The sequence below is a fragment of the Suricata suricatta genome, chromosome 13, assembly GCF_006229205.1.
Source record: "Suricata suricatta isolate VVHF042 chromosome 13, meerkat_22Aug2017_6uvM2_HiC, whole genome shotgun sequence".
NCBI classification, from domain to species: domain Eukaryota; kingdom Metazoa; phylum Chordata; class Mammalia; order Carnivora; family Herpestidae; genus Suricata; species Suricata suricatta.
The window spans coordinates 45,170,612-45,314,790 of NC_043712.1; the positions used below are offsets into that span (position 1 = coordinate 45,170,612).

Consider the following 144,179-nt stretch of genomic DNA (forward strand, 5'->3'; position numbering starts at 1 on the left):
CTGTTTGGGTAAGCCGCTGGCAGCAGGAAGAGTTTTAAGGAAAACTCTCTTCTTTATACTTCTGTCCCCACTTACCCTCTCTGCTACCTTGGAAATTTAATGTGTGGTATGTTACTGATGGTTTTTAGGGAGTTCGACCTTGACCATTTGTTTATATTAACTGAAGGGCTTCTGGTACAATGAAAGTGATTTTTATCTTTTTGTGGGTTTGCCTCCCCCATCCCCGAATATTAAGCACTCAATGTGCCTTTTCTTCCTTCTCTCTGGTATTAAATATTTATTTAGGTCTGAATTAACTTTCTTCTCACTTTCAGAAGGGATAGGATATACTTTCCCTTCTTCCTTTCTTCTTCCTTCTTTTCTTTCTTTGGACAAGATGGTTTTCTGTTTAGTGTCGTGCCAAATGGATCTCATTTAAGAATGCTTCAAAAATATGTGGTGGTCATATTGGGATGTATAGTGACACTGAAATGATTTTTTTTTGCTTTATTCTTTGATAGGCTTATTCCTTTGAATATTTCATAGACCATAAGGTCTGAAAATGGGAGTTTATATAAACGTGACTTGCCAAAAGCAGTTAATATTAATTCACCCTACTCTGCCATATCTACAGTGAAGGTGGCAAGCATTTTGTACTAGGGATCTTGTTTCTGTTTTCCCACATGTGCCAGTATCTGGTGTTCTTGAACTTCTTTACCACCACGGTAGAAAAGCTTCATGCACCCTTCTGCATGATTGACCTTAAAGCTATGATGTTGTTTTACCTGAGATCCAGCCCTTGTGGAAACCAGGCAAAGGAATAGAGCTGGTTTGGGGAGAACTGCAGAGAACATACTTCATTTAAAGGGCAGCTTGCTGGATCATAGGTCTGTGGGAATGTGGTGTCTGTTGCCAGTCTTTCTCTCCTTTGAAGAGAAGCTAGGAGTGTGTGTGTGTGTGTGTGTGTGTGTGTGTGTGTATACACACATGTGTGTGCATACATACACACTGCCAAATTGGTAGTTTTAAATGTTGGACAGTACTAATTTTTTTAAACATTTACTTATTTTTGAGAGACAGAAACAGATCATGAGCAGGGGAGGGGCAGAGAGAGAGGGACACACAGAATTGGAAGCAGGCTCCAGGCTCTGAGCTAGCTGTCAGCAGGGGCTGATGCGGGGCTCGAACCCACGAACTGAGATCATGACCTGAGCTGAAGTCAGATGCTTAACCAACGGAGCCACCCAGGCACCCCTGGACCGTACTAATTAAAAAAAAAACACATTGGATAAACCAAATTACACATTTTTGCAGACTAAATCTGCCCTCTGACCTCCAGTTGTGACTCTGGCCTGGAAATCTTGAGTATTCACTGATGTACAGCTTGCCCCTTCTATCTCTTGGCTTTCCTCCAAGAGGCAGTGCATGATCTTATGTGGTTAATCATATCTTTTGTTTGTTTGTTTTTAACCTTTTCTTCTTATTCCTTTCAGGTGGGATTTTGTAACTCCTTTTTTGAGCTTTATTTTTGGTTTTATAAACTGTGGGAATCAGATTTGAATGCATAATAGTTGAATCAGGAAGACTTTTGACTCCCTCTGTATTTGGTCCAGCTTTACTTCCTGCTGGTCAGAGGCATTGTTGGGTACTGCATCATGCCATTAGGTATATGATGAGCTTTATACATGAGGGATGTCAAAAATGGTTAACTGGCTGCTATTGTTTCTGTTGGCAGTGTTGAGTAGGTCTTCATTAATGGGTAGGCAACCTTGACAGATAAATAAGAGGCTTCATTTGCATTTTGGTCAGTTCTTAATATAGGAAGCCAACTGTCTTTATTAGCAAGTCAAGATGTGGGTCATTTTCAGGTTAGGACAAGAAGTTACTTTGGCCACATACCACTGTGTTTTGGCCAGTGATGCATAGCAGTCGTCCTTTCTTGATCTGATGGTAGTGAAATTTGTTCTCAGTGTTCTTATGCAGTGGAAGTTTCCTCCAGTCTTAATTTACTACTTCTGCTTCTACCTTGATTCCCTTCCTGCTTCTTGCTTTCTGTGTTCTTGAAATAGAAAATGAAAAACAGTATCCTGGTTCCTCAACTCTCTTCCAAGGCCTGCAGTCCCCAGGCATTTGTTATAAATCTGGGCATTAGCCCAATCTAAACTGGCTTTAAAAAGCATGCTTGGGTGGGGCTAATGGTATAGTAAAGTCATATTTCTAAACCATTTTACTTCAACCAGAGATTGGCAGTCAACTTAATGAACTCTTTAAAATATGCCTAAGAGTTTACTTTTGTAGAGCTCTGCCTTTTTTCTTTTTCTTTGGAAAAAGAGTAAAAAAATTGGGATTCATGGCCTCAAAATGGCTTGAGGATTCCCCTCACCTTTTGTATTTTTCAAGTTCATCTGAGATTAAAGTAGTAAATGATGGTAAAATTTTTCTTTAAGGCTGATCTGAAATGAGGTTGTAGACCTCCCTGCTCCGGACTAGCATGTTGCCTGTTACATAGGAGGTACTTTCTGAAAGTCTCGTTAGTAGTAATAACTGTGTATTTACTGCCAGGCAATTTACATGGAAAGGCTACTGGGCTGAGAAAGTTAAACTTGTTCTTTACATGGGAAAACGTTATAGCAAGAAATGAATATGAAGAAGCTCTTAGCAGTTCTAAATCAGAAAAACTTTGTAATTTCAAATTTTCATATTGATGCAGAAATCCAGTTTAATGTTTAAATGAGAAAACAGTGCACAATCTCCTATTATTCTCTTGCATTTTAAACACTGATAAGCAAAGTGGTTCATTTTTTTCAAATATGTATCTAAGTTCTAATGTTGAAGTTAGAGGTGGTAGTTTCCATGGCAATGCCTTTGCCCTTGTATCTTTTTCTTAGATAGCACAGTGTTTAGTATAGGTCATCCAGAGAGATTATTATTCCTGGCTGTGGATCCTTAAAGACTGCTTTGCAAACCTTTCACTCCTCTGGGTGCTGCAGGTGTGTTTTGGAGAAGCCCTATGAGGGGCGGAATGTGAGTAGGCTTTAGGTACCTTGTTCTGGCATCTAGCACAATGTGCCTGTCGTGACCTGTAAATCAGGGATGTTGCTTTTCTGGCCCTGGGTGGTGGCTTTTGGTCTACTTCTCTTCTTAATGTCATTCTATATAGCAGACCTTGGGTACACTGAGGGGAGAAGTATTAACTTCCGGTATGGTCTTGGTTTTTCACATTGGTGGTGGGGTTTGCTTATTTTGAACTCTGATATGGTGACAATATCTGTCTTTCCCTCTCTTAACTTCCTCCCTGAGGCTTAGGTTGTTTTAACAAAGGCTTGTACCGAGGAATTTTAAAAAAAATGCAGATTCAACTTGAAACTTTAGCTTATACGCATGAGTAGGTGTATCTGGAAAGGGATGTGTGTGTGTTGGTGGTGGGCCATGACAGCCTGCTTTAAGTCTACCTTCCCCTTTATTAACAGCCTGAGGTGACTTTGGCTTCTCAAGTTACATAGCATTACATTGGAAGGTTTCCTGCTTGGCAGGGAATGTAAAGCCACATGAAAAATCCTATAAATTAGTGGGATTTTTTTTTTTTTTACTCACTATCTTTAATAGCACTTGATGGCACTGATGCTCTGTCTCTTTATAGATCTCTGTTTACATTTATTGCTGAGCAGTTAAAGGTGAGTATATGGGCTGATAGGCGCACACAGGAGTATTTGACCCAACTCAGTGGTTTATAGAAGGCTTCCCGGAGATGTTGTACCTCCTTTCTGTGTGCTGAGGATGTTTCCATTACTAGGAGAGGAAAGTCAGTGAGGCCATGGGAAGCAATCTGGGCATGGGAGGGACTGCTGGGAGTTTGCTAGAGCCTCATGTGTGTGACATGGAGTGGTGAGCATGCCCTGCAGAGCTAGGTGGGAGCCAGTTCAGGTCGGATGTCTCACTGCAGAGCTGAGATGTTGCTTTGTTAGCAGTTGGGAGTCACTGAAGGCCTGGAACAAAGAAATGGTTTGGGATGCTGACTGCTTTAGGTAGACCTCAGTAGCTATGGAATGGAGGACAGACTGGAGAAAAGGGGCAAGCCTGGTTAGGAGTCTTGACATGGAGTCTCAGCACTGGTTTTAAATCCTGGTTTCTCTTTTTACGAGCTGTGTGGACTCCTGAAGTTTAGAAATCTTCATCTGTAAATTAAAGTTAATGTACATTGCTCATAACACACAAGTGGATTAAATGGGGTTTGTTTGTAATATAGCTAACTTGAGGCCTTGTCTGGAATAAGGAATCAATAAACACTTTCTTTTCCTTTCCTACTCTTTACTACCTTCTCTTGGTAGTAGAATTCACTAAACTCTCCTATAGGAGGCAGTCAGATAATGTGAACTTCTTTCCTGTAGCAAAAGATATAACTAAATCCTGTGAAGAGTTTAGGAGGATGCCTTAGTTAATTTTATTAAGTTTTTAAATTAAACATTTTCTTAAAATCTTAGGGCCGACTTAGAAAAAAGAATGTTCAAATTCAGATCATTTTGAAAATCATGATGGGAGAAAGACCATAGGAGACGAAACAGTTGTGTGTGGAAGTGCATGGATCATGTCCTTGATCTGTGGTTTGTAGAAACTCTGGCACCTTGCGACACATCTCTGTGTGCATTATCAATCTAGATTCAAGAGTACATTCATGGCCAAGGCTTCCACATGCCCATTCTCTCTCGTGTTGTAAATAATAAATCTGAATAAAAGTGGAAGATGCTTGTGTCATCCTAAAAGTACTTAGCCAAAGGAACAGTGAGGTAGCAGTTTCTAAATTTAAATATTAAAATTCCAAGAGACTGGGCAGCTGAGCATAAGACTGAGACTGAGTTGGGGAGGATGGAAGGCATGTGCATTCCTGTGTGTGTGTGTGTGTGTGTGTGTGTGTATACGTATATACTTTTTAAAGTAAGGTAAATTAAAATAGACCACGGTCTAATTCTGATGTGAAACACTTAAGTTATTGGCACTCTACTATATGTAAATGTAGTCTTTAGAGGTCTGGGGTTAAAAATTGCAGCATGTCAAGTAAAAATTCTTCTCCTCCTTAGTCACCATTTGTGACTGTGCTAAATGTAGTTTAACACAGCATCTGCTTCCAAGGCCTTGCATAGGAGCGGACAGTCATGATTCGACAAAGTCTGCATGTTGCACTTTCTGTCCACAGTGTTCTCTTTTCATGTGAAGAAGCTCCCAACAAAAATGTGTACCGTTGTTGCCCATTTAGACATGGGAGAAGAAAGCCTAAGCTTTAACCTCAGAGACAGATAGGCAAATTCTCTATGGTAACATTTTCATAGAGGTATTTTCCTTTGTCTAAGAGTAATGATAAAAGCCCCTGGTATTCACACACCACCTTAGAATTTGTCAGACTAAATAATTATATAATTAAAGCTTTTAAAGAAAAGCGATCCCTTTACCCCAAACTCCTTACTAGAGTGTAAAAAATTTAACCACTAGATGTCTTTGTGGTTTGAGTTCTTAAGAAGAATTTTTCTATGTTAAAATATAGCCTGTGATTTCATATGTACCCCCTTTCAATACTTCAACCCTAAGAGATCAATATTGCTTCTCATTAACTCTTGGAAGTATATATGTACATACATAAATAGGTTCTGTATGCACATGTATGCTCACACACTTGCCTCATTGTTCATTTATACAATAAGGGGACTTAAACCAATGTACTTTTAGAAATTCTTAAGCATTTATTTAAAATGTGCGTTACTTGGGGGCACTTAGGTGGCTCAGGCAATTAAGCATCTGACTTTGGCTCAGGTTGTGATCTCGCGTCTGTGAGTTCAAGCCTTGTGTCAGGCTCTGTGCTGACAGCTAAGAGCCTGGAGCCTGCTTTGGATTCTGTGTCTCCGTCTCCCCTGCTCATGCTCATGCTCTGTCTCTGTCTCTCTCAAAAATAAAAGTTAAAAAAATTTTTTTTCTAAACATACATTGCTTTTGTGACCCCTTGCAAAAGGGAAATCTGACCAAAGTTGAAGTGACAGCCACTGGTAGGGAAGGTAAGCACTTGAACTCCTTTCTTTGTTGGAGAGGTTTCTGAGATCTGGGATTGGGTATATTTGCCCATTAGGGATATAATACACAGACTGGGTGTGAGGTTAAAAAAGACCTTAACTGATCTGTAGTGTAACTTTCTCTTTTCAAGTATTTGCTCTTACATTCTTAGGAGATTAACCAGAAATTTCCTTGTGATATTCTCCCTCAGGCCCCCATCCTAGTTGGAATCACTAGGAGTAAACATTAACACTTGAACTGAATGTCCGTTTTTTACCTTAGCAGCTTCCACCCCACCCCCATATCCTCTCTTGAAAGGTAATAAATAACTAGCAGTTTAATTACCTAAGAAGCCACAGAAGTACCTAGGTGGTGGTGGTGGTTTGTTTTTTGTTTTTTCCTTTTTCAGCTGGGATGTAGCTTTTAAAGAAAGCTGTCTTTCAGGGAGGAGGGGGGAGAGGTGGACCAAAGGAAATAAAGTATCATTCTTGGTGCAGATTTTTTTTTTTAAGATGCTTCAACTTTCCATACTAAATAATTCATAGTCATGTTTCTAAATCAAAAGTATGTATCTCTTGGGAACATCAGTACTTTAAACATCAGCGGAAAAGAAAAATATATTTTATAGGCGAGTACCAGGGAAATGATCTCCATTTCAGAGAGGAAGGAAGCTGACCCGTTGTATTGATCAAGGTTTCTGCTCCCAGCGTCCTAGGTCCTGCAGCGGGCAGGTTGAGAACCCTTGCTCTCCTCTGCACAGTGCAGTAATGAGTTACACCATTTCTACATCTGAGGGTAGCCGATCTCTATTTTCAGTTCCTCTGAAGTTCAACAGAAAAATTTGTAGCCTCCTAACATCATTAAGGAAATATACCTTGTTTTGTTGACATTTTAGATGCCTTTATTTTGATATAAACCAATAGGCATTAAATACTAACTACAGTTTTTGGCTTTCTGTCATAAGTCTTGCTAAATGGCAGTGAAGAGTAAAATGTTAACCTTAGTGGCCAGATGGAGTATTGTGGCCCTTTATAACACTTAGAGTTAAAAATATTCATGACCATAAATCTTCTGTGTCTTACATTTCCTTTAAGACTAGGCATAGTTTCTCTTTTGGAGTTTGAATATGAATGTATTTTAGTGTCTGTATCCTACGGAGGAGCTGTGTTTTTTAACCTACCTAATGAAAACTCTCAACCACTGGGATTAATTTGAGGATTTCCAATCAGCCTTTCACAATTTGTTACTACCCTGAGGGGGTTCCCTTAAACTGTGACTTTAGTGGAAGAATGTGAAGTTAATCCAATTTCTATGTTGATTATTATGTTAACTGTCTTAATTTAGCAATTCAAATTTATCTGCCTATACCAAACAAGAACTCTGCTACAAAACTGAGAGTAGTTGATTTTATTCTTATTATGCTCATATCTCTGTTTAGGTTCTATAGCCAAATAATGGCATGGAAATTAATTAGGCCCACTGAGGTTAGGATGAAAGAATGAGGTTGGAATGATTCATCACTGGAAGGTAGTATATTCCAGCCTATACTAGGATTGCGTTAACCCCTGGCTCAGTTTGCACTGTTCTGGAGGTGAATAAATCGCTCTTTTGAAGAATATGGGTTGAAAAGCTTACTTCCATTGCACAAAGTGTAACTTATTCTCATTACCTTCATCTGTTTTGGTTTTATTTTTTAACATACTTTTTAATGTTTTATTTATTTTTAAGAGCGAGAAGGAGAGAGAGAGGGAAAGAGAGAGTTTGTGAGAGCAGGGGAGGGTCAGAGAGAGAGGGAGACACAGAATCTGAAGACAGGCTCCAGGCTCTGAGCTAGCTGTCAGCATAGAGCTCGACCCGGGGCTTGAACCCACCATCCTTGAAATAATGACCTGAGCTGAGGCTGGACGCTCAACTGACTGAGCCACCCAGGCACCCAATCTGTTTTGTTTTTAAAGTTTTGGGAGGAATGTTGAGATATTTTCTTAGTTTGAATCCTGACAACTTTAAGGGGGCTTTCAAGGGTTCTGAATTAATTCCTGAAATACTGTATTCTGTTTAGTAGTTGTAACTTTTAAGGTCTGATTTTAAAAAATTTTACATTTGCTATTTGCAAAAAAACCAAAATTGAGTAAATTTTAAAGACTGTATTTGCTTTATTCAGTGATTCCTGAATTGGGCAGTATCCCATCTAGCAAACAGAAAGGAGCTCTGAAGAACTGGATAAAATGGGAGACTTCTAGGCAGAAGGGGACAGGAATAGGGAAGGAGTAGATTCCCTCATATTTCTCTGAGGGACAGAAGGGGGTGATTAGGTGGACCAGAAAATTTCAGATTTACTGGTTTAAGGTTACATTCCTGGGAGACGTTGAAATTATAATTATGTTAAGTCTTGGTTTCCTGACATGGGGCTTAGCACAAGTGACACTATTTTGGACCTGTTTTTTTTTCTCTTTTAACAGTACCCCCTCCTTTTGATCAGCCTCTCATATGATCAATGGAAAGGGGAAATACAAATTCACGGTGGGGCGACTGGGTGGCTTAGTCAGTTTTAGTCAGTTGAGCATTCCGACTCTTGATTTAGGTTCAGGTCATGGTACCAGGGTTGGGAGATTGAGCCCCGAGTCGGGCTTGAAGCTGAGTGTGGAGCTTCCTTGAGATTCATTCTCTCTGTCTGTCTGTCTGTCTGTCTGTCTCTCTCTCTCTCTCTCTCTCTCTCTCTCTCTCTCTCTCTTTTTCTCCACCTCTGCTCCTCTCCTCCACTGGTGCACACTCTGTCTCAAAAAAAAAAAATTTCAGTGATTACCACCACGCTCAGCTACTGCTCTGAAGTTCTTGAAGTTTTTGTTGATCAACTGTGTGTTATTCATGGACCATGATGATTTTTGCTTAATCTCTGTCATGTTACAAACCATTACTTCAGGTTCACAATTTTTTTTAATGTTTATTCAATTTATTGAGACAGAGACAGAGAGCAAGAGTGGGGAAGGGGCAGAGAGAGAGAAGGAAACACAGAATCTGAAGCAGGCTCAGATTAGCAGAGAGCCTGATGTGAGGCTCGGACTCATGGACTGTGAGATCATGATCTGAGCCAAAGTTGGATGCTTAACCGACTGAGCTACCCAGGTGCCCCGAGGTTCACAATTTTTAAGTTGTTCATTTTCTTTACTTTTTTAATGGTCTTGTCTTAGGGAGATCATTCACTTGGGTGCTTAGCAGCTATGGACATGCATTTCTAGCATTCAGAGAATGGAGCGTGCTAGGGAGACTACTATGATGATTATGAGCAGAGTAATTCCCATGTTGGAGTGTACTTTGAAGCCATGGTCTCCAAGACCCAAAGCAATCAAAGTCAAGTAAGTCAAAGAAGAGATTCACCTTTTTAAGTCAAGGGGCTCATATAATCATTTTATGTTACTGAGTTTCAACTTCCCAAAAGGTGTTAATCCATGATTAGTAGGTGGTTTGGACCACAGCACGGATATTTCCTTGCTGAGTTAAATGATCATTTAAGGGCTGTCTTATTATCAAGAACAATTTTGGCCAGAGAGTCTAAGGATTTTTGCTGGGTACTTCTTGTTTTAGCAGCAGGTTCTGCAGAACTTTCAAGAGTTGAGGAGAAGGTCCTGACAATAGCCTCATTTACATATTTATTTCTAGCCAGAGGAGCATTGATCTGCCAAAGGAAGCTAATTTTGAATCCTGAATGCCTCTTGGTAATTTCCATTTGAGTCTTTGGCCTAGGACAGATAAAGTAACAACCATGGAGGCCTATAAAATTTTAGAGTCTGTAGACAACACACATGGTTCTTTTCTGGTTAGCCTTGCCTTTATGGCCCTTTCTTCATGCAGAGCTCAGACTCAAGGTTCTGGGAAATAGCCTTTTGGCGGGGGGTCTCTAGAACGATGGACACATTGGAGTTTTTGAGGATAATTCTAGTAGTCTGAAAGGTTACCCCCCCCTTAGCAGTGGCGTGGTAGATATAGATGATGGTGTTATCTTTCCAGCCCAATGCCAGAAAAGAGAACATGAAAGGGTTTCATGTTTAGTTGAAGTATGAAGTCTTGATTCCATGTCTTGGGAGGAAGCAATCTACATCGATGCCAGCTACTTTTCTTCCTCAGCAATTTGACTTGAGGCCACAGATGGCAGGTAAAGCCTTCTTTAGCTGTGAAATATGTGCCTGAGGTTTTAGTCCCTGAAGTTTGGCTGCTATCTGGGTAGTGAGGAGGATCTGGTATACTCTCTTTCTAAGGAGATTTTAAGGATGGTCTTTATTCTTAGTGATTCCAAATCAGAAATTGGGAGGGGCGATTTGAAACATTGGTTTGGAGAGTCATAGCCAAATATTTGAGGAAACTAGAAGAATTTAGGATCCTGTCTGTTCTACATGCTTATAGCCTCAAGGACAATAATGGGATTAGAGTTTAATATGTACAATGGTGTAAACAATTTTTCTCTCTATAGTTACCCCCATTCCCCCTCACCTCCCACCAGAGATTATCATAGTAAAACTAATTATTTGTATTAAACTTGGCCTGATGTATGTGGAACAAGAAGAGTCGTTGACCATATGAGCTCTCTTTAAGACTATTTTGGGGGCGCCGGGGTGGCTTAGTCAGTTGAGTGTCCGACTTCAGCACAGGTCATGATCTCACAATTTGTGGGTTTGAGTCCCACGTCAGGCTCTGTGCTGACAGCTAGCTCAGAGCCTGGAGCCTATTTTCGGATTCTGTACCTCCCTCTCTCTCTGACCCTCCCCTGCTCACACTGTCTTTCTCTGTCTCTCAAAAAGTAAATAAAAAAACATTAAAAAAAAAGACTGTTGTGCTGGAACTTGTCATAAGCAATCTTCTGTTAGAATCTGAAAAACCTGGAGACCAGGAAGCCAATCTAAGGACTCCTAATCTCCTCACATTTTACCTGTAATATCATTCCACTCAATGCTTTGGTAATTTGGTTAGTGTTTCCAGTTCTCTGGGTGCAAGGAGAACACATTCTTAGTGAATTCATATAAATATCTATATTGCCGTGAAAAGGATACTCTAGAGTTTGTGAATTTTGGAGAGATCAGTTAGGGAGAAAAAAATAAATGTTTCCTATTTGTTTACAAAGGTATGCTTTACCAGATTGCTAGTTTAAGGAAATAAAGTTTTCCTTAAATCTACAAAATCAAAATAATAAGTAACCAATAGTATTTTGGGACAAAAAAATCATAAAAAGTAGAGCCATCTTCCATTAATACTTGTTCTGCTTGGATCTAGTTTTCCCATTAGTTCTGGTGATTTTTACCCAGTTCAGTTTTATGATCTTAAAGTTAACAGAAACTTGTACCTGTCAAAGTTCTTTCCATGAATCTCCTTGAAGATGAAGCACTTTTACAGGAATCCTTTTGCAGAAGCATCAGAGTAAAACAGTAACTCTGCAAATGACAAAAGGCTTAAAAATGATTTCATGTTTAAAAGATCTGAGGAGTGTTCCATCATACTAGAATTGACAAGGAAATTTGATTATTTTTGAGATATACAAAATTTAAGGTAATACCTGGAATTATTTAATATTTTTATTCTAGAAAGCATGAGGGGGGAAGAAGGGTGAAGGGAGGGGGTTAGGCGGGGGAGGGGGGGGAGAGAGAGAGAGAGAGAGAGAGAGAGAGAGAGAGAGAGAGAGAGAGAGAATGAGTATCTTAAGTAGGCTCCTTGCTTAACTCAAAGCCCTAGGTGGTCTCGTTCCCACAACACTGGTACCATGACCTGAGTCTAAATCAAGAGTCAGATGCTCAACTGACTGAGCCACCCAGTATAACTGACCCAACTGACTGAGTGCCCCATTATAACTGGAATTATGACTGATAACATTATCTTAGGATATATCAGAATTCTTGCAGCTTCATATGATTTCTGGACTCCTTCTAACATCTTCTGTCTATACAAATACAACGTAAAAAGGCTTAGTATTCTTGACAATGCTTCCCATGTAATTTTATCACGTAAGTCTAATTAGTTTAATATCTCCCCTTTTTTTTTTTTTTAAAGGACAGAAGCCATATCTTTTGAGACATTCCAGGGATCTTCTGAAAAATCCCAAGTTAGTTTGTGGTCAAAAAGACTTCATTTAGAATTTAATTTTGTGAAATTTATTAAAAATATCAAAAAGGTTTTAAAACACTTGGTCAAGTAGGATCATAGGTCACTTTGAAGCAGTACTTAGCCATTTAACCATAGTGGTGATTAAAGATTTTGAGTGCAAATACAGAAAGTTAAATAATTGTAAAAAGCCTTAGCTCTCTTTTAATAAGGAAGACTGAGTTTTCAGAAATAATCAAAGACCTGATAAAAACAACATTGAAACATAGGAAATTAACTTTGACAAGACATGAAATTTTTATTTTTCAGGCAGTATACCTAAAAGGTAAAGAAAAACATATAAAAATTTCTTATCAGGAGCAGACCAGTCTAAGAAAAATTGGCCTTTTTAGCAGGTGAAGGAAAATTAAGTTTTAGATTTACATAACTACACTGCTGGTTTTAAAGCTTAATTTTATAACCCTTATAATAAACTCATTTACGTTTAGCCAAGTGATCCAAACAAGATAAGATTCTCTTTTATCTCTTTCCAACTTTCTATTTAGTTTGTCCTTTATTTTCTCTTTTTCCATTTTGAAATAACCAGTTTTACTTTGGGACAAATTTATTTCATTTTCCCTTCACAAAAACCCATTTTTAAACCTCATGCCTTTTTTTAACCCAAACAAACAAAACCCATATTCTGCTTTCCTTGAACACATGGTTGTTTCTCTTATTATTTCTGATAGATTTAATTACTTACGTTAGAATTCTTAATGCTTAAAAACCATAATTTCTAGTAAAAATAAAGTACACAACTGTGAATTGTCTTTCAGCATTAGAATTCTGTGGATTGGCAATATAAATACTTTTTATACTTTTTGGAAACATATGTTTCTCATAGTAAATTTCTCAGCATGATACAAAATGTGTTTAGTAATAGACCCAAAATATCTCATTTTTCTGTTAAAGGAAGCCAACAGTGGATAAACCTATTTTTAGTAATTAATGTTCTTGTGTTTTATCATATTTGCAAATTATTTTGATATTAATGACTACTCATCATTTAATTTAGTTTGGCAAAACTAAAATTTCAGGTTACCAGGAAGTTTTGGGAGACTTAAAAAATTTACCTAAAACGTTCATCTTGCTTACATCTATTTGATTTACTTGTTCTCAATAATTTTGTTTAGAATTCTTATGGAAATTTTATCATACCAAGTTATTTTTCTTGCTGACAGGTTTTAGAACAGAGAACACAATTAACTTATTTGACTAATAAAGTCAGGTAGCATAAAAGTTGTATGTCTCCATTTATTCAGTGTTGATAACTCTAACGATATGTTTATTTTAATGAAACCTACAAATTAGCTTTACTACTGAATATTTTCATCTTTGGGGGATAGAAGGGGCCTTTATTTGGTGGGTTACCTCACTAGTGCTGACCAGACAATTCCATATTTATTCTCTTAAGGTTACATTCCTGGGAGAGGTTGAAACTGCATTAGATTAGGAATTAAGTCTTGGTTTGCTGACATGGGGCATAGCACAAGTGACTCCCATTCTGAAATTACTCCATATATAAAATGAATAACTTTTTTTATTAAAAAAAACTTTTTTAAACTTTATTTTTGAGAGACAGAGCATGACTGGGGGAGGAGCAGAGAGAGGAGGAGACCGAATCTGAAGCAGGCTCCAGGCTCTGAGCTGTCAGCACACAGCCCAAAGTGGGGGATCAAACCTACAAACCATGAAATAACGAACTGAGCCGAAGTCAGACACTTAACCTACTGAGCCACCCAGACACCCCAAAAATGAGTAACTCTTGATTTAATATTGGTGTCCTTAAGGAGACTCCCCCTCCTCCTACTCCTGCCCTTTCTATAGAAAGCCCTTCTGTTGCTTAATCATCTTGTATTCTTAGTGCCCAGATCTTAATAAATGTGTTGGTGGCTGGTGAGCCTGCAAACAGCTAGAATCAAAACCAGTTCCTTGATCATGGATTTAAACAGTTTAATGATGTAATTAAAGTAACACATTAGTAACATTTTTCCTTCTGGGTGTACCTTCATATACCATATACCCTCTAGTATTACCTTTGTTAGAGTCACTGCCATTCCTTTTTTTTTTTTTTTTTTTAATTTATTTTGAGACCCAGCATGTGTGAGTGGAGAAGAGACAGATAGGGAGGGAGACTGAGAATCCCAAGCAGGCTCTGTGCTGCGAGCACAGAGCCTGGCTCAGAGCTCTTCTCCACAAACCATGATCTCAGCTGAAATCAAGAATCGGATGATTAATCGACTGAGCCAGCCAGGTGCCCTGAGTCATTGTCATTCTATACCAGGGTTAATTGTAGTTGTTTCTCCTTAGGTCTTCCTGCTTCCAAAGTTGCTGAGTCCTCCCAGACAATCATGTGATTTATTTTTACAAGAGCCACATCCTGTTGTTCTGCTCAACATCTTATGGTGGCCTCTGATGGGGCTCAGGACCCACTCCCTGAAAATATGGAACCTTGGCATTTTGAATATGTTAAGTTGCAGGAGTTTGAGAACAGAAGCAGAAAGGTCACCCTGCCCACTGCTCCCCTTCATCCCTGAAATAGGTCATAAAACTTTTCTGTGAAAGGTACCCTCACAGTACTGGGAGGAAGGAAGAAATTCTTAGCACCAGAGACTGGGAATTTGGGGCTGAGAAAGTAGTAGAGACACACCTTGTTAAACTAACCCTTGTCTTCCTAGTCACTTCTTCATCACTTAATACCCCTAGTCCCAACCCCTTTGCCTTAGTTCTTCACAAATGTACTCTTTGTCTAAAAGGTATAAAAGCTTCCTGTTCCAGTAACTTCTTTCAGTCTTTGTTTTCTTATGAAGGCTCCCACGTACATGTAAAAGTTAAATAAAATTTCTTTTTCTCTTGTTACTCTGTTTTTGCCAGTCTAATTTTCAAACTCAGCCAGGGACCCTGAGAGGGTCAAGGAAACCTTTCTTTTTCCCTACACCTCTACAGCCTTCTATGTTCTGGCTGTACTGCCTCTTTGATTCCTGTCCCACGCACTATGTCTAGCTTCACCGCTGGTCTCTGCCTGGAATGCTTCTCTGGATGTCCCCATGGGGATTTGTTTGTTTACTATTTCTAACAAATAACCATAAACTTGGTTCTTAAAACAATGCAAATTTATCATCTTATGGTTCTGAAGGTCAGAGACCCCCAGAGTGGATCTCACTGGGCTTATGAGTAAGGTGTTGGCAGTTCTGCATTTCTTTTGGAGTTTCAAGGGGAGAATATGTTTTCTTGCCTTTTCCAGCTTTTAGAGGCTGTCCATACTCTTATGCTGGTGGCTGTTTCCCATCTTCAAAGTCATTTTAGTCTTTCTTATGCTGCATTACTCTGACACTGACTCTCTAGCCTTCCTCTTCCATTTATAACAATTCCTCTGCTTAACACTGGCCCTACCTGGGTAATCTAGGATAATCTCCCCAACTCAGAGTCATATGATTAGCAGTCTTAATTCTATTTGTAATTTAAATCCCCCTTGTCACGTAAACATAACATTCACAGATTTTAGAGATTAGGATATGGACATCCAAGGTGGGCCATGAACCTGCCCAGCACAGTGGCTAATTTATATCTCCTCCAGATCTTGGTCAGAGCTCTTCACCTTTTCAGGGATGCCTACTGTTTAATGCTAGAAACTACTCCTCTCTTCATTCTCAATCCCTACCTGGCTCTACTTTTTTTTTTCTTTTTTATTCCATAGCTCACTTCTTTATAGCTGTTATACCATTATCTTTTATATATTCATTTTTGGTCTGCTGCACACACCTCCTATTGCAAATGAACACGCCAGGATTCATCTTCATTACTGTATCTCAAGTACAGAGGACAGTCCTTAGGTCATGGGACTTGTGTACAAATGCTTGAATGAATGAACAGTGTGTGAAGTTTAAGCAAATCTTTCTCACCAGAGCTTTACTGTTCTTTTGCCCAGCATGGATATCTGAAATGGACATAGAATTAAGGGAAGGACTTGGGACTCCTAAATTCATTAGCTTTACTTTCCAACCTCAGAGGTTTTAATCCTGCCAGCTCTAGAGCTACAAACCCTCAGAAAGAATGGTGTCAGAGAGACTCTGTTGTCTGTAGGAGCCATAAAGGGCCAAGAGACAGAGAAATGTTGGTGTTTACTGCCAAAGAACATTCTCCCTGTGACTCCTGCAGCTGTTCAGTGTATTGTCTCTGGCAGCTCTTGGACCCTTGTTAGCCCGAAGGCCAAAAATCTGAACTCGACAAGGCTGAGGAATCCATAGAGCCTATGAGGCAGCTAACAGATATGGGAGTGGGGTGGGGAATTGACAGGAATTCTAGGATTGAGGTAATCACATCAAGTTTAGAACCACAAACCTTTTACTATTTTAGGAACCACAAAGGAAAGGGGTTTAAAGAAAACAAACTAATGGCTCATTTTTGTAGTTGACACTTCAGCCCAGGATTTTAGTGCTTGATTGAGTTCTTCCAGTAAAACTGGAATATATCCTGAAAGTGTCATTTTAGTGGTAAAGATGAAAAAAATTCCTATGTGGGGATAGTATCTGCTAGGGAGATGGCCCCACCAGCTGCTTACCCAGCTCTCATTTGTAAGTTCTCATTACTCCACTGACTATTTCAAGTGCTTTAGCTTCCCTGCCGGGAAGAAAAATGCTTTGGGGCCAGGGTTTCTGTCTTTATTTTCACTGTTTCTTTTCTTAAACTTTAGAGACAAATGCTTTCTGTTCACCTTGTAACTTGGCCTTCAGAAAGGTTTGTGGTCAGAGGAAAGGTTTTGCACTACCCTGATTCTCCCCTGGTTCTGTGCTACTGGAGATACTGAGAACCTGCTAGTTTGCAAATAAGTGTCCAGACCAAAGTCACTTTATCCAAGCTGGATGTTTCAGGTTGTGAGAGAAATGCTTGCTCTTGACCTTGGCCGTGATTCTTTAGAGGTGATGCCTTTTATAGTTGCTTAAACTTTACTAGTCTGTATCAAGTTAAAACCATTTGAGATCCATAACTTAGTTACGATGCTTTTTTAAGCACCTTTGTGTTATATTTTTCTCACATTTACCTCTGCTTCTGCCATTTTCCTCAAAGTTAGGCCCAGATGCCACATCTCCCTTACCCTCTTGGCCAGTGGCTTGGATCACATTTATACCATATTTTTGTCTTGGCTTCCAGCTTTTTTGTAGTTGGCAATTTGGCACGATAGACTCTTGAAATAAAAGTGCACATGTGATCAAGGTAATTTCTCTTTTTATGCTGTTTAATAAGAGTTTGGATTTTAGTGGGTAAGGGGTGGCTGATGGAATGCACCAAAAATTGAAAATATGCTTTCATAATTAACTCTGGTTGAAATACTTGAGGTGGGATAGGAAAAAAAGCTACTAAGTTTGCATGCATTTAGGGAAGGCATTGCCCTTTCATGCTCAGCTTTTTTAAAAAAAAGAACTGTTCTTTAGATATATTTTGAAATACTTAAAACCAGGGATGTGGATGTGTAGTGGGCATGGCTGGGGGCCTTGCAGACAGATTGAATTGCATGAGGAAAGACAGAAAATGTATGGCTTTGTATGTACTGCAGCTGTTTGAGGGACAAGGAGTGGGTCAGATACTTAGGTGCTTAAATAATACGTTGGCTTGTAAAAAGTTGTGAAAAGTCCCAGATGCTTATATTGTTTATACCACAAGTAGTTTGTGCTTAATTTGATAGGCAGCAGGGAGCTATTGAGGGTTTAGGAAAATCCATTAGGGAGTAGTAGTGCTATTGTGGATTAGGGTAATGAGGGACCTTTGGGAAGGTTGTAATTCAGTGGTTCATATGCAAGATGAGGGCCCAGAGGTGGACAGTAACCATGACAGTGGAGGAGTCTAGGCAGATGGATAGACCTCCTCGGGGTGTGCAGTGGTCTTTCTGTGGTTCTGCTGTGACTAACCTGTAGGGGTCTGATCCCCCAATCAGGTTGGATCTAGGTCTGGGAAACCCTTTTTTCCCTTGCAGACATTTAATGAGAATACTTAATAGAGAATTCTCAGACTGACTTTAGGATGTTTTTTATTAAGTCTGTCTTCTTTGGTGGCTGTCTGCAAGAGGTTGAAAATAGGAAAGAAACTGATGAACCCTAGTTTTCAGAGCTTTGTATTAGGAAGTTTGGAAAATAGGGACTTTTTCTTTTCTCCCACGTGATCATAAAACTGTTGGTTCCAGATAGGAGAAATCGAGCAATAGCATTGGTTTCCTAAAATAGTTCTTTACTCTTGTAAGAAACTTTAGAAATTAGAGTACACAGAAGGTTATTTAAGTAAAAGGGGGGAAAATCAGTTTAAAAAGTCATTATGGAGCTTTGGAAATAAACTGTGTGAGTGTGAAGACATAGAGGTCATTCCCAGTAAAATCATGCTTCCATCAAACAAACACCTCATCGTTCTCTCTTGGAGCCCTGGGAAAGTATAGAATATTCTAGATTGATCTGTGCTAAAGTGCCTTTTCATAAATTACTATATGGAGAATAACAGTAGAAAAAAACCTTAATTGGCACAATTGATGTCTAAATTAAGATGTGAACATATATTGAAACATTACTTTTTAAGCTTTAAAATGAGTGGCTCTGTGTTGCTGAAATGTGCCCCCCCCCCCATTTCCAAAGAGTTTCAGAGCCAATAGAATCTATAAATAGTGCAGCCCCGTTGTCTGTGGTGGATTGAGTGGAGCAGAATTGCCTGTCCTTAAGTGAAGGGGAAGTAGCTTTACATTTTTAGTAACTGAATTGTTGGCCAGCATAAAGGTAAGGGCCATGTGAGCAACTTATTTATAACTTCCCATAAAGGTATGTGTCTGCCTCAAGCAGAGAAACTGTCTGGGGTGCTTGAAATGTAAAAGTGCAGTAGAATCATTTTCCATCCACAGCCTTCCTAGCTGGTTGGTGCAGTAGAGTGACTGTTCACATCCCTGGGGCTTTCAGAAAGAGGGGTGTCAATAAATGAGCTTATTAATTAGCGTTGTCTCCTATGGAATAGAAGGGACTGAGGCCATTAAATGTGAATCTGTGGTTTCATGTAGTGGAGAATGTTGAGATCTTAATTCCCAAGGGTATTCAGGATATAAATTTAAGCTTGGTTGAACCTCTTGGGTGTGGTCCTACCTCTTTTACCATGTGGTCTAATCACAGTCATGTTCTTGTCAAAATATTTCATGGGTATAAAAAGCACTTTATTTTTTCACAGATTAGTTCAAGTATAAGTAGGTTTTTTTTCCTTTTAAATAAAAAACATAGAATCCAGCTGAATTCTCTGGTAACAGTGGGAAAAGGGAAGAAGTATAAAACATTTTCATGGCATCCTGTAAAGTGTATGTTTAAACCCTTTTCGTATGCCAGAAAATGGAATCCGTTGTTATGTGTTAATTAATGTCATCATTTGCATCAAGAATAAATCACTTTACACCCAGGTTTAACTGTATGGATGATGTTTTTATAATCATAGACACCCAAGTAAAAGATGATTATGGCCCTCTTTTGTTTCTCATGGTCTGTTATCAGAGGCTTGAATTTTTCTGAATATTCTGTTGACCATTTAAAGGATCTGCATATATGGCTAAAATGCAAACTTTGGCTTTTGTGCCAATATTGTGGCTCTGTTTAGTATTTGGGCAAGTTGTAATAAGTGGTAAATGGCTCATTAACTATATTGGAGGCCTCATAGCAGCACTAATTTCAAATCGTGCTGCGTTTACAATTTACATTCTAAAAAATGTTCACTTGATTTCGTTCAGGGACAAAGCTGACATCCTGTATAAGCATTACTCCAAACAATCCTATTTATTGGTCCAATTATTTAAATTGAAAGATGCTGGTTTACTGCCTTTTAGTATATGTGAACAATTCTCAGTGAAACTGTTAGAGATCAGTTGGACTATAGTGGCAGAATAACCTCACAGGGTTTCAATTCACGTTTAATTTTAAGTCCCAGGATTAAGGATCATTTATAGTATAATGTAACAGTGTGGGCAAATATAGCTTCCCTTAATGCCTCTCTGATATTTTGGGGGAAAAGCGCTTTTATTCAAAACATTCACTTATGAATTACATGACTGCCTTTTCTCACTATAAATTTCATTCACATTTCCTTCTCCCACATCCTTGAGAGACAGGACAGCATGCAGTGTTTTGCTTCATTTTATTTAAAAAATTTTTTGAGATGTGGTTTAAGGTAGTTCTTCAGGATAGATGTCAAGGTAACTAGTTAACACTGTTTGAAAATCAGGCTCTTAATTAAAAATGCTTAATTTGTGCAAGAAAACTACATGTTAAAATGAATTTGGAAAGATTAGATTGGAATTGCCTCAAATTCAATTAAGCCACACTGCATGGACGTGCTGGGAATATCAATACAATCACTGTAAATTTTGTACAAACTGATTTGTTGCATTATCTTGCTCATCTAACATACGGTACTTTTTGTGTCCATATTGCAGACGGCAACTCCAAACTAACATGGCAGTCAGACTGTGTGATGTGGCTTCTCTGCTTAGAAGTGGTTCGTGGGCAGCAGAGCCTTGGACTGGGGTCTGTGGGATTTTTCTTAAATTCTGTAGGCTACTTTTTTTTAGCATGTTGCAGGAGTGCTGAGGCCATACCAAACACTTGAACTTTTCATTTGGCATACTAATTATTCTTACATTTAACCTATTGCGGTATGGCCATCATTAGGATTTAAAGCACATTGCAATTTTAACCACAGTGGTATATGTAGCATCAGAACCATGCTTTTGTATGTGACTTTTTATAATCGAAATTAGGATTTAGTGCAGACTAAAATAAAAGAGTGACAAGCTTTTAAAAAAAAAACAAAAGTTTTGGTATGGTCTGAATACTAAGTTACCGTAATTCTTTACATTCTGTTTACTATGTATTTTTTTGGTTACTAAATTTTGAAGTTATTTACAATTCCTGATGCTCAAAAAAAATTGTTGAAATTGTAAATCTGGCTGAAAATTATTTGCCCAGTAACTGTTGAAAGAGTTTGCATTCTGTGAACAGTTGTGTTGAGCCTATCAATGGAATATGCATTATTTGTAAAATATAGCACATTAGTATCATTTTATTCTGAGCAGATGGTCCTATAGCTGAGAGATGCTGTAATTTTCAGCGCACACAGCCTACTGCAGCTGTTCACTTGAATGTTGGCTTAGGAGCTCATTCTTGCCACCTGAACATGGAAATAAATGTGCAATTAAGTGAGGAGTGTTTGTTGTCCTTGCTAAATCCTGCTAATTTCAGTCAATGAACACTTTATATTTCGAATGCCATCCCAATGAGTTAAGTCCAGATCTCATATTTGGGGTTCACCTAGTTTCTACACATACCCTAACTTTTGAATAGTGATTTGTTTTAATTGGCTTTGGGCACTCTAATCTTGGAACTCTTTGTTTCTATAAATGTTGGGCAAAGGTTAATTCCACAAGAGTTTTGCTGTGGAAAGTGACCCACAGCAAATATTCTGCAGACTGAACAGTTATGCTTTATTAGGAAATTTGAAAACTCCTTTTGCAGTTTCAGATAAAGTTGTTAATTATAATAAAATGCATATCTTGATTTTTTTTTGATTTTTTTTTCTTACAGAATTCCAAAGATTTATTTCCCCATACTTCTTTAAGTATTCCCTGAGAACACTTATTAACCCAGAGGGGTAGTAGCATGCAGCTTGTAGAAAAACCCATTTCTTTGAAATGGAAATGAAGTCCTAGAGGATTATAGGTTGTTTGATATTTCATAGGTGGTCTAGATTTTGTCTCCTATTTTTTTTATTATGATAGCACTGATTCTTGTCCAGTCTGACCAGTCTTAATCTGGTCAGTTGACCAATCTCAATCTATCCTATGCTGCCTTCTTTTATAAACATCTCTTGGTACTCTTGATAGCAGAGATGTCTTGCTGTATGCTTATTCACTGTTGTGCCCTTTTATTTTTCTTAGACAAGATGCTTTAAAAAACAAAAAAAAAATACGTTTTTTTTTCTCTTGTAACACTCTTTCCCTCTACTTTGCTTTTTAAAAATTTTGCCTCAAATTCTTTGCCTTTTATATGTTTAAGAAGTTCCCTAAAGCTAGCATTCCATCAATTCAGAATTGTCAGTTTGGAGAAGTTGTTCTTTGTGGAGATGAAGGATGCATTGGCTGAAATATGAAGGATGACTCTTTTAATGATGCTTTGTTTTTTGGATTCCCTCTCAGTCTTGGCTGTCCAAAGGACATAGCTATTGGAAGATGGTTTTAGAAAATTTGGGGCTGTGGTTTGTGACTCTTTTGCTTAAAGAGCATAGCATTGATTTTTAGGAAACTAGATCCAGATTTGCTTATTAATGAGTAGATTTCTAGAGTAGCCTGAAGAGTTTGAGGCCATTTCCCCCAAATCTGCTATTTATCCTGTATTTGGAGTTTATAGATACCTTATTACTTGCATTTCAACAGGCTTATGTGCTCAAATGAAAAGTCCTTGGGCTGGTCTGTTTGTAAAAGTTGAAATATTTATATTGTTGTTTTGGTGGACTGGATAGGTTTTTATTTTTTTCCCTTTCAAAGTCAGAATCCAGGCAGAATGCCATACTACATTGTTTGGGGACTCTATTTTGATGCCGTAGATCAGTTGCCTTGTTGTGATTTTTAGTCGCCAAGGTTGACAAGAATGGCTTGTTAGATTCTACAAGGTACACTACGTATGCCTAGCTTCTTTTCCAAGTTATCCTTCAAATCCTTTTCATGCCCTAACACTTAACATCTGATATTTTTCTTAGTTCTTACTAACAGAAGAGGTATAAGATATTGTCAATCAAAAAATTTTCAATATGTAACCAAAACAGTACATGTTGACAAATTTATATTTTTTAAAGTACTCTTACTCCTTGATTTTAAGTTAATGGATGTCTGTCAGTTTTAGTTATTGAAACTCTTAGGCTTAACTGAAAATCTTCAGAGTTAGGAAGACCAATTCTTGGTTTGTTTTTCTGGTAGCATGTTAAGCACTTCTGTTTTGTAGTATGCATTATAGTCAGGGTTTAAATCCATGCCCTTTGGTACTAAATTTCCTTGAGTCTGTGGACACTGCAGGTGAGTAAGGGTATATGAGTAGACCCAGAGTGCGGTTCTAGAGAATGTTTAACATTTACATTCTGCTTTTATATGCATGTATGGAATATGTATGTGAAAGTATAATTGTGAACTTAAATTGACTAGCTTAGTATATGAAGTAGAAAGTAGCGTAGGTGTTGCACTTTTTGTTGAAGCTTTGTTGTAATTTCAGCAGAACGACTTGTATTTAGTGTCACATATTTACATTCTTGGTTGGAATCTCTAATAGTTTGTGAAATATGAATTCTGACATTTCTTATTTTCTCTGTTTTTAGCAGGTAATTGCTGCCATGGAAACACAACTGTCTAATGGGCCAACTTGCAATAACACAGCCAATGGTCCAACCACCATAAACAACAACTGCTCATCACCGGTTGACTCTGGGAACACAGAGGACAGCAAGACCAACTTAATAGTCAACTACCTTCCTCAAAACATGACACAGGAGGAACTAAAGAGTCTCTTTGGGAGCATCGGTGAGATAGAGTCCTGTAAGCTTGTAAGAGACAAAATAACAGGTATGCAGTTTTGTATAGGTTACTCACCTTTAAAGGATTGTGTTTCAAGGTGTGAGAAAATAATAGGTTTTCTCCCAGTAAATCATTCAGTTGGTGTACTTTTACAGTCTAGATACTCTCTCTGTTACCAACTACATCAGCATCATGAAACTTGGGTTTTAGAATTTTGTTTTTCTTTTAAAGCATAAAATCTTTTTTTATGGTCAGTGTATGTTATAATGAGACTTTTATATACCCTGAGCTGTATAATAACGTTTTTGAAAACTGTTTTAAAAGTATGTGTATGGGACAGAAAGTGTCATTTTGACTTTTCAGTTCCCTAAGCTTCTGTTTTAGTGTTTTAACAATGAATTATAAGAAGAATACTCAATTTGGAAGAAGGAAGAAACTTCTTAAAATGTCTTTTCCCTTAAGTCTGTATAGTCCTACGTGTAATATATATGACAGAGTAAATGCTAGTGTTTACATTGTCAGTGTATAAATATTTGTACTGATGTAATTTGAGTGTAGCAGGATCTAATGTTTTGTTCCTTGACGAGTAAAGGAAAAAAGTGGTGTAAGTGCTTCTCTTATGCTGAAGGTAAAAATGAGAGGATGGGTATTTGGCCTCTGATACTGCATTTTGAATAGTAGGTAGTGGAAAATATCCTTAGTATTTTGTAAGATTTGACTAAATTCTTAGAAGAAGCCAAAAACCTAAATGAGGAGCATGTTCTTGGGATACAATGTTTCCGATAGGAGTTGTTTTCAAACATGGAAAATGTGTGAAGTGTACAAAGGCATTCTCATGCTCTTTCTCCTGCTAATGTTAAAAGAGTGTTGGTGTATATGAAATTTCCTTACATGTCTTATAACTCGTACTATAAAACTAAATATTGGAAATGGGTAAAGAATACCTATATACTGTGTGAAGAGTTGGACCAGGAGTCTGCACTTCAGTCCCGTGACTCTGGACAAGTCCGCTCTTGGTCTCCCTTGGTAAAATGAGGGAGAGGGCAGAGAAAGGGGTCATACCAGGGAATTTCTGAGGTCACTTTATACTTTGAATTAGTACGTTTGGCTGTTCTTTTACCAAGACAGCAGGGCTTACTGTCTCCAAGGTGAGTGAGTAAGTTCCTAGAGCTATCACCTCTGTGTGGCCTCACAATCATATTTTCTTGAGCTACAAATTGAGGCTCAGAGAGAGAACTTATTTAAATCAAGAAAAACTAAGTAAAACTTGGTTGTCATCAATCCATATTGAGTAATCATATTTTAACTAATTTTTTTACTTAGATGTTCACCACGACATCATCAGGAAGATTTGTTGTTTTTGAATGCTGATAATCAAATGGATAGTATTTTTCCATTTCTTTTTCCAAAATTTGTGTGACTCACATACATGAAATTTATAAAGAAACAGCTTTTGAAAAGTTGGAAAAGTTAAGAGAACAACTGACTCTTAGATATGTCTGTCCCGACAGTGAATTTTTTTACTATCTTTTTAGCTAAAGAGCATCTTTGCATGTGGGTTTTACAACCTCTTTGACATAAATGGCTATGTGATAAATGGTATAAAGACCATGACCTCAGTGATGTGATGCTTTCTGGTTTGATTGCTTAGTAGCTATCCCTACCACTTAAAATAAAAAATAAAGCTTGAACTAGTTGCATCTTTTGTTATGATACTGAGAGTAGATGAAAATATGAAATAAATCATACATCCTTTCTATTTGGCATCTTCCACAGAAAACATCTAAGAGATTTTTATCTCTTATCTCTGGTCAGTCTTGAATTATGTTATTCTTTGAGAAGTATTTATTTATTTAAAAATGTTTTAAATGTTTATTTTTGAGAAAGAGACCGAGAGACAGAGTGTGAGTGGGGAAGGGGCAGAGAGAGAGGGAGACACAGAATCTGAAGCAGGCTTCAGGCTCTGAGCTGTCAGCATAGAACCTGATGGGGGACCAGAACTCATGAACTGTGTGATCATGACCTGAGCTGAAGTGGAATGCTTAACTGAGCCACCCAGGTGCTCCCTGAAGTCTTTTTTTAAGAACTGTTTTATGATGCAGATGGATAAATTGGAATTTTGTGTCTTCGTATCATTTGCCTCCCTTTCTTTAGTGTGACAAACAGTGCTAAAAGAGCCATAGTGCATGGTGATCTGAAGTACATGGTTAGGTATTGGCAAAGTGCATTAATATTTACTGTCCATTTCCTTTACCCCCCAACAACACCCTGTTGCCTTTTCAGTAAGAACAGGCCAATTAACTTTTCCACCATGGTAAAATTTCTGTTTAAAATCTCTGGTAGGCAAATGGAGTACCCAGAAAAACCCATAGTGATCATGAGGGTCAAAAGATGTTTTCTAAACTTCACTTCATGAGACACAACCATACTTGTTCTTTAAAATGAATGTACCATTGGCAGACAAGTTAGAGAAATGCTGCCTTTCATAGATTCTATTTAAGAGCCAAACTGAAGATCATCAGCATAATACAAACCGCATATTAAAATTCTGCAGTAATGAAATCAGGTTTGGGCCTTATTTGACCACAGAACTCATTTTAGGGGACATCTCCCTGATACTAGATTTTCGTTGAGCATGTAAAAGCTTTCATTTAATGGTTTACTATCTGAAACTTCTCTGTAACCTGTTTATATCAGTAAAGTATGAGCATGTGTCAAAGATGAATATCCATGATAATGAACTATACAGTGGATTAAAAAGTTGAGTAAGAATACAAAGGACCTCATCAGTAACTGTGTTTTGACTTAGCCCCCTGGCACTTAGTATGGGTTAAACCAGTGTTCAGAAGGGTCTGACTCATTTAGCTACAAGCATTAATTACCTCAGGTATATTGTTCTTTAATTCTGAGTTTTTTAGTAAATATTTGTATGGAACAAAATAGTTCCGTAAATGATGGATTTCTAAAACTGGTTTTTGAATGGTTGTACTTTACAAAGTGGGCCTATCTTCCTAAGAAGCTACTGTTAATATATCTAGAAAAATTGGAAGAATGTGTAAGGATTTGGAGTCTGCCCGTGGGGTTTAGCATCAGCCAATGTTTGCAGTTTCTTAGTACACATTTTTAGGGTTAGATTTGAGTTCCTTGGTCTAATGATCCAATTTATCCTACTCCCAGAGAGCTCCTGGGCCACCTCTTTGTATTCTGATTTTGTAAGAGGTGGGCATTAACTGTTCGGTTGTGAGAAAACTATGAGATCACTCTTGGGGGAGAACATTTAAATTACTTTTTCATTTTTCTTAAACCATTCTTTAATAATGCTGAATTAGGAAACTATCTAAGGTAAAAAAAAATCTAGTAGGAAGGTGTGTGCCTCTTTCCTATGTCTTAAAAAAAAAAAGTGTATGATTTGTAGATTGTTGGTGTTGGCAAATCAATGTCACAATTTTGATAGAATGAGGATTAGAGAAATACATTAAGAAGCCTCTTCAGTAGTAAATACAGTAATCTTTTTGGCCTAAATTCCATTTATGATGTTGTTTTTCAGGCCCTTTCTTTGGTTTTGTGCCCAGCTTTATGCTTCATCCCATTTCCTGTCTATAGGCATTCATCATGAGAAGCCACTGCTGCTTGTACAGTTTAGCTGATGTCAGTCCATCTCTTTGAGTTTATGCACTTCAGAGTCCTTGACACCTGCTGATGCTGCATTCTAGAGGAGTGAAATGCATTTTTTGATGCAAGGAATGAGTAATAGAATGTTAGAATCAGAAAAGTACTTGAGGTGACCTTAGCCAGCTCCCTCACATAACAGGTGATCTGAAGCCCAGGTTTATTTAAATGACTAGTCCAGGACCACATGGCTTAAGCAGTGGAGCAGGGACCAGAATTCTGGTTTTCTGATTTTTCCTGGGATATTTCCTCCCTGCCTTTAGTTGGAGGCCAGAACTCATTAAAAATTAAATTCAGAACTAACTGATAAATATATAGTGAGACACCTAACTTGTACAGATTCACCGAGGGGCATCTTCTGGTGTGTGTATCATCTTCAGAAGGGGAATGAGATTTTTGGAGTAAAAGACTTGGGGGTCCATAAAAGGAAGGAGAACATCCATGCTTCTCTAGAAACTTTGCAGTCTGTAGTTGTGAATTTGGGTGTTCTAGCCTAGTGATTCTTAAATCTGGCTGCACAACCTCATGTGAGGGAGTTTTTAGAAATAAAGATTCTGGAGATCTTGGAAAACTTTTGTCAGAAAGCTCCCCAGGTGATTTTGATGGGCAAGCAAGCAGTCTTGGGAATCAGCCTTTTGAAGTATAGTCAGTAGCGTTCCTGCATTGGAATCCATTGGGATGATTACCATAAATGCCCAGACCTACTGAATCAGCATCTTTGAGGTGTAGGGCCCAGAATGTTCCATTTACCTGGAAGTCAACCAACTTCTATTCCTGAACATTTTTCAGGGAGATAGAACCAGAATTAGCCAGGTTTACCTGAGCTCTGGCTGGAGATGGGTGGGAGAGTTAGAACTGCAGTGCCTGATTCTGTGGTAAACTAAGTTTCAGGTGCTGTGCCCTCCGCAGCATTGGTTTCTGATGAGTTTACTCCTGGTATTTATTACTAGACATGTCAAGTTTAAAAGTCACTAGGCTGTGTCTTTACTGTACATCTGACCTGAAAGGGTATGTGTACATATGTAATTAATATTCAAAATTCCAAGAGATCTCGTTCTGTTATTGGTACTTTTCCTTCTAAATGAAGAGCGAGGGAAGTATAGTTAGTTGAAGACCTCAGGTCATGAGTGGTACTTCTTTATCTTGGTGTGATGTCTTCACTTTTATTCTAGGAATTGTTTGAGGTGGGTCCTATGCTGACCCACCTGCCATCTAGAATCTTTTAGACAAAAAGGAAAAACAAAGACCTGATGAGGGGGACCTACCTAGGTGACTCAGTTGGTTAAGTGTCCGACTTTGGCTCAGGTCAGATCTCATGGTTTTTGGGTTCAAGCCCCGTGTCCCGCGTCAGGCTATGAGCTGACAGCTCAGAGCCTGGAGCCTGCTTCAGATTCTGTGTATCCCTCTCCTCTGCCCCTCCCCCTACTCATTCATATTCTCTCTCTCTCTCTCTCTCTCATTCTGTGTATCCCTCTCTGCCCCTCCCCCCTACTCATTCTCTCTCTCAAATAAATAAATAAATAAATAAACAAACATTAAAACAAAGACCTAAAGAAACATCTACAAACTGTAGGCAACCCAAGAGGGATTTTGCCACTGTTGATTACCTGTCAATCATCTGTGGCAACCATCTGTGGTAACACATGCAGACTCCCTCCTCCCACCTTGTTTTGCCTTAGGGGCGGTGTGGTTAAATCTTTTTTTTTTTCTATGAAGTTTCTTAGGTAGACTTGAGTTATGACTTGCTTACTGAGAATGTTGAAATTAGTTTTGGTCATGGTTTATTTCATCAAAATGATGTGATTTTCGAACTTTATTTTAATGGCATTATATTCGCCCCTTCTTTTATTTATTTGTTTATCAAATAACTGGCAGTTTTTATTATTATTTTTATTTTTTAAGTGTATTTATTTTGAGAGAGTGCACGAGAGTACGAGCAGGGGCAGAACAGAGAAAGGTAGAATCCCCTGGAAGCTGGGCTCAAACTCAAGAACTATTAGATCATGACCTGGGCTATAATCGAGTCCAGTGCTTAATCAACTGAGCCACCCAGGTGACCCTCCACTCTTGTTTTGTTTTTGTTTTTGTTTTTTAACAAATACAATCTTAGCTTCTCAGGATTGAAATAGATAAGTGGTTATTTTATTTTTCTAATGCATACCTTCAAATTTAATAGCACTCATTACTGTGATGAAGTCAATCAGAGTAATCCTTAGGCTGTTTTGATGAACATTAATTTGAAAAGGTGGTTGTGTGTGTCAGTTACAATCCTAAGGTTAGCTGTTCAGTGTCTGTAGTTTCAAGAGATTAAGAATTCTGATTCTTGCATACAGGTAGTTGACAGGAGCAGAGTGGGTGGTTGGCTGGCTTAATAAACACCTCACTTTGCAGACTCTGGGTGCTGTTTAACAGAGATTTAGCAGAAAGGCTAGTGTGTGTTCAGGTCTTCACAAAACAAGAGAACTTGGTTCCACAAGGTAAATGCTTTGGGGGTCCCTAGAGTATTAACTATGGAATGCAATATGTTTGAATTATAGCTGTTCTTAGATTTTAGTGGCTAAATTTGTATAAAGTGAAGTGGGGGTTTTTTTTTGATACTGAAGAAATCTTATGTATATTTATCAACATATATTTAAACCTAATTTTTTAATTGCACCTGTCTTTTCCAAAAGTCATGGCTAATCAGTTATTAAGAATTTGATGTTATTACTGTAGAAGCTTTTTTAAAGTTTGTGGGAAAGACTTTAAAATTCTTATATTCATTTTTTCCACTCAGACCTTGAACTGGGGGTGTTTTATAGAACATATTTCTGTGTCAGCATTGGTTAATATAGATGAAGAATTTCAGGATGATGAAGTTAAAATTTTATCAAATTTAAGAAATCATATACAGTTCTTTACCATCATCTGGAGAGGAAAACCTTTCCTTAATTCTCTCAGTTTCATTCACGGACCCCCGGGGACTGAACCGAACAAAGGATAGATTATACAGTGTTTTATGTCAGTTATATCTCAATAAAATGGGGAGGGAGGAGATTCAACAGGAGAAGAGGCACACAATTTTTATTAGCATTATATGTGCACTGGAGTTCACAAAAAGGAAAACTCAAAAAGTGGTTAGATTTAGGGCTTATATACCATTTTGACAAAGGAAAGGGGGTTTTGGGTTCTGAGGCATCATAAATTGTGAGGTGACCAGGAGTTACAAAGGGGAACCTGTTAGCAGGTATTGAGCTATTGTTTATTTTAGCAAGGTTTGTTCATTGTGGTGCCAGTTTTTCATCTTTGTGGTGAAAGTTGCTCTGATCTTTCTGGCGCAGATGAGGGGGACCTCTCTGCACAAGGGAGATGTGTGACCTGCTCTTCAGACAGAAAAGAATAGGGTAGAGAACTCTTTCTGTGGCTGTTGATTCTTAGTTGTCTTATGTTTGGAATACCCCTTAGGCAAAAGTAGTGTATTTGGGGTGGTATCTTCTAGGACCCCTTTACCAATATATTAACTCTCAGTTAACAAACCTAAAGAGAAAAGGCTCTTGGGATGTCCCATAGTAGTGCAACCTGAAATGGCTAGTTGCTGGGAAGAAAAGATGACTGTTTTGAGGATATAGAAGAGTTTGAAACAAAAATAATTGCTCATTAATTTGTCAATCATTGGGATTTCAGTTTCTCTGATTTTTCTTGGTGTTGATATTTATGTCACTTTGTTTTATTCCATTAGAAGGAAATGAAGAAAAGTATTGGAACTCCCTAGAGCTGATTACATATTTTTCAGCAGCTTTTAAAGAATATTTACTGGGAGAATGAGGTTGGATCTATTGTGCAAATGAGATTTTGATTCCATGCTTTCTTGACCCATATCCTCATTGTTGCTTCTAGAATGATCATATTTGTCTTGTCAGTAGATTAAGAACATGTGTTTGATTCCTTCATTTAACTTTGATTTATTAATTTGATACAAAACACAAATGTTGTTAATGTATTCAAATTAATAGAAAATGCAGTTGAAATTCTGTAAGGCATTCTCCCCTTAAAATTCAGCAAAGTGTGTGTGCTTGTGTGCTGTTGTGGATCTTTTCACACTTTTTCCCCCCTAGTTTTTGTTTATTTTTGCATCGGGATTAGTAGCATAGAATAGAAATCACTTTCAATTTATTATTTAGTGGCTGTCCTGCTAATGATGGACAGATAATATAGATGAGAAAGAAAATGATGAACTCAACCAGAGAAGATAAAGAGCAATTAAATTCTGATACAGAATTTCTTCCTTTTGTAATCCATAGAATGTTAAAATCCTGCCTATCCTCAGGTGTGAAATTGACTCCCTTTATGATACAGAACAGAATCAACCTGTTCTTATATAGTTCTTATTTCACTTTTATCTATTACACTACCTTTGTAGTAGCCTTTGTTTTTTTTTTTAACTTTCTAAATCATGAATAGAGTAAGCCATTTTTATTTTGCACCTGTTGGAACATTTCTTTTTAAACATTTCCTGAACAGAATAGCTGGTCATTGAAGCTAAAACTGTGCTTTACAATTCACCAACTTCCTCTGTGCTTGTTCTAAGTTAATTGACTCAGGGGAGTGCATTGCTACTACTGAATTTTGAGAGCTGTGGAAACCCTCAGCACTTGCCTTTTCAACTAAAAAGGTCAGCTTTAAAAAATATTTCCTGGCATTTTACTTGTGAGTGTCGTTTGATTTGATGGGCCTATGCAGCATCTTTAGTTAGCGTGTTTTACTCCTTAAAACGTGGTTTTGCTTTTTAAAGTTTCACAGTGTCAATATTTTGACACCCTTGAATGTCCTTTTATTGGTGATGGTCTCTGTCATCAACTATATTCTGAGGAGCTTTAAAGCTGTAAAGCAGCATTGGCAGCTCTTCTAAGTATTGTGAAGAAACAGATCTCAGTTAAAACTATCTTTTTGTGATCTGACTACTCAACCTTATGTCATACATCATACTTAGTTGGTTGAGGGATGATCATTCTACATTGTTCCAAATATGAACAAGGATTGTTATTCTGTATGCCCCCTTCAAAAGGGGGTGGAGCGCATGGGGATGCTAGATGGAAGTACTCAATTTAAACTGTATTCATTGCATTCCTTTGTATCTTTCCTTGTGAAATGGACTTGAATGCAGTAGTAAAAGGACTTACCAAACCCCTCTGAACACTAGGGTTTTTATTTACTAACTTGGAATCAAGTTCTCAGGATTAACATTGAAACAAAATGCCTGCTACCTGCTACTTCCCATCTAGGGAGGTGGCCTAGTGAGGCTATTTTAGAGGTTTTAGCTTAGAAAGAGCACGTTACACTGAGTTCATATCCTAGTCTAGCCACTTAATGTAGCCTTATGTGAGCTATTTGACAGAAGTTGAATTTCTTATAAAGTGGGTAGCCCACAGGCAAATTCTCCTGTCCCCTTTTTACCAGTTAATACACATTCACTTTATGACAGTTGCAACCACTTTTTTGGAAAAAAAAAATCTTCAAAGAGATCTGTTGTCTTAGAATTTTTATAATCTCTCAGGCATCATGTGGGAAGAATCCACAGCTAATCTCTTATTCTTAACTTTTTAGGTGATTTGACCAAGATAATTGATTTTCTAGAGGTGGGACAAAGTGGGAGTAGGAGGTTCAAGGCAAGAGTTAGGAGCCTAGAAATATGATTAATGATATTACATCAGTCTTCATGAACTAGAGTGCTGGAGTGTGGAGTTACTGCTCTGTGTGGTATTGTGTGCGTGTATGAAGTCTTGGCTGAGCTTCCCCAGTGGTCTATTACTGGCCTGGAAGGCCAGCAAGTTGTTAAATTGAGTCATGAGGTATTGGTTAGATAAAAACTAACTGAGCCTTATTTTCACTTTTATGGACATCTTCTTCCTTAAAATTAGTACTCCTGTAATATCATTTATAAATACTATTACCACATATTCTGATTTCATAAAATAAGACATTCAGGTAGGGAAATGCAGAGACCTGTATGTTAGGATGTTAAGAAGCCCAGTATTCCTATAGTGTTAGCAAACCAGAGGACTTAAAAATTTGCTATCCCTTTGTTTCCTTTCTGTTGGAATATGCATTGAAAACATTTGAAGCCTTGCTTTTATTCAGTCACTACAGACTTTACAGATTTCAGTTTATGTAAGGGGTGGGGGGGGTGGCGATTTCCACGAGGGCATGGTTAACTTAGCAGATGCAATTTTACATCTTGTTTTCCTTTTTTTGTTAAATCCGTATGCATATTGTGAATTAGAGTTTATTTTTAGCTCTTAATGAGTTCTTTTCTCATCATTGTACTTTTTGTTGGAACTCTGTTTTCTACATAATGCTTTGGTTTTGAAGGGGGAGTGTATATGGCTCACAAGTCCTGTAATCCACCCCCAACCGCCTGTCCAGCTCAACAGAAATTTGCATTTTTGCATTTGAGGTGATAGATCTCATTTTTTTTTTTTTTTTTTTTTTTACTTTGTAGACTACATGTGGTGATGTCCTTGGCTCTCCACAACCTGTTTGACCTTCTGGGCTTTATCCTGAGAAAGTCAAATTCTCCTTTTAAAGTAAAGTTTAAAAGAGGCACAGCAGCAGGGAAACAGGCAAACCTGAGTTATTTCATTGTATTCAAGGTAACTGGAGCCTGAGGGAACAATTCTGTTTCCCACCATTTTGATGCTTTAAATCCAGTCTTAGGGAGCCACCAGGTCAATAACACAGTGGCCTCCAAGGCACTATTTTCTGAATCCTTTTTGCTAACCCTGGTACTGGTCCCTGAGAGCTTTTTTCATACCTCTGATATGAATTATAGTTTGCTCTTCGTCTACTTTAAAATGTATTGAGTAGGCTGGTTATGGTGTATCAAATCAGTTCTCCCACCAATTCTTGGGACATATTGTCACTATCCGTGGTTTTTGGGGCAGTCTTCAGTTTTCTTTGAAAAGAAAAGATCAAATAATAGTTTTACCTCTTCTTTTTTATATTACTTTTATTTTTTAAGTAGTCACCGATGCAGAATTGTTAACTATAATTGTTGGAAAGAATATCCAGTCGGTTTTATGTTCTCACTTTGCAACCTGTTGAGATATTTATGTAAGCATAAAGGATTACAAAGAGGCTATCTGTTCAAGTAGCTTTAAGTGGAAACATGGCATGGGGTTGGTGGGAGAGATGGCCAGGGTATCACCAGGTTTTAGGAAATGATACAGAAAGCCTTTGAATAACACCTTCATTAGCCTGTAGATCCTGCATTGAGAGAAAACTGAAGTCCTTTGGGGACTGTAACAGTCTAATCTAGCTCCTGGTCACTTTGTGTTTCCTTTGAATTTTGCTTCACTTCTTTTAACATAGATGAAAATAACAGAAAATGAAAGCAAAAGGACAAGTTAGCTATGTGAGGAATAATGGAATCCAAGGTTTTGGGGCAACAGGCAAGATTGGGAAGTCATTATGTCTGATAGTAAGATTTTTAAATTTGAGGGCAACCATTTGTTAAGATTTGATAGCTAATGTAGTTACCACTGTGATTAACCTTTAGTTTTTTGTTTCTGGATATTCAGTGAAGAGCCTTGAGAATTGCCAGGAAGAAGAAGAAATTCTGGGTTAATTTCCATGGTTTAAGAGTGCCAGAGTTAAAATGAAGATGTGCAAGTAACATAGAATAGAATGATTGAATTTTTTAATTGTTTAATCTTATATTTTGGAGACTTAAGAAAAACAATGTCCCTCTCCCTTTCTTCAGAAGAATGCTGGTTAGAGCTAGTCAGATTTTATCTGATCTCAACTAATCTCAGGGGCATCTGAAGTTTTTACACCTTTACTATTTAAAATGTGTAAAAGATAGTTTTTTAAACAGTGTAAGTTCTGCTTCCTTTAGTCTCAGATGTAATGTTTTTAGAGAAGAGCAGAGATCAAGAACTCCAATATGGTATAGAAGGTTTTGGGCTAAAGAGATTTATATCCGTGTAAATATGTGTTTTTCATTTTAATGTTTGTTTATTTTTGAGAGGGAAACCAAATGTTAGCAGGGGAGGGGCAGAGAGAGAGAAGGAGGCACAAAATCCAAAGCAGGCTCCGGATTCTGAGCTGTCAGCACAGAGCCCAATGTGGGACTTGAACTTGTGAACTGCAAGACTGTGATCTAAGCCAAAGTCAGACACTTAAGTGACTGAGCCACCCAGGTGACCCTGTGTTTTCTTGCTGGGAAATAGTCTTGCTTGAAGATGATAATATTGGCAATCTAGATACAAATGGGATACCTTAATAACGTTGGTGTTCATGAGGACAGCTGGAATAAGCCTGTAATTTATAGATTGTATTATGTTGGAGTGGAGTTTGACTGCTGAGTAAATGACCTGGCACCATATAAAAGATTTTTTCAAGTTTTCTGAAAATAAAGGAGATTAGTTTATGATATGTAACTATTTAGTCTCCTCTTTTGTAAACTGCAAGGAAGAAATTTGTCAACAACAGACATAAGAAAACTCCTTGACACTAAAGGATATTGAATATTGGAATGAGCTCAAAGACTAGTGTTTAGTGAAGTCTTCTTTTGAGTGGTGTACTTATAATTTAATACCTGGCATTTTGTATAGCACTTTACAGCATAGGAGGCCCTTTACTACGACTGACTGGAATGTTCTGGTATGAATTTATTTGTGCAACTTACTTGACAAGGGCAAGGTAGATGGTAGAGTTGCAGGAGTGCACATCAGAGAGTGCCGTGAGCCCAGTTCTGTTCACAGACGCATTATCATTTAACCCATCTATATCTTAGGGCTTACTTAGCAGGAGGCCTTATTACTCCTAGTCCCCTTCTACTTCAGGGGAAACTTTCTGGCAAAAGGATGAATTTTTCTGAATGAGATAGCTTTTGCCACTTGTCTTTGCCCTTATCTTGAAATGTGTATATAGAGTTGCTGTGTGATGTGACCCAAGTAGCCTAGAAGTTCTGTCTGTGGAAGTTGCTTTCCACAACAAATGGTGCTTAATATTATTTAATATAATATATTTAATATTTCCCCAAGAGTGAGTCTCAGATATGTGAATAAACCTCACATATGTGATCAAGTAACTTCAGTAATTGCAGATGAAAGAAAGCATCATTTTAAAAGTCTTTAAGATTAATTAACATTTAGGTACATTTTTTAAGCTTATTTTTTTATAATCTCTACACAATGTGGGGCTGAACTCATGACCCTGAGATCGAGTCACATGCCCTTTGAGCCAGCCAAGCACCCTAGGTACCCTTCTTGAATTTGAGACAATAAAACGATACTGAGCTAAAAGGATTATTTTTGTGTTTAGATTTTTTCCTGTTTTGTGGGGAAATTGTATCCAGACTTAGCAATGGTCAGATATACTAAGTTGTGGAGTACATGATTTGGATATTTCATTTTTAATGTACTTTTTAGTCAGTGGTGAGAGAGAAGCCCCTGTGTTCCTCCAGGTCGGTATGATGGTGCCTTTACTGTGGTGCTGAGGTGGACCGTGCCCCATCACTGCTGTGTGCTCATGACTCATTGTCTAAGCAAAGTCTCTTAAGCATTTGCTTCTTAAAGTGATTATGTGACTTTAGAATTTGGAGGATTACAATAGTTAATCTTTTCAACTTTTAAACTAGGTTGTTTTGTCAGAGATGCTATGTGTGATATCTGTGTGGCCAGACCATTTTGTATTTCTCTTTAGAAGCCATCTGTTAATTGGCAGGCAAATTGCCCTGTGGTCTCAGAGTGGTTTGCTGAAACGTAGCTGTCCCTTAGCAAAACCAAAGTGAATATTTCTGTCCCATACCTTGTTGACTTAATTTGTTGCCATTGTTCCCATCTGACCTGTAACCTTTAAACTTTGACCTCATACTGCTGGCTTCCTCTACAGATGATGTATTGGCATTCCTTTCTCTTTAATGCTTCAGAGAGAGCTTTCTTGAGGTCCTTGAAGCTGTGTCTGCAGTATTTAAACCAATTTTCTTTATAGTCAGCATTTATACCCTAACCTGACCAAACACAATTGGTCTGTTTGGGGATTTCTCCCAAGTATAAAAATCAGTGCTTTTATGTGAGTATTTTAAATTGAGCAGGAGGTGAAAAAAAAAACAAACCCATGTTCCTCATATCCTTTTGAATATATAACTGCCTTTTTTTTTATTAAATATAAACTAAACAAAATGTGATGTACAAACAAAAGGAAAATCACATGTCATTTATACCTAAATCTTTGTGTCAGTTGGGGACAATGGATGTCCTTTGGAATTTTACTTCCTATGTCTTTGCTAAAAATATATCTAATTTAATTATGGTCTTTCTTTTTTGAAATAAACAACTAAAGTAGAGAGTTGTTCTGAGTGAAAGCCTTGTTACATGTATTGTGGATACTTGATCAATAATATAGACTAGGTGAAACCCATGTTTTTACTTAATTTGAAACTTTTTTTTTTTCCCCTGATGAGATGATGCTCTCCAGGGTCCCCTTCCTAAATGATCCAACCTTTCCCCCTTTCTCTTTTTTTCTTTTTTACCATCTATATGTATAGGACTTAAGAATGTATGTGATGTTCACATGTACATTCAGAAGTCATGTGTAACCTTGTGATTGCTGCACAACATTTCAAAATAAGGTTTAACACTTTTGTGTTCACTTATGGTAGTTATTAACAGTTTCCACTCATAAGAGCAGCTAAGCTGGGAGGAGTGGAATTCACGTGTATATAGTTTTACAACTGTGTAAAAGAGGTCTTAGAAAATCATTAAGAGTTCCCTGGGTAGTGACGTTGGGTTTTGCTCTTTGGTGGTCGGGGGGGGTTTATCCATAACTGTTAGCTGCATAGTGAATGAATATTTTGGAAAGGCTGCTGGGTTGGTGCTCTGCGTTAAACTCTGAGTATTAAGGTTCAGAAGGTTCCTGGTCTTTCTGGTTACTCTTAAGAAGGTGAGAAGTTATGCTGCAGAAGCACTGAGCTCTTGGGTAGGAGGAGTTGCCTTTGATCCCATTCCTGGCCCTTATTATGGAAGGCCCACCAAAAGAAGAGAGTAATTCATCCAAAAGTTCAATTTTTCAGGATAGGGGACTTGGAATGGGTTAATTATGTTTATTCTTCTTTTTTTTTCTTTTAATGTTTATTTCTTTTTGAGAGAGAGTGCACGAAAGCAGGGGAGGGGCAGAGAGAGGGGCACAGAGGATCCACAGAGAAGCAGACTCTGCACTGATGGCAGCAGGGCCTGATGTGGGGCTTGAACCCACGAACCATGAGATACGACCTGAGCTGAAGTTGGCCACACAACCAACTGTGCCACCCAGGCACCTCGAGGGTTGGTCATGCTTCTCTAAGAGTAGAGGTGCAGAGGCTCAGAGAATGGTAGCATGAGCCAAAGTTTTGTGGAATAGGAGAATAAGGAATAATAGATGAGAGGTTAGCTGAATGAAACTGGAGGAATTTTTAGGGACTTTCCAAACAGGTTGTGCAGCTTTACTCTGCAACTCTTGATTTTTAGAGATATCTGGAGACTTGCCTGAAAGGGATTTGGGTCAAGTCCCTTTTCTGGACTGTCAAAAACTTCTTCCTCAGTGGTTTAGATCCTAGATCTGTATGTTCTGATTGTTTCCAGGCTTCCAAAGTTAACCTCCCTAATTGCTCTCAGTTTCTCTCTCCTCTTTCTTCATCATCCCTTGTTGCTTGGTGCGTGCTGCAGCAAGACCACCACTGACCTTCATGTGGGGCAGCCCTGCTCTCAGTCAGCTCAGTTACCTCTACACAGACCATGTGCTGTTCATTGTGCCGTTGGATCAACCATCTCCACTATTCTCCACACATTAGCTCTTCTCCATATGCCTATTTCCTTAATTTCTCTGTCAAGAATCGCCTAGCTTCTTCTCTTCTGTGTTTCAGCTAGCTAAATATATCTTTTGCAAGTTTGTCCTGATTGAGCATGAAACTTAGTGATTAAACCATAGGTGTTAATGTTCACTAGGTGCCTGCAGCTCCCTTGTTCACTGTCTTTAAATTTTTGAACAAAGATTTTAAGAGGGCAGAGAGCATGTGGTATTGATTCCACCTGCTTTTCTTCAGCTAGGAAACCACACTGTGCGTATAAAAGCATTTTAATGCAATCTGCTGACGAGAGAAGTGTCTTGTGTGGGAGACAATTTTGGCAGCAGCGAACATGTTTGGCTTTAGCCATAAGAATTGCTTTCTGAGTTTCTGGAAAAAGAGTATGCAAATCAAGTCCTGTTTTAAATGAATCTTTTTATAATGTGGATATCTCTAATCTGTTTTGTAATGACGGATTTGTTTTGAGGATTTAAATGGTTTGTGCACCTGCAGGATGCCATTCCTTTTCTTCTTTTTTTTGTAGGGTTTTTTTTCTTTTATCTTTTTAATCTTGATGGATTAATAAAAAATGGTGAAATTCCAGTCTATCGATTTCATGACAGAGAACAAGAAAAAAATTGCAGGTATATTTGGAGATTATGAATATCCTGGATAAGAACTTGTGAACTTTGGATGCAAAGGACTTTGCCTCAGTGTCAAAGTTGGTCACAGGTAGTTAAGTGTATGCTGGAAAGACCCACTTGAGAAAAGTCAGTCCTGGCTTTGAAGAGCCCTACCTACTATTAACCTGCTAGCTGTGTGCCTTTGAGCAAGTTATTAGCATCTCTGGGCCTCCAATTTATAATTGTAAAACTGGTACAGATCTATCTGTACAGAGCTTTCTTGTGAAAATGAAATATGAATATGTATAAATAAGACTAATAAGTTGATGACAGTTTATAATTAGGCAGTGGTATTATTTGCTTCTAGAAAGCTTAGATAAAAGCAAGTATGCAGCCGAGCAGTAGGAGCAGGCTTCCCCACAGACTTACTGAGCTTTTGAATGAGAAGATTTGGGTTGGTGAATCTTTAACTGTGGATGAGAGATTATTGATTGATCGATTGATTTCAAACTATTGTGTGTTGAAGAAGAAAATTGATCTGTAACAAGATTTTTTTTTTTTTAATCAGGAGGATGTGGTGAGATTTGTAGACTGATGTTTCCCATTGTTCTGGACAAAACAGGGAGCTCACCCTAGTGATTTGCAAGATTCTTTGACACAATTTCAAAAGGGCACTGAACTAATTATAGTGCTTTAGGACCTTTAGCTTTCTTTCTTGCAATATCAGAATAAAAAATAATGTCTTACACAGGGAGAAAAACAGATTAAGAACCTGTATTGCTTTTCGATGGACTGCTTACCAGTGTGTGTGTTTGTGCACGTGCGTGCACGTGTGTGGATGGACACCAGCTGGTAGTGCAACAGCAGATGCCCTTTGTACGACTACAGTTGTTATCTGGTTTCTCTCTATACCACACCAATATTTTGTGACGTGTAGTTCTTTTGCCCTCATCTCAAATGATACTCAAATATCTCCGTTGACTTTTAAGAAAGCACAGGATAAAGCAAATTTCACAGGCCTCTGTGTGTGTACAGAATTAATTATAAGAAATGTATACAGAGTTAATTACAATTATCAAAGTAATGAGAATAATGGCAGCAGACTTCGATCTTAAACTGAAAGTGGTTTTTGCCTTAGCTCAGAGTTTGCTTGTTGGTTTGTTTTTGTTTTTGTTTTTGTTTTGTTTTCTTAACTGTAGGGTCTGACTTTCTGGCCACCTGACAGTTTTTGGTTTTTGCTCTCATCATGGGGGCTGCTCCAGTATTTAAAGTAGGACTGCTGATTTTTCTTTGACAGCAACTAATTGTATCTTACTCTGTCTCTGACTGGAGAATGTCCAGTGTAAAATCTTACCCTAAGGTGTATCTGTTAGAGTAATTGGTTTATTTGCCCCACTTTGGATAAAGCTCATATTTCTTTAATTTTCCTGGTCTTGGATGCAAGACCTCTTAGTACCCATGTGCAGTACTCAAGAATTTAATATGCTGTTGCTGTTCTCAATAGCCTAAGACTGAATTGTGTGGGAGTTCTTAATGTTGTCTGAAATTGTGATGTATTAAGAATCCACAGTTTCACCAACTTAAGCAAGGTCACACTGCATTGCCAGCAGATTCATAATTACTGGGATTGGAACCATAGGAAAATACAGCTCTACCAGTTGCATACTCAGAGGACAGATATGGCCATTAAAAGTAACCTGAAAGGAAAATGCCTTAGTGTTGGGGATGTTAACAGCTCCCTCTACAATTAGGCTGCTTAGGTAATATTTACCACATGGTCACTATTTACAACTTGGATTTCAGCAGAAAAGTTACAATTTAAACTCACATATTATCTCAATATATCTGTGAAGTCCTGGAAACCACTTAAAAATATTGGAGCATTTTAGTCTTAGGCCAGCTTTATTAGCATTTGGGTGGAAGATAAGTCTCCGAATGAGCCATCTGTTTTCTGTATTATGTGAGCTTCTAGGTTGAATTCTCCTTCCTTGTGCTAATCCCTGGTAGTGTCCTTTGGGAAGCTGGTAAAAACGCTCTGAGCTTTCAGGGAGGCTGGCATGTTCTGTAGTAATAGGATCTCACTAGTCCTCTGCCTCACAATTTGATATTCCTCATTAAAGGGCAGCGAGGAGGACCTGTTTAATTTGACCTGAGTTAGTTGAGTGTTTAAATGAAAGGTCTTGCTGCATCTGGTGTGCTGCATCTGAGGAGATTCAGGCCAAGGCAGGAGTTAAAATTTGGAAAGAAACCGTGACTAGAAAGGATTGCATCCCTCTGTTCTTCAAAGATCCTCTCAAACCTTTCCCCTGATGTGTGTAGTGTCCACATGGTTTTGTTACATATCAGATCTGAGATACTAAGAAAGCTTCTTTGTAAAGTCTGGTGCTGCTTGCTTTGGTGCCAGAGTCGCAGAGCACAGCCTGTCTGAACAGACACACATAACCGATGCCCAAGAACAGAAAGTCCATCTGAAGAAACACAACACATTTGCAACTCATTGTGTGTTTGGGGGAGGGGGTGGAGGTGTGTCTTAAAAAAAAAAAAATTCTGCCTCCCCTTGCACCTCTCCCCTCACCTGGAATTAACTTGTTTTCCTGATTCAGATGGTTTGCCTTTTTTTTTCTTTTTTTTTTTTTTTTAGACTAAGTGGTGAAGTTTTATGTAGGGGCTGGGTTTGGAGTGTGAATCTTTTCAATTTGCTTTTTTTTTTCTTTTTTTTTACTATTACATTATTAGATCTCAGATTGTAAATAGTCTTGCTTGTCAGAGAGGACCATAGTGACCTGTTTCTGCTGTGAGGTTTAGAAAAGATTCATGCTGCTTTTGTCCTTTTTTATTTCAATAAAACATTGACACTGCTCTAAATGAAATAATAGATACACATCAATCAGCGTAGTCACCTTTTATTGTTGATTCAACTACCAGGTTTTTACAGAATTCACTCTGCATTTTATTTGACTTGTACATGAATAGTCTCGGCAGACTTAATTATATTAGTGAAAAAGCACTTTCAACAAAATTATATGCTGACATCCCATAATTCATACTTACAGATTTGTGAAACAGATTTATGTAAATCTATCAAATTACTCTAGGTGACATTATTTTTTAAAACTGAGATTTCATTTAAAAGGCATTTGTAGAAATTTTTCACGAGAAGTTTTACTTGAACTATTTAAAAAGATACCTCGCATCACTCCCTTGTAAGGACAGAACACTGTAACATTTGAGCACCTTTGTTCTGTAATCCATTTGGTGTAGGGACATGGGGAGCAGGGCATCTCTCCTCTAAACTGTAAGTTCTTGAAAGGCAGAAGGCTGTTTCTTTGTTCATTAGCTCATTTGTTCATTCAGTGAACATGTAGTTGATAATCTGTGCTAGGATTTTCTATGTCAGGAACTCTGTGCAGCTTGCCGCTTCTCATTGGTTTAGTGGGGGTGGGGTGGGTAATCAAATTGACTCACTACCCATGTGTACTTAGATAAAGGTATATAGTATAAGGGCTGTGGAAGGACTGAGGAACATTGAACAGGGTGCACTGGGACTGGGGCAAGTTGGGTCAGGAAAAGGGTCTTAGAGAAAGTCTCAAAGGATATGTGGGAGTGGGCCATTTAGAGATGTGCACGGGGAGCTGAAGGTCCATTTTAGGGTATGTGTGAAGTAGTGGAAGTATGTAAGAAGTGATGATGACCTTGGAAACCAGAGCATAATTGGATTTACCTTTGAGGAAGGTCCATCTGGGGGCAACTGGGTGGCTCAGTCAGTTTAGTGTCTGACTCTTGACTTTGGCTCAGGTCATGATCTCGTGGTTCATGGGTTTGAGCCCTGTGTCAGGCTCTGCATTAACAGTGTGAAGCCTGCTTGGGATTTTCTCTCTCTCTCTCTTTCTCTGCCTCTCCCCTGCTCTCTTGTTCTCTCAAAATAGATACGTAAACTTTAAAAAAAAGGGGGGGGGGATAATCTGGACAGCGTCATGGTGGAGGACACCTGGTTTGGGAATTGACAGGGGTGTAGGGAAAGGGTGGTGGTTTAGGGTATTGTAGCAGTAATCCAGGTTAGAATAGTGCAGGTGGACCTGTGTTAATAATACAGAGGAGGGGGCAGATTTAGGTGGTAGAACTGTCAGGATGTGATACCTCTGTGTTAGAACTTGCACTCAGGTTGGTCTGTTTACATACACAGCTTTCCTGTTAGACTAGAGGTTACTTCCTTCGGGTCTTGGGTCAGATGTTACCTTCAGGGTGAGGCTGGCTCTGAGACCACACTCTTTCCATAGCAGTCCTGCCCCCTCTTCCCCACACTTCTCTATTCCCCTTTTTTCTCCTTAGCCCTTATTTCCTTCTCATCCACTGTAGAACTTGTTCTTTTGTCTCCTAGCAGGATGTAGGTTTTATAAAGAGGAACTTTTTGTCCCTGGGGACTAGCAAAAAGTAGACTTTCTATAATTGTTGAACAAGTGAATTCTAAATGTTGGTGAGAAATGTGTAGGATGACTTATTTTAATACAGAATTTTACTTTCCACAATTCCATTTTGAGAAGGGTGTCACTTAATATTGGTTGGATAAAATTTATGTACCAGGTTTATAATCAAGAATTATGGAGGTCTGTTACCTTTACCTTTAAACCTGAGGGGGTAATTTGATATTCTGCACATTGGTAGTAATTTGAAAGAGAAAAGACTAAATAAAGTGACCTTTAAATTAAATGGGTCGAGAAGATTGTGTATTTTTAATTAAAATATGCAATTAAAATTTTAATTAAAGTATGCTATTAAAAGCAATGTAGGTGGCAAGGGAATGGCTGCTGCTTTGAATTACGCACAGTTTGGGATAAATTGGAGTTTACTGTGTTTCCCACCAGCACTCTGTTACTAAAAGGACTCTGTTCCTGTTTTCTTCTTCCTGCTCTGACCCCCGCCTGGCTCTCCATGCGCCTCGGTCCCATTCAGAGGCCTGTGGAGTGCTTCAGTCTGTGCTGTAGATCACTTGACTGTGGTTCTGAGGAGCCTGTTTATAACTATTCTCCTTATGCTGGGAGCAGTTTACAAGTGATTTTTCTGTCTCTTGTGAAGAAGGGATCTTCTGTGGCATATATGTTAGGTTAAAAAGGAGGATGCAAAACAAAAGGCATTCACACACACAGTGTATTGAATGCATGGACTGAAGTGTAGTATTGACCTAGAGTTTTCAGTACGTGCATGGAGGTCTTAGGCCATATAACTGTTCACGTGGCTTCCTCTATAGTGAAATTCTAGAATCCTTGTCTTTGCTGTTAGGACCAAGGCTAAGGGTTCCAAAATCCCTACGAGCCTTGGGACCATAGCTTGTAAAGATAACCGGGAACAAGTGGTATTGGTGTTACTCTTGATGTCCAGTTACCAGGAGTATTTTGGCCTTGAAAGACAGGATTTATTTGTCTTGAACGATTTTTGGAAGGAGAGCCTTAGCTTTGTCATTGTGTTCAGTTCTAATCACATTGGATTGCTTTATACTTGGAATTTAAATGTAGAGCTTTATAAGTTTTTTTTAAAGAAAATAATTCTTGGTTTTGGATTTATCAATATGCACATTCTAAATTCAGAATGATTTGAAAACCAGATTTGGATGATCTGGATAAATGATGCTTGGTTTCCATGCCTTCCCTGGTTGTTTATGACTGTTACTAGCTGATGAATACAAGAGTGGGGGAAAAGTAAATCCAGCCTAAATAATTTTTCTTGATTTTGACTTGATGTTGCTTTTACTTTTTAAAAATCTTCACTCAGGATAACCTGAAATAGTCACTATATAAATAAGAGGCAAGTTACTTTGTCATAGAAATGAATAATAGCATTGAAATTCATATATAGAAAAACTGATATTTGCACGTAAAGTATAGGAATTTGAGACAGTAAGCAACTGTTTCAAAACAGTTTTAGTGGTTGAGCCCTGTTAGAAAATGCCTGGTTATAGTGCACTTCATGCACGTTGAAGGTGGTCTGGGTTCATATATGAACTAACTGTGAATTGAGCTGAGAGCATTTCGGAGTCCTGGAATCAAGTCCTGACACTTATATCTCCCGACCTGCTTTTTTGATTCGAGGAAGCCGATTGACCTTGCCTAGCTTCAAATATCATATCTCCTTTATAGGAGAGGAAAATGAGTATCTCATATGATAAATGTGAGGCTAAAATTAAACAGTAAAATACCACACAGCTGAAAGATGAGAATGGAGGGAGTCTTGCCTATCTTGGTATCATCTTTGAAAGCTTTAAATTATTGTGAGCATTCAATAAATATTTGCTGACCTGACTTAACATAGTTTAAAATAAGAATCTCTGAAGTTCCTATCTCTCTTGTACTTCCAGTGCCAACATGCTAATTCAGCTACTATGGTGGATTTAGAAATGCAACCTTTTTGCAACAAATCTCTCCTTTCGTATTATCTTCCTTAGAATAAAAGTAAAATTGTGCTTACTTCAAACATATTCTAATTGATGGGTGGTGCTCTTTCTAATAATGTCACTGAGCACATTAGAAACTTTGTGGAGAAGAGGTCATTTAGGGATAAATATTTTCAGAGTGTAGTCAGTTTACTGGTAGTAGAAACTTGGCTGACTCATTACAGCCAGCCGTGATTGCTGAGGGGGGTCAGGTCAAAGACCCATTTAGTGGATGGACCATCTGATGTGATGCTGATGATAATAGCTTTGGTTAAATACATCATACCACCGAGTTTCTCATTCATTCATTTAGCAAGGTAGCCTGGAGATGGCTGAACAGGGACTGCTTGGGCAGGCTTTTTACCTGACCTGTTGACCCACCTCCAGCAGGTACTGCTGCGTCTGAGAGTGACCCACAGGCTAGGAAGTCGTTTCTCTGAAGTGATGGGTAAATTGAAGGTTTTAGTGGGAAGACATCCACTTCTATCTAAAAACGGATCTGTAAGGAGAGTCTTTCTGCAAAGTTCTTCACATGCCCAGACCCCTTAGCACGTGGCCGTTCTCAGGGCTTCCCAGATGCCAGATTTGTAGCTCCCAATGATCTCTCACATTAAAACTGTGATTCTCAACCTTGACTGCTTGTTAGAATCACCAGGGTTTTAAAACCTCGTACCAGTGCTTCATAATAAACCAATAAAATAAAAATATTTGGGAATAGGACTCAGGCATCTGTTTGGTTTTTTTTCTTCCTCCCAAAGCTTTGTAGAGAATTTCAGTGTACAACCAGGGTTGAAAAAGTGCTTTGATTAGAAGCTGCTTAAATGCAGGTGTGAGGATGGTGTCTGTGATAGGAGAAGTAGATCCTTAATGCTGGTATAATTGATTATTTGATCTGTTTTGTTATAGAATAGCACTGTGTCAAAACCACAACGTGTTCGGCCTGCCTTCCTTTTCCCCATTATATTTGTAGCCTCTTCCTGATTTAATTTTGAATGAATACATGGAAACTCCTGCACATGTAGTAGATACATGTTATTTTTATCTTTTGACTAAAATGATCAGCTTCCACCCATAGCAAATGTCCCATCACTGCGTCACCAGCCTTGTTGGGTAGAAATTACTATCCTCATTTTATAATTAAGTAATGGCTCAGAGAGGTTAGGTAGCTTCTTCAAAGTCCTATAGCTAGTAAACACCTGAGGCAAGCTTAGAATTCCTGTGTGTCTGTTTCCAAAGTCCATGTTCTTTCCATCTTACACTGCTTCCTTGAACAGCTTTTATGTTCATCCCATTTGACAATAGAGCTGCAGCACATTTTCTAAGAGGGCACTATGCATGCGATAGACACATGGTAAATGTCAAATTAGTAAAAGACTGAATGCTTAAAATACAGTGGCTTCACATGGAACTTTTTAAAAATAGACCTGTGAGTAAAACAAAATTTCTATGATTATTGTGAGGAAAAAAATAATGAATTAGTTTTAGCTCTCCCTCACCTTTTTTTTTTTTTTTTTTAAGTTTTTAGCAGAGAGAGGGAGAATCTCAAGCAGGTTCTGTGCTGTGTGCATAGAGCCCAGCGCGTGGGGCTCAAACTCACGAAACTATGAGATCATGACCTGAGCTGAAATAGAGTCACACATTTAACTGACTGAGCCACCCAGGTACCCCCTCACCCTCTTTTTTTTTTTTAACAGGAAAAAAATGCAGTTTGATTAGAGGGCACACTTCAGCAATGATTACTCTAATTTTTTTTAATTGAGGTAAATTGACTTTTAGCTGTGGGTGTTATACAACACCCAAATTCTGATAGTGGTCCCAAAATGCAACCACAGGTCTTCATAGTTCTTAGGTACTATGTTTAGTGTTCTCTCTATTTTTTATATAGTTATAGAGAACCACATTGGATAATTGGAGTGGCTGTCTTAAATACTTGTATTCATAACCATATGTGCCTAAAGTGCTCCATCAAGGAAGAAAATCCCTTAGTTTGCTATGAATTCATACAAAAACGATACTTAGTTTGGTTTAACTTTTAATAGATTAAACCTTTATTATGTCCACTTTTATCACCTACTCTACCATAGTGTGTGTGTGTGTGTGTGTGTGTGTGTGTGTGTGTGGTTGTTTTTTTTTTTTGGAAACTGAGAAACTTTCCCTTAGTTGAAAAATTGAGACCTTTCAGATTGCCTTTACTTATGTGTGCATTCCATTGATTCCAACCTCTTGAATACCTTCCTTTTTTTTTTTTTTTTTTTTGAGTTGGGACATCATTGAACCAGGGGTTAGAGAGCTCAGATGGTAGGCAAAAACAAAAATTTTAAGCAACTTTTACTTTAGAAATTGTGTTTTGTTATTTTTGTTTATACTTTCTTCCCTTTCTACATGTTCTTATTGTTCTTACTGGGTTAGATGTTCTCAGTGTAAATCTTTGTGTTCAGATTTCCCTGTATTCCTTATCTAGGTCATCAAATCTTTTTTAGAAAATTGGATTCAGTTAATTTGAAGAGGTTCTCCTATAAAATAAATGTCCATGTGCACACACGATTCTTCACCTTTTAAATGGAAATAATTATACTTGGTAAAGGCTGTAAATTTGCCAGGGTTCAAAGTACAGAACACTGACAGATTCTTGGTTGATGCTTGACTCCTTCCCACTTTTTGGGTAAAGAAAATGAAACTGAAAAAGTCGTGCCCATGAAGCCCACTCAGCAGCTTGGCAGAGACTTGCACCCACAGTTTCTGAAGCTGAACGTTGCATTTGCTGCTGGGTGCTCTGGCTCAGGCAGGACGTGTTTGGTGGAATGCTTTGGAGATGTGTGCGCATGTGTGTGTGCTTTAAATGCACAGCTTGCTGAGTTCTAACTCATGTTTAAACTTGCAAATGTAGTAGAAAGATGAGAAAAACCACATGTATATTTCTAGAAGAATTAATGTAGACTTCTTTTTACTATTGAGAAAATGTGCTGGTGTTAATGACAAGACCATATGCCAAAATGAGAGTGGATCTCTGTCATCACTGGTGTAGAACTAATGTATGCCTTTTTCTCCTTCTCTTTCATTAGGGCAGAGCTTGGGATATGGCTTTGTGAACTACATTGACCCTAAGGATGCAGAGAAAGCTATCAACACCCTGAATGGATTGAGACTTCAAACTAAAACAATAAAAGTATGTTTCAGTTTTCTTCCTATCTACCTGCAGAACAAATATTAAAAATCATTGAAGTCTTCTTACAGTTCTTTCCTTTATTCAGTTCTTGCCCATATAGACACTTCTCTGGGAGGCATAGCAGAATTTTTTGTTTGTTGTATGATGGGGGAAAGTGTTCACAAGGACTTTATGTAGTCACTCCTTATTAACAAGGGCGCAGCAGCAACTTTCTTAGCTAAGTACTTTGTGAAGCATGTTGAATTAAGTCTCCTTCCTATATAGTAAACTACTTGCCACATAACTTGGGGAAACCTTAGAGCAGTTCTTCGAGCTCAGGGGTTGGCAGAGTTGTTCTGTAAAGGGCCAGGTAGTAACTATGTTAGGCTTTGTCACAGCTTCTCAACTCTGCCCTTGGTGCGTGAAAGCAGCCACATCCGGTAACTATGTGAATGAACAGAAGTGACTGTGATCTTAAAAAATTTTATTTGTGGAAGCTGAAACCTGAATTTCATGTACTGTTCATGTGTCACAAAATAGTCTTTTTCTTTCGTCCCAGTCATTGAAACAAATAAAAATCATTCTTAGCTCATGGATCATAAAAAAACAGCTGGCAGGCTTGAGGTGGTCCTTGGGCTGTAGTTTGACTCTGCTCTGACTTTGAAGAGACTGACTAGATGAGCTTACGTGCCACACAGGTTATTTTTCCTGTTACATTTTCCTTTTTGAGACAAATGATAAATAATTTGTGGGCATTTTCCTATTTTTGTGAATTTTTGAAATGCCAGTGTAGATTGTATCTGGATAAGAATTTAATCCAGTTTGCAGTATAGATTTCTTTCCCTTTAGAGAATAAAAGGGATGTTGCTGCCGGCAAACGCTTAGCGCTCGTGCCATCAGTTTCCCCGCTCCGGCCCAGTGCAGACATTGCCAATCAATCATGGCATTCTTTCTCACTGAGCCTAGATGTGGCTCCCAAATATCTTTCGAAATAGTATTCCAGACAACCTCTATCAATTGACTCAAGTTGGAACCTATTTTCCACCCTTGATTTAAGAAGTTGGCTCAGACGATAGCCTGAAGTGGTGAGGGTAAGTTAGTCAAGGCTGACTATCTTACCATCTTGCTTAGAGACTTGTCTAGAAGATTTCTGCTCATTTTTTCAGAAATCTGGAAATGCAGTGTCATCTTTGTGCTTAAAAGTTGCTTCTCTCAGAATTGTCAGCTAAGGTAATTCATTAGCCCTGGGTAGTTTTGACATCTCGTTCTTTATATTTATTGGCCTGCAGGAAAAATGCCTCCCAGCTCTGTCTCATCTAAAGGGAACTGTATGGATACTTCCCAAATATACTTGGATGTAAGATGTCCAAGAATTCTACATGTTTTAAAAAAATTTTTTTAATAATTTACTTGGAGAGTGAGAACATGGGGGAAAGGCAGAGAAGGAGAGGGAGAGAGAGAGAATCCCAAGCAGGGTCCTCACTATCAGTGCAGGGCCCATCTTGAACCTATGAACTGTGAGATCATGACCTGAGCTGGTATCTAGAGGTGTCTGTTTAGCTGACTGAGCCATCCAGGTGCCCCACATTATTACTATTAGGTAATAATTAAATGCTGTTAAAATAAAAAGACATCTTATATCCAGTTACCTTCAAATTGTTTTGTGTGTTCTCTGTTGTGTGGATTTTTGAAGGCTTCTCCATGTTAAAGTGATTTCTGGAATTGCTGCTAGTTTATCTTAGCATTGAGGTCTCGCATTGTGGTTACGAAGAAATTGGAATACATGTTTGGGATGGCTCATTCCTGAACATACCCTTTTCTCCATTCCAGAAATAGCCATCCTTGTTTCATTTTAGTGAGTCAGTCCTTTAGCTGTAAATTCTTTTGCAGTAATGTCCACAGGAAGGCAGAGATGCAGAGGGAAGAGTTGCTAGAGAATGAATTTCCATGGCTTGCAAGGAGACCATTGATGACAGCTGCTTTCTCACTGCCCATTGCCCAGCTTTCTCTTCAGGGCCCAGCTGCCCAGGCAGAATATGTGGAAGAAAGGACAGTAATGCCTTGTGGCTTTTAAACTGTGACATCTGCTACTTCTTTTCTGATTTTCTGAAATGGGGGTGGGAGTGGTGGGGAAGCAGCAGGCTCCTTTTTTCCCCCGCCCCCATTCGGTTCCTGTAAAAATATCAGATAACAGCTGGTATCCTCAATTTGGCCCAGATTTCTCTGAGAGGCAAAGCAGATCATTTTCCAAAACTACAGAGCACCATTTTTGTCTGTTTGTTCTTGGTGTGTTTTTTGTCTTATTTTCAATTAGACATGTTTTGTGTTCTTACACAGCATCTTGAGCCAGTTTCCTCCCCCCTCCCCACATTCGCTGCTTTAAGTACCTTTTGGAAGTTGCATGTAAACCTTTCCATTCCTTGAGATACCATTCCATATATTGGCCTTTTTACTCTTCTTCCAGTCTGTCTTGGTGGTGGCTATTGAAGTAAACTTAAAAAAAACAGCGCTTTCCTCATGTTACTTCTCAAACTTCTCTTGTATCTCCCGAATCTTTTACCCTATCATTTGATTTGACTTTGGAGTTGACACTGGTTTATGACTGCTTTCTGCAGTAGTCAGACTGGCTCTTCTCTGGCCTGTGATCATCGTTTCAGGCTCAGCACGTATGCCCCTTAGGTCTGGCTTCCCCGCGTACCCTTTCCCACTTGTTTAGTGGAACAGCAGCCTCTCCCATCTGTTGGAGCCCATCTGAAGTCCTTCCTTCAGCCACTGCCTACCTGGGCTTGCCTCCAATAAAAACAGTTGAGACCTTAGTGCTCATAAAGTTTAGCAAAGACAAGTCTTTTAATGTGGCAGAACACTTTCTCTTTAGAAGGCTGCAGTAGACTAATCAATACATACATCATAGACAAGTGTACAAATGTTTGTGTGCCCTCAAGTGTTCCAAGACACCTAGTATTTAGTATGCATTGGTAGAATTCCTAGTAATTGGAATATTGAAACTGTGAATCAAGTGCCATGAAAGGTGGTTTATTTAGCAGTTTCTCCTGGGGCTTCCTAATAGCATTAGCCCAGTAGGGTTTTGTGCAATAGATGGATGGTGTGTTGAATAAATGACAAATATTCAGTATTTTTGCAATGAGTGAAGCAGTGTCCCTCAGGCACTGCAAAATCCTAAAGCAGTTGTTCCTAAACTTGGTTGCATCAGAATCACAAGGAAAAACGAGTTGGAAATACAGATTATGGGGCTCACTTCAAACTACAGGAGCAGTGTCCAGGGGTGAGATGTAGGAATCTGCTTTTTTTTTTTTTTCTTAATGTTTTTTATTTATTTTTGAGAGACAGAGACAGCGTGAGCAGGGGAGGGTCAGAGAGAGAGAGGGAGGTACAGAATCTGAAGCAGGCTTCAGGCTCTGAGCTAGCTGTCAGCACGGAGCCCGACGCGTGGCTCGAACCCACAAACTGTGAGATCATGACCTGAGCTGAAGTCGGACGCTCAACTGACTGAGCCACCCAGGCATCCCAGGAATCTGCTTTTTAATGTTTTAGTTAATTTGTGACAGCAAGTCTAAGGCCTAGCACTTAGAAACCACCAAAATGTACCTTTTCTGAATAGGTAGGTTCTCTAAATACTGGTATTTTTGCATGCTAAGTTCAGTGTGTTTTCATCTTTTATCTTGATAATCCCTTGTGGATAATTCTCCTGAGCATGCTGAATGATAGTTGAACATTCAGAGTAAAAAGGGGTTCATAGCATCTTCACTCCTTAAAAAGTGTGGCTTAGAAATTAGAAAAACTTAATATGTTCACCTTATGTTAGAAAGATATTTATTAAAAATAACATTCATAGGTTAAAGTTTCAAAGTGGTTATTCTCTTCTCCTAAGGGTCACTTTTTTCCCTGGTTGGATCTGTATTTCGACAGCTTACCTTACTGGTGATGCCACACCATCCCTGAGCTGCAGGGAGGCAGCTATGATAAAGCCTGCCCATGTTGTCCCTGATGTGGAGATGTAAATAAAGTGTGAAGAAGATAAGATGTTTTTAACTTCTGATCTTAGGGAAGGTAGTGAAAAGGTAGTATATGCACAACTGAACCGTGGGGAATGGGAATCTCCTCATGACAGTGTCAAAAATTGTATGCTGGGTCCACAAATGGTCCACAGAACAAAGGGTGCCCATGGGGACTGGGACCAGAGGCCTCTTGGTGCACTACCATTTAGTGCATATAGAAAAACTTATAAAAATTGAAATTTACAAATACTAATAAATAGTTCAGTTTCTTAGAGAACAAGTAAGTAAAACTAATAAACCTTTATCTAAGCCATTGTGTTGCTTTACATTATTTGTTACATTTGTGTCTTTTCCTAACTAGTCTGTCCTTTTTCCAGAAATGTCATGGTCACAGACTTCGTATGTTTAACATGAACTATATCCTTAACATAGGAGGAGTATAGAACTACACTTCTGAAAACTTAGTCTCCCTGGACATTGATAACATGGCCATGTGATCTTGGACAGTAATCATTTAAGTTTCCATTTTATCTGTAAAATAAATTAATTTATCATTGAGAATGTTTATTATCTGCCTTTTTTTCTTAAACTTTCCATAGTCTACCAAATTACATATTACAAAAAGGTGTAGCTACCTAATAGCTTTTTAATGAACTCCTGGTTATCCTGGAATGATTTAGTTAGTGGTGAAATGCAGCACCCCATCCTGAAGAGACATGTTAATGGTTTCTCTTTGTGGTTGGTGAAACTTTAGCTGCCACACTAAAATTTGTGCTGGGAAACAATTCTCCAACTCATCCAACCCTCTTTTTGGTACAGAATTTTTGGGGAGGGGATTGATTATCATTGTAAACTGTTCCTTTATAAAGTTTAATACTGACTAGGAAATGCTACATAAATCAGCTCTGGGCTTTAGAGATGGAGAGGGCACGGAAATGGAAATGTAAGTGAAGTTAGGCTTGGCACTTGGTGGGTACTTTCCTAAAATACCTACAGCGTCATTTTGAGGTGTTTGAGACAAGCAGGTTTCAAAATAGCAGTAATGCTGAGAGTTCATGCTTTTGTTGGGAAGTTTGAAAGCAGAAGTTAGGGGAACCACTTAGAATGAGCTAGAGCAGTAAGCAGGGAGAGTCATGCCTAAAGGAGCGGAGAGCATTTGGGGATTATTAAAGGCAGGGGTGCCATGCCGTGGTTTTATATTGTAGGTGAGGGAGAACCACCAAAGTGTGTCGAGCAGAGCAGCAATGGATTGGACTTAAATATTTGTTAGGAAGGGAAGGTCTGTTTAGTCAAACTCCACATCTCTGAGCATCTCCGGGTCTGCTGGTATTCTTTTGGCTGATTTTGTTTTCTTTGTAGGTACAAAGTATAGATGTTTGTAGGAGAAGGGTGGGCTTCACAAACTTGTAAAAGCATCTCCTACAAGGTATCCCTCCCTTTTTGTTTTTCCTTTATTTCTTGAGAGACTGAACACCAGCTGGGGAGGGGCAGAGAGGGAGACAGACAGAATCCGATGCATGTTCCAGGCTCTGAGCGATCACAGGGCCTGACGTGGGGCTCAAACTCACGGGCTGCAAGATCATGACCTGAGCCGAAGTCAGATGCTTAACCGACTGAGCCGCGTAGGCACCCCAAAGTGTCCCTTATTTCAACGTTGCTGCATGTAGATCATCATTTGCCTTTTACCTTGACTAGATTTGGGAAATTTGAGAGTACTAGTCTGAATGACAGGCCTCAAATGAACTGACAGCTTTGGAGATGTTAACCTAAATTGTTATTTGGCTGATCAGACTTCTGTTTGTGGAGGGACCAAAAAAAAAAAAAAAAAAGAAAAAAAAATAAGGAAAAAGTACATACCAGGAGTGGAAGCAAAAATGGGAGCTGAGTAAATGATTTCTTTGCCCTTTTAAAAATTAAGACTGAATGTATTATCACTTTATTTTTAACCCATGGTCTGGAAATTTCTAGAGCCATGTGCCAAGTTTTAATAGTATATTGCTATATCTGATCATCAGAAACTCTTCAGTACAGTTAAATCAAATTCTTGTATCTGTATTGAGTCGAGTTTACACAGCCCTTATTTGAAATGAGTAAGATTTTTTAATGCAGTGTTATTTGTATAATGCCTGTCATGTGTTTGCAGAATACTCTGTTATGAGCTATAAAAAATTTTTTTAATACAAAAAAGCACCATAGGTTGTTACTTATTTCGGGTAGCTTAGAGAGTGTGGGTAGGTGGCCTAGGCTAGTCCAGAACTTCATTGTCCCAACTCAGGCCTCTTTGTGTTACTCCTGCTCATTTCAAGCCCCCTCCAAAGTGGGAATGAAACAGTGGGAAACTCCCAGAGGGCAATAACTTGGCATTATCTGAACTGCTTTTCTGTAGATATTTTTTGACAGTTGCTAGAGTAAAGGCTGAGCCTGCACAGAGGGATGGGTGAGGAGGAGGGTTCTGGTAGCACGGTCTCAGCTTGCTTCCTGCCCTTACCTGCCTGTGAACCACAGAGGGGATGGTGGGAGCAGCTCAGCCGTTGACTGAACCCATCTTTCTTAGGAGGGAGTTTATAGATCATTTTATTATTCAACCTTCTACTTTTTCTGCTTGTTTCATAAATGTACATCAGCAAAGGCATTTCTTCAAGACACTGTTAACACTTTATCTTTTCTACTGCTCTTTAAGAGTAGGGTGGGGCTTGTTGCCTTTTATTTGTGACTTGGGAGTAGTAGTACTAGGTAGTTGGGTGGCCTCTGTGTCTTCTACCAAGCTAGCTCCAGAGGTTAAGACAGGTATGCTAACTTCTTAAAAAAGGTCCTTCAATTCCTTGCTCTATCTACTTTTGGTAGTAGTTGTAGTTGCATAGGACTTTTATCTTTGTACTTGTTTGGACTTAGGCAAAAGCAATATTCCTGTAGGTAAATACTCCCCTGACCAACAAGATGCAGCTCAGGTTAAGGGACTTGTTGAAACACAATGTAGCTAACAGTACCACAAGCTAACATGTTGGCTGATGCTGGTGGGTTTCTTGTTTTCTTTTCATCTCACATTGTTGACATTTAGATATTTTACTTAGAATCAGGTTATAGATACCACTACAAATGGGATATTCTCTTGGGAACCTTAATTTGGATCCTTTACTGTCTTGAGACTTTCTGGGTCAGATATCTGTTAGTTTTGAGAAAGTGGAGCTGTTTCTAGTGGTGGGAAAACTGCTGTTTGTCAGGCTGAGTGCTGGAGACGTTCAGATGCCCAGTTTGAGAGTAAAACTAGTATCTGGAGGTCCTTTGTAGAAGATGGGCAAGTTCGCGAAGGTTTAAGTATTTGGATGGTAACTGGACAGTAAAAGAATTATTACAGTAACTCTCTGGAACATTATTGTGTAAGAGATAACCCATTCAAGAATCGTTTTCTGGGAAGTTCTTGTGAGTCTTAGGTGCTAATTTAAGTTACAGAAGGTGTATTTGCCATTCTTTAAACTTGTGTGGACACTTTACAAGAGCACGTGTGTGGTCCATTTTTCTTTTACTCCCATCTCTGCCTGATTTTCCTATTGTTCTTAGCATCAGTTCTAAGCCCCAAGTATGATACCAGACTTGTGGGGGTTTTACTTTGGGAAGTTTCTTGACATACTACTTGCAGTTCAGCAGGAGAAGGCTGGAGTTTGAAAACCATGTAAGCGGTCTGCGGGTTGGATGTCCCCACCGCGAATGAGAACTTCTTGAGTGCTGCATCAAGACTTAGAGCCACAAGTCCTGGATTTATGTTCCACTCTTACTCTCCTGGCTTAGCTTTCTCATTTGAAAATGGCAGAGATGGCACTACACTACACCATCATTGTCAACCATTTTCACTTAACATCTAGAGGTAGAAAGTACTTGTGCTGTTACTTTCAGAAAGAGAAGATTAAGAATATTGAGAGTTTTTTCCCCCAGTCTTTTCTATATTAAAGTGGTATTTTAGAAATCTAATTGGGGAGGAGTGAAAAAGCTACTTTTACTCCGAAATAAGTAGTCCCACTGTTTTAGCTTGTTGGTTTGATTTTGTGGGGTATGTAAAACTACTGTAGTTACCTTGTGTTATTGAGAAGTGGATAGTAAAAAAAAAAAAACCAAACGATAAATCATGGTAATGTGCTCTGTTTTCTGGTCATTAGTATAAGATTACCTCCTCCCACAGGAATTAGGAAGTATAATCCTTCCTGCATGGGTTCTGAGGTTGCTAATGAGTCTTGAAGTGACCCTCACTGACCCTCAGGTGAGCAGCGGGGAAGGCAGCAGGCAGCACCTGCTTGGTCTTGGAAATTGATCATTCAGGAAAAGCCCTTGTTTCTACCAATTTTGTTAAATGACTATTTAGAAATTCATCTGTTCCTGCTTGCTTCACACAAACAACCGTGTTCATGTTCTTGGAAAGATCCTGGTGTCCTTGAGTGGCTCTGACTTCATAGAATTAAGCCCAGCAGTCTTGTGCATAGACTGGCCGGGCTGAGGAGCTCCCTCATCCAGCTGAGTCCCAGCCAGCCAGGCTGCTATTTGGAAATAACCTTTGGATGAGTTTTTAGGGCTTTGTTTTACCTTTACATTTTTGTATTTATTGGTGATTTTATTCATATGTACTTTATTTTCAAGCTACCTGTGAATTTCTTACTCATTTGGAAACCATCACTGGCAGGTGACCAGGAGGAGAGCTTGATACCTAATTTTTATGAGCTTTCTAGGAATCCTGAACACGTCCCCAGAGTTGGAGGATTACCTATTTAATGGCCGTCTACATAAGGGACTGCCAAAGCATTAAAGCTGATGATTCATCAGCATCACTAAGGTGGGGTAGTTGATAAAATGCATATTTCTGGACCCCAAAACATACTGAATCTGATTATCTGCAGAGTGAGAACGAAAAATGGATTTTAACCAGCTACTACAGGGGATTCTGACCTGAGAACCATTGTTTGGTAGACCTTAACGATTTGTACTTGGATAGATCTGTGGTGCTTGTTTCAAAATGAACCTACATGTTAATGAAATTTTCGTTTGTATGTTCTGTCATAAACTATTTGGAATGCTTGTGGTTACCAGATGTACTTTTTAATGCTGGACTTACCTAGATAATACTTTCTCTCTCACTTGCTCGCTCGTTCTCTCTCTCTCTCTCTCTCTCTCTCTCACACACACACACACACACACACACACACACACACACACACAACCCCCCCTCCCCGTACTCCTTTTCAGAGCATTTCAGTGTCATTAGATACTTTTAGCATTACAAGTACATAAATGTCGTTTAATATTGACTCTGAGAGCAGGGAATTTGCAGTATCGTTCTTCTGGGGCCCTTCATTTAAAATGGGTATTTCATATTAGTATAGAGATTGGGAGTTCAATTATATGGTTCAGAATGGTTGTGAATCCTTAGACTATGGAAGTTGCTTTTAGAATGCAATAAAAATTTATCTCCTATTTATAAGCTCCCACCCACACCCCTCTCCCCCTCTCCCCAGTATCTGGATGTTTGAACTTTTCTAGTTTGAATAAATGAATTCGCTTTACTCTCAAAAGAACTTGCCAACATAGCATGTTATAAATATTTAAAGAATAAAAAACCTATTTACTGTATGCCACTTAATTTAGAAACCCTTGACCTATAAACTGTATTTTGTCCCAAAGCTATGTGAAAGTGGTGCATACTGTCACCAAAAGGCTTAGAATGTCTCTGTTCTCAGATTTGCAAAAATCGGTTAATAAGTTATTGTCACCAGCTTTCAGCATTTTCCATAGTGTTCTCCTTCATTAACCAGTGTCTTGGGGGAATTGTGAAATATGCATTGTCTGCAAACCACTCTGGTGCACAAAGTCAAATGAACTGTGAAGGTGAGGGCTAAGAACACTCCTCTCACCTTTGTACTTTGTTCTTTGAGTATTAAAGAACATTGATCTACTAAGTGGCAAAGGGGGTACTATTCGGTGGTTTAATTATACAGCCAGTGAATGTTATTGATGCTATCAATCAGCAAGACCCAGGGAAAGGGCACTGTGCCAGACTGTTAGGTGCTCCCTTCAGTGTGATTAAATACCGCAGGACTGGATTCTCAAGGTAAAGTGAGGTGCTTCTGCACATCTGAAGCAGAAGAACGCTTTGTCTTGCAACAGAGGTAAAGGTGGTTATCCCCTCCTCCTGCTCCTCTTTAAATTTCCGGAGGAATCCATGAGTGGCAGTGATACGTTCTGCTCATTGTGTACAGTAAAGGTTGTTGGTGTGTTCCTTAAAAACCCTCTTTCTTGTAAAGCCTTCGCAACTGGCATACAAAAGCCTTTAGGAATATAGTAATTACTTTTTGTTAAAGCTGTTTGGGGGGATATACAGCTCAGGTGTCTAATAGATATTTGGAGAATGAGGGATTGTCTTTGAATGAGACTATTAGTCCTGCAAATCAGTTCATTTAAAAAAGCTTTCCCTGTGATTATTCTCTAATGTCTAATCATGTTGAGAGAAAAATATCTTGGTAGGTTTAAAGTTATAAAACATTCAGTAATATTTCAGGGGTTATACCTTTTAAAGTAAGGAATTTAACTATGTCGGGTCCACAAAAAATACATAGGTAAGACTTTCTTTGGCCCTGGGGAGGGTTTATAATAACATTCCTAGTATCCCTTTTTCCTTTTCTTATATGTTATACATGTGTCTCACACACAGTTTCCTTCTAGTCTATTTGAGAGAAAAATAGGCAACCCAAAATGTTTGTTACTGCCTTTTTTTTTTTAATGGTGTACAGTTTATACTCATTAAGGCTCACTAAAGACAGGCTCTCCTTGAAGGAAAGTGAGGTTGTTTCCTAACTTTTTGTGCATATATGTGTGTACATACATACATACACACACACACACACACACACACGATTCCTGACAACTGGGTTAAATCAGACCTGAAAACATTAAATATTAGCTGTTTTCCTTTGGTTGTAATATAGGTATGGGTTGCAGACTGTTTTTACATTTACAACAGGTATTTGAAGGAAGACTATTAGAAATTATTCCTTGGATGTTTGAGGAATAATTTTTTAAGTACATTAAAGGTTTAGTAAGAGTGATTCCTTTCCATCTTTAAAGAGTCCTATCCCATTAGGGCCTTTTACATTATATGAAATCCTAGCAAGTCCAGTGGTAAGTTTCCAAGTTTGTATGGAAAGACGTATGCTTTAAAAGTTAATTGGGGCACCTGGTGGCTCAGTTAACCTGGGCTCAGGTCATAATCTCATGGTTTGCAAGACTGAGCCCTGAGTTGGGCTCTGCACTGACAATGTGGAGCCTGCTTGGGATTCTCTCTCTCCCTCTCTCTCTCTGTCCCTCCCTGCCTTTGTTTTTTTCTCTTTCAAAATAAATAAATATGAAAAAATTACTAAATAAGTTTTTAATGTCCATCATAACGTGTGTTTTTTCCTCCTTCCTCCCACAAGGGCAAAGCTATCAAATTTAATACTTAAAAAATGTTTCATTTTTAAGTTTTTTTTTTAAGGATTGTACAAATTGGTTTTTTTTATTGCTTTTTATTTTATTTTTGAGAGACAGAGACAGCTGGAGCAGGGGAGGGTCAGAGAGAGAGGGAGACACAGAATCAGAAACAGGCTCCAGGCTCTGAGCTAGCTGTCAGCACAGAGCCTGACGCGGGGCTCGAACCCACGAATCGTGAGATCTGACCTGAGCCGAAGCCGGATGCTTAACCGACTGAGCCACCCAGGCGCCCCCAAATTGTTTTTTAAGGATTGTACAGTCATGGTTATACAGTCTTAGTTAGGGAATACCTATAAGTACTTAATTCTATAAGCCTTTTGAATGTCTAGCACATACAGGTCTGCTTTGCTAAATGTTGGAGCTGTGCTACAACATGACAAGATAGAGTCTTGTCCTTGATGTCATTGTGTGGTAGGAAGAGACAGCACTAACTTTATATGACCGTTTTTTTGATGTATGATAAGTGAATGCAGAAAGCAGTGGAAATGGTTATGTCACTGGCTGTCCAGAGCCTCTGCAGTGGTTTCAGAGGTGATGGAGTTTTACAAAATAGGGTTTATCACACAGGAAGAAGACCTGTATTACATGTGAAGGAATGTCTCACCCAAAGGCACAGAGGCCTTAATATGACATGTACGTTTTAAAAGAAACTTCCATCTGGAAACTATAAAGTGTATTTATTCAGTCAACTATTAACCTTCTACGAAAGTGATCGTTAGGAAAATTTGATTAAACCTAGCCCCATAGTTTACATTTATTCTTTTTTAGGGAAGACCTAATTCATCAAAGGGGTTATGGGGATGAATTTTGGGCAGATTAATTCATTTGTTCACAGACACATATCTGCCTTGTTCTGCAAAGATCCATGGAAACCTATGAGACTCATTTAAGATATTTAAAAATGGTACCAAGATGAAATTTCTCTGTGGAGTATTCAGTGTACACACAGAAATAGGATCATTATATTTTCATTACTGTATACATAAGTAGGTCAAAGAAGACTTGGATATCTGAACCAACAGAACAAAAGGAAACTTACTGTAGATGGTATTTAAAATAGCTTTTTAAATTGCCATGCTGATTTTGACTATTCTGTTCACCTAGCATATGAGAAAATTATCTCCACATTGTATATGTATTTGACCCGCACATATACATTTTTGTAGACTGTCACTCCCCTGGTTATAAAAAGCCTTAGTATGACATTTAAGGGCTCCAGAATCTGCCCCAGCTTCCTATTACAGCGTTGTCTTTGCTCTACAGGATTTTATCCTGGCTCAGCCAGGCTGCTCATCCTTGAATGTGCATGTCAGATTCGTATCTCCTGCCTTGGTTCATTCTCTGCCTGTACTGCCCTATACCACCGTCCTTACTTACCAGCTTTTAATTTGGCCATAAAAGTGTTCTTTTTTCGGGGTGCCTGGGTGACTCAGTTACGCATCTGACTTTGACTCAGGTCATGATCTTGCAGGTTATGAGTTTGAGCCCTGTGTCGGGCTCTGTGCTACCAGCTCAGAGCCTGGTCCCTGCTTCAGATTCTGGTCTCCCTGTCTCTGCCCCTCCTAGGCTCATGCTCTGGCTCTCTCTGAAAAATAGACATTAAAAATTTTTTTAAAGACATCTGTTTTTCACTGCACATTACCTTTTTTGTGGTCTGCTCTCAAAGGGCAGGGATCTTTGTCTTTAGAGCATTTCACAAAATATATAAGCTTTTATTTAAAATTTCTGAGTGAAGAAGTTTCTTTATATTGCTTATAAGAGATTGTGGAGATGTGCTCTGTATGCTCAGAGATAGGAAATTGTGTGGTCATGGTTTTTTTTTTTTTTTTCCTTTAGATGAAGTATGTGTAACCCACCAAAATTGGCTTGTTGAGAACCTTCTTTTTCTACACATTACCAAGCACTGTAGTTGGCTTTTATTGTTAAACAGCTTCAGTTTACTGCTACCAGGTACTGTGGTGACCTTCTTTAGGTTTAACTTTTCCTAACTCAGCATTCTGATCTGCTGGCAGTGCCTTAGATCTACTAGATGGTCAAATACTACCTGAATTACATTTTAAGTTTAGCTTTGGAGGTAACATTTTTAACATGGAACTTGATAGTGTGGCTTTTGTTGGAGATTGCATCTGATCAAATTTCAGAAACTTCAAAGAACCCTTAAGAAGCCACTACTGAAGAAAGCTTTTCTAAGAACTGAATGAGTACATCTATTTTTTTGTAAGCCAGTTTAACTTCTGTTGTTTCCAATGAAGCACAAAAAAAGCCAGATTGTTTGGATAAGCATCACACCTTCTAATCAGCTTGCCTCAAAGATACTTCAGAAATAGCCTCTGCAGGAGTCCATGGAGTATTTTCAGTCAGTAGGAATCAGAGCACCCACTTGTGGGTGGGGGTGTAAGTAGGCATACATATAAGAATACGTTTCAACCCTCTAAGAACTTATAGCCTGATAACATAAAAGCCTTGTAAGTGATTTTCAGTGCTGTTAGCCTGAGAGGTGGCTTTGAGGTGGTCCGCTGCTCCAGCAGCGCTGAAGAGGCCCTACACACATGTGAATATAGAGCATGGGCATTTCCCTTTTTCTTTAAGTCCCTCTAATGTCCTCCTAGTATGTTTCGTGATCGTGTCCAAAGTGGAAAAACGTTCACAGTACTCTGCTGGCATAGCCTTCTTAGTACTTTTTTCCCTGCTGTGAAATCCCATTGAGTCAGTGATGTCTTGTAACCCATCTCACTTTCAGGTACATGCTTGCAACACTAATCTGAAATAGACAGTATTCCCCAAAGCTCATTTATTATTTCTCCCCAAAATGGAGATGATTCTCTCTTGCATCTCACTTTAGGCTCTAATAGATCTTTATGAGAGAGAATAAGGAAGTGGGAGTATTTAATATGCAGTACATTGATTGGGGAAATTATATTAAAATTAAGTTGGTCTTTTCTATTAGCTCATTTAAAGCTGCTGGATGTGGACCTTCTATATGACAAACAGCCTTTTCCTCAGGGTTTAATGAGGGCTTGGACCTGCCATTGTCTTACAAAATACTTGGAAGTTTTGTATTATAATAATTAGGGGTAATTTTGAAAATAACTGCCATGGATTTTGAAGAAGCCTTATTTAACCTTTGAACTGTTTTTCTGTTAAAGGACATACATCTTCTTGTGTCAAATGACTCCCTCCTGTCCTCTTACCTGATTTCAGAGATGATAGTGGTATTTGAGTTTTTCCTTACATAAATTAGGGACGCTAGTGATAACACCCATTTCATACCTGGACATTAGGACCAATTGAATTAATGTACGTAATATACCAAGAACAGTGCCTGGCACTTGGTAAGCCCTTAATAGCTGTTTGGGGCTATCATTATCTATGTTGCTATGATTTTCTATATATATGAAATCATTATGGTATGATTTAAACATTATTACCGTTCTCCAGCTTTGTGCTAATAGTTTTATTTTTCTGTTTAATCCTGGAAAGGTCCCTGTGAAGTAAAGACTATCATTTACATCAGATTGTAAATGAAGAAATAGAGGCTTCAGAGGATCTAAGGAAATTATTCCTTAGTTATATAACTGGTAAGGCAATAGAGCCAAGGCCTGAACTCGGCTCTGTGTGAGTCCATGCCTGGTGTTTTCACTGCTTCGTAACTTTGGAGGGCTCCAGAACAAGCATTAGTTTCTGGCCACTAGTTCACAGTATGCTCTGTTGCAGCCAGAACTTCACTAGTGATAATATTCTTTTTTGCCTTTATAAGTTTTTTGACTTAGTACTAAACTAATTCATGTTTGCCTCTGTTCTAGCCTATTTATATTACTTAATTCTTTTTCTTCTTTTTATTTTAAGCAAACCCCATGCCCAGTGTGGGCCTTGAACTTCATGACCCTGAGATCAAGGGTCCCATGCTCTACCGACTGAGCCAGCCAGGTGCCCCTACTTAATACTTCTAAAGATACATGCACAAACAGATATAGGCTCATGTCTCATTTCTGAATGTTAAAAATAAGGGAGTCCACTTTTCCTAACCACTACCGAAAACTTCCAGTGCAGAGAGGCTGTGAATGAACTCTGGTGGTTATAGCTGAAACTCCTGTCTTTTTTATTTTTCCCAAGCCACTTTATAGTGTAATCACTTTGTAAAATTTTAAGGGGCTAAGTAAAGGTATGGAATTAGGAATGCAATATGGAACATTTTGATTGACAGATTCCTGCTTAGACCTTGGGGTGATTGATCCACACCAGTGCAGTTGTACATCTAATTTAATCCTCCACCCACTTTGGATGCCACATTTACTACTCTATTTTTTTATTTTTTGCTAGCTTCCTTACATGCAGAGATCTTCAGGAATTTGAAGGACGTTGTTGGTTTAAGTTGCATTTCAGGAGTGCTTTACCATATTTACCGTTTACCAGCGCAGTAGTCCTTTTTGATCCAGCGGGGTTCTGTAGCCATGCAGAAGCAACAATAAAAGAGCAGATGTGATCTACTAACTTTGATGGTTTAGTAGATAATTCGATACTTTAATAAAACTATACTTCAATAAAATATAAAGATGTCTGTCAGGATAGTCTGTTTGGACCCTCATTTAATTGATAAATGTTAGATGAAACAGATTTGGGTAGCATTTAAGAGACTGCTCAGTGTAGTTTTTCAGGTGCTGAGTTTAAGATATGTGTAAAAGGAAATTTAATTTGTCAAGTATCCAGTTTATGATTACAAATCTTATAACCAGCACACTTTTCTATTGTTTTTAATAATGACATATATAATCACTTACTCTTATGACATTACTTATTCTTTGGTCCATTTTTAATCTGGGTACAAGAATCAACTGCTTTGAATTTTATTTAATATTGCATTAAAACTTGGAAATGATGTGAAGCTGGGTAGTCTCTCTAGTATAATACACCAAGTTGCTATTTTCCCATTCTGTTAAATGATACATAACTTTTTTTAAAAAAGCTTGTTTAATACCTAAACTATTCTGGCTATTCTAGGTACATTTTAGTTTACTGGGTATAAAGCAATAGTTTCAAGATTCTTAGTTTGATTTTTTTTCTTCTCTTCAACTGTCCTCCCCTCTCCCTTTAGCTTTTTGTCAGCCATCTCCTAAAATGTTTTGAGGCATTACTAGTAGAAGAAATATAGTTAAGTGTCTTACGGGAAAGTCCCATTTTGATGTATTTTGGATTTTCTTATGTGTATTGAAGAAACAATTTAGCAGAGCTAAGTTCTTACCTTCTTGCATGTATCTTTCTCCTTATAAATGTCTGATCATCCTCCCAATAATTGCCATTTTGCTAGAAACGTGTATGATTTCAGACTGTGTCTCAGACAGTGGCGTATTCGAAAATCCCTTGATGAAGAGTTAAGACCCATGACTCCTACACTCCCCTCTTCGGCTCTGCATCTTTGGACAGATCACTTCATTTTTGTGAGCCTCAGGCTCCCTCTTTTCTAAATACAAAGAAATCAGGCTAAATGGTCTCTGTTTCCTTTTTGTTCCAAAATTAAGACCCCCCCCCCCTCAGCACCATGTTATTCTGTCAAAGATTTTATTGCCTCAGGGGATTTGAATGCCCAGTTTGTGAAATGACACTTCATTCTTGACATGTTTAATGGCATCTACAGTCTAGTCTATGAACAGAGGACCATCACATATGACTTTTGCTTTATTATGAAGTGTATTATGGCCCCTCTTAACTTCTTAGGTAAGATTTCCAAAATGAAGTTTCTCCACTTAGCATGTGATTATAAATCCTCTTCATTATGGTAAATGTGTGGCATGTACCAGCGTGTGCAAAGTACGGTAAAGACACAGTTTCTTATTTCAAGGATGTGAGACAGTTGCAAGACAGGATAAGAGACTACTTTATCTTGGTTCCCTCAATGTGGATGAGAAACCAGGCGTGTGATACAGTGTGGGTACTGGTAAAGACACTAACTCAGACTATTGAAGGTGGATGAGAGTGGATGTTAGGCACTCGTGATGCCCTTGTAGAGTCTGAAATGACTCACATTTAGTTGAGTGGGAGGTGCAGGTTATACTAACAGTGGGAAGTAAGAGAGAGGAAGGTTTGGAAAACTACTGAAGGTTGTGTGTGTTTATATAGAAAAGGGAGTCAGTGCCCTGAGCATAAAGGACTTAGAAATTTGAAATTAATCTTAAAGCATTAGGGAGCCCCTGAGGGATTTGAAGCAGAGAATAACACAATCAAATGTGTTCCTGATGTTGCTTGAATTAAAACAATCTTTATGAGACTTAAAGCAGAGGTTTCATAAGTATTTTCCACTGATGGAGTTTTCTAAATTCTGTGTCTTGGAATACCTATTAAAGGTAACTCCCCTAATCTATAATACCCTTTTTAAGCCTTCCTGCTAGGGGTGATTATTGCTTTTAGCTCCAACACCTTTTCTACAGCTAATCTTTAATTTCTTATGGACTTATTTCTGTATGCTTTGTTCTCTCAGGTTTATTCATTTGCAGCCCTTCATGAAACATGCTGGCCCTTAAAAAACTTAATCTTAGATTGTGAGATGTATATGCCTTTATGTGTGATTGAGACTTGTTCCTGGTGGGGTTTTGCATTTAAAAGCAGATAAAAGGACAGTTCCTTCTTTTGGATGAATTTTGAGGTCTCTGGCCTGAATTGTGGTTGGAGATTGCATCTGATGTACTTCTCAGCTCTTTGGAGGGTCCAGTATAACCACCTGTCTGTAAAGCCTTAATGCTGTCACAGGACCTTTGCTACTGCCTTCTAGAGCCAGAGCTTTTATTTAGTAATAGTGTCGTTTTTCAGAGTTCCCATCGAGACTCCACTTTTTGATATGAACAGCAATTAATTCTAAGTTTAAATAGGCACAACCATGACCTTGTCCACCCCTCCCCGCTGAAGAGAATGAATGGAGCTTCTCAAAAAAGTCTGAAGTGGCAAGGATCTAATTTTCAGGTTTAATGTTTCTAGTCCTGGGTCAGTAATTGACCAGTGATAGAAGTTGTTCAATGGTGATCTTGCCAGTGGGAGATTTTTCAAATGTCCTTAGTTTAATAAAGAAGGAATTGCTTTGTTCATTTATAGACCTTATCTCTTTAATCTGTTGGTATTAATGCCCACTGTCCCTGATCTTTGTTGATGAATCCAAGAGAAATGAGAGCAGTTGCGTTTTTGGACAAAAGCATTTTGATGGACTTCTATTGAAAATGATGTAGTGGGATTTTAAACTTTACTATGTATATGTTATGAAGTACTAATTCTTATCCATAGATATTTTCATTACTTTAAATTCTGTGTATTTTGATTAACTTATGTTTTGATGGTCCATTCTTAGTATATGTGTTAACTTGTCCTTGAATGTTTAATGTATAATTAGTTTTGGTTGCTGATGAAGAAATGAATTTTTAATTACAAGGAATATGTTGTGTTTCAAACTATTCCATTTTCAAGACCTACTTACTTTGATAAATCTATTTTTATCTCTATTTTGTCCAGTGTGATCTCATTTGTGAAGAACAATTTGAGAAGCCATTGGCTAGAACATTTATTTGCCTGGTACTTCTAACTGCTTTCCTTCCTTCCTCTCAAGTAATCTCAGTATTCCTTGTCTTTGTTTATTATATCACTTGTAGGGTTGTGAGAAATTCCAGAATAAACCTGAGTTTTAAATTGCTATCTTTGGAGTAGATTGGTGTTCAGTGTTGTACTCTCTGTATCATCTTTAAATATTTAAATTGCAGACTCTCCGGATGCCTCTTAAATTAGATCCTTCACTTAGTAGTTTTGACATGTCATAACCTTGCTCCTCAGGCATTAAATATTCACCTGTTTAAATGGCAGTGAAAATTTAAAATCCAAACCCATTCTATTAATCCAATGGATGTGGATTGGAGGACAGTTTGCCATTGGTGAAAGAAGAAGCTGTTTTAACCTCGCTGGGGCGTATGCTGGAGGTTCATCGTATTGAAATATATTTTGATACATAATTTTCCAATAATAAAATAAAACTATGTCTTGGGTCTTCTCCAAGGGGTATTAACCTTGAAGAACCATAAAAATCGACTCAGTGCTTTGAGGTTTAAGGTAGACCAAGAGTTTCTTAGGTGAGCATTATTCAGGGCACCAGTACAGGCTCCACATCCAGAAAAATCAGTGGAGAAGGTCACTGATAATTACCAGATACAAAATTTTGCCTGGAAACTGATTTAAATCTCCAAAGTACAAGTCTTTATCCCACTGGGGGAGTCTTCTTCCTACTTTGATCTAAGTACATTCTGTTTATAATCCTTTGAGACAGAAGAAGTATCTTGCTTTTCTTGGAAGGGAGGATGTTATTGACAGTGACATCGTTGGTAGAGGAGGAGAAGGGCCTGTAAATCCTAAGAAGCAGTATAGGGGCAAGACATGGCATGTTGGTCTGGGAGAAGGATGGTTGCCCTTCCTTCTATTTTTATTTCCTGTAAGTTCATGAGGGGGAGGGGGGATACATTGCTCATTTAATTACATTCTAAGAAAGAAACAAAACCAATGTAAAAATCCTAATTATCATGTGAAGTTTCCCCGATGAATCTCAATCGTGGCTACTCATTCTTTCTTGTGAGAGGTTGCTTTAGAGAAAATATTAATGGAAAGTGAAATAAAATAACTTTGACATAACTGTGATTTCTAGTGGCATCCTGTTTTCTGCTGTCTTAGCTCAATTTCACTGTGTGTATGTGTGTTAGTGTAAGAAACAACCAAGATTGACTTAATTTTTCCAGACTTTCTGAACAAAAGTCACTGTAGTAAATTGTAGAAAGAAAACTGGACAGGGATACAAGGATCCTGTGTTTGGAGTTTGAATTCAGTGGTACGTTACTTACCCTGTTGATACTATTTGCCCAGCTATAAAATACTAATGTGTGCCCTGCCTACCACAAACAAAACACTCTACTTGAAAATATTTTGCACATGGTAAAGTCTCATATGTCCCTAAGTATAAGTGAAGTGGAAATAATATTTGTCGCTACCCTGAGTTTATATGTAGTATAGTTCATTTCTGTCCTGCCTGTGGTGATAGGAACCAGTTCTGTGAGCAAGTTACTAAAAAAAAAATACTCCTTTGAGGAGGTTTACTATTGGTTCTTGGAGCCCTTTTAATGTGGCTGTGTTACAAGATGTACCCTGGATTTGTTTTAAACAGGTGGGGTAGGATATGCTGACATGGAAATTATTGTTATGAAGGAAGTATAGTTACAGATCTTTAGAAATGGAGTGAGGGTGCCTGGTTGACTCAGTCAGTTAAGCATCTGACTTTGGCTCCTGTCATGGTCTCATGGTTCATAAGATTGAGCACTGCGTCAATCTCTGTTCTGGTAGCACAGAGCCTGCTTGGGATTCTCTCTTCCCTCACTCTCTTCCCCTTTCCTTCTCTCTCCCTCTCTCTCCTTCTGTCCCTTTCTCTCCTTCTCTCCCTTTCCCTTTCTCTCTTTCTCTCCTTGCCTTTCTCTCTCAAAAATAAACTTAAAAAAAAAAAAAAGGAAATGGGCATAACATGACATGTAGGGCCCCATTGAGAACCACCAAGGATGATCAGGAGGCAGAGAGACGAAGACGCAGTGTGGCCCAGAGCCTTTATTGGAGTTCCCAGTGGGAAGGAATGATTCATTAGTATTGGATAGTTTGAATAATTTTGGAGGGCTCTAGATTGGAAGTATGGGATTCCCAGTTGTCAGGCACTTGGCCCTGGGGTGATTTAGGATGGGGAATATAGGCTTGGTGTGTGAGAATTTGATAAATGAGATACAGTGTGGGATTGTTTTGTTTATATATCAAAGGCAGACTCACAGGAGAGTCGTTTACTATCTCCAAGAAGTAGCTATCTCTGGAAGGGCAGTCTCTCCAGGATCAAGGCCCCAGATGCTAGGGCATCTAAAATACAGAATCTAAAATCTAATCAATACAGGCTAGGAATTAAAGCAGGAGTGTGAACTTGAGACCGGACATTGAAGAAAAAAAAAAAAGCAGATAGCATAACTGACCCAAGTATGTTTTCGAAGCTTTTATATAAGCACTAAATATAAACTCGTTTTCCTAAATATATTTTAGGATAACTTTTAAAACACTCCGCCCACACTCCTCTGAAATGCACAGAGCCGTAAATGTCACTGCAGGAGTAAATTATTCTGGAACACAGTAATGGACTCAGGTTACTCTCAGTTTTAATGATCTGTGTCTTTCTCAGATGCATGTAGAGGTAAATAATGTTTATAATCACCTAGGTTTTCAGATTCTGTGCAAGAATTTTGTGTACATTACTAAGATTCCTAATAATTACTAAGATTCCTAATAACCCTGCAAAGGAGGTACATGCTAATCGACTTAAATGTGTGCAAGTTCACAGAGCCTTAATGAATTGAATGTAGTTTTGAGCCCAGGCACACTGGTGAGAAAGCTGTCACCTAGAACTACGATTCTACTTCCTCACGCCATGCTTGAGCTCCTGAGGTGGCTGTCTGCCTCCACAGCCTGCTTCCTCGGCCCTTGGAAGGGAGAATGTACAGATGCTTACTCTGTTGCCCATAGGAAGTGTCTCTTCCTAAAGGGAACACTTCAGTCACATGATCCCGAGAAGACTAACAGCTGCCTTGCCAGAGCTCCCCGGTCTCTGAAAGCAAGAGTTTAAGTGATGGGATTTGTAGCTTATCCTGTTAATTGAGAATTGTGCTTTAGAAAAGAAGTGGGATATTCATGTTTTCATATCACTGAGGGCATCTGTAATTCATTTGCTTTATTTTTTTGTTGTTGTTTGTTTCAGTTTATAGCAATCCCAAGATTAGGTTCCACTAGAATTCTTTTGGTGATCATTTGGGATTTTCCATCATATATTTCACTTACATTTAAGTTTCTCAATCTTCATTAAGTGTTTAGGCATAGAGAAAAAGTGCATGTGAGAAATTATCTCTCAGTGCTCCACTGTTCTTCCAAATACTTTATGCCGGTAGCATAGGACAGGGCTCATGCAACTTCACATATAGCCTTTGGACCAGCAGGTGTATTTTCACTTGTTAATGAGCAAATCTGTTGAATAAAGGATAAGAGTATTAAATGTTAACACTAGCAGGGCAGGGATGAAAGATAGCAAGACCTTTTTATTAAGTAATATAAACTTGGCTTTTTTTTTTCTTTTTTCTTTTTTCTTTTTATGAAAAGCCAAAAAGAAAATGGTGATAACACTTTGGGCATAATTTAAGCCATGGAGAATATATTTCAAATACCAAAAGTTTGTTGAAATTGAAAAAAATTTTTAAAATTTTGCTCTTGAAATGAGCAGTGGACTAACGGTAGGTACTTATATATAGATAAAAGTGGCAAGCAGAAGTTACCATGTTACGGTACCTGAGCAAATCAATCTAAATTAGACCTGTTGGCCATTTTTATGAACGATGTGAAAGATGGAGGCTATATTGTGATCTTGTAGTTAGGTGGTCCAGAAAGCTTAGAATTAAACCAGAAGGAATGTGGTCGGGAATAGCACATAATACTCAGCTGTCTGAAAATTGGCAGAGATAGGTATAGGCAGAGAGCTAGCTGTCAATTATGTTTTGGGCAAGCTCTAGAAGACAGCATGAACTGTCCCTTAAATCCTGTGGTCTAGCCAGCTTGCTCTGGGCCCACAGGATCACTGGGTTATTAGATTGGTTTTATTCAGGACATATTCTAGCATCTAGCATATGCCAAGATCCTGAGGATAATGGTGATAAGAGTGAGAGGCAGTTTCTTAGTGCATGGAGCTTACATGAAGAATGTTGATTATAAACAAATACAGGCAGACTTATTTTGTCCTCCATCCCTGTAGAATTTTGAACATTATATCTTACAGAGAGGGAAGCTTTTTGAAAGGATACATAAAATGGTAGTTAAAACCAATAAAAGGGACTTAGGACCTTTTAGAAAATAAATGTTACAGATTTGTGGACAAGAAGACAATAGACAAAGAATAGCTAGGGATATGGCTTATTCATATACTTAAATTTCCAGAAGTTTAGGGATAATAAAAAGCTATTTTGAAATGAATCAAAAAGGCCTACTTAGTGATAATAGGGTAAATTTTTAGAAATTTGTACCGCCACCTGCAGAGATAGGAGAGGCTTAAAAACAGGTCACACAAATGTGTCGAATTTAGAGTTCTTAAACTTAATTACCCGATTGAGCCTACATACTTAGCTTTGGGAGTTGGCCCCATTGAGGACATCTTATTACCCTGAGTACTGTGCTGTGTACACCAGCGGTTTGTTTTGAAAACCTGCAGATGTAGGGATAAATATGATCTCTTTTCTCTACCTGGGGGAATGACATTTCCCATTGGTTGAGCATTTCTCCAGGAATAAATAAAATGAGTAATGCAGGACTTGTTTTTAACATCTGTGTTTGTCATGTGCTCCGTACGGAAAAACTGCTAACTAACTTAAGGTGGTTGAGTTTCTGAAGGGAGGTAACTCAGTGTGCATAGATGCTTAATTTCATTTCCCTTCCTCAGGTTTCCTATGCTCGCCCAAGTTCAGCCTCTATCAGAGATGCGAATTTGTACGTCAGTGGACTTCCAAAAACAATGACCCAGAAGGAGTTGGAGCAGCTTTTTTCACAATATGGACGCATCATTACTTCTCGTATTCTTGTTGACCAGGTCACTGGTAAGTGGGCAGCTGCTCTAGACAATCTTTGACACTTTCTGAATGGCAGATTGTAAAATATTCTGCCTTTCCATACAGCAATCTTGCCTCTAGAACATATCAAAGGTATATGTGGACCAGAAAATGCAATTTTCTGCTGGAATTGTTCATAAATTGCATGGATAAAAATAGATTGTAGAATGAAGTGAGCGAGCTTGAGTCATTTCCACCCTGAAGGGGCAGGTTCGAAGCCTGTTTTATGGCATGTAATAAATTTGTAGATGATATAATCCTCATTTCCAAGCTGCTAAGTTAAAAAAAACCCCATTCTCCATAAAACACTCCTCCTAATAAGCTGTCTTGTTTTTTGTAAAAAGCATAGTTTAATACAGCAGAATGCACCCAGTTTTCTAAGGGAAGATGACACTGTGTCTACACTAGCTGTTCAGGCTCGTTTCCAGGTCCATGCTGGGTTTTATGGGTGTGTGTAAAAGGTTGACATTTTGAATGTTAAAACATTTTATGCCTCGTGTATCTTTTGACCAGACTGAAACGAGAAGACTGATAGGTTTATTAAAACTTATGTTTGTCAGGGACCTCTTCTTCCAAAGCTTTTAAGAAAAGCAATATAGATTTGATTATGGCTTTTAAAAATAACTAATTTACTAATTTTCTATTATAAAAACAATGCTTTTTTTTTTTTAAATGTATTGAAAATAGAGCAACATGATAAGGAGAGGGAAGAATTAGCTCTATGGTCATATACTCAAGAGTCACATTAAGGCGTTGGGGAAAATATAGACAGGTTTTCCTCTTTAATATTCTTCGTGTTTCTGCCTTTTCTTTCCTTTCTTTTACTTTCCCTGTTTTCCTTCTCCTTTTCTCTCTCATAAAACTGCCAGAGGAGATGCATTATGTATTACAATGTCTGTTTTCTTTTTAAAATAAGCAGTGGACATTCTCTTAGAATCCTTTGTATTTCTGTGGTGTTGATTATTTCTCCTCTTTCATTTCTTATTTTGTTTTGAGCCTCTCTTTTTTTCCTTTTAATGAGTCTGGCTAGAGGTTTATCAGTTTTGTTGATCTTTTCAAAGAACTAGCTCCTGATTTCATTGATCTGTTCTATTGAGTTTTCTCGTTTATTTGTTTTTTGGGGATTTTGTTTTGTTTTTGTAGTTTCTGTATCATTTATTTTCTATTCTAATCTTTAGTTGGGGGGAAAGGAAGCACTAGATTAACTACAGAATAAAATCAGGCCAAGTTTTTAATTCTTAAAGTGAAGATCAGTTGAGTTGATGTGAGTTTGAATAGAAGGAACCCATGCTATGCTCTTGTTCACTGTTAACTGGGCTTCCAGAGGAGGCATCACCATTAGAGTTTTGGGTAGAGAGAGCTCTACCTTCATATGTTTGGGAGAATGGCAAATACGTTTTGCTTTATGAAGAAAATTTAGTCAAGAGAGGGAATGTAAAAATATGGTCTTTTCACTGTGGCTGTGTTTTATAATCTTCCTCATCTGTTCTTTCACTCTGTGCTGTATCACACAGACAGCTAATCAGTAACAGGGAAATCGAGGTTTAGCAATCCAGGTAACTTGGCTTAAAGCAACAGAAATGCCCTTTTATTTGTTCATATCATTCATGCTTTTTAATTAATCATTCCTAGTGAGAACTTTGTGAATTGAGAGTAGATTTCACTTCTGCTACGGAAAGCCCATCTTCTTAAGTGCCAATCCATCCTGAGTACGTTGGCTCCCAAGTAGACTTACTGCGTCACTTCTGGGTTTAGTCATTAGTTCTCCAGTGTGGTCCCACCCCTGCATCATCAGTGTTCTCCTCTTGCCTAGAAATGCAGATTTCTGGGTTCTACCCAGCAGCTAATGAATAAAACTCTGAGGATGGGCATTGTACCAAGCCCTTTGGGTTATTCTGGTGGATGCTCAAGTTTGAGGACCTCAGGTTGAGATGACTCCAGTCTGTGTAGAGGCTGTGGCATTGCTCACCTAATGCTTGCCTCATGGAATACTCAAGTTCTAGGGGTTATTAATTCTTCACACTAGTAGATAAGAAAGGATATATTTGCTGTCATTTACCAATTTATTTTTATACTTAAGACTTTCAAGGTGAAATTATTCACTTTACCTGAAATGAAAAATAAATCCCTGCAATTTTGTTATTCAGCCATCAGGTGGTAATAATGTGCAACTTCTGTAATTTAAATGAGAAAGGAAAAGTGGTATGGGCTTACATAAATGTATATGGAAGAAATGCCTATCCACTTAGAATAAAATTCTACATAGTATTAATTGTAAAGCAAGTAGAACTTCACTACTTTTTAAGGTTCCTATAAATCGTGGTGGTCTAGCGCATTTTCTCACCTTATCTTTCTCCATAACCTCTTACTCTAGATTTTTCTGGCTACTAGTCCCAAGCTGGTACGGCGAGTACCAATTTTCTTGCCAAGAAAGTATTTTCCTGCAACTGTTTATCTCCGGATGGCCAGCTATGGCTTGACCTCAGCTAGCCCATTTAAGCTAATTAAATGGAATGGGTTGGGTTTTTGTCTGTCATTTTTCAGAAGCTGGACAGGTATTTGGCTGTCTCTCTGCTTTCCTATTCTTCTCTGTCAGAGTGGGGAAGAGCATGCGACAGAGAATGGCATTTCCAGTGGAGTAATACTAGCTTTGAGGCTTTATTTCTATTTTATTTATTTAAAAATGTAGGTCTTCTTTTATCCCATTTTCACCATGCAATATTGTTTCTATAGTTAAAAGCTCTGGGGGAAATTTCAGGGAACCAGAAAACCCTCTTTGGGCACTTTCTTAAAGGGCCAGTATCCTATGTAATATTAAGTAGAATCTTATTATTAAAAATTCGGCTGTAATATCTTTCTACCCCTGTGATATATTTTTAGCACAGCTTTGTAACATTTTTAGCAAATGCCTGGTTGTTCTCTTTACAAGAAAGGAAGCTACTGTGCCCTTCATTTCTGAGCTGCTTAGCCAACAGCATAATTTGAGAACTAGAACTCAGGCATGTTACTATTGACATTATTAAAGAGAGAAGGCAGCAGATAGGGACATATTTGTGTGCTTTCTGTTTTTCTTGGCTTATTGGTAGGCAGGTAATAATGGGTATTCAGATTGTGTAGATGACTTCATTACAAAATACTAAATTGTGATTCTAGACTGAATTGCTACTGAGGTAAGGTAAAACCTTCCTCCTGTGATTCTGTGGCAGATGTTGTATGTAGGTGAAAACTTGTTTTTAAGGAAAAATTAATTTATCCTTTCTTCTCTCCTTCCCTTCTCCTTCTGCTACCTCTTTCCTAAATCTTTACCCAAATCTACCAATAGGCATATCAAGGGGTGTAGGTTTCATTCGATTTGACAAGCGGATTGAGGCTGAAGAAGCTATCAAAGGCCTAAATGGCCAGAAACCGCCTGGTGCCACAGAGCCAATCACTGTAAAGTTTGCTAATAATCCAAGCCAAAAAACCAATCAGGCCATCCTTTCCCAGCTGTACCAGTCTCCAAACAGAAGGTATCCAGGACCACTAGCTCAGCAGGCACAGCGTTTTAGGTAAGTCTGGTCTGGTTCTCATGCCCAGCTACTCAACTCCGAACTCTCAGGTTCACTGTGCACTACTTTTACTGATAGCATCTCTGGTTTGCTGTTACTATTGCTGTTCTTTTTTTTTCTTATGGGCACAGAGAAAACCAATTTGGAGTGCAGTGTCTTATGCTAATATTAGAAGTGGTAACAAAAAAGGACGGTAAGCTGTACCAGTGATTCTCAGCTGGGGAGTAATTTTGCCCCTCGGGACATTTGGCAGTGTCTGGCGACATTTATGTGGACGTAACTTGGGTGTGGTGTGCTACGGGCATCTAGAGGTCAGGGGTGCTGCTGACCTTGCTTCAGTGCACAGTATAGCTCCTGATAGCAGCAGTCATCTAGCCCCGGACATCCACAGTGCAGGGTTATAAACCCGGACCTGCAGAATGCTGGGGGCTTGTTTCCAGTGCTCCTGATTTCTCCTTTTTAATTTTTTTCATGATAAGATTTTATTCCTGTATTTCAGCTTTTAGGCCTAGGCCAAGCTCTTTCAGTTACTTTGCTTTATAATATGTACACCACTAGAGATCTATAACCTGTGTGAAAACATTAAGCGTCTACAAATGGATTCTCCCCACCTTTTAAAATTTTATTTCTTGTATTGGAGGGGTAGTCAAGCCTCCTCTGTAAAGGGCCACATAGTAAATATTCTAGACTTTATGGGTCATGGTTTCTATTGCATATATATGTATCTTTTTTTCTTAAGCAGCTCTTTAAAAATGTAAAAGCCATTCTTCATTCCTGGGCTATACAGAAACAGATGGCAGTCTGGGTTTGGCCTGTGGGTGGTAGTTTTCAGACCTCTGTATAGTCCACAGAATGACTTTGCATCTTCAGCCCAAAGAAGGCACTCTATCATATAGACAAGCAGAAATATTTCAGTTTTTCAAGTTTTATTTTAAACTTGGGGGTAACAATCAAATCAGGAGTCATTTTAAAAACATCTTTAATCTGCATGTGAGAACAGTGATTTTACGACTTTAAACACAGCACAGAGAAGTTCTTGTTTCATAAGCAAAGTCACCCAGGTTTTTTTTTTTCCCCGAACTTTTTTTTAATATCCTTTTGGCCATATGGTATACTGTAGCCATAATTCCATCTAACCCCATGCTAATTTTTTTTCCCTTTTTAATCCCAAGTGCATATCAGTTTTCTTTCTTCCCTGGCAGGGATAGAATAATTACCAAAAATAGGATCACAAATGTAGCTTAATAAAGATTTATGTTTTTTAACTTAAATCACACGCATTTTTTTTCTTTGGGGTATTGAGAACGCTAAAAAGAGTGGAGATAAAATTGGTCAGATATCTGCTTTTAAAAAAAATACTCAATGGTGTCACTTGAGATAGGTGTGAGAAGGAAATTTGTCATAAACACTATGCTCACTTCCTACTTTGGGTAGCTTTTGCCCTGGGAGGAGTGGTACCGTCAAAAGGCTCCTTTTGGAACTGGATGATGGGGTACCCACTCGATTGAGTCTTTCTTTTTTTTAACTCCTGTTTTAACTTTCCAAGGTTTTTTTTAAAAAAGGGAGGGGGCATTGTCAGAAAGTACACCCTGGTACCTTTGACTTGGATGATAGTGGCCATGGCTGCAGGGAGAGATGCACGAAGCAGCTTGGTGCTTGCTCTTGTGGAGAAAGAAATCTCACAAAACCACTTTTTAGCTCTGCCTGTACATTTTCTCTGTGGCATCTTAAAGTGAGTAATGTTTTCTGCAAATTTTGCATGGACACATTTGAGGGATTTTAGAGGTGTTTCCTGGACAGCCCATCCAGTTAACTTCAGAACTCTTTGGGGCCTAGAAAAGAGTTTTGAGCTTATGTAGAGGAAGATTCTTTGAGACTTACTGGTTGATTTCAACCCTGTGGAAATATTAAAGTGTTTGATGTAATAGACAGCTGTTTTCATTTTAAATTGTTACTTCTGGTGTTTTCCAATTTAAGTTCTGGATTTCCTTTATGGTAGTTATTAAGCAAAACTCTGTGCTGAGAGTTAAGATTAAATGCTGAGGAGGACTGGACAGGAGGTCCAAGATGACAGGATCTTCAGGAGAAGGCCTGACTACCAAAACGGCCAGGCATGCCAGGGACTCCCCAGAGGAGGCTGATGACTACTCTGTCTGCTCACAGTCCCACCCGGCCCGCTCCCTGCCTGCTCTCCACTTCTTACTTGAGGTTCTGTAAAGCTTTCCAGGATGTTAAGATGGTCAAATTTATTATCTTGCTAAATATATTTCTGCCCATCCTTTGCTTTTATCTTTTTATTCCATATGTTACCAACTTGAAATTCTTTCTTCCCTGACTCCTAGAAAAAGAAATTCTGAAAAAAGGGGAATGAGAGTTGTTTATTATAAGGGAAACTCAGTTTGAGGAATTGGGGGTGATTTTTATTGTCCTTCCAGATTCCCGACTCTTGTCTCTACCACCCTACGATCTTTTCCTCGCATAATCTCTGTCTAGATGGTAAGTTATGAACTAGTCTTTGAGCTCAGTGAAAGGGTTTGGTCTAGACTGCGTGTTAGAAGAAATTGGGAGTCTTATTCCTAGAGTTCAGGTTTAACACGATATGTGTTTGGTTGCTTTTCGTTAGTATTTTAAAACTTGGATATCATTACTTGACTTCCCCTACCCACTTCTGTTGAATTAATGTTGAATCTTCCTTCTCTTCATAAAAACCATTGAATTAAGGACTTGCCTGTTTTGTTGTTCTTTCATTCAAGTCTAGATCATTACAGAAATATTTTGTTCCTAACAGCTGTGTCCTAATGCTCTTAGCCTTCAGTTTGTCACCTTCCAGCAGATGCTTAGAAAAATTCTCACTGTGTTTTATGTTGTCATAGTACCTTGGGAGTTGAGAGAGATTGGAGAATACAGGTTATAACAATAGTCAAGGATCTTTTTAATATTCATGAGATGTACCATATCTTTTAAGGTCAGAAAAATTAAAACCCATGCAATAAAGGTTAAGTTTATTTTTATTAAAAATTTTAAATGCTTTATTATTATTGCTGCTTTATTTTTTTTATGTTTTATCTTATTTTTGAGAGAGAGAGAGACAGCGTGAACAGGGGAGGGTCAGAGAGAGAGAAGGAGACACAGAATCTGAAGACAGGCTCCAGGCTCTGAGCTGGCAGCACAGAGCCCGATACGGGGCTGAACCCTCAAATTCTTGAGATCATGACCTGAGCTGAAGCCAGACGCTTAACCGACTGAGCTACCCAGTCGCCCCACATTTAATTATTTTTAAAAGAGCATAAGTGGGGAGGGGCAGAGAAAGAAGGAAGCACAGAATCTGAAGCAGGCTCCAGGCTCTGAGCTGTCAGCACTGAGCCTGACATGGGGCTCAAACCCATGAACCATGAGATCATGACTGAGATGAAGTCGACTATTTAACCAGCTGAGCCACCCAGGTGCCCCAGGGTTAAGTTTAAAAGTGGGCTTGTGAAGTTTATGACCCAGTTAACCCATGTGAATAGTCAGAGAATTATTTTAACGTGAACACTGCTGATCTAATATGCTTATTTAATTGACTAGAGTTCAAAATAAAACCATCCTTATTTATTTGCATTGGATAGTATAATTCAAGCCCCTTATGTATGTTTTTGGGACACCATGTCCAAATTTAGCTTTCAACCAAATATTTCATCTCTCTTCTTGTGGAGCAGCTTTAATTTACTGAATGTGATCAAGTCTAATGGCCTGTGTACCTGCTTCCATAAGCCTTTATGCATTTGAAAAGTAGCCTTTTAAATCTGCACTTGTGGTGGGTTTAAGGCGGGTGCTGATTGTACTATCTTGATTTCCTTTCGGAAGAAACTGATGTCAGTCCTGAGTAGTTTTTTTTCTGGTAGAGGATACATGATGCCATCTAATTGGACAAGGGGTAAGTTCACGATCTTGTGATTTAACTTCCAGAGCAGGTCTGGACCAGTGCTTTGGAGAGGTTTTGAGAACCATTATTTGTAGACTTCATAATTTCATTTTCTTACCTACCCACTAGTAATCTCTCTTTATATTTTTATTTCTGACTTTAATTGAAGTCACATTTCCCCTTTTACGTGCATGGGCCTTCCCATAGTCTTGTCAGCTAATTTTCTTAGAAGTTAAGCAGCTTTCTTTTTCTATTCTCTTTTGAAATCAGTATGCTTTATCTAATATACGGTTCTATTCAAAATAGGGCCCAGTCTGATTTTTATTCATACTCATAGAAAAATGTTTACACCTGTATCCCCAGTAGATGTTTTTATAAATTATATGTACATGGACTTGTGCTATTATATTCATTAACTCATAAACACTAGTCAAACAGGAAATAAAGATAGAATAAAAGTGAAATAAGTAAAATATAAAATGTCTTGCTTATTATGCTCACTTGCTTTACATTTCATTTACCCAGTATTTTAATAAATGTCTTTAAAGAATTAAAAATGTCTTTTAATTCATAAAATTATCTTGATAATTTTGAATTTCATGTCTGATTTCATGAAAATGTGATGTTGGCGTATCTTGTGTATAAATAATGTAATTCGTACTAAGAGTAGGAGAAATAATTCACTCTCCCTGTTTTTATTTACGTGGACTTCACTTACTGGTGTCATCTTCACTCTGATGATGATGATTTTTATAGAAATCTTTCTGAAACTACATCTTCTTCGAGGGTTATTTTAATTAAAGCTAGGTTTCCCTGTCTAATCCTCCCAATCCACTTAATGTGTTGTTTGTAAACTGGATTATGTCCAAGCTAAAGAACAGGGGAAGAGTATTACTGTCCCTTCTGAGGACTGCTCCACCTTACCTCAGGAAAGTGTGGGGACTGAGCAAGGCTACTTGGGTGCAGTGACTCAGTTAAATTTGAGCAAAGGGTTTTTTTTAAGCTTATTTATTTAAGTAATCTTTACAAAACCTCTAGATCAAGAGTCACATGCTCTTCCAACTGAGCTAGCCAGGTGCCCCAAGAATATTTTTAAAGTTAAAATATATTTTTAATGGACTCTAATATTTTCTTCTCACACTGTAGTAAATTGTTATTCACACCCATCTGGACCATTCTGGAGGCTACTAACTTGTTAGGTTTCCATTAAAAAACGGCTTCTGTTTTTAGGTGAGCACATATTAAAGATGTCTGTCCTTGGGCTCTGGACACACCAGCAAAGATGTATAATTCTGGAGAGTAATAGCGGTCCTGTGTCTGAGTTACCTGTAAACTAGGCAGTTTCAAGAGAAGATGCCAAGTTTACAGTCTCTCAACTGCTACAAGGTTTGGGGTGCACAGTGTCCATGTGGACTGCTTTCTCCCAGCTCCCATGAGAAACGGAATGTGTGGCACCAAGAGATCAGGAGAAAATGCTAAGTCCAACTCCAAGCAGGCTGGAGTTTTTAGCATTGCCTAGGTCCTGTTTCTTAGATCCTGTGTTCCTCTTTGATCTCCTTGTTAATCGAAGGTGTGGGAGAGAGGAGGGAGATGGTGGGAAGGGTCTGGGGGTGGGGGTAGAACTGACAGATAACTTGGTTAAAGTTCCAAAGGACTGAATTTTTCCTGAAAATGTAAGTAAAGAAATAAGTGGTCAGGATCACAGCGCATCCTAGGATTTCACAGGTGGGGCAAATACCAGGCCCTCTCAGAGAGTCCTCCGAGATCCTGGGCCTCCCGCCTGGAGAATTTTTGGATTCTTTAAAACATGTAATTCACTTGTGGGGCAGTTTTGGATTCCACCCTATCTTGAAAATACTGGAAACTTGCTTAGAAGGTTCCATTTCTGGACTTGGGGTTGCGGGCTGGTATACTAAGCTGATAGTGGCAGAGTGTGACAGTCCCTGCCTGGCCCGGCAGAAAAGGCTTAACACTACTTGGAGTGAATCAATAAAGTGTCTCTGCATCTGGCCTCTTCAGCACTTTGAAAGGAGACTTCAATATGCTCTTTTTTCCTACAAGTATCCTATACCAAAAGCTTTCATTATTGATCATTCTAGCAATTGTGTAAAATTATCCATATTAGATTACTTGAGGGCTGGTGATACCAATTTGTATGCATCTTTATTTCTGGTGCTTTCCTTTATTTATGGCCTTTCCTTTTTGGAGTATAAAGGCATCACATCTTTGACTATACTTATCACCTCTGCAGAAAGCAAAGCCTTCCCACCTATGTACTCTTTCCACATATGTGCTTTCTCCTTGCATATGCAGATAGGCTCCCAACCAGCCCTCCTGATAGTTTTCATTCTGGAGTAAGTAGTTAAAGACAGTGTTGGTAACCTTACTGCTTTATTCATCACCAGATGGTAGTAAACCTGCTGTGATCTAGGCCTGCGCTTTATGTGTAGTGGGACAATGGGGAATGAATGGTTCCCAGCTCCTGAGAGGGTATTGGGACAAGACTGACACACACAGATGAGGGTCCTTTGTCATTGTGATTTGTTCTCTTTCCTTACACTTTGCATTACATCAGCTCAGTTATTTCTTTCCATTTTCACAAAGCACACAAAATGCCCTGAGGTTATTGGGAACAGGAATGTATGAAGAATCTTTTTCCAATTCTAAAAGACCAGAAAGAGATGGGGTTTTTTTTGTGGGGTTTTTTTTGTTTTTTTTTTTTTGGCTTTTATAAAACGAGAAGGAATTGCTTTCTCATGTGTGCCCTAGCCTCATTTGAGGCTACAGGTCAGGCAATAATGTTGAGACATTTTTCAGACTTAACCTTGCATAGGTGTTAAAAGAAGGAAATGAAATTGTTCCTCCTGCCTCAGGGTCTTAACTTTGGACCATATTGAACATTGCAGCAGTAGAAGGTGGTTCTGGCTAAGATGAATTAAGTTACACCTACGTCCTCTAAATGCATGTAATTAATTGGTACGCATTCTGAAAATTGGAACGTAAGAATGGTCTCTTTGAAATAGACAAAGCAAGAAGAATCAAGTATTATAAAAGCAACTTAAGTTTTGAAACAGGAAAAGGATGGGGAGTTTTAAAGAGTACCTACCCACCACCACCTATTTAGTTTTAAAAGTTTTAAGGGAAGCTCAAGTTGGTTGATTTGTTTCTCCTGGCTTCTTGCGCCTTGAGTAGGGCTACACTTCCAGTGGCAGAGTCAAAATAAGCATTAGCCTCAGGGTCTGAACTCTTTGCCCTGTTGGCCGCTGGAGCCATGAGTCTGTTGTCTTTCTCTGGACTTTAGTTGAGCACTTTGAGAAATGGCAGATTTAGCTGTTACTCTTTGTAAGGTTCTTTCTACCTGTAATACACCACTATGTAAGAAATGAAAGTCCTTCAGAATTATGAGATTGAAGGGAAATTAGGGAATATTGGTGCCACCATTTTACTAGCCCTGTGGTCTTGGGCAAGTCACTTACTCTGAGTGCCTTGGTATATTCAGGGACCAATAGAGCTATGAAAATTAATGTTAAAAAACAAAATTCAGCTGAGTGAATGTGAAGACCAAATTGGCTTTATTGAACAATTCATGGCTCAAGTAGCATTTCATCTAGCAAACAGAAAGGAGCTCCAAAGAGATGTACAAAATGGAAGGCTTTTATTTTATAGGGAGAAGGGAGCAGGAGAAGAGAGGTTTCTAACAAAGGGCTGGGTGGATTGTTTCAGGCAGGGTCCCCTTCCTTTGGGGAAAGGGTGGGGGTCTTTCCAGCAGATTACCTCAGGAGAGCTAACCAGGTAATTCCAGATTGACTGGTTAAAGTTCATATTCTTGAACCTACTATTAGATATCAAATCTTAGTTTGCTGACATATGAGGCTCAGCCCAGGTGATTCCACTGGAGGCATGTTTCTTTTTTTTCTTTCTTTCTTTCTTTCTTTTTTTTTTTTTTTAGCAGCAGTAGTATGAAGTACATGTAGGTACATGTGAAACACTTAGAATTTATCTGGCAGTAAGTGAGAGCCCAAAGATTAACTGTTCCAGAGCCTCCACATTTCCTCTCTGGTTTCCTCAGATGACCACCAACACTTCCCCTGTGTGGCACTGACCACTGTAGCCATAAACTGTATCGATTGGAAAAACTAGTGTCTTATGCCAGTGGGTACCCATTCTCTCAGGAATGCGAAAAGACCCAAAGCTTTGAGACTTCACATAGAATTAACATCCAGATATCCCCTTGGAAGATGGCAGTAACAAACCCAGCTCTCTTGAACATCCAGGGGAAAATGAGAAACTGAAGTTTGCTAAATGTGTGTTTTGCAGGTTGGACAATCTGCTCAATATGGCTTATGGAGTAAAGAGGTAATGATAGAGGTTCATGATACTCATAATCCCTTACCATAATTGATTAGTTTCTTTGATTTGGGGAGTGTCCCCCTTCATAAGTTTGTGTTCAGTTTTCTTTTGCATGTACAACCTAATGAAAAGCTGCTTTTTGAAACACGATTGACTGAAGGAATATTTTTATACTGCTGGATGCCACCTGGTCTTTAAAAACCCCATTATTTGTTGTGTATTGCGTTGCGACGTTATAGCATGTTTATGTATGTGTTGGTACCTTCCCCTCCCCAATCCTGCACAATTCATGAAGCGACTTCTAAATATATTTCTTTGCTATCGTGGATCATATTATTCAATACAGCATATAATGGCCATTTCATAACTTAATACCTTGTCAGTAGAGCATGTCACTGCAAGCCTTGATGGAAACATCAGTAGTTATATGTATCTTTTGGGGGTGGGGGTGGAGGTTTACTGAAACTCTTGGGATGGGAGAGGGAAACAAAATAACATCCATTGCTGTAACCAACCTCTGTTTCTATTTGTGCGTGTGTGCGTGCGTGCGTGCGTGTATGTGTGTGTGTGTGTGTGTGTGTGTGTTTCCTGTTTTGTTTAGTAGGTTTTCTCCAATGACCATTGATGGAATGACCAGTTTGGCTGGAATTAATATCCCTGGGCACCCAGGAACAGGGTGGTGTATTTTTGTGTACAACCTGGCTCCTGACGCAGATGAAAGTATCCTGTGGCAAATGTTTGGGCCTTTTGGAGCTGTCACCAACGTGAAGGTCATCCGTGACTTTAACACCAATAAATGCAAAGGTTTTGGATTTGTGACTATGACCAACTATGATGAGGCCGCCATGGCGATAGCTAGCCTCAATGGATACCGTCTGGGAGACAGAGTACTGCAGGTCTCCTTTAAGACAAACAAAACGCACAAAGCCTAATGAGCTCTTGTCCTCAGTCCATTTATATATGAAAACTATACAACAAAGGCAAGTTAAGAGAAACTTTATACATTAGTAAATGTCTTTGTAAGTCAGTGTTGAGATGGGGATAAAACGACTACTTAGCATCCTAAGAAATATGTGAGATTTTTTATTGCTAGTATTTGAATTAAAACTTCTTAAATATCTTTTATGTTTGAATATGGACAAGAGGTACAGGGTTTTTACCTGTCACATTGCATTCTATTGCCTTCTTTGAAGAAGGTGGACCTTTTAAAGTGTTTCAGCTAAGGGAAGACGTTTCTTTTCTTTTTACATAACTGCCTTGAACCTGTGAGTAAATATTGAGGCTTTGTGTTGTAATTCTTCAGTTGGTTGTGTCTTTTTTTTTCCCCCTTTTATTTCTTTTCCTGATTAGCTTTGTGTTTGGTTTACATTTAAAGCATTACTGTTACGTCTAAGAAAAGTATTTTGAAGTTTACATTTTTATTTATGAAGTTAAAAACAGTATTTATTTTGTAATTATGATTTGGGTTGGGGAAGGGGGGGGCTACATTATAAACGCTTATTGTAAGAATACTGGAGAACTTTTCGTAAAGCAGTACCTTGCCAAAGAGATAAGAGCCTCTTTGATGTGGGTTTAAAAAAAGCATCTATTTTTATAAAAAAGAAAATTTGGAGAAACTTTTTACTGGTCCTGGAACAAATATTTTGACTTGAATACTTTGAGAAATCTCTTCATATGACACCTAGTGAGCTTTTAAAATTTACCAGGAAATTTGCAGCGGTTGGAAAATTTAGAAAGATTTATGATGTAGAAAATACTACTTTTGAGATCTTTGTATGAAAGGAGTAGAATCAATGGGGAAACACTGCTGGTTTCGTTTTTGTAATCACCAGTGGAGCGTCTGATCATCCTGGTTATTATGTGACAGGTGGCTCACATTGATTTGTGATTTTGAAACAAATAAAAAAAATTTACAAAAGAATATATAAGAGCAGGCAAGAAATTTAAATTACCAAGAGATGGGGGAAAAAAAATCTGTTCTTCCTAAAGAAATCCCTTCAGATAGAGCTCATGGTGTTTAGTGATGTACTTGCAGTATTGTTTGAAGAATTGTTTTGTCTTAAGGAAAAAAGATGTTGCACATGATTTGTACTGCAGCAAATCGGCAAAAGTGATCTGAGTTGGATATCTTTGAAGGTATTTTGAAAGTTACGTTCAAGGCTAACACCTGAGCTTTGTGTAATGTAAATAAGACCTTGTGTTTATGAACCTTTCACCTAATTTGATTTTTTTTTCCCTTACATGCCAAGTGATGTTCAGGTTTTGAATGTTTTTGTATCAGTTTTTTCCTTTGTAAATGGCATTAACATTGTTACTTGAGGTCTTGCTTAATCACTTTTGTTGTCCTGAGGACTTGAATTTACAGTGCATCAGATTTGTTGCTAATTTTGTCTGTAGATAGTCTAGCTTCAGCTGTTTATGGTGATGCTACATTTTCGTTTATAAATATGTTTGTGGTAAAAAAAAAATGAGTATAACCATAGGTTTTGAACAAATTTCCTTACATTTTTCATACAAAAATCATAAATATCTGTATGCTACTGAAATTTAACTTTGTATGATGCTTAAACCACTATTTGGGGAAATAATAAAATAAGTCTTTACCATGTATGAAAGAAATTTTAAAAAATACAAAATATTTTCTGATTAGCATCTAGCTTATAATAAATTTTCAAAAAAGCTGAAGGCAAAAATGCCTTCATCAGGATGCACTGAGAACTATATAGTTACGTCCTGCTTTTTGTATAAACTGAGATGCTCACATGCTTCCCCTTAGAACAGGCAATGTGCTATGCATAACATAGTTGTACATTATCTTTGCGGTTGCGTTGAGTTTTATTTTTTATTATTTAAAAATTGTAGTTATAAAATTTTTCAGTATAGTACAGTACATATACTGTGAGGCGCGTGCTAAAGTGAATAAGCGAGTTTTCATGCTGACCCACTCAATGCTATTCAGAAATCAATTGGCTTAGCACTTTCTCATATCCTTAGGTGCATTTAGATTGTCAGAGTTAACCTTCTGCGTTTAAAAAAAAAAAACTAAAAAACAAAATACATGTATATACTTAAAAAAAAAATAAGGTTTCCCTCACGGGAAAACAGCAGCTACGTGCTTCTTTCCTATACTACTGTAGCAAACCAAGGCATTGATGAGAGGGCATGCAAATTGTGCTTCACTTTACAGTGTTTATCAGAGCACTTAATAAAATGTAAGGCTGGTATTTATTTGAAGTTGTACAGTATGACTTAATTCACATCTGTTGGAATAGAAAATATATTCTGTTGAGTATTTAAGAGGCTGTACATGTTTTCTTTTGTGTTTGGATTCTTTGTACTTTTTCATGTTCAGTACATCAATAAACAAAGTTGAAGGGAAAGAACAGTGTGGTGAGTAGGTCTTTATACACATTTTGGGGGCTCCTGTGCTCAGGCTGATAAACTTACTCTCGTGAGTTAAGAGAGTCTCTCAGAGCTTTACTTGAAAGCAGTGTTATATCTAAAGTAAGAATTCCAGAAGCATGTTAATTGAAGTAGAATGTGCAAAGAAATTTTCTTGAATGACACTTCTGATAGTTAGCTTTCAAATATTACTTAATAAGTAATTTTTTTGGGAATACGTGCTTTCATCTGCTAGTGGTAAAGTTTTGGTAATTGGATTGGTTGCTGACATCATTCTATTGCTCTGATTGCTCTAATTTAATAATCACCACCTTTTTGTAAAAAAATTTTTTTAAACAAATGGGAATTGTCCTCACACATTTACGTGAGCTAAAGAAAAACCAAAGGGAAAGAAGAGAACTTATTCTGCTTCTGCCAGCAAGGTTTCATTCAACCGTGGGATTTGCTCCTGGTGTGTGAGATTTATTTTTGTCGCCCAAGTGCCAGATTGTCAAGAGAATCTTCTATGAGATCAGAAGCTCAGTTTTCATTAGGTTAGGGCTGATGTGTGTAGCCTATGTGTCCAAATCTCAAACTGTGCCAACCCTGTGTTGCTCATACATGTTAAGTTCTTGTAACACATCCTCCCCAGATCTGTGGAGGAAGATAAATACTTCTTACTCATCTTTTATGTGAAGAGTTCACTTCAATAGAGCTTAAGAAAATTTGATACAATAATGAAGTCCTTTTTTTCTTTTCTTTTTTTTTTTTTCCTACAAAGTATACTAAATGGCTCTTTTAGATTTGATTGTATCTGTCAGGGATTTTTTTTAAGCCATTCTAAGAGTAATTGTCCTGAATTCACAACTTAGTAGTCAAGAGATTAGCTGAGTGACAAGACAATTCCTTTTCTTCCAACATGCAATTAATCTCAAAACTCCATACCCCCTTTTTTATTATATGAATTTAATACTCTAATTTTGTGATGTCAGAACATCCTCCCCTCACCGCTCTCCTCCTGTATGCTTACCGTATTTTGACTGGTTTGCACATCAGCAGTTTTTTTATATTTGAGCAGATAGTGGAAAAAGTCTCAGGAAAGGAGGTTGATGAGACTGGTACACTTGAGGAAAAGTGTTTTTTTCTTAGAATCCTTTCCACCTTATGCTTGCAAGTCATCTAGAGTATTGCAATTCAGTGTTAGGATTGCCAACATAAATTTTTAATCTTAACATCATGTTACATTTTATTTTGTTTTTTAAAAGTTTATTTTTGAGAAGGAGGGAGACATAGAATCTGAAGCAGGCTCTAGGCTCTGAGCCGTCAGCACAGAGCGCCCAACCAGGGCTTGAACAATAAGTATGTTGAAATTTGAATATATTTCCAGAATAATATGCATATACTTTTTATTGGAAGAAGATCTATTTAGGAGGCATTGATTTTGATCCTTTGTATCTGTTACTATATTGGAACCTCAAACAGAAGAAAACAGAAGTATTGCTAAAATCATAATGATTATTGTTGGAAGAGCATTTATTGCCTCAGTCATTGCTGCAGATGGTTCATTTTTCTCTACTATTCTTTGTACTCTTTCTCTGAAAATTCCCAGAAGTGGGCTCAGTTCCCTTGAGTTAGAAGGATTAAAAAACATCTATACCATTAATGCAGGCAGCCAGTTGATGTGGGGTTACTGAAATTCACCTCTCCAGAATTCTGGTTTATGGAAATAAACAGAAGGTTTTTTGGTTGTTGAACACAGGTTTATTGGTTATCAGTGTACTGCGTATATTGTACCTCAGTCTTTAAAATGAGCGTGATGTGGCTGTTAACTTCTTGGTAACTATCCTCTGGAAGGGAGGACAGACAGACCACAAGGCCATGACTGCAATGTCATAAGTGCCGTGAGAGCTCAGGGCAGGTCTCAAGCTAACTTGCTGTAGTTTATATAAGCCCAGTTACAACTTGGCAAAATCGAACCAGCTTTTCCCATCTCCTAGATTCTGCTTTTCCTTTTTCGATTTGGTTATTAGCTTGTTTGTATAATTTTTAATCTGACATTAGTATCATTGAGTGAATCCACAAGTGCTTTCATATGCATTAAGTAGTCCATATCCTTTCTGAAGCAAAATAAAAGTTATTTTATACAATAAGACACTGTTTATCTAGAGAGCTGGGTTGATGGAGGAATTTGGATGGATGTTCTTGCCCTCTCTAATTAGCGCAAAGCACTAATATGGTAAAATACCTAGAATATTAAAAGTATGCTGACTGGTGTTACTCTACTTTGAATGAAGACATCATAATCTTAGGATCTCAGAGTCAATATTATCTTTACTTTTAGTTTACATAAAGATGTAGGTTAAGATCTAGTAGTTTATACTAACCCCCAGAAATATTTGTGGGTGTTACATTTTCATACACCTTCTAGCAACCAAGCATGAACCCCTGCAGTGTGCAGTGTGTCAGAGGGCCAGACACAAGTGTTGGATGACACATGCTTCTCTGTTCTCACACAGTCTGTCTTGTGCTCCAGAAGATTTGTCTACATCCACAAGTAGCCATACAGTACAAAGAAGAGCAAGAGTATTATGCACAAAGCACATTAAAAAGAAGAGGAATGAGTGGTGTGTGTGTGTGTGTGTGTGTGTGTGTGTGTTTGTGTTTGTGTTTTGGGAGGGTAGTTGTGTGGGAATGGGAAGCCACACAGTTGTAGCAATTCAGCTGGGGCATTCAGTGGGATTTGAAAGAGATTGGAGGAGGAAAGTCAAGAAGAGAATGCTGACCAAAGACATGTGGGTAAGCTTCTATATATATGTAGTCTTTTCTGGGAAATTAAGTCATTCATTATAGGGCTATAAGTTGATTAAACATTTTTGTGTCCAGGACTAGTGAAATCTCAGATGAGTCAGAAATCTGAGTCCATAATGAAATAAAAACTATCTAAACAAAACCTTGTATTCCTTTGCCCATTTATGTTGTAACACTAAAAATACTTGCTGTGATAGATAATGTGATTTTTGGAGTTTCTAGGAAGGACAGTGCCTTCTTTATAAGGGAGACCTTCACTTATTTGGAGCATGTTCAGTGTACGCAAAAACGAAACAACCCCCCCCACAAAATTTCCTTAGTAATCTCCCCAGAATACTGGACCATCTATTTCTCACAGTGTATACCTTTCAAACTCAATGAATTTAGGTGGTAAAGTAATCCTTCTTTAGTATTTATACTATTTCTGGGGCTATAGTACCCATTTTACTCTTAATGTTGGATTGTAGTTTATGTTTTTCTTAATCCTTTTCACTCCAGAATCCCCTTCATAGAAGGTGAGGGGAACATTATAAAATCCAAATGTTCCTCAGGTCTTTCCAAGATGAAGTTTAAGTTTGACATCTTTTTACCTTTCTATTTTTTTTGGAAGCTCAGTTAATAGCCACACCTTCCCTTTCAATGAAGAGCCACAGGAAGGAAAGGCAGACCATTTACGTGTCCCTTCAAGGGGGGAAGGCTTGTTTATTCTGAAGGACCCTCAGTCTACAGATCACAGACATGTCATCTCTAACTCTGATTTTCATTGTGCACTCCTTCCGAGAATCTTCCCTGGACAGTTTCAGAAGCAGCCAGCCCCACCGTGGACTTCCTTTCACATGTGAAGAAACTGGCAGCCACCTTCCGAGTGACCCACCCTTTGGAATGAAGTCTAGTTGCCAAGGTGGCTTTCTTCTGTGGATTGTGCTGCACTAGGGGCAAAGGGGAAGTGACCGAGGTGAGATGGGGAAAGGGAAGTTTATGACCTATAAATATAGGTGGTCAGGCATCCAAAACATGCAGAGCTTTCATTTGTTGGAGGCTGAGGGAAAAGCACCTGATTGGGAAGTCCTGTTGAGCACCTTGTTGAAAGTTAACTGCTACGTGTTTACAGGCATGTTCCAGATCTTTTCCTCTCTCAAAAAAATATGTTTTAGGAAGTTGCACGTTTTAGTAATTGCAAGAAATAATGCTGACTTTTCACACCAAAAAATTTCCGAGTTACTATCAAAAAGATGTAGCTGTTGTTACAAATGTCAGGCCACACATGGCAGTTGCTAGCATATTACTTGTTCTTTAGCAGAATTTTACCTTTTGAGAACCGTTACTTCTGTGTGTTCTCCATATGTACCCAAGTATATGTTGAAAGTGTTCTGGTTTTCAGAAGTTACTCTTAGAGAAATACCTTTTTTATACCCATGCGTTGTGTGAAAAAAGTCCATTTCAAATATTCTTCAAGGAAATTGCTACTTATGTTTTCTGTTTTAAGATTAAGTAGCCTGAGTATCAGGTGACAGAGGCACACTTGCTGTCTTTCCTAATAAAGGGCTGCCGGAACTTTTTATATGTCGATCCGATCTCTCTAATAAGGAGGACTTCTATTTGGTCTAATGGTTGTATACTTAAGGAGTTACACTTCACAGATGTTTTTGTATTATGGGCTGTAGTCCTGAGGAGATCCGCATCTCGACACACCTGTGACCCCTTTGTGACACGGCAGCACACAGGTTGGGATGCTCCATTTTTAATATTTTTTATAAAACTTCTCTTCTGGTAATTCTTTCATTAAATATACATTGAGCACCTGCTCTGTAACAGTAACTGTCCTGTGCTTTTGGGTGGAACATTTAATTTACGTCTTGTTTTCCCTGGATTTTGAGCTGGAAGACACTTCAGGAGTCTCGTTCAACAGATGGTGTGAGTCCATCCCAGAGATGTTAAGGTTCTCTCTCAAAGGTTCTTTTGCCAATGTGAGACCCAGCCCTCTTCTAACTCTCAGAGGTTTGCCCTTCACTATCACTGAATTACTAAAACACACTAAATTAACTTTTATAAATTGTGTCCTTTTGTGGGATCAGATTTCTTAAATCCTGCGGAATATATACGGCATCTAGAAGTGGAACATAGGTAAATACATGTATTTTATTATGAGGCTCTCAGTATTATTTTAATCCCTGTGGATAATTTCAATTCCATAGTAACATAGCCCTGTAGAAAAAGCACAAATCACAATTAATTAACTGAGTCTTCTGAAAAAGATATTTGAGCACTTTTTTCTCTGACACTTTTATATAAATGTTTGTTTGTTTTTGAGAGAGAGCGAGAGAAAGAGCAGGAAAGGGGCAGAGAGAAGAGGGCAGACCCCCGAGCAGGTTCCGCTCTGTCAGCGCAGAACCACACGTGGGGCTCGAAATCATGAACCGTGAGATCACATGACCTGAACCAAACAAAATCAAGAATCAGATGCTTAACTGAGCCACCCAGGTGCCCCTCTTTGACACTTTTAAAGTCATGAATATATATCTAATCTTTCTTGTAAACATTTTAAACATTCAATTTTGGTTTGTTGGCTGTTGTGTGTATGTTTTTTTTTGTTTTTTAATGAGTATGTTTTCCCTTTCTTTTGGTTTTGTTCCATGTGTATATGGAGAAAGTGGTTTGTTTTTTTGTTAACAAACCAATGCATTCTGATTTTGGTTTAAGACAAGGCACATGAAGGCCATTGCCTGGTTTTTATTGTATTGATTGCCGCTGACATTTTCCCAGAGAGGTATAAAATTCAGGGTTTCTACACAGTTTCCCCTTACAACTCCATTCCTCCAGGCTAAAGACAAATTGAGGTCCAGACACTAGGGGTGAGGTCTGGAAGCCCCAGATTGTAGAGATGCCTCAGTGCCTCCTTAGCACTGTGTACGGTGGATATTTGGTTGTAAGCTTCAGCTGAGCAGCAGGACCTGGATGGAGAGAGGGGTACTATGTAGTTACTTCTCCTTATGGACGGAGGATGTGTAGCTATCCCAGAGCACTGAGAGGTCAACTGCTTTTATTGTTTCTTTCCTTAGCAAAAGGAAATGCTCCCTTCTGGAATCTGGACGAGGAGAGGACACAGAGGAACCTAATTGTGGGTAGGTAATTTTTCTCTTCCTTCTTCCAGGCATCTCTGATTGCAGTGATCTCTCTTGCAAGGGTCTGAGTAAATACTGGCTCCTTATTGCATGTGCTCAGAGCAGGAGCTGATGGCAGAAGAGCACTTTTAAAAGGATTGAAGAGGCTGAAAGCTGCTTATTCGAGTGCACCTGGATCCTGCCATGACATCACAGGCGGACCGTAAACGGCTCTCCAGAAAGCACAGCAGCCTTTTTTCACCCTTTTCTTAACAATGAGACGTAGATTGGGCTTGTTCTCTATTCAAGCATCCTTATGAGTAAATGTCTATTTTTACGGTAGAGCTGCACTTTAAAAATAGCTCCAATCAGTACGACTCTTTTCCCCCATATGTTAAAAAGTTATACATGAGTTAAAATATCTCAGATTGCTTAAATTCTTCCAGACACAAGGCACTTTCCTTTTTCCTTTTTTTGAGGGGTAGGGGGTAAGAGTGTGGGGGAGGATTAAATACAAAATAAGGTCTTTCTGTCTGGGCCTCCTCCTCAACCCCGTTTGTTCTGTGAGAATTTATTTATTATTTTTACTGGTAGCAGAGCTTTTAAACCAAGATTTGAGGTTTCTGACTGTTAAAAAATTCATTAATATTTGGCGGGTATAGTCTTCTTCCTGGAGCGATTGTTTATTTTTGTTGCTGAGAGCAATTAGCTAGAACAGTCACAGTTGCAGCTGTTAGATACTATAAGCTCCAGCGGAGATCACAAAGGCCTTATGCACATTTAGAGTCTGTATTTGGATTGTTTTTAATGGGTGATTCTTCTCGAGTCTACTGTGTTAGCAAATTCGATTGGGTGATCCTGAGCCAAATCAAATATACAATGGGATCGTGGGCATGCTGTGCTGATCAGAGTCACTTAAACACCTTGCTCTGTGGAAGCCAGGAGGGCTGTGTCTGCTGGATGAGGAAAGAAGCTATGCCCTTCCTTTCTCCCCGAATCCTCCCCATGCAAACCTGAAGACAGTTTATCCTCTGGCACCATGCTGTTTTCTCAGTAATTTGTCCTTTGCTTTTACTCCTTGTTTGTTGCTCTTGACTTTTTGGGGCTTTTGTGAGGTAATCTACATGGGCAAGTGTGAGAGGGAGATTCGCAGAGCAGTCTGGTGCTTCTGATTTATATCTTTACCAAAGAGTTGGCTTCCTAGAGAACCTTGGCTCCAGTTTGATAACCTGACACTTTCAGAAACAGCAGCTCAAATGAAGGGATCGAGGGTTTCACTGCTTTTATCATGTCTGCACTTTTGCCTTTGATTATAGTCTTGATAGAAGAGTGTGTGTACATATTTAATAATCATAATCATATTGCTATAGGATTCACAATATGCTTTTACATATGTTTTGCAGCCATCTGAATGACATTTGAATGACATTTGAATCTTATAAAAACTTGTGAGGCAGGGAATTCTGTATTGTCCCCAATTTACAGAAGAGTAAATAGTCTGAGTTGGTGGGTAGCCAGCCACCTGCTAACTTTAGTGTAGCCACTTACCTTGGTGTAAATGAGAAAATGTATATTTTGTATATTACTGCTAGTGTACTGAGCTAAAGCAGGTTGATGGAATCCACTTTATTTTAAAGGCTGTTAGAGATTGTTTTAATGCTCGAGACTAGTTTATAGTGGCTTCTCAGAAAGGTAGAGGAGAAATCAAGGTAAGTTTCATCTTTATTTGGGGAAATAATTTGGGAATACTGGAAGGTTTTGGTAATTGTATTGTTAAGTGGGAATCTAAAACATACAGTGAAAGTTTGTTTCCTGCTAGTTAGCATAAATGAATTAGGAGGCATTACATTTCATTGAGATTCAGACACTTATATGAAGCTATTTTTAGAGCAGCCTTTCAAATGGCAATTGATTGACCAGATGGCAATCTGTTTGATCAGCCAGCTCCTATCTGTTACTAAGTCAAGTGGAGTATCACACTCTCCCTCCAATAGAATTTGTCATATAATTGTAGAGGTGTGAACACTGATAAATTAAAAATTAATCTAGTAGTTTTGAAATAAGCTCCATGCCCATTGTGGGTTTTCAACTTATGATAACCCTGATATCAAGAGTTGCCAGCTTCCCTAAGCTAGTAATTTTCATAAATTTTTCCATGAAATTTTTCTATTTGGAGAGATAAAAATTTTATTATAGTATTCTAAACTATCATTTGAATGGAACACACGAAAATGTCAGCAAAATACAAGACATTGTCTCCCCTTCCCTTCTGAATAAGATTAATTGTAATATGAATTATTGGTGGCTTTCTTGTTTCTGCAAACTTCTTGAGACAATTTCTTACATTGTTAAATCTTTTGCAAACCTAACCAGTATATAACGGCACTACAACCATTATAATTGAAGTATATTTATTGGACGAAGATTTTGTTAATATTCAGATTTGATTATAAATACATTTGAAGTCAGTGTGGCAGTATTATCTTGAATTATTAAAGACTAAACAGAGATGCTGGTAAGTGAGATAAGATGGATGTGGAAACATGGATAGACAGCTTGGCCAGAATACCTGGACAGAGAGTGAGGACACCTCTGCGTGATGCTCTCCTTTCTGTCATAAATGAATGGAACCCCAGGGGGGGTGGGGGTTGAGGTTGTGCTGATGAATCAGTGAAAACCCCTATTATAGGAAGACTTCCTGATGGAATTTAGCATAGTAATCCTGAGATTTTGAAGACTGGCATAATTAGCCTCAAAGTAAAGCATCAGATCTTAATTGAAACATGTTTCAAACAAACTGTGGCACTTATAAAATGTTTGGTCTTCCACAGTGGTTCTCAAGCTCCGGTATACAGGACACTCACTTTAGAGGCTTATTAGTTTAGCGGCATTAGTACTGAGTCTCGCCCCTAGATTCTGGTTCTTTGGCTCTAGGACAAGACCCACATGGGCTTCATAGTGCAGGGAGGTTTTTCAGCCAAGACAGAAACATCTTGGTATAATGGTTAATGAGCTGTAGAAGATACAGAAATGCAAGGTATTCCTCCTCTGGCTCTTTCCTCTTCCTTTTCTGTTGTATTCTTTTCAGGTTCCAGGAAGCCAGTGGTTGTCTCTTCCTACCTCATTTTTCACCTAGAAAACTTCCATTTGGCTATTTGGGTCAAGCACCGTGCTAAACACTTTGTATGCAGTATCTCAGTCCTAACATCACAAGAGAAGTTCTCTAATAATACCTATTTATCAGAGGAATAAATTGATATTTAAAGAAGTAAAGAAACTTGGGGCACCTGGTAGCTCAGTTGGTTAAGTATCTGACTCTTGATTTCAGCTCAGGTCACGATCTCATGGTGTGTGAAATCGAGCATGCCATTCGGGCTCTGCAGTGACAGTGTGGAACCTACTTAGGATTCTCTCTCTCCTTCTCTCTCTTCCCATCCCCCACTTGTTCATTTCTCTTCTCTCTCTCTCTCTCTCTCTCTCTCTCTCTCTCTCTCTCTCTCTTTCTCTCTCACACACACAAACACACACACATAAAATAAATAAACATTACAAAATATAGAGACTAAGTTGGGGAACCCTGAGTAGCTCAGTCAGTTAAGTGTCTAGCTTCAAGTCAGGTCATGATCTCACAATTTGTGGGTTCAAGCCCCATGTCAGGCTCTATGCTGACAGTTCAGAGCCTGGAGCCTGCTTCAGATTCTGTCTCCCTCCCCTGCTCGCTCTCTCTTTCTCTTAAAAAATTAAAAATATATACATATAAAGAAGTAAAGAAAGTTGTCCAAGGACAGTTAGTTGAGCAAGGTCTACAGCTCACTGTCTGACCTCAGAGCTGCAATCTTAACAACACTGTTTATTGTGATGGTTAATAGTGGGCAGCTATGTTGGAAATAACTTGATTTTACTCTAAAATGAGGTAGTTTGGATTTCCTGATGCAAATACATCTCCTCTCTTGGAAAACAGTCGAGCTGGTATGTGTGTGGAGGCGGAGAGGGGTGTATATGTATGAAGCCATAATATGTAGACAGGTTTGGTCATGTTTTTGCTCACTTTATAGACTGGGAAATTCCTTGGGGTAGGATGTTTCTGTGATTGGACTTTGTGTTTCTTTTCCTCTGTGTTCAGCAAGCTTGGAGGGTGGAGAAAAGGGAAGGGTGAAGTTTGAGGAGCTGCTGTCTACTCAGAATTCGAGTCAGTGGGGGACTTCGTTTACTTTTCAGTGTATTTTATCAGGAAATTAATGCGTGTAATATCTGTGTTTCTTAAACATTTCAGATTTACTTGCTTGTTCTGAGGGTGAGTCAGGGTTGGAAACATCGCCCACATTATAAAATGACAACTCCAGGGAGAGTATGGGAAAGGAATTCCAGTGCTCCAGGAAGTGCAAGTCTGTACTCCCAGGGACTTGTGCTGCATGTTTTGTTTCTCTTCTTGGATAAAAAGGTTTCCTAAATGTGAATGTTAGGGATATGAACAGTGAACGTCTACACTGAACGGTGTATAAGCTGGTCCTATGCCTGGACAGTGTGTGTATTAGTAAGAATGAGGCAGAAATGTGAAGAGAAGTTGAAATGTGTTTGGCTGTATTTCTCAGGGGTCCCAGGTGACCTGGTATGCATTTATAAACACAGGATTTCACAGCTCTCCCCTTTTTTATGGAAATATTATGATGTTAATAGCAAGAGTAACCTGGCCTCTTTGAATTTACTCTAAGTAATAGAATATTCCCTGCTTAGAGTTGATAGCTTGACTAATGTCATTTCTTGACTAAACCCAAGTCCTGAGAGAGTCATACAAAAATATGAGGATGTCTTAGTTCAGGCTGCTCTAACACAGTCTCACAGACTAGTAACAATGGAAGTGTACTTCTCATCATTATGAAGGCTGGAAATCAGAGCAGGATGCCTGCGTGGTCAGGTTCTGGTGAGGGTCTTCCTTCGAGTCACAGACTGCCAACTTCTTGTTGTAATCTCACATAGTGAAGGGAGAGCAAGCCGGTTCTCAGGCCTCTTTGTACGAGGACAATGATCCCATTCCTGAGAGTCTGCTTTCACGATCTGATTGTCACCTGGAGACGCTACCTCCAATTATCATCATACTGGGGGGTTAGATTCCAACATGTGCGTGGAATTCTGGGGTCCATGTGAACAGAGGTCTCTCTGTCGCCTCTCAGACTCTCAGCATAGAAAACTGTCTTGTCATATGGCTTTCTTCTGTTCAGGGTCAGCCATAACTCAGTCATGAGTCTGGGCATTTCATATGAGTTATTGCTAATTTCCACGATAGTTCTGAAATGTTCATAATGCTGTCCCCCCTTTCATAGCAAGGCTTGAGGAGACAACCCTTGATGGGGAAAAATACGTTTTAGCTTCTTTTATCATTGCTAAATAAAATGAAAAGGAGAGTTCTCCATTTCCAGGTGGGTAAATGATAAATACTGTATTTTAAAAAAATTTTTAAGTGTAGTTATTTATTTTGAGAGAGCGTAAGCAGGGAGGAACAGAGAGAGGAAGAGAGAGAATTCAAGTAGGTTCCATGCTGTTTGGGGTTCCAGCTCACAAATCATGAGATCAGGACCTGAGCCAAAATCCAGAGTCAGATGCTTAGCTGACTGAGCCACTCAGATGCCCCAAATCATGTATTTTGTAACTAAAGTATGATCAGGGGAATCCATTTTGGGACTGGAACTCTAATTATTCCCTTTGTTGTGGGGCATATACCTTTAACAAATCAGGAAGCTCACAAACTTTAATGGAGCCTAGTTCAGATTAAAGTCTATTTTTCTACCTTCAGAGATCAGAGAACACGTGTTGTTTGGTGGTAACATACACCATTATTCTCCTGCTTTCTGTGTGTAGAAAATTTTGTCAGAGCAGTTGTGGATATTTCTGTTTTTCATGTCCTACTGGTCACGTGTGCTCTTGTACCTTTAAGGAGTGCATAAGCCTGTGGGTTAGTTGGTATAAATGCCTTCCTTTGGCAGGTGAGGAGCTTGGGTAAAAGAAAAGCGATTGGCTTGACTAATGAGGAGCACTTGCTATGTGATTAGAATTGCAGACCTCTAGGTACCAGGCTGTGATTTAGAAATTGAGCAGTATCTGGTGAAATGATACTTGGAAATACATTTTGTATTAGCACTCACTATCTAAATTGAAGTGCGTGAAAATGGAAGGTGCAGGTTCTTCTAAAATGCACAGTATCTCAGGCTGTGTCTGATTACCTACCATTACCACTCTTCCCCCTTCAACATCATATAATTTTGGTTCCTGGATTAGACTGCTAATAAATTATTACAGTACACAGAGTAAGAGTATTGGATTCTGTTCTCTAACATCACGCTATTATAAATATGGTCCATGGATCAGCGCATTGACATCACTTGGGAACTTGTTAGAACTGTAGACATACTGTGCCTCTGCCCTCCAACCTACTGAACCATAATCTGCATTTTTTGCAGCATTACCAGGTTGATCCATATGCACATTAAAGTTATAGAAGAAGTACTCTGAGGCAGTATTTCTCAACCTTGAGCATGCCTAAGATGGACCTGGAGAGCTTGTTAAAACACAGATTGCTGGACCCAGGGATTGATTCAGTAGGTCTGGGGTGCAGGCATTGGGAGTTGTCCTGCCTCTGCATACCTTGCAGCAGTGGTTGGCTGGCCCCTGGTGCTGGGTTATTTCCACTACCGTTTGGATGGCTGAACTCCTTGGAGTTAAGAACCTGTGCAGCCAGTTCTCTGGGTACTTTTACCAAGGGCTGAAGGTAGAGCCCACAACAGCTCTACACCAACTTATTGTAAAGTTACCCAGTGAAGAACTGCGGTTGATGGGAATGTGTTCCATGGTCACTGTGAGAAAGGAGTGTGTGTGTGTGTGTGTGTGTGTGTGTGTGTGTGTGTGTGTGTATTCATATATAAAGATAAACAGAACAGGGGAATGATGTTTGTTTTAAGGAAGCCATTGAATGAGTTGGCGAGAAGCATTGCCCTCTTTATCCATCAAAGAGGAAAAATTGTGTATCTCAGCTTTTCTAAGATTCCACTTCCTTCTAAGAACTCTGATTATTTCTCATCTCTCCTCTTGCCAAGTACCACAAACACTGATCAGAACTCAGCAGCCCACATGGCCAGCCAGTCTTTCCTTTTTAAATTGATTTAAGGCCTATCTTGTGGTGTCGAGGGCTGGCTGCTTACTACTTTGCCTCGAGGTCTTTCTCTGCATTTATCCATTGAGAGCCTAGGTACCTTTAAGGCTTATATACGATGCAGTGATCAGTGTGGTCAGGAAGTAGTGAACCCCGCCTTTGTAAGCCTGCTGAATTTACAGGGACATAGCTGTTGGATGGGTTTTAATAGGTATGTTGATATTCATCTCAAAGTGAAAACTTTTGGAGTTTATATTTTTATTTGTATCATGACGTTTTTAAAAAGCACTGGCACTGGAAAATTCACACACACACCCAAAGTAACTTTTCCTGGAGGATTTTTTTTCTGCAACAATTTAAACCATTGTTGATCTTCTTCCATTGGCATTAAGTGGTTGGTACGTCCTAATGAAAGAAAAAAGGTGCTTCGCTGCTTGTGGGTGTAATACTCAACAAACTTTGCTTTTTTAAATTTGTAGGTGAAGCTTGGGTATGTGGGGAGTTTGCTCATTTGCCCTTACTTTTCAATACACTCCTATAATAATAAAAGATAATTTATTTTAGATCTATAAAGTAACTGCTAAGCATAGAAGTTCCTATATGACAGGAAGCAGGGATTTTAAAATTCATGCTCCCTGTCAACTTCTTTTGTTGCAGTTCTTTGTGCATTTGGAACAAAAGTTGGAAGGTTATTTTCTGGAAAATGTGTCCTAGGACAATGTGGGGTTTTGTGTTCATTTTGGGCATGGCTTATCTATGCATTTACTCTATTATAGGAAAATTTGGCATCAAAAAGCCATCAAGTAATTCAAGAAATTTTAGTTGGAAGGGTCTGTAGGATTAGAAGAAGAAAACCAGTGTTTCATTGAGTATCCACTGTTAGCCAAGTGCCTGTGTGAGGCACCTCATAATTTCATAAAATGAGTTGTGTATTCCACTCTTAGAGCTGGGGAAACACAACCTCGAATAAATTCCCACGAGTTATATGGAGAGCTGAGATTTAAATTTGGACTTGAGGTAGTCTGGAACCTACCTCAACATTCACCTTCTTTTATTTTATTAAAAGCTAAGTAAAACAGATGTATCTGAGTCCCATGCAACTGTTAAAAATGAAAATGCTTCATGCCTACCTCAAGGTTTTAAAGTTTTAAAAATATTCATCATCTTGTGAAGTAGATAAGGCAGGTGCTCATGTGCTCGTTCATAGGTGGGAGTGGGGTGGAGAGGTAAGAATCTAAAACTCGAGCCAGGCGGAAGGACTTGTTGAATTTAACAAAGCTGGTAAATGGCAGAGCTTTTGGTCAAACACTCATATTGACTCCAGACCTGATAGGCTTTCTTGGAAAATTTGTTAGCAGCATAGTGTAGGATTATAACATCTTCATAAAAAAAAGACTTGTAAAATGGAAACGTGTTAATAGTTGGGGATCTAATCTAATAACATTTAATGCCCATGGCTTCAGAACTTTGTTTTCTTAGGAAAAAGTTTTGAAATGCCCTGCCTCTTTAAAAGTTAAGTATTCTTTCCAATGGATTCATTACAGTTCCTATAGAGATTTGTCCATCCTTTAGCTTTTGTTGCCAATTAATCTTCACTTCATTAATTTTTGTTTGCATAGAAAGGTCTTACTTACCATAAGACCATTCTTAGGCTCTTTGCTTGAGAGAGATTTGGTTTGAAGGCAGTGACCAGTGTGAGCACTTGTGGCTTTGATGGTGAATGTTTCAGGGGTGCGTTCTTTCCTCCTGCAGGAAAAACCTTCCTTTGCTTTTGTTATGACCTATTGGGCCCCCATGCCTGGCTTTATATAGTCATGTGCTCTTCCTGTCTGGTCAACACAGGCTTGGGAAGTGACTTGTCGACCCTGCCCTGAGAGCATGCCCGGGAGGATTGGCAGACTCTCCTGCTCCTGCTGTGAATCTCTCAGGCTTGTGAGGGACGACAGATGGTTGAGCTAAACTCGGAGCCACCCCTCTGCATAATGATGAAAAATGACCAGCCTCCTGGTAAGTGGAAATCAGAACCCATGCACCTTTAATTCTGACAAACAGGACATTGAAACAAACACAAAGTGGAAAAGGGAGAGGAAAACCTTTCCCGGGTTACCACTCTGTTTTTGTTGATACTCTGTACATACTGGTAGGAGATCTTCACACACCTACTTTTTCATCTACATATTTACTACACAGAGACTATGGAGCCTGAGAAATAATTCTGTGTGGCTTTTTGGGTATTAATGATCTCTGTAAATGCCAAAGATGTGACTCAGGATCCAAGTAGGGTTGCAGAGTTGCTCTCTGGGACCTGCTCCGTTCCCAGCTCCTTCCATGGTTGTCTGCCTCTCTGGTAACTCGTGCAAAGTCATGGCCCAGGCTTTTGTATGTGGCCTCCGCTAATTGGACCATTGGTACCTGACTCAAGAACAGCCAACGTGTAGTCTAGGCAATGAGTGACTTGGGCCAGTTACAGAGTGGAAGCCAGTTGATAGAGGGCAGAGAAGCAGACAGAGTAGCTGAGTCCTATTAATTATGTTCCACAAGAGTGAAAATTCTTGAACACGTCTAGTCACTTCAGCTCCACTTACTGTCTCCATGCTGCATGTAGTTGAACTCTTGTAAGATCTCTGTCTTCCTCTTTACCACTCTTACCTTCTGAGGATCCTCCCTTATGTGACTGGCCTCCGTGATACCATGTCCATGGGCACTAGAGCACAGCACTGCATGCAGTCAGAAAGTTTCGCTTCCATGCCAGCTCTACCCATTTCTAGCCGATGAATTCTTGGGTGGGTGAGGTTATTACCCCCTGAAGCAACAGTTTTCTTCCCCTGTAAAATGAGATAACAGTGCTTGCCTCAGAGTGTTAGAAGAATTAATATAGAACAGACAGAGCCCTTAGCATCATACCTAGCACATGGTATGTGCTCAAGAGATGTTGGACACTGTTGTTCTTATTGTCATTATCACCCAGAGACTGAGGAATATTCTTCCCTTTGCTGAAAGACTATGAAGTGCTAGGGCTATTATTGTTCACATCTGTCCACTGGTACGATTCCCTTCCCTTCCCTTCCCTTAGACCCTTAGACTCTTAGAACTCTGTTTTTCTACAAACCTGAGGCTATTTTTGACTGCTCCTGTGAAAGAGAAACATCTAGCATGCAAAGGAAACCCCAAATCCGATGAGTATTGGAGAGATGATCAAACCCAGAGAAAACCATATTTATATGATGTCTTCAATAAATATGTGTACACTTTAAATGTCTCTCTGCCAACTCATTATAAAAAAGAGAAGGATTTTAATGACATTCCTATATATTTTCCCAAATAACTGTTGTTGTTCACTGAAATATATAAACATGCCACCATCTTTTTGACCATATCTCTTGTCCTTTGATGACCAAGGCTCTCTAGGTTCTCTCCCGCTGGCACCTGCACCAGGAGAAGAGGTAAGCAAAGATGGTCTTTTATCTCTGGACTGTTCACCTTTGGCTCAGTGCCTCACTGCTTATGTGCCGGAAAGAGAACTAAAAAGTAATTATTAAAGAGAGCTTCCCCACTGTCAGTGCTGTGACCTCCTTCTCTGGCAGCCAAATCTCTAAACAAGCATCTTAATATTTCAGCAGATGGTGCCAAGGTTTGTTAAAGCAGCCTACAGTATTCCCAGGTCATTCCCACATTTCTGGATTCTTTGTAATTAGCTCGCAACATGGGTGAAAGTGAGCTCAGATGTGACCTAAACCCGTGGAGCTTGGAGAAAGAGAAGCATCCAGTGAGAGGAGCTGGGTAATCTTGTTGGTTTTTAGGGAGTTGCCCCAGAGGTGAGCTCTAGAGTAACAGCAGCTAGAAGTCCTAGCAGCTATGTTTGGTGATCTGTCCTGGATGCCCATTTGCCTCCAGATACAATTCAGGTATTGATTTTCATTTATAAAGTCCTTTGTCATTTTTGTCCCCAGACTGGTTTCCTTGAAAATCGACTCTCGCTCCTTGGTTTATTATTAGTTCATTGTCTCTGTTCCTACATTTTTGTATCCATGTCTGGGTTCTCACATAGAAGAACAATTTCGTAAACAGCTAAATAGTAGGTTCGTAAGAAAATCTTGTGTAAGTCTATAAATTTAAAGTAAGTGTTTTTTTCCATATCAGGGTCAGTGATCTTATTTTCCTAATGTTACAGCTCTGTTCTTTGTAGAAGGAACTGTTTTCTTTCACAAGCCATTCTGCCTATATAATGCTGGTCATATAACTATTTCATGATTAATTTATATGGCATAGCAACATCTATAGAGACTTCCAGTCATTTGAGGTAGTATCTTAGTTCCCCTTGATGTTGTGACTGGGTGAGGCAATGTTGGATGCCATATTGGGCTCATAAGCAACTCCACAGATATTTTAGGGCCAAAAGCACTCTAAGAGTAGGAGTTTTTATTATATTCCTAATGATGCAAATAGTGGAAATAGAATTTAATGACCTCTCTTCTTCTAAGAATTTTCCTTTTATGACGTAGAAGGAAGTCAAGAAGGATACCTTTCCCTTGTGATTTTTTTTCCCCTCGTCTACCTTTGTTTCTGTTTCTGACAGCAACTATCCTCTTAGCAGGAACTTTGCTCAGTAAAGATTGTTAAATACATATTAAAGACCTAAGTACATATTAAGGATTTACTGCTACACAGGCACTATTAAATGACTTACATGCATTTTTATTCAGTTGTGTTATGATTAACTCCTTATGTAACTAGGATATTATTTTGTTTCATAGGTGAGGACTTTGAGATTACCTAGGTAGTAAATGGTAGAAGTTCAAGTCTCTGAGACTTTAAAAGCCTTTCAGCAGAGGCTGAATGGAAAGAACTCCTCCACAGTTACTTTCCATCATGCCCTCTTGCCTACCTTTTCTTTTTTTTTGTCAGTTCTTATTTTTGTCTCTTTATTTATGGATAGAATAGACCCAATGAACACTCTACGCTGTGAGGCAGAATTAGGAATGAAATGGGGAACAACATCACATCTGAATTAGCTGACTTTGCAAATGTATGGTTTTTACTCAGGAAGAAACACTCTTTAGGAAAACAGAATATCCGAGATGAGTTAGAGTGGTTAATGAGAAGGAGAAGCACTATGGTATCTCAGGTCAGAAAGTATGTATTGCTCCTCATCTTTTCTGTTGTGACAACACTATCTGGGTGTCATTTTCCTTACCAGAAGGGTTATTTACTGTCAGAGAAGTGAACAAATTCTTTGAAATGGGGCCCTTGAGTGGTTAGCTGTTCTTCATCCTTACGATCATCTTCTGTCCTTAGAAGTACTTGAGATTTCTCATCACATGGCCAGACTTGGAAAGCCTTACTGACATTTAGAGAGAAAATACCTGATATTCTAGCCTTGGTACTTAGGATTCCCCTCCTGAATGTTAAGCAAATTCAAATAGCAAAGGTACTCCTAAGGAATCCTTTTTGGCCAGATGGATCAGGGATAAATTTCCAAAATTAGTGCTGCACAGAGAATTCTCTCTCATGGACGAATTATTCTCCCCTCTCTGAGGACCATCTGTCTCATGGGCAGAAGAAAAATAGGCATCTGTTCAGATCTGTAGGGTTGCCATTTGGACCCATTCCTAAAGTGTTTCCAAGTGGAGGGTTGGGTTGTCTTTGGGCCAACCCAAAGCTTTAAGTGCTAGGGTCTTTTAAGTAAAGAATTATGAAATCAAGACAAAATAATTTTGATCCAGAACCTGGTTTTGTAGAGCAAGGATTGGTGAATAATCCATCATTCTAGACCAGGGATCTACAAACTTTTTATGTAAAGAGAAAGAGAATATTTTAGACTTTGCAGTCCATGTGATCTCTGCCACAGCACCTTAATTCTTTTATTGTAGCACAGAAGCAGTGGTAGATACCACATAAATGAGTGGTCATGATTGTATCCCAATAAAACTTTATTTATAAAAACTTTATTGGTCAGCAAGACTTGTCCCACAGGCCATAATTTTTACCAACCCCTCATCTAGACCACAGGAATTCAATTTATGTGGGAGATTTTTCCATCATAGGATTTGGGTTCAAACAGTGTAGTTGTCAAGGCTGATGTTGTGAAGTTTATACCCTTAGAGTTGTATATTTTGGTAATGGCAGTTTTGCCCTCCACCTCTATAATATTCACTATTTATCAGAGGTCCTATTGGGAAGTAATTTCATCATCAAGACAAGATGACGTGAAGATCTCTTGCTGATGTGGGACTCTGAGAAAAACGCCAGATGCCTTTGAACAGAAGTCTGAACACATCCATTTGAATATGCTGCTTCTAAACTGAATGTGACTAGTTCAATCCTGGGACGCCACTGGGTGTGCTGAATAAGGTCAATCATACTGAATAGACTTCCTTTACTTCTAGACTTTGCCTCCATATGGGTTGGAGTTCTTCATCATAAAACTAATAACTTCCTTCCAAAGATGCTGTGGGTGGTTCGGCTTATCACAATCACAGTGATGGATGTGGGCCCAGTAACTCTCCCATTTTGGCTCTGAAAGGATACATTGAGGGGGAAAAGCTGCAGATGTGAGCCACCAAAATAAACACACATGTGTCAGAACTGATGCTTCCTGTTTCTTGGTTGGGCTTAAATTCTTTACATCCAGACTGATGGCTAACTGTCTAGGCAAGTGAATTGGAAATTGTTTACAAGCTAGAATGTGAATACCAGTCAAATATTTCTGCATTATTTTGTATCATTTCTTCTCTTTCTGTTTTCCATGGGAAGGGGTTGTAATTGTGCCCATCTGAAGATTCTGCTTTTACTGCCCAATTTAAAGAGACACTGCCTTGTCAGACACATGCAGCATTTGCCTTTTTGTTTTTCATCAGGAATGTGTAGTAAGGGGCAGGTACTGACCTCTTGGCTTTTGAAAGCCAATATTCAGATTTCGTTATTGGTTGTAAGACTAATTTTTTTTTGGATGAGTCAAACAGTTGGGTAACTACTTGGGCCCCCCTTAACCGTCTTCTCGTTGGAGAAAAATGGAAGCCTCAGATACCTGTAGTGCAATTATGTACCCAAGAGTTCAGTTTTCCTAGGTCAATTCACTGTGAACAGAGAAGAATGAATGAGAAATGAAGAACAGTAGTGAGAGAGAAAAGTACTGACATATTTTTTCCCATCTTATTCCTAATCCAGGGAACTATAAGCTTCCAGATACCGTTAATTGATATCAATGGAGTTATATTGTCATGAAAAACAGTACATGGAGTCATTGCTTGTTAGATTTTTCACTTGTGTATTATGTTAACTCACCTTCTCCTACTGACACATTTGTGATATTGTCAAAGGGACCAGTAGCTAAGGTTGCTTTCTAAAAGCAGAGGAAATAAGAGGAAGAGAGTGGAGAAAAATATCTGGTTTTTTTCCCCCTTAGTATTTTCTTCAGAATTGGAGCAAGCAGTGTGAAAAAAAAATGAGCAAATCATATATAAATGAGTAAATTCAGTAGTATTGGTTTATTATGGAAAAGTTCACTTTTTCATGTGTGAGATTTCAGGAGTTTAATGAGGAGATCTTCCACAACTTCTTACGATAATGAGCAAGAAAGAAAATAAGGCAATTGCAGTGCAGAATGGTGAGGGTGAGTGTATCAGGATGCTGTAGAGGGGCAGCAGAGAAGCACCTAACTTAGACTTTAAGAGACAGATCTATTTTTCTGGCAGAAGTAACATACAGGCTGAGACTCTGGAAGACGAGGGGACTTAGTTAACTGAGTCCATTTGGAGAGCAGTGAGAGACTTGCATATACAGAACATGTACAGAGCCTGGCCTTCCTAGAGATGCGGAAAAAATCCATGTGCATTTCAGAACTTTCCAGTAGTTTATTTTAAGGACAGAATAGGGACAAGGGAGAGAGAAATGAGAGGCAAGGCTTACAGATACGAACAGAGGCCAGCTCTTGAAAGGTTTTCTATACTGTGTTTAGAAGATTGTTTTTTTTTCTAGGTCCAATGGGATACCTAAAAAAAAAAAAGTTTTAAATGGGAGTAATGATTAAATTTGATCATCATGAAAAATATGGACGAGGATACCTAAAAAAAAAAAGTTTTAAATGGGAGTAATGATTAAATTTGATCATCATGAAAAATATGGACGAGGAGTTCAGACGATGATACGAAGAAAGGAGATCAGCTGTACCATTGCTGTAAAGCTAATGAGAGATGATAGTTTTCAATCCTAAAACCTGTCCAGTTAGGCATTAGTGGCCGTAGAATCTTTTTAAAAATTATATTCAAAATCAGCAAAGGAATGGCAGGGGTTTTGGTTGATGATGGAATTTCTAACTTGGTTGTGCCTTATACTCAGTTGTTCATTTGTTGAGATGGGGAACAGAGAGGGCAAAACAGGATTGAGGGAGGAGATGAGTTAATGGTGGATTATTAAAGCCGTTTTGGGAGGAGACCTAAATTGAACTTAATAAGTGTAAAGTACATGGAGAGATGGAGCAGGAGACAGGCTTGGGACCAAGTCAGGAATGACCAGGAAGGCTCTGCAGGAGATCAGGACTGCAGGTGAAGAATAGTGGCAGAGCCTGAACTGTATTTGAAGGAGAACCTGAGTGCTGGAAAATGAGTAGGAGACCAGGTGATCTTTGCATGAGGTCAAGTGAGAGGAGGAGAAAAAGCCTGTGGAAATGGAAGGAAGAGGCTTGCAAGCAAATGCAAGGCTAAATGTTAATGGAGTTTGGCAGTGATCTGGTAGAGGCCAGTACAGTTCCATCCAGGCTTGACCCTGCTTGGCTGCCGAGATCAGGCGCTTTCAGGGTGGTATGTCCGTAGACAAGGTCAGCACAATTCCACATTTGTAACTTGTTAGCACGTCTGGCCCGATCTCATCTGTCCAGTCTTACCTTTATACTTCCTTCTTTGTACTTACGTATCTGCTAACCTGGGGAGTTTGCAGTTTCACCAACATGTGAGCTTCACTTTTTGTGTGTTACCCTTACATTATTTATTAACCTGGTATGCCCTTGTCCCACCTACAAACCTGGATGAGCCTGGAAGGAAGAACAGGATTTCAATAAGAAAAGGGAACTTTTTCCTCTTCCCAAGCTTCACTCCAAAAGCTACCTTTTGTATCCTCCCCTCTTGGCCTGAAATCTCTTGTAGCCTGTCCTGACTATAGGCTTTCATACTGGTTTCCTAAGCTTTAAGCTCTTTGACAGTATATCTTATTTGTGCATGTCCATTTTTCTTCCACCGTACCTAGTAGTTTCTCAGTAAAGATCTGCACATGCTTTTGGAGTCCTTTTGCATCCTCCCCTCTTGCCCTGAAGTCTCTCTTTGCCTGCCCTGGTTACTGGTTTTTATGCTGGTTTCCTGAGCTTTAAGCTCATTGATTGCATGTTTTGGTTTGCACATGTCTGTTTTCCTTCCACTGTACGTAGTAGTTTTTAAGTAAAGATCTGCACATGTTTATTGGAGCCAAACAGGCTGGGATTGAGCCTATATCACTTATTGGCTGTTATTGGAGCAATCTATTTCAAAATCCCTCTGAGCGTCAACTTCCTTACTTGTAAGTTAAGCATAATAAAACCTACTTACTGATTTATTGTGAGGGATAAATTAGATCATGAATATCCGGTACTTAGTGTGGAGTTTGATGCATAACAAGCTGCCAGTATTGAGTGCTGCTGCCGATAGCACTGTGAATCTTGGCTTATAAGGAAGTGCTTCACAAAATGATTTCTTCTTATTAAGAGAGGACTCCTAAATTAATGGATGTCCCAAGGTATAGGAATGAAGGGGCATCCAAATGGTAGAGTCTCTTAATTTTCTAAATTTTAGAAGAGCTAGCAGATACCTGAAACTTATCAACAAGAGCTTTGTGGAGAAGACATCTACAAACATCATAAACCTATCCATGTTTTACTTAGGATTAAAGCATATAACCCCCCCCCCACACACACACACACCTTTTTAATCTACTAAGTTAAAGAATGAATTCTGGTCCTAGATCTGGGGAAATCATCTGGTTCCATATCACAAAGGACCTCGATTCTGATTGGAAAGTCAGGATCACTGAGGAACTTCTTAGTAAGGTGCCCTAGATAAGTAATCTACCAAAAACCTTAGCAAACTGGTGATGAATGAGTTCATCTGAATTTGTTTCCTTTAAATAATGGTTGATAGTGCTTATTTCTATTTAAACTATTTAAACTGCTATACTGATTCTTAAAGATTTCTTAAGATCGTCTGTTTTCTTCTTTAAAAGAGGTTCATTGCATGGATTTTTCTATAGGCTTTTTCTTTATGTTTCACTCCTGTTTCACTAGAAAAGGTGGACTTTGCCCCATATGAGTAACTAACTTTCCATTATAGAATCCAGGGTACAGAATCCCCCTTTCTTCTACCTGTTGGATGAGGCAAATTTACACAAGTGATGAGTCTACAGTCTGTATTTTGCTCTTGTTCCCCATGAATGTTTTTGTGTGACGCAAGATCTGTAGTTACTGCCCACATTCCACAAGTTTAGCATCTAACACAGTTACGTTGAAGGGAAATCTGTTTGTGTGTTTAATCCACACAGGTGGCTTCCCATTATAATGAAGCTTTCCCAGTCGAGCACTACTGATCTCTGGCATCTTGAAAATGATTGGTGATTAAAATCACCCTTTTTGCAAGCAGCTACCCACTGCTGCTCTCCGGAGAGAATAATCAACGACCATACACAGAAATATTAAGCTACCACTTAGACTACTAGAATTTTAACCACTTCATGTGGCTGAGGCACATGGGCCTTTTCAGTCCTGAAGATAGCGATCTTGAAATTGGTAACCCGGCCTAGCTTAACTCTGTGCTCCCCTGGGGCCCAAGCTGCCTCCTGCAGTGCGGTGTGAAACTTAACTGTAATTTGTTGTGACTGATCCCTAATGCAAGTGTTAACAGTGGCTACTTGCCATGAGTAGGAAAGTGAGAGTAAGTGTTGTTTATCCAGACAAGAAGTGATACCAAAATGAGACTGGAGGTGTGATTCTAATTTGCACCTCCATTTCATTTGCCTGGAGGAGCTACATTTCTTTGTCATTATTTCTGAATATGTATAGTGACAGGGGAAGACTTACCAAACGCACTGCTAACAGATGTGGCAGTCACACTTCTGTGCAGTGCAGCCCCTCATTTTGTTCATTCATGCTTTCTTCAGATCACCATGTGCTTTTGGAGGAAAGACCCATCCCAGAATTGCCCAAAATACCAGCCAAGTAGGAAAGAGGAGTAATAATGCAAGTGAGCATTTTGAAACCTAGTCATTGCCCTGTATCTCCTCTGTTAGTGAAATATGCTGTATTTTACACAACACTATGTGAAATATCCTTACAGTGGAAAAATAGGAAATAGTGAAGAGTATATGTGCTAGGAAAGGTAGTAAAAATATTTGACACTTTTAATTATCTTATTCCAAAGACTCGAAAAATTTATTCCAGGGACTGCCACCCTGCAAAATGTTACACTTTATGAAAAAGTGGTTAAAGGTTTGACATTCAGGATACATGTTGGCTTATTAAAGGCTCAGAGAAATTCTGCAGACAAGTATTCCATTTAAATTTTACTTAACTGTACTTCCTGTGCTGCTTTTCTCAGAAAACTTCCTCCTCACTTAATGAGTCATGCTTTTGAAGAGCCAGCCTGTTCTGATTCTTAGGATCGATGTTTCTTGCTACATGGAATGGCTTCTGTGGCCCTGCATCTTTGGACACACCAGTAGAATGTTCTGGTGTCCAAGTGAGGTGTAAATTTCTGTAAGAATGTTCAGGACATTGTCATTATTATTACTATTATTTATTTATTTATTTATTTTACTGTTGCAATCAACTCTAAACAGGTTTATCCTAAAGAAAACTAAAGTGTGGGTTCAGGAATAAAGTATAGTTGGAATCAAGTAGAGTCCGTTGTATTTCTCTCTCCTGCGGTTGAAGGGGGCGGGGGCAAGTCCTGCTGGAAGCCTAATCTTCCAGCCGTGGGAGGCTTCACCAGTCAGATCCTGAGAAACGCTTGTACCCGGTGGTTGTACTTATTATTAGAAAACCGTGTTGGAGGTTTTCAGGCAAATTGAGACATTTCTTCATTTCTAGCACTTTACCCCTATATTGTAGAAATAAAGTTTAGAAAAAGCACGATCGATTAATGCCTTACTTCCCTTTGTGACTCTTAGCAGTATCTCACAAACCTGTACTTGGAAACAAATAAAAAGTATTGTGTGAAAAGAAACTGTACTACAAACTGAGCCACACTGCCTCATAAGAATGCAGGGCTGGAAAATGTATTTCTAGTGAATCAAAAGCAGCTCTGGCTTCACCGGCCAGCACTTAATCACTTGAGAGTATAACCCACATAATTGTTGTTGTTGTTTCTTTTTTTTTTTTCTTTTTACTGTCCTATGACAGACCTATCACCCCAACATTGTATCAGAGAACTGAAAAATAAACAGCCTACCTAGTCAGGTCTGGAGCTAGGAAACAAGACGCCTGCAGTTTCACTCCGGTTGCTGTTTTGAAGTTCACACCTCAAGGTGCTGCTTTGTGAAAACAATTAAATTCAAAGGGAAGTGCTCAGATGTAAGTCACTGCTAAGTCAAGGATCTCTTTCAGGAGCTTGGGGAGGCATGGGCCGCGATCATCCTGTTCGCCGGTATGAACAGAAAGCTGGGCATGTAGAAAAAGAGCTGCCTTGTTTTTCCCAAACTCGGCCCCTTGCAACATGAAATCCACACTGGAAAAGGTACATGATTAAACTTCTCTCAGTAAAGCAGGTACGAGGGATCTTCTTACCTGGAAAGAAAATTGCTGTACAGGAAATGAACCCATTTCACACTCCACTCACATGTTCTGCAGTGAGTAGAATGCTAGGCCAGGCACACGCAGGCCTGAAGATCTTTGAGGGTCTGGTGTTCCCTGTGATAGAGCAGTTCTAGCAAAGGAAGATTCCCCAGGGCTGGGTCCCCAGATTGCTGGCAGGCTTCAGATAACCATGTCTGGCCTCGTTGGGGAACTCTCAGGGATAGGGAGAGAGACTCACATAACGAGTGCTGACAGGTTATTTTATCTTCAATTAAGTTGTAGCAGGCCCTGAGATCAGATTGTACTACCGAAATTAAAGATGTTCTTTCTGTAACAGTTTGGGAAGCGGGAGAGAGCCTCCAAGGAGGAGGCAAGGCACAGACGCTCATCAGCTTCACCACTAACCTACCACAAGCAAATCAGCGGTTACCCGCCCTACTTTCACTCTGCTTACTGCACTGTGTAGAAGGATAAACTCTCCTCATGGGGGAGCGTGGGGAACAGAGTAAGCACGGAGTGGGTGGAGGAAAGCTGTTTACTAGTAAAAGATGACATTGAGCTGATGGGCTCTCACATTCTACTTTTCTGAGCGAAGACTCTTGTTAAAGCTTGTACCCATTAGTTCTCTCCCCTGCCACCGAGCTACCACTGTTACTCTGGGTCTTGCCGATTCAGGAGAAGTCACCTAGTGAATGAGGAAATCTAGATTAGTTGATTCATTCAGCAAACCTTTACATACCTACTGTGTGCTGGGAACTGGAGAGACCCAGAACCTTAGGTTGTCCATACAGTCTGATTGTGGGAGAGACAATCCCTAGCATGGATTATGTGTGTTGGTGACTTAATTGTTAACCTGACTCGCCAGTGTGAATACCCAGTTAACCAATAAGACATAGCACCTTGTGAGACCAAGTCTCCATTTCGGTGATAGATGCAAAGAGCAAGAACAGCATAAAGATGGCAGAGGGCTTCACTGTGGTATAGGTGAACAAGCGTCACCTGCTGAGGAGACCTTTATTATCACCAAGAGCCTTTTGCTCATACATGGATCATTTTCAGATAATGACAGAAGACCCAAGCAAGAGAGTGGGAGTTTGTAAACTCTGGGCTGTTCATTCTGTAACACTGATTAAAAATATATGCTATGTCAGGCTGTGCCCTAGAGCCCTACACAGTGAAGGGCCCACACACAGTGCCCTAATGAATAGAGTATGTATGCAAATAATCAAAATCATAATTGATGTTAAATATTTTGAAAAAAACTAGAGACTGAAATAGAAAATCATTGGCAGAGGGTGAGAGGAAGCTATAGAATATAGCAAAGAATATTGGGAGAGTGGGGGATATTTAAGCTGAGACTTGAATGAGAAGGTAGTTCTAAAAGGTGTGAATAAGAACATTCCAGAAAAAGGAAACCTAAAAGCCTGCATGCAGGAAGAACATCTTTTGTTTGAGGAAGTGAGCAAAGAAGTGCAAACATTTCATGGTTGTATTAAGTTTCTCCAGAGAAACAGAGCCGGTGTGTGTGTGTGTGTGTGTGTGTGTGTTATGTGTATCTGTTTTGATAAGGAATTGATTCATGCTGTTATGGAAGATCAGCAGGATGAGCCGGCAAGCTGGAGAGCCAATGGTATATAGTTCCAGTCTGAAGGCTGGCAGACTTGAGACCCAGGAAGAGCTGATGTTTCAGTTCAAGTCCAAAGTCAGGAGAAAATTGATGTCCCAGTTCAAAGTCAGTCGGAGTTTCTTCTTACTCACCTGAAGGTCATTTTTTGTTGTTTAATTTAGGCCTTCAACTGATTGAATTTGGCCCACCCATATCAAGGAGAGTGGTTAATTTTGTCTGTCAACTTGTCTGGTCATGAGATGCCCAGGTACTTGGGTGGGTCTGTGAGGGTGTTTTCAGAAGAGATTGGAATTGGTGAACTGAGAATCAGCTTGCCCCCACAGTGTGGGTCAGAATCATTCAACCTGATGAGGGCCCAAATAGAACAAAATGATGGATGAAGGTTAAATTCTCTGTCTTTCTCTCTTTCCCTCTGCCACATTCTCTGCCTGATTGCTGAACCGGGACATCAGTCTTCTCCAGTCCTTAAATTGGGGCTTAGATCATGGGACTCTCCAGCCTTCATAATCTTACTCTCCAGTCTCCTGTTGCTTCTTTTTCCCTGCAGAACCCTGGCTGACACAGAGAACAAGCTGCTTTACATAGTCTGCTGGTTCCAGTGTTAAGTTTACCCAAAATATATGCAGAACAATGTTTGGCCAAATGTCTGGGCACCCTGTGGCCCAGTCAGGATGACACATCATACAGGGTCGAAGTCTTGGAGAGGAGCACAAGTGACGTTGGAGAGAGAGGCAGGGTCTCGCAGGTCCTGGTGAGGAGTTTGGACTTAATTTTGAAAGGACTGGGGGACTATTGAGGGAGCTTCATCAGGAGTGACCTAATCCCATCTCCTCTCAAAGCCCGTCATCACTTCATGCTGGTGTAGGCTCCTCTGACGATGGGAGACATTTGAGCAGAATAACAGGGAGCCAAGATGTGGAAACCAGTGGATCCACTGGAAGAATAGTTTGAAGGATTGAATTTGGGGAAGGAAAGTATAACCCAAGCAATGAAGCAAAGCTCTGCAAATTGCACCTTCTGGTGGGATGCTGAATGTGACACCTGTCACGTTCTCTTATGTATCCGCAAACTACAATGACCTTTACATTTTTATATGGTTGAAAAAGTCAAATATTTTGTGATTTATAAAAATGATAGGAAATTCAAATTTCAGCACTCATCAGTAGTTTTATGGGACGTTTGTATGGTGTCTATTGCTGCTTTTGCACTGGAATAGCAGAATCATCGCAACAGAGACTGTGGCCTGCAAAACCCAAAATACTTATTACCTGGGCTTTTACAGAAAGTTTGCTGACCCTGTGCTAGTTTATTTGGCAATCTCTGGAAAAACGTATTGGTTTTCATGCGTCCATATCCTCCAACCCCTGGGTCCGTCTTGGCCAGGCGCATTGTCAGAGGTATGGTTTTTATTTTTTTTCTTTCTGTCATTTCTGTCTGCAGACTGAAAAAGTCAGCATTGGCTGGGCTATTTTGTATGCCAGCATTAGGGACTTGAACTATTCCAACAGCTAAGGAAAACAGTTTCTGCAATTGAAGAGGTGGTAGAGATCATGAGCAAGGGTCATGAACACAGGGTTCTCTCCTAGGCCTTAACACATCTCCTCTGTCCTGGAAGGGACCAGATGGGCTGTGTCACAGTCAAAATATATTAGAAGGCTTTTGTTGCCCCAAGGGTAGAGGAGCAGACTGTCAGGTAAGGGAGGAAAGGATAGCAGCTCATTCCTAACCTGTTTCTTTTCTAAATTTAAAATTCTCCAGAGATTGCCTCCTGGCTTGATTGAGCTGTTCTGGCCTCTGAGGGGTGAAGTTCTGTTAGGCACAGAGCTCCCGGCTGCCATAGAGGGTTACAGGTCATTCTCTTGATCACCCTTGGTGTGGTCTACTTTTTCTAGAAACCAGCTCATCAGTAGAAATCCTCCAGGGCCCACTGACAAGATAGGAGTAAACCCACCCAGCCTGCCTTTTTAGATGCAGGCAGTGTTTCTGAGTCCTTTGGGGGCACTACACCTGAATGTTAAATATCCCCTACTCGGTGTGAAATTGAAACATTTAAAAATTTTTCATTGGGAGAAAAAATATCTAAACATCTATGGGAGACAATTTCCTAAAACTGACATCGTTTGAAAGTCACTGTATTAAAATGTATTTATATAAAACAAGATCTCATTTTTTAACATCACAAAAGCATAGCACAGCTTTTTGGTTCTGGGGTCTTGGCCTAACTCCTTGTGTTTGCTAAGGCTCAAGGAGGTTGAGAGAATTGCGCAAGGTTGTGCCTTGATTAGCAAGGAAGCTGAACCCAAGGCCACAAGGCCGCTCTCCAAGCCTGACAGGCTGCTCCAGACTTCCTTTGCTCTCTCTGCATGGTCACCTACGAGGGACTGTTCCCAGCTCTACTGATTCACTTTTCGTGACATGAGAGTGAGAGCCCTGCTGTCAGAGAAAGAAAGGGCTGCATCGCTTTGGATGGCTGACATAGTATAAGGAGGACACAGGCTTAACATTTGAAGCCAGAGATGGGAGGCTTCCCCGGACAGCTCTAGACATTGGTGCATGCAGACAAAGATTCTCTCTCTTGGGCTCAGTGAAATTTTTAGGGCAGTGCCACGACCTCTGTAAAGAGCGTTTACTGTTCCTTCCCCATCTTTGTTTTACTTCCTGTGTCTGTCTTCTTGACTTGATGTTCCATTTTGCCTTTGCTTATACCTCATGGAGAAGTTTGGGAAGAATACTGAACCATGGGCGTTCTTAAAATATGAAAAAAATTTCTCCTATTCCAGCATTATTTTTTCATACTATGCTAATCATTTTTTAATACATTGTACAGATGGTAGGTTGTATTTTTGCAGAGGGCTTTTCTTCAAGCCAAGTTCATAGACATGATCTTGAATTTGTAATGCTGTATTCCTAAATGTATTTTTTGGCTGTCAAAATAGTGCTGGGTTTAAAAAATACAAGGTAGATACTTGTAATGACTGATTCTCTCTTTATTAAAAAAAATATATATATATTACAAAAGTAACACAGAGAAAATTGGAAAAGGAGAGACGTAAAAAGAGGGACAATAAATTAAGTCTTAACATCAAAAACCACTACCTCCTCCTTCCTGCACCCCTTTTTGGTCATACAATGAGCAACATGGTATAAATTTTTTCAGTTCCATCTTAACTGCCTATATGTGTTAGATACACAGGAAACAAATATCTGACTTAGAACAGATTAATAAAGGTTTAATGGTAATGGAATTTTTATGGTAAACTGAAAAACCATGGGTTTTGAGAACATGAAGAACTAGATTTTAATCAAAAATCAGAGTTAAGTAGTGCATTCTTGGAAAGTTACTTGCTTGTGTTTTAACTGTAAATCAAGCAGTGGCTATTTTAGGAGGTGTTACATGAAAAGCCTCAGTTAGTTCTGGCTGGGGATGGATCCACCTGCTCCACTGAGATGGCAGAGGGCAGTGATGGGTACCCACCCCCCCCACCCTGCCTGCAAGCAACTGGTGCATGCACACCTGCGTCTGTGGCAAACTTTTATTGTGAAGGGCCACATGCTAAATATTTTAGGCTTTGCAGACCAAGGGCAAAATCCAGGGTATAATGCAAGTCCTTCTATAACCATTTCTAATATAATGACTTAAGAAAGTAAAAAAAGAGAGGTGCCTGGGTGGCACAGTCAGTTAAGCATCAGACTCTTGATTTCAGCTCAGGTCATGGTCTCATGGTTGTGGGTTTAAGCCCCACATCTGGTTCTGTGACGACAGCGTGGAGCCTGCTTGGGATTCTCTGTCTCTCCCCCTCTCTCCGTTCTTCCCCCACTTTTGCACTCACCTTCTCTCAAAATAAATAAGTAAACTTAAGAATGAATGAATGAATGGATTGTAAAAAAAAAAAAAACTTTCTTAATTCATAGCCCATATTAAAATAGGCAGTGGGCCTGTTCCAAGGCATCTTCACATATCACTTATGATACGTGACTTAAATATGTAAGCGTGTGAGGTAGGTAGTCACACGTTTAATAAGTGATGGAGCCCAGATTCACACTAAAGCACCACCTGCGTTTGAAGGTAGGTTGTTATTATTAGCGTAAATGACAGTACCACATTTCTCTCATTGTATACCCTCAGCTCTGTCCCTTTCTCTGCTACCCTATTCCCATCCTCCCCACTGCTCTCCAGTCCCTTTCTCTGCCTGCCTTCCTTTCCCAAAACCCAGCCTTCATCCTTGAGCCCTCCAGGCTCTCTCCTTTTTTGTCTCTGATCTCTCTTTATGAAGTGCCCTGCCCCTGGGTGCTTCTGGCTCCTTATCCTTCAGATCTCAGTTCAAATTTCATCACATTTAGAGAATCCTTAAAATATTTTTCCTTGTGCCCTGGGCATTCTATCGCAGCATCCCTTACTTTTTAGATTCTTTGCCTCCTTTACTTCCCAGGATTCATCCCCTTCTGTAATTGTGTTTTTTCTGTTTCTGTGTCTGTCTGCTTTTGTGCATTAGGATGTAAGCTCTTCCTCAAGGGTAGGCTCACTGTTACATTCCCAGAGTCAGGACAGTGTCTGGAACAGAAGTGCTTAGTAAATATTTAAGCAGTGTCTTCTGTCACTTAAGTGTCCTTGTTTTTCAGAAATTGGCTTAAATTTTCAGTGTGGGCTGTCTTGATCTTAATTTCAGGTTGTTCTTTTAGGGTACCCTATGTTTTCGTTTGTGGCTAGAAGAGCCACCTGTTACCTGAGGAAGAGAGTCAGTGCCTTTCATGTGGAAGGAAGTATGAGGTATGAGCCTCAGGAATCCACAGCAGCCAGGATTCCTGTGTGAGGCAGAATCTTATGCCGAGGGAGCCACTTGCCTGGCAGAGTTCAGTACCTCAGATACCTGGGATCATGTGCAGGTTTTGATTTGAATAATAAGGGCTGAGACCACAGTTCTGAATTTCTGGCCTGCTTGTAGGTGCTGGGTAGAGCTGCTGGTCAGTAGACCACATGTGTAGTAACAAAAACCCCAGGGTTTGTCAGAGATCCTTGGTGCTCATGGACGTTTTGGACCAAATTACGCTTTGTTGCGAGGGACCATCCCATACATTGTAGGATGTCTGGCACCATCCCAGGCTTCTATCCACTAGACGCCACTAGTACTCTCCAGTTGTGAAATGTCTTAAGACAGGTCGGGGAGAGGGCAAAATCATCTCTCACTGAGAACCATTGGCCTTATACCAGTTGCTTAAGCTAGTTTAGTTGAAGATTTCTGAACCTGTAATTGAATTCCTACAACTTACATACATGTACATATGTAATTATTTGTGTGACATTGTATGTGGTATCTGTGTACTCTACCAAGCTTTGTAAGTGTGTTTTTCTGTGTATCTTTAATACATAGCATGGAGTCCAGTCTGTGGGAGGTAGTTGATAGATGCCAAATGAATGAATGAAATTCTATAAGGGGCGTGTATTAATGCCTGAAGTCCTCCCTTTTGAGCTCTAGAATTTGTGTGTGTGTGTGTGTGTGTACACATACGTACGCATCTACTCTAAAAAATGCACTTAGGTACAGCTTGATGAATTTTCACATATGGAACAAGTACTCTGTCACAAGCACTCAGCTTGTGCAGTTCTACAACGGCCACAGGCAACACATTAAGGGCTGTGGCTATGTTGCAGTGCAGCTCTGCTGGATGTGGACTGCGTACCTTACTTTGCCAGCATCTACTCTACTGTCGGTTAAAATGTGTTGTATATATTAAAATGTGAATATTCCCAATAATTAAGCAGTTCAGAGGATGGCATGTGTTAGGAACTTATGGGTCTTCTTCACAAAGGATCTGGTGGGGACATGCATCCTGTGGCTCAGAGTGGTCTCCTTTTGGCCCAATCTGGATACCCCTTTTGTGTTTTGCTGATTTTCTCACCCTGTCCTTGTTCTTCCCCACAAAGTTTGTTCTGGAACCCGTTCCCTTCCTTGCATGGTTTTCACAGGCCCCGCTAATGAAATTCATAAAAACTTCCTTCAGGTACAGTATCTTTTCAGTTGGTTTGAGTCCAGCTTCCTCTACAAAATACCTGCAGCACGTCACTGTTAAGGAGCTGCTGTGTGCGTGCTGTCGTGTGGTAGCTCTATCTGTTTTCTGCTTTGATTTCCTGCCCATGCTTTAAGCCTCCCTGCCCTGGTGGGTGTAGTCACATTCCACCCTGTTGGGTGGTAAGACTCCATGCCTAGTAGAGGTTCCAGCCAAAAACTCCTTTGCTGGATACACCGTACACTGAAACGTCTGAGTTGTCTATTAAAAGCCTTATTTTTATCTGCCAAAGCTGAGGGTTTTACTGCTTAAGACAGCCATATCTAATGTTATGTGACTACACTTATAGGAGCGTTTTTCGTGCTAATTTGTTCTGTTTGGGATGAAAGATTTCAGAGATCAACGTAGTGTTCTTCATTAAAGTTGGGAAAGTTTTCCCAGTTCAGGGATCTGTGCCTGTGAGAGGCTAAAGAATGTGGCATTGAAAAAAAAAAAAAATAGCCAGAACCTTCACTGGCTTAAAAATGGCCAAATTTCCTTTCCTCACACGTAGATTCATGATGGGGTAGCTGAGGTCTCTGCCCTCCTTGGTCTACACTCTGGGATCCATGCAGACTGAACAGGCTGAACTTCTCCTGGGTACTCTGTTCCCTCTTAGATATATGCAGTGAGTTGCCTATGAACTTTGTGATAGCAGGTCTTGTTTTCTCTTTTTTAATCACTACCTGACTACAAGACTTACTGTGAAGCTGCAATAATCAAGACAGGGTGGTAATGGTGAAAGAACAGACAAATAGATCCCAGTGGATCAGAATAGAAAGCCTAGAAGTAGATCAGGAACAACTATAGTCAAGTGATCTTTGACTATAGCGGCAAAGGGAGTACAGTAGAGAAGGGGTAGTCTTTTCAACAAATGGTGTTGGAACAGCTGGACATCCACATGCAAAAAAAAAAAAATGAATCTAGACACAGACCTTACATCCTTCACAAAAATTAATTCAAAATGGATCATAGACTTAGATTGTGAAAATCCCCAGATAACCTAGGAGAAAATCTAAATGACCTTGGGTTTGGGGATGACTTAGAAACAGGACCAAAAGCATGAGCCACAAAAGGAAGATTTAGTAAATTGGACTCCATGAAGTTTTAAAACTTTTACTCTGTAAAAGGCAGTGCTAGAGAATGAAGAGACAAGCCACAGACTGGGGTAAATGTTTGGAAAACCACCTATCTTAATAAACTACTTGTGTCCAACATATATAAAACAAACAAAGAAAAAAAACTTTTAAAACTCAACAAAAGGAAACAATCCCATTCAGAAATGGGTAAGAGATCTGAACAGACACCTACTGATGGAAAATAGGCATATGAAAAGATGTTCCACATCATATGTCATTAGTGAATTACGCCTTAAAACAACAAGATATACCGTGAGGCATGTATTAGGATGGCTAAAATTCTAAATGTTGATAGCACAAACTGGCAAGAATGTGGAACAACAGAAACTGTCATTTACTACTGTTGGAAACACAAAACTGTACAGCCACTTTGGAAGACAATTTGGCACTTTTTTATAAAGCTAAATGTAGTCATACTTTCAAATTTAGCAGTCACACTTCTAGTTATTTACCCAAATGAGTTAAAAACACAAAACCCTCACGCAAATATTTGTAGCCACCTTATTCATAATTGTCAAAACGTGGGAGCCACTGAGATGCCCTTTCACAGGTGAATGGGTAAACAAACTCTGCTACATTCATACAACAGCAGTTTTTTATTGAGTAACAAGAGAGTAGATGAGTTACAAGCTATGAAAAGACTTGGAAGAAGTTTGCATATTAGTAATTGGAAGAAGCCAATCTGAAATGGCTAAAAACTTTATGATTTTATATGCGTTCTAGAAAAGATAAAACTATGGAGACAATGAAAAGATCAGTGGTTGCCAAAGGTTGAGGGAGAGAGAGGAAAGAAAATGAGTTGGTGGGGCTCGGGGGATTTTTAGAGCAGTGAACTTTCTGATAATAATGGTGGGTTCATATTGTGTATTTGTCAAATTCGTAGAACCATGCAATACAACGAGCAAACCCTGATGTAATCTGTGACCTTAGTTAATGTATCCACAGGTTTTTTTCCCATTCTAACGGATGTGCCACATTTAATTCAAGATGTTAATAATAGGAGAAACTGTATGTGGGAAACAGGAGAAAGAGAATAATGGAACTCTGCACATGCAGAACCTTTGATTTGCGATATAGAAATTTCAGTAGCTTATAAACTATTCCTCTGTTGCTGATCCCTTTCCTTCTTAACCACATCATTTCCTCAAGGATAAAACCTATCCTCTACTTAAAATGTGGGTATTTCTCCCCACAGAACAGTTAAAGTCTGTTCACGCCTACCGTAAAAACCACCAGTAACTTTTCATTGCCTGGAGATAAGGTCCACTCCCCTTAACAAAGATACTAGCATTATGTAGTCAGTGTTACTAATATCGAAGGAAGGGGGTTACAGAGAGTACCAGGCCTATATCACTCCCTTGCCTCATCTTTGCCCATTCCATTCTCCACAGGCCCTGCGATCTCTGTCCCTTTATAACTTCTGCATGTGTCTTTCTCTATGATTAGAAAAGCTCCTGCCAAAACTATGCTTCAAGAATCAACTTGGGAATCATGGCCCCAAGACCCCTAATGCCATTCTCCTATTTCCACAAAAGCTTCAGAACTTTACGTGTATTTTATTCATAGGACTTAGGACCAGGCATCACTGGAATTTTGCCTACTAGTATTATTTCCTCGATTGGTGAGTTTTCTGGGTTGTGTCTTGGTTTCATTATTTTGGGGAATGTGTGGAGCAGCCAGTGTATTCTTGTTTAAACTGAATCGACACGTGAATTAACAAATCAAGCAAAACCACAGTATTAGGTAAGCTAATGCTAGCTGCTTCAAGAAATAAATGACAATACTTTATTCCTTCAGGCTCCTTCCATTTTTGACTCTGCCGGCCTTCTTTAACATATGGCTCCAAAGACCAGTGCACAAGAATAAGGAGAGTGGAGGGCCATCTTGGGGTTCACAGGCCAGACCTGGAAGCAGTACACATGACTGCTTCTGTATTTGATTGGCCAGATCTCCATCCTATGTTCAACCCTAACCAGAGGCCCGGAAATCTAGTTTATGTAGGCTTATATGAGGAAGATAGAAACGATGTTTGAATCGCTGACAAGTCTCTGCCATAGTGTTTATTTAGAACTGATCTGCCTTCAGCTGTGAATTCTCATGGCTTTCCACTGAGATGTCCACTTTTTGGTAGAGTGTGGTATGGAGGGAGCAAGGGAAGGCCGACGAAGTCCCTTCTGAAAGAAAAGTGAGCTGTTTAGGTGGTTATCTCTGTGTTCTATTTTTCATATCATTCGTTCCATATGAGCAAACAGTAAGTTATCAATAGTTTACCATTTTGCAAGACCAGATTTTGCAGAAGACTGTGTAAAAAAGTGCCATGCCTCATCACACTGCTTATAAATAGTACCACTACCTTAATCACTGTGTGACAGTAACACTCTCTTACTCAATCCAGTGTTGTGTAAATTACGTTATTTTTTGGAGGATTAAGGAGTTCCTGTAAGTGTGGTATGTATCTCAGTGCTACTAATGTTTGAAGGAAATGGCTTTCTGGAATTCAACATAGTAAGAGAATTAGAATTCAATCAGTGTGAAAAATCATTGAACTTGCTGTTGAAGGGCCTAAATTTAAATTAAACCTTTAAAAGCAATAACATCTTTTCAATTTTGGTTCTACTAGGAGATAATGGAGCTCTTAAGTGGAATGAATTTGATTTACAAGTACAGCAATTCTTTCTTCAATTGCTGATGTTTTCCACAGTATATGTTTTATTCTTTCAAAGTTTAATCAATAAGGTAAGTGAAATGTCTCTTTCTCCCATTTCCTCTTAAAACACTTGCTGGTTTCTAGATTTGTGGGGCTTTTTGTTGGACATGGGGATTCTGGGTGTGTATGTAATTATGTTAGGTGCATGTTTTAATAATATCCTGGCTAGAGAGATGATTTGAAGCACACACTAAAGGTCTCAGGAAGTGATGTATCTAATAATAAATCCATATTACCTCAGGTAGTATTCACATGCCTGGGTTCCGTGTCCTAGAGTTAACTCACTTTATCTCAAACATGCTGCTTCCAGAGTTTGCAAACCAGTGTCCTGGTCATCCTTGAATAGGGACCAAGGGACAGCCACCCAAGGTGGGAATTGTCCTCAGGAACTAGTCCGCTAGAGGACCAATCTCCTGCAGCCTGGAATTAATCGAGACTACTTGCCTACGTTAGACTTAGAGCGTTCCACTCATTTCCTGCGGGTGCTGTTAACAAGGTACCACACTTTGGTGGCTTAAAGCAACTGCACTTTATTCTCTCACAGTTGTGGAAGCCAGAAGTCCGAACCTGACCAGGCTTCAGAGATTAGGTTGTGGGTATCCTGAGGTGGGGGGGGCTGCATTTTTCAGACTCCCACAGGCGTGTGAGCTATTTTGGAAGTGACTGTTCTAGAAATGGTTTACTGACTCTAATGCTAAATTTTGCTTCTTAATCTGAGTTATAGTTAGGAGAAATCTGTCTTTGTGGTGGTATGCTCTGTGTCTCTTTTATAAATGAAGATTCACCTTTCTTGCCGAAGGGCAGCTCACGTACCCTGACAGAAAAAAACAAAGGCAAGTTTAGCATTTTTTGGGTCATTTTTCATGTTTTAGTTTTAATTTCTGATCTCGGCTTCCTACATTTTCCTATTGATTATGAAGATGAAAATGTTGTCATTGTAAATATTGACATTTATAAAAGCTCCCCTGAGAAGCAAATACTTTCACTACCTTTAAAAATGACATTTAAACTAATTTCTAATTAGAAAGTATAGCTCATTTTAGGAAATGTAGAAAACTCAGAACAGCATGAGGAAAAAGACTCCCATAATTTTAACGCAGAAATAAGTAGTATTGATAATGTTGACTTCTTTTATAATAGTGCATTAATTTTTCCCTTAGACTGTTTAGCAGTCATTCATCCACACTGGTTTGAAAGACCACCATTATTTTGTAGGGAAATCAGTTTCCTGGAATGCTGGAAAATAGAAGCCTTGCTGTTGTTCAGGTTAGACTACTTTCTTCCTTCAATTCAAGAGAGGGCCTTATACTGGGTTTGAGTCTGATACAGAGAGCCTGATTTTTACAAGCAATTCTTAAATGAAAGGTTATTGGTAGTTAGTGTAAATTCTTCCTGGATGCCTCTTTAGGCCATTTTCAAGCATATTTTAGTAGAACCTAAATCCTGAAAGATGCTCTGAGATGGGGGACGGAAGTCGTTCATGAACAAGTTTGGAAAACCATGTATATTTTGCACATCTGTGGGCACACGTGCATTTTAAGTCACTGTATATTAACAGACTTTCTAGGATAAGAGAACCTATTTAACCCAGAGTTTTCCTATAGCTGATTGATTTATTCTTTTTCCCTAATGCGTATTACAAAGATCTACATGGAGTATAATTTGTGAAACAGTAATAGTGAATGCACATAAGGGAAATCCAAATGTTTTTGGTGTTAAAGGACTTTGGTCAAAATGGTTGTGTGTGTGTGTATCTCCATATAAGTATTATTGTCCTCTTTGCCAAAATCAGAGTTTTTAAAAAGTGGCTTATTTGATACTAGTATTAGAAAACCTTTTTTTTTTTTTTTTTTTTTTTACTAGAGATGTCTGACATTATAATATATTAGGTGGCTTTTCTTTACCCTTTGGGGAATTAGGAATTAAAATCTAGAAATAGTGTCAAGCAGAGTGAAAGTTCAAGGGAAGAGTGAAAGAAATTTGTGTTCTAAAAAAATGTAGTGTGAAAGCTTCCCAACCTCTCCCACCAAGTGTCATTTTGGCCTGAAGCTGAATTAGTTCTCATCTGATTAAATCAGAACCAAATTCTGCTATTTCCTAACTGCTGTGAAGTGCAGATTTTAAAAATGTGTCAAAAAAGCAAGAATTTAATCCTAGTAGGAAACAACTCTCTTAAAAGAGAATAATTAGCATTTCATTTATATCCTCATTTTACAACTTTTCAACATACAAAATTATTCATCATATTTATGTAACATGTAATTATTAAATGCCTGGTCAGAATACCAGCATTAATTTTGAAATTCAGGTTTCTAAACTGATACCCAGGGAGATATGAGAAGTCATAGGGGTGGATGGAAGACCACACTAACTTTTCAAGTCCATGTCTGTCAAAGGCAAATGGTGATCTCGCACCATAAATAAACTTTTGGCTTTTATACCTATAGGACAAGATGAGGCTCAGGTAACATCAAGTGGCAAATCTAGAAGTTGTTTATTGGAATTTAGGAAGCAACCACAGAACTTTCAAATATTTCAGGAGTGAGAATTTAACTTCCCTGGTTGATTAAAAATAAAAAGGTCTGTCAGAAAGAGGAGAGGCCATTGTAATTGAAACGTCTTTGAAGCCAGTTACTTCTCTTAGCTTATGTATCTTCACCTCAGTCCTATGAGGCAATGACTCTTATAGGAACACCAAGACTTGAGCTTCTCCTGGTGTGATGGTTAATTTTAGGTGTCATCTTGGCTAGGGTTGGTCAGACCCCAGTTATGTAGTCAAACACCAGTTTAGATGTTGTTTGGAGGTATTTTTAAAGAGCGATTAACAGTTAAATGAGTAAACTTTGAGTAAAACAGAGTATTCTCCATAATCTGGCTGGGCCTCACCCACTCCATTGAAGAGGCCTTAAGACAAAAGATTGAGGTTCCCCCCCCCCAAAAAAAAGGGATTCTGTTCCAGATCGCTTTTAGACTCAAGGTTTCACATTAACTTCTGCTGGGATTAACAGCCTGCTGGCCTGCCGTGCCAATTAGATTTTAGACTTGCTATAAATTAGACTTGTACACACACACACCTCATTGGTTCTCTTTGGAGAATTCTGACTAATACACTTAGGCACTTGTTAGTAGTGTAAAATCTTAGGCCCCACCCCAACCTGCCAATCAGAAACAATAGGGATAAGTTAGCAATCTGCTTTAAGGAGCCATGTAGCCCATGCAGATGATTCCCAAGCTTGAGAGCCACTGCAAGTAAATGGAAGAAGCCTCCTTTTGCAGTTGAAAAGATTGAGGTTCAGAAAGGTTAAATAATGTGCCCAAATTCACCTCTTGGTGTAGCCAAGATTTATTTTTGATATTTTCAAAAGGACGAAGTTAATATTCATGGATACCTTAGCAGGCTTTGACTATGCTTTTGTAGTACACTATTGAATGTCTGTTTACTTAAAGAAAAATACATGCATGGGACCTACTATGTGTATGTAGTAAATGAGAGCAATGATTCCAAGTAACACCCAGGTGTTACTTTGGCTATTTCATATGGTGAGACATGGTTGATTAAAGAAGGAATGCTTTAAAGTAATAGTTATCTTGTAGTTATGGCTGTGCAGAGCTCCTGATAGTCATTAAAGTACCAGTACTGCTACCCTGAGGTCACGTAGCCCAGGCAAAAGCCAGAGACATCTAATATTTTAATTAGCTTATAAACCTAAATGTAGAACTTCTGTTAAGCATTTTTGCCATTGGAATAAGCCAAGGAGAGGGGAAGGAAAAAAAAAAAAAAAAAAAAAGGAAAGAGCCAAAGATTTTCCTTACAGTTTTCAAAAGTGTCTGGAGACCTCTTATTTAGGATATCTTTGTAACCAAGGGCATTTTCAGATACAGTTGTTGAGTGCTGCAGTGTAGCAACTATGATATATTAGTAGGGTATAAAAGATAAATAGCAAGGAATAAAAGATAAACCACTATAAAATATATGTGCCCAAATTTTAGTAGTGGATCACCTTTTCAGTCACCAGTCAATATACTAGTTTGGGTAATAACTCTTCTTTAAGCAATAGATACGAGACCCAGAGTCTGTCCTCTTGGGGCTCTACTATTGTTAATATGTGCCTTCTAAATGGCAGGGTAAGGGGGAGACATTGAGGTTTCTGAAGGAAAGGCTGGGAAGTGGTGTTTGTCACTTCCATTTCCCTTTTGTTGGCTGGAACTCAGTCACATGGCCACGCTGAGTGGTGGGGGAGTCTCAAGAATGTTGTCTCTGTGCCCAGAACCAGAGGAAATGAGTTTGGTGATCAGCTAGCAGTATTTTCCTCCTGGGACTTTAATGCTCTGATGTTGTCAGGTTTGTGCTTCTGCCTATGATGGATTTATGTTCTCTGCTGATAACCAGAGCATGGTGGGGGTTAGGGAGGTGTATAGATTTAGTTGTTATTAATGCCCCTAACTCTTTCCAAGTCCTTACTAGTCTGAGAGAACATATAGAGTAACAGAAAGAGTAACTCATATTGTACTGGCTCTTTCCCACAGCTTCATTGGGGATCTTCCACCACCTCTGGGTTTATATCTAGTTTTTTTTTAAATGTTTATTTATTTTTGAGAAAGAGAGAGCTCAAGTGTGAGCAGGGCAAGTGCAGAGAGAGAGAGGGGGAGACAGAGGATCTGAAGCAGGCTGCACACTGTCAGCCCTGAGCCCTGTGTGGGGCTCAAACTCACGAACTGTGAGATCATGACTGAGCTGAAGTCCAGTGCTTAACCAACTGAGCCACTCAGGTGCCCTCATCTAGTTATAACTTATAAGTCAATCTGTTAGGAAGAATTATGTACTGTCTACCATCTTTTCCCTCTGCCATTTTATGTGCATTCCTGTCCCTTATTCTACTGTTTGAATTCACTGCCTGTCACCAAAGAGTACCCTATTGCTGCTACTGTGCCAGGAACACTCCAAAAACAGCTTTTGTAAACTACCATCTCCCAAGAGGCTGGAGTGGTGTTATATGCAGAGCGCAAGTAAGGAGACTAGCTGTTGTCTTAGTTATGTATTGCTGTGAAACAAACTATTTCTTAAAACTCTAATAGTTTCTCCCCGTAAGTGTTTGGATTGATTATGCTCAACTGGGTAGTTACCATGTTGGGGCCACTCAGATGGCTGCATTTGGCTGGAACCTTAACTGGAGCTGGAAAGTCCAAGGTGACCACCAGTCTTCCAGAGCCTGTCCCCATGGCTTGCACCTTTCTGTGGTCTCTGTTGTACTTCTTTATAGCTTAGTGCCTGGATTCCACACACTCACAGGGGAAGATTCCAGACCTTTTGTGGTTTGGGAGATCTCAGAACATCACTTCCACTGCATTTTATCGCTGGTAAATCACAAAGCTAGCCCAGTTCTAAAAGAAAGGAAATAGGTCTGTGTGTTCAGGGATATGAGGAATTATTGGTGGCCATATTTGGAGATTATCACCATGTTTGTCACTCTGTCCTCTTTGTCACCTGTGCCTTATGGGCATGCTACCTGTATTTCATCTATCAGAGTCACCCATGAAATCATTCCTTCATTCCACCACCCAGTCTACCCTTTCTCTAGAGGGCTTAAGTTACTGACATCATCACAGGTAGGCCCTGATTTAGGGAATATGTGAGGTATCCACGGGATATAACAAAATAGCTATTTGGCCAGTGCCTAGGATTTGTGTTAGGAGGGTAGTAAGTTTTAGAAATTCTGCAGTGGACTGAATTCAAGCCAAAGGTTCAGGAAGCCTTGAACCAGTGGTAGTAAATTGCAAAGCAATGTTTAAGGACGATGAATTTCACAACACTGTATAGAGAACATTGAGGAATGGTGTCATGTCTGTGACCACTGTAGGTAGACATGAAATGAGCTAGGCTTGGACCATAGGTAGAGAAGTAGGACCTAAAAGAAATGGTCCTAAAAGGCAGAGGAGTAATCGGTATGACTGAGAGAGACTGTGGAGAGGCAGACAGGATAAAGGGAAGGCTGGGTGCAGTAAACTCTGCCACAAATCACAGTTTAAAAATACTGTTAAGAGGGAGGTTTGTGCTAAACATGAAACTCTAGAACTAATCAAAGATAGTTAGTAGAGAGGCTGTTATACTTAAATCTTAGTCTTGTTAGGGAGGTAGTAAAAGTCCATGTATCAGTCGGCTTAGAATTTCTTATGCTGCAGTAACAAATAGCTCCAAAAATCTCAGTGGCTTATAACAACCCAAGATTTATTTCTCACTCATAATACAACTATTGCAAGTCAGCTCAAATCTGTTTTACATCTTCTTTTGTGATATAGGCAGAAAAAGCAACCTATCTGGAACATTCCTATGTCAAGGGAGAAGAAAAATAGAAATTGGTAGAAACACATAATAGCTATTAAAGTTTTTGCTTGGAGTCACACATGCCCTTCCTTGTTTTATCTTTTATTAGTTTAAGCAAAACACATAGTGAAGCATGATGTCTTTGGAGAGAAGAATTCTATTCCTCTCAAAAGAAAAGATACCAGGCAAGAGCCCCTAGGAAGAGCAGCAAATATTTTGGAAAAAATAATACAATCAGCCATGGTTACATGTTTCCTTGTTTTTAATGACACAAATAATGAAAAGTCACCCTAAAAAATACTGAAAAGCACACAGCAGACATTTCCAGTCACCCCAAGTTTCTCTCACCAGAAATAACTACTCTTGTTAGTATTTTGATATAAATATCTTCAGATACTTTTTTCCTGAGAAATTTTTATAATGGAGCCAAATGCTATATGCTATCTTGTCACTTACGTACTGACTTAAAGGTACACTATAAACACACACCTATGTCAGTAAATACACATCTGCATCCTAACTCGTAATGGCTCTCTGGTATTCCTCTATATGAATATACCATAATATATGTAATTGTTGTACATTTTGATTTTCCAGCTTCACTGTGTTCAGTAAAGTGCTGTCATTAAGTCTCTTACATGTATGTGTTCACACATTTATCAGACTATTTCACTTGGATAAATTCCTAGCAGTGAAATAATTAAAAGGAGTATCTTTTTAGTCCTTTCTGATACATCATTGACAAATTATATAGCTTAGTTTTTAAGGCCCACTATTTCTTTTCCCTCTCCTAAAATGAAGTAGTGTTACCATAGCAATAGAAAAAAAAAATCAGTACTCTCATAGAAGTGTCTTTGTCTTCATTTTAACTCAGAAAGTTACATTTTGTGCCAAGGTTGGCACGTGAAATGCCTGTCCAGAATCTCTTGTGGGTTAGGAGGTCAGTGCCCTAGGAGAGATGACCTCAGCCATTTCTGGTTAGCCATTTTCATAAATTGGCTCCCCTGTTATCTGGTGGGAGAGGCTTTGTCAGTCATGGTTGGTCACGAAATTTGTTCTGTCTAGGGAGAGTCAATGACTGATAAGTGTTTCTCCCATAGCCTGTAATTTGAAAAGCAATCAGTCTGGTGCCTGGGTGGCTCAGTCGGTTAAGCCTCCAACTTCAGCTCAGGTCATGATCTCATGTTCATGGGTTTGAGCCCTGTGTCTCCCTCTCTTTCTCTGCCCCTTCCCCTCTCATGCTTTTTCTCTCTCTTTCTCAAAAATAAAACATAAAAAAAGAAAAGAAAAGCAATCAGTCATAAGCAAGGCAGTTTATATAAAGATCATTAATTATTTTTTAAAAACCCAGCTAATTATAGTGGATTTATTTAGGGATCTGATTCAGTTCTCAAGACTGGTCAAAGGTGTAGCAAGCTACTTGTCATCTGGATTTTCTTGGATAGAGAGAGAGAGAGGAAGAAAATTAAAGCCTGATGGGATGATTTTAGCTAACTTGATAGGGAGGGTCTATGATTTTGGAAACCAAGTCTGAAATCTGTATCTTCAAACTGGTGATTGAATTAAGAGATGGTCAGAGATGGTACAAGCATAACATTGGAGGTGCCTGCGTGCGGTGGGTGTGGCGCTCCTGGGGTGAAGGGTGGACTGCTTGGCGGGATGCAGGGCATGCGGAGAAGAGCAGCAGAAGGCAGCCCTTTCATCATACCGCTGCCAAGACCAGGCTGGGAGCCCTGAAGCTAGACGCGAGGGACTGCACCGGTGCTTGCTAAAATACTAGTTTGTTTATTCTCTTTGGCAGAAAATAAATTCACATTCACATTGTGAAATGCAGAGTCTCATGTGGTCACTGGAGTGAAAGCCATTAGCATTCTTACCTTGTTTCATCTTGTTTTTTTGTCTTAAAGAAAGTAGGGAAGCAAGCAGTTGAGGAGCTTAGGAGAAGAACAGCATAGGGCTTGAGTTCTGGCTGTGTTCTCTTTGGTTGTGTGACCCAGACTTGTCCCTGTTACCTCCCCTGGGCCTGAGCGTTCTCATTTATAAAATGTGATATAGCAGCAATATCTACTTTATAGGCTATTTATAAGATTAAAATACATAAAACACGTAGTATGATCCCTGCCTAGCACACGGAAAGAGGTCAATAAATGGTGACTTTTCTTTTAACGTGATATATAGTAAAATAACAATTATTTTCACAAAGCAGTAGTAAACTTTAAGAGGCTTGAATCACTATAAGAGGTTTGAATCAAGTGTTTGACTACACTTACCATGGTGAGCACTGAGTAGTATATAGAATTGTTGAATTGATTTGTCATGCACCTAAAGGAAAAAAAAAGGTTTGAATCATATAATCAAGGTCAGTTCTATACCTCTTACAGAAGTGGTTTTACCCTTATATGGTTCTAGCCTTCTTGTTTTTTGTGCTGTAAAATAGCAAACTGCAGTATTTCAGTGGCTTATTATAATAAAATATTTCTTTTTTTAAATGTTTACTTATTTTTGAGAGAGAGAATGCAAGCAAGGGAGGGGCAGAGAGATGAGACAGAGGATCCAAAGTGGGCTCTGCACTGACAGCAGTGAGCCTGATGCAGGGCTTGAACTCAGGAACTGTGAGAGCATGTCCTGAACTGAAGTAGGATGCTCAACTAACTGAGCCACCAGGCCCCACCCCCTTAAATATATTTCTTGATGTAGTCATTAAATGGGATGATGTTGGACAGAGGGTAAATATCCTACACAGGATGACAGAGAATCCAGGCTTCTTCCATTCGGTGGCTCCTTTATTTTTTAAGACCTCAGTTTTCATTGCTGTTGGCAGAGAAGGGAGAGGCATAAAGGAGCATTATGAGGGAGTTGTCCATGAGCCTGTCCTGGAGCTGGTTCCTATCACTGCTCACGCTCCATGGTCTAGAACTAACTCACATGGTCAAACGTTACTGCCAAGTGGTAGGGCTGAGAAATGGACCCACTGGTTGGGAGCCACCTCCCAACAGCACTATAGCAAGTCCCAGAATGTATGCTCTGGTTCCAAAGTATGGTCAGGGGAAGGTTTACGTGTTTTGCCTGTCCCTAATATTTTATAGGAAAAAATGATGATATTTTGTTGACAGAGAAGGTAAGTAGGAGGAATTAAAGAACAATTTGAGGATTTGAACTAGGGCATCTTAACTGGGCTGATGATCATACCATTGTAGGAATAGGGCTTTGGGGCAGGTCAGCGCAGTCCTTTTGTGGAAAAAGGACCAAAGAAGAGTGTTTTGGGCATTAAGAGCTTCCAGTAACTGTGGGATATACCATGGAAATCTTCCTTAGGTGCATGAGAAAACAGACCTAGCATTTCAGTGTGGCCAACTTTCCTAATGACACATGTTATCTGCCTTTAAGTGTGCTTGTATTCATCTTCTGAAATCATGGAAGAATATGAGTCTCAGGATTTATCATTTCTTCACTCTAAGAAATACCTGACCCAAATAGAGGGAAAAGACTAGATTTTTGTGGATACTTTTTATTTAGAATATGCATTTTTAAGAATATCATGCCTATGATTCGTTGGCACAGTATACCATCACATGATTTATTATTTGTTCCACTGTTGCCCAAGGGCAGCAAGCCACCCTTCAGTATAAGAGATTTCTTGAAGAACACAGATCTAGAAAAACTCCAGGCAAGCCATTGAGCAGTCCATGTTTGTTATAGCATCATAGATCTGCTGTCTGCAAACTTGTTATGCTATTTGATTTAAGTTGGCCTCTGTTTAGAACTGGGTGACTAGCCATTTATACTTGAAGAGTTTGTCAGCCTCACGTTGTGGGGCAGAGGATAGTTTTCTTACAGTCCTTAGATTCTATAAAGAAGTGTTTATTACCTATAGCCCTCAAAATTACGTTTCTCTTCCATAGCTTCTTGGGCAGGTACCTCACTTAACAATTCAACCCAGGTGAGCATTTCCTGCTGTTTAATTTTCATTTTCCTGGTACTACCTGTATTTTCAAAAGGCCCTTCTTGTAAAGCATCTGTGTATTTCATGGCTTCAAAAATCTTACACTTTGATGTAAGATGGTGGATCTAGGCCATCTTCATCTTGGCAAAATCATTTTATGACATCTACTGATCATGTGCAGCCTTAGTCTTATTGGACTGCTGTAACAATCTCATAGGCTAGGCGACTTAATCAATAGAAATTTCTCACAGTTCTGGAGGCTAGACATCCAAGATCAAATTGCCCACAGATTTGTTTCCTAGTGAAGACCTGTTTCTTGGCTTATAGACAGCCACCTTCTTGATAGGAACTCTCATGCCCTTTCCTTGGTGCATGTGCATGAAGAATGAACTACATCTTCCTGTTGTAAGGACACTAATTCCGTCAAGAACACCTTACCCTGATGACCTCCTTGCCTTGCCCTGATGACCTCATGGGGCCAAAAAGTCCCATCTCAAAATATCATCACCTTGAAGCATTAAGGCTTCAATATATGAAGCTCATGACATCTGTCTTTATCTATTCAGTAGGTTTTGCCCTACACAGAAACTTAGTGGAGCTGAGGGCCTTTTCCAGATTTAAGATGGAGGAAAGAGGGGTGCCTGGGTGGCTCAGTCGGTTGAGTGTCTGACTTCAGCTCAGGTCATGATCTTGCACTCTCTGAGTTTGAGCCCCGCATGTGCTGACAGCTCAGAGCCTGGAGCCTGCTTCAGATTCTGTGTCGCACTCTCTCTCTGTCTCTCTCTCTCTCAAAAATAAATAAACATAAAAATTTTTAAAAAGATGGAGGAAAGAAAAAGGTATAGATTTATTTCTTTCCCTGTTATAATAACATAGCCTTTTATTCATTTAGCCCTTAAACATTTATGATACATTTAGCTACCAGGCATTGAGCTAGGTTCTAGGGATGGAGAGATTGTTTAGACATGGACAATATGTACAGATAGCTGTGATTTAAAAATAAAATCAAATTTTATACAACTCTGCCTGACAGAGTGCTATAATAGGAGTTAGTGTAGGACACAGTGGGGGTCCAACAGAAGGAGTTGTTTGTTCTCTCTGATGCTATAGGGAGGGGATCCAATCCAAAGAGCTGTGGGTGAGTTGGTCAGCAGCCGTGGGCTGGTGTGCAGAAGTTAGGTATAGAGGACCCAGGTATTCAAATAAGGGATTAGCGTGAGCAGATTTATGTAGCTCTGAAATGAACTTGGGTGTATGGAAAAGCAAACATTTCAGCTTGTTGGAGCCTAGGCTTTAGATGAGTGTTGAGCTGGAAATAAAGCTGGATATGTAAGCAGGTACCATATCTAGAAGTACCCTGTCCTTCATGCTAAGAAGCTTGGACCATATCTTTTGGGCATTGTGGAACCTTCAAAGGATATTCATCTTGGAAATGATATTGACATCTGCATTTTAATAAGATTCACTTTGGCAGAATGTGAAGAACAAACAGGAACTCATGTTATGTTTTATTTCTGGACCTTGGAAGTGGGACTTTCATTTCCGTGGGTTTTAACTATTGTCAGACATCTTTTGAGGATCACTGTGACACAGGTCTAGAAGTTCATTTATGAGAATGTGTCGGAAAGACATGGATTCTTTGCTCAGCAGCTCTGCTTTAAACTTTGACCCCAAGAAGATTGAGATCGCTGGCCATTCCATCCTGGGACACTGTACCCACCTGGAGAGGTCACAGGCAAAACTGTGCTGAAAGCTGCCCTCAGATTCTACTGCTTTGACCTCATACTGTCAAGCGGTATACCGTAGATGAGAAAACGTAGTGCTGCCCCAAGAAAGATACTGTGCTTTTTTTATTAAGAGAAGTTTGATTTTTCTGAGTTAGTTTTCTCTTCTGTAAAGTGGACTTAATACTGGCTTACAGAACATAATCAGTTCTGCTATAATTATTTTGAAACCATTAATTTGTTCTAATATCAGTATATTAAAGGACAGTTGGATCACAAAATGGACTTTGTATTTAGTTACTGCAGAAAATTATACCCAGCTAAACCAGGCTGTGTAGGAATACACAAATCACACATCTACAGCTCAGAAACCTACCAACTGCTTCAGTTCTCTGGGCCGTGAGCCTCACCCACCCACATCTGGCATCACAACTGTCCTTCTGATTTCAGGTGACCCTCCTTCCATATCACAATAACTCACAAGCTACAGGCGATCTGATGCTCATTTTCACATGCAAATTTTGGGCTTTTTCAAGGTCAAGTTTCATAAAAGTCTGTATGTATATAGTAATACTTATATATTTCTTAATTGTTTGTATAGAAATGTGTTTTTGTAGGTTCTCTATGGTACTGACAAAAGTTTGTGAGTGTTGCACCCTAGCCTGAATTTTCCCATGAGCTCTGTGGTTTTATGGCGTGATTTTGCGTAGCATGGTGATTTTTGAGAGTGCCTGTGTGGAGTTACAGCAGAACTGACCATTTTGGAAATATGTGTGTGATCCAATTCTCAGACAGTATCTATACAGTGTCAGGGCACCTGGGTGGCTCAGTCAGTTAAGCGTCCAACTTCGGCTTAGGTCATGATGTCACCATTCCCGAGTTCAGGCCCCACGTTGGGCTCTGTGCTGACAACTCAGAGCTAGGAGCATGTTTCAGATTCTGTCTCATCTTTGTCTCTGCCCCTCCCCTGCTCATGCTCTGTCTCTCTCAAAATTAAATAGGAAAACAATTAAAAAAACAAAACCAGTATTCACACACTATGGGCATGAACATGGACTGATTTTCTTCCACTCAAGAAGCCGTTCACCAGAGGCTGATTCAGATGGGAGAAATCTCTTCACTTTGGCATTATTATGGGTCACACTTCATCATCAGCTGAGGCACAAGATCACCAGTGATAAGCCCCTGCAACCTGCTCTCCCTACTTCATTGGTCAATGTGCCCTAATGGGTGTGTCTAGTTAGTCCTTAAACTTGGTCCCAAACTCCAAACCTACTCTTTTTTAAAAAATACTGTTTTAAAGTTTATTTTGAGAGAGGTGGGGCAGAGAGAGAGAATCCCAACCAGGCTGTGCATTGTCAGCACAGAGCCCCACGCAGGGATTGAATTCACGAACTCATGAGATCATGACCTGTACCCAAAATCAAGAGTTGGGTGCTCAACTGCCTGAGCCACCCAGGTGGCCCCAAACCCACCCTTCTATACTGGACTTAACAGTGTTTAGACGGGCAGTCTTGAGGCTGGCTCCTGGTTAGATTCTGCCCACAGGGACAGTAAAGGGAGACTGGAAGACTGAAGAGGAGAGAAGGGTTTGCTTCCTCCTGTGTGTTCGCTGTTCCTGTTCACACCCCTGGCCATAGTCCTTAGTCTCTGTCTCTAGTTTGTTGGTTGGTTCTGGCACACCCAGTACCAGCCAGGCAGCCCCCACTCCTCAGAAGCCTGCCCCCAGGTCTGCTGAGTCCCTTTTCCAAGCTTCCAGGTCCTAATGACCCAGTCTCTTGCCTTTCTTCTTTAGCGCTCGTGTCAGTTTCCTTTGGTTTCTGTTTCTGCATTACCTTAGTCTTTCCTGTTCACTTTTTTTAGTTCCATGACCCCTATTTAATTCTCTGGCAAGATATTTGGTGTGGTTTTTGTTTTCCTCCCAGAATCCCAACTGACACAGGATGGGAGACTTGGTAATTGCAGTGTCAGTAGGAGAAGCGGTATAAGAACAAAAGAAGGGACGGCTGGCTGCAGACTGGGATCTGATAGGCCTGACCGGGAAGCGGTAACCCAGAGATTCTCTGACACAGATGCGGCACTGGTGCCACTGACGTGCAGAACTTGGACTCAGGAACCACTGCTCTGCCACCTACTAGTTCTTTCTTCGGCAGTTTATTTAATCCCTTTAAATCTGAATTTCTTCATCAAAAAAAAGGGGGGGGGATAATAGGCTCCAGTGGGTTGTGGTCAGGACCAAATGAGATGATGCTTAGGAAATACTTAGGGCCAGGGTGCCTGGGTAGCTCATTCGGGTAAGCATCTCATTTCGGCTCAGGTCTTGATCTCATGGTTTGTGGTTCAAGCCCTGTGTCAGGCTCTGCACTGACAGTGTGGAGCCTGCTTGGGATTCTTTCTCTCCCTTTCTTTCCCTCCCTGCCTATGCTCTCTTACAAAATAAATAAACTAAAAAAAAGTGCTTAGGACCAATGTCTGGGACAAGAACAAGCTCTTAGTTCAGTGTTACCCATTTGGATGCCACCACTGCTTGCGTCATCACCCTGGGGAGTGCCTTTTGATTTCTGGGGCTGCAGTAACTCAAGTCCCTTTGTTTTGAAAGGCATCCAAAGAGGCATTTCATATCCCATATTTTCCACATCGAAGCATAAGTGACTATCCTTTTTCTTTCTACCTGTCGGTAACTTACCAACAATGAAAAAGAGTGACTCACCTTTTTGAAGTTCATTTTAAGGAGAAGGTGTCCTTTGATGACTTGGATTTAGAATGGTTAGTTGTTTTGCAGAGGAATTGCAGCTTAGTTAGTAAAGAAGCTGGTGACAATGTCCCAGTGCTCTGTCACGCAGATCAGATGTTGGGATGTCCTATGGTCTTGAAGGCATGTTGCAGCAATGCTGAAGATGCCATTATTATTCTAATAATAAGAAGATGCTTCCACTACTCCACACTCAGAGAGAAAATACCTCTGTAGAGTTAATGTTGTCCCCCTATTTAAATGATGGGTATGGATTTGTCCTATAACATTTGGATTCATAAATGTTACATTTCCTCTTTGTTCAAAACTCAGACCAGTCTAAACTTCTATTTGCCAAAGTGGATCGATATCCAACACCAAATATTACTGATGTGGGGATCTTCCCAAGGTAATACATGAGTTCTGAGGCCTTCCACAGCCTCTGTGAAAGTGTCCTTGTTCTTCTCTGTTTTGGTTGCCACCAACTCATTATTTAAGAAAACAAGATCCATTTCTAAAGCAAGTTAGTTAGTCATAGCCATTGTTTGTCAAGGTATTGAACTCCAGAATTTGGTTTACCCTTTCCAGGTGCCATGTGGTCTCATTTGAAAGATGCATTTGGACATACTCTTTGTCTTCTCATTCAAATAAAGGCTAATCTTCCTCTCTTCCCTTGATACCTGCCATCCCTCTCTCCCCCTAAGTAAGACCCTGGAACTCAGATCATAGAGAAATAGCTATATTCTTATTATGGAGAAAATATTGCTCATGATTTTGCTGCTTACAGCTGTGAGTAAAATTTGAATTATTACCTCAATAGAAATTATGCCTCAGAACTACATTCTGGAACCCATGCGTAAGACTTTGCATTCAGTACCTCTAAACCTTGACAACTTTGCATGGCACTGACCTTGTACAAGAAATGAGGGAGCCCGGGGCACCTGGGTGGCTCAGTCAGTTAAGAATCTGACTTTGGCTCAGGTCCTGATTTTACAGTTTATGAGTTTGAGCCCCACATTGGGCTCTGTGCTGACAGCTCGGAGCCTAGAGTCTGCTTTGGATTCTGTGTGTGTGTGTGTGTGTGTGTGTGTGTGTGTGCATGTGTGTGTCTCAAAAATAAATAAACCTTAAAAAAAATTAAAAGAAAATGAGGGAGCTTAGGGTGCCTGTGTTGTTCACTTAAGCATCCATCCAACTTTGGCTCAGGTCATGATCTCATGGTTTATGAGTTTGAGCCCCTCGTAGAGCTCTGTGCTGACAGCTCAGAGTCTCGAGCCTGCTTTGCATTTTGTGACTCCCTTTCTCTCTTCTTTCTTCTCCCTCACTCGTGCTCTTAGTCTCCCTCTCTCAAAAATAAACATATAAAAATTTTTTAAAAAAGGAAATGACAAGGCTTATACTTCCAGGAGTATAAGTGATACACCCAAAAACATCTCACTGGTAAATGCAGAGGTCAAAGTAAAGGACTGTTTTTAATATATGAGACTGTAGTCCCAATTTATAGGAAAATTGAAAAAAATAAATGATTTGATGGTTGACTCAAAATAAGAGAAAAAGGTGTTTGGACATTTGAAGGAGAACTTTATACATTGGAAGTGTATTTATATATCAGAATATTCAACTTAAGTGTTTTGTATTTTGCCTTTAAAGAATAAGATAAGGTGCACGTTAATACAGATGAACTTGTGGCCGTAGCTGAATGACTGGTCTGACATGAAGGGTGGTCTCCTGCAGGAAACCTGCGTTTGTTACATTATTGTCTCAATTCCATGCTTTTGATTTCTGGACCAGACTGTGTTTGTACGGCCACAAATATCTTGGTGTGTTGGCATTTGTAAGTTTTTGGCCTGGAGCTGTTAAATACAAGAATGACTGGTTATGAGGATGTGAGTGCCCACACTGTGGTTGAGTGACCTTTTCTTTCTTTCCTCTTGGTAAACAAGCTACAGTTAATTCTTTTAGAGCACCTGGCAGAGGAATATAGGAGCTCATAATTAGGAAATGAATATACCTCTTTAAATGAGAGAAGAATTCATCTTACTAAAAAAAAAAAAATTCCATCATTATATGCTTTAAATAATGACCTGTTATAATACATTTAGATTCATCCAGACAATACATATTGATTGAAACCTTACTGTGTGCTGGGCACTGTTCTAAAGGTTTGAGTCATATCACTGAACAAATTAAAGAGACCTACATTTGTGGATCTTACAGTCTTCTGAGGGAAAATAGACCATAAATATTATGTGTAATGTATGCATGTATATACATACACATATAAGAGGTGAGATGAGTTTTGTGGATAAAAAAGGAGAATATTATGAGGGACATAAGGAGTCAGAGTGAGGAGTGTTGAATTATTAAATATGTGGTCAAAAGGATTAGATTTATTCGAACTTATTATAATGGACATTGCCAAAAGTTTGAATACAACTCAACAAAGGATTTGCATGCTAGGTTTAATGCTAGGCCTATTTATTTGACCTTTAATTCTGTATCGTGAAAACCAATGATGATGGAGGTGCAAAGTCATTGCTGTAAGTCAGAGATAGGCCGATCTTGTTTTCCCTCTGTCTGTAATAACCTGTGGAAAGTAACTGGCATGGCCTCCCCACAGATATATTAGATCTAGAAATAAACATTAGTGTTTGTAATATATTGTGATTTATGTACCTTCTGATTTAATATGTTTAATTTATTTGGAATAAATTTACTAATATGCTGGCTGTAGTACTGTATAGCACATCTAGAAATTAATTGTTCTTCATAAATTAATTAATAGTTGTTTATTTTTATTATTTCTCAAGTAGATTTCCTAGGGGCAGTTTTTCAAGAGACTAGCATATATTTTCTTTTTTAATGGGTAGTGGGAAAAATGTATTAAATTCATATTTGGGCAAATGTAGGTAAGCAGCTATGGGATTCAGTTTGCAAATTTAATTTGAAATCAATTTCTCTACTTTTCCCTCAACCTGCATTGCTAAAGGGACCCATTTTCAACAACCTTTGAAAAATCTCATGGTCAGTATTCAACTAGTGTTAGAATTGATTCATCAAATAAATGTTGGGAACAGTTCATCCATTTCACAGAAGTTATTATTTTTGCATTGGAAAATTTTATGCAACTTTTTGGCAGTCTTCAACCCATGCAGATCGTATTAAACTTCCATTATAGCAGTACCATTTTGAGAGGCTGCGTTTCTCACCGCTGTTAATTTTGTCTTTGTTTGTATGTTTGTTTCATGGAAATAGAAAGCTTTTGGGGCGCCTGGGTGGCTCAATTGGTTAAGTGTCCAACTCTCAGGTCATGATCTCATGGTTTGT

The 144,179-nt window shown here is 39.1% G+C and overlaps 1 protein-coding gene across 7 annotated transcripts; it reads left to right on the top strand.

Moving 5' to 3' along the window:
* Positions 1–20,584: 20,584 nt before the first annotated feature.
* Positions 20,585–86,817, top strand: ELAVL2 (ELAV like RNA binding protein 2). 7 transcript variants are annotated; one of them, XM_029920107.1, is made up of 7 exons: positions 20,585–20,672; positions 23,509–23,752; positions 49,286–49,389; positions 73,405–73,558; positions 76,893–77,118; positions 85,340–85,378; positions 85,974–86,817. In XM_029920107.1, the coding sequence occupies exons 1-7, from the start codon at positions 20,601–20,603 to the stop codon at positions 86,302–86,304; spliced, it is 1,170 nt and encodes a 389-aa protein (XP_029775967.1). In that variant the 5' UTR covers positions 20,585–20,600; the 3' UTR covers positions 86,305–86,817. The 7 variants fall into 7 exon arrangements, with proteins under 7 accessions (XP_029775967.1, XP_029775968.1, XP_029775969.1 ...); XM_029920108.1 differs by having other exon boundaries at positions 85,977–86,817; XM_029920109.1 differs by having other exon boundaries at positions 23,512–23,752.
* Positions 86,818–144,179: the final 57,362 nt, after the last annotated feature.

Bases quoted from the DNA above. Each gene is read 5' to 3' on its own strand.
- ELAVL2 (XM_029920107.1), top strand. From the start codon at position 20,601: ATGGCAGTCAGACTGTGTGATGTGGCTTCTCTGCTTAGAAGTGGTTCG. The intron at 73,559-76,892 runs GTAAGTGGGCAG...ATCTACCAATAG, and splicing joins TCTTGTTGACCAGGTCACTG to GCATATCAAGGGGTGTAGGT. The intron at 77,119-85,339 runs GTAAGTCTGGTC...TGTGTTTTGCAG, and splicing joins CAGCAGGCACAGCGTTTTAG to GTTGGACAATCTGCTCAATA.